Source organism: Perissodus microlepis, chromosome 8 (genome assembly GCF_051167445.1).
Source record: "Perissodus microlepis isolate ML-2025 ecotype Zambia chromosome 8, ASM5116744v1, whole genome shotgun sequence".
In the NCBI taxonomy this organism is placed as follows: domain Eukaryota; kingdom Metazoa; phylum Chordata; class Actinopteri; order Cichliformes; family Cichlidae; genus Perissodus; species Perissodus microlepis.
Window position 1 is genome coordinate 9273120 of NC_140468.1, and position 140097 is coordinate 9413216.

Below are 140097 nucleotides of genomic sequence, written 5' to 3' on the forward strand. Positions count from 1 at the left end.
ATCCTGTCCGGGATTTGCCTCAACTCTCAACCTTTGACAGCTGAAACAGACTTCCGTCCCCAGAAACACTGAAGACGGATGAATGGACTGACCTGCTGCTTACTGGATATTTTCTCTTTATCAGAATATTCTCTGTAAACTCCCAAACTTGTCCCAGCTTGGGAAACTGGTTGTGTGCAAAAAACCTAGTAGATTAGCAGTTTCTGAAATACTCAAATGAGTCTGGCACAACAACTACACGACGTTTAAGGTCACTTAGATTACCTTTTTTCTTGGATAGGCCCAAATGCCTGAATGCATTAAGTTGCTGCCACATGATATTTGTGTGAATGAGCAGGTGTAGCTAACAGAGGGTCAGTGAGTGTAAATGGCAGTGTTAGAATGCCCCAAAGTGGCTGGATTACCGATGAACCAGAGGTTTCTTCACCAAATCTAAAGATACACAAAGCATAACCAAAAAAGAAAAGACCACAGCTGGCACTTGGTTTCAGCAGCTGCCTCTGAAATTAACTAGAAGCTACAAGCTTGTACCTCAGAATGGGCTAACCTTGTCAACTAAACTTGGACTTAAGCAAAAAGACACAATAGACTTTATTGACATAAGATTAATACTATAAAAACGAATAACTTTATTTAAAATAACCTCCTGACATGCAAACTATAATCTAAAATAAAGGTTGATGTACATATTTCAGCCTCCTCTCAATCATATTTGGTGCCACCTGAAACCTTCAGAAGGTCCTCAGGATGCCTGGGGACGTTTGGGGGTCAAAACAAAGGTAAACAATGCACTTCTCACATTCTTACAAATTCCTTCAGATATAAATTAAAATGGTTGCTTTGTTGCCGCACTCATGTATATTTTAATTCTAGTACTGGTGATATCCAAAGATTTTTAAAACTGGTGTTAAGCAGTCAGTCTCTGCCTTCATTTGGCTTCTGCTAATTTCCCACCGAGGTACTCTGTGTGTGAGGGACGTCCTCCAAATGTGAGAGTGGAGTGAGTAGCGAGGCTGGACAGAGAAGGGCGAGTAGATGCGGTGGTCGACTCAGCTAGGAAACTATTTGAGAAATGTGCAGGCAGAGCCCAGATTGGGCGGTTTTGTCATCTCTGTTCATTCTCTTCTTGGTAATTTCAACAGGATTGTATAAATCATCCCGTGGCAGAGAGGATTTCACTTCTTCCTACTCTGAGCTTTCTCTCTAAGGTCAACTTGGTATATATTTAAGGGAATGTTTATGTATATGAATGTTCATGCCATTTCTCTTCAATACATTTGCTGTTCCTCTTTGTGTCGGAACCTGTTGAGTAAGCCTGGAGTGTGTGAGGTTGGCGTGTTATTGCGGCACCCTCTGCTTTGCAATCTTGGTCGGTCAACTCGGTGAAGACAGAAGGAAGAACTAAACCATTAGAAGTGTACACATCGCCACGATCGTTGGGGCGATCGTGGCTCAAGAGTTGGGAGTTCACCTTGTAATCGGAAGGTTGCTGGTTCGAGCCCCGGCTTGGACAGTCTTGGTCGTTGTGTCCTTGGGCAAGACACTTCACCTGTTGCCTACTGGTGGTGGTCAGAGGGCCCGGTAGCGCCAGTGTCCGGCAGCCTCGCCTCTGTCAGTGCGCCCCAGGGTGGCTGTGGCTACAATGTAGCTTGCCATCACTAGTGTGTGTGAATGGGTGGATGACTGGATATGTAAAGCGCTTTGGGGTCCTTAGGGACTAGTAAGGCGCTATATAAATACAGGCCATTTACCATTTACATGAAATATCAAATCAAAGATTAAACCTTTTGTTACATGTTGCTTTCTTCAGAGATAAAATACGTTTTCATCCTCAAATGCAAAATAAAATTATTATTTTACATATTATAATCTTTTTTTTTCCTGATGGATCAAATGAGGAGACAAGGTGACAATGACGTTGCGTCACCGAGTGTTGGCATCCTTTCATGAAGCAAATCCAGAGCTTACAGGAAAACAACAAGAAGTTTGACTGTGTAACATTTTTAGAGCAACAACAGCTCACAAGTAAAGTTTCATAAGTGCAACTTTGTGGTGATTTCAAATCAGTGTTGCAAAAGCAGCGTGTTTGATGAAAAATGGAGATGTGTTATTATGTGATTTTGCTAATATACTCAGTAACAATAAAGATGATGATAGAAGATCCCGCCTTTAACCGCGTAAGGGCTGATCATTGTGATGATCCCAGTTGTAGCCCAGATGCATCTCAGGGTTTAGCATCTTCCTCGAGGATACATGAACATGCAGACTGGAGCCGGGGATCAACTGTCTGGCCTTTCACTTCTTAGGAGGTAGACAACCTGCTCTACCTTCTGAGCCACAACCTCTGCAGTCACATGATGTCACACTCTCATTGCAAACTCTTACAGCTGATGTCTTTTTGCCCAGTGAAATAAAAGTCGTATCAGTTTGGTCCATCATCATTAAATTTTTGATCACATAGGTGCACTGCACGTTCGTGTTTCCACACAGGCTGCTGTAATTGTGTAGTTATAATGCCACCCAGTGGTCATCAGGAGACATAGCATCTGTGTAGGTTCTCATCCATCCAGGTCATGATGGTGTTTAAGTGCTCGAGCTGAAGGCAAGAAGATGAAACAAACCTTAAAATAAATCCAGGTGCCTTCAATTCAAGCACAGCTGCCTCTTCAAAACACATAGGACTGAGAATATCTATGAGGTTTAATAACAGGATTTTATACTAAGATGTACACAGTAGAGTGTAGGTCATTCAGAGGAAGACAACAGAAAATGGAACAAGAGGAAAAACGCCAAGAAAAAAATGTGAACTCCCCCCAAGTTCTTACCTCCTTTCTTTGGCACCAGGTCCCTACATACATACATCAGACTGCCAGCAGTTATCTGTTATCTAAGACCTTTAACTGTTCCCTGTTCTTATTTTAAATCTGAAGGTAACCACACTTTTGAGGTTGTAACACGTTCCCAATTTGATCAGGTTCATTTTTAAAATGTACAAGCCGGCATTTTCTTTCAGCATTTCTCATTTTCGTTTCCCCAAGGCTTATGTGAATAATGCTACGCTATATGTTTTCTTGAGATTTCATCATAAGCAAAAGTCTGGGAAAAAAGTTTTTACAAGTCATCCTCTGGAGACAGCGAGCCAAATATCACAGTAATGTATAGAGTTCAGTGAGATATTCCAGTTAAAAAACAAAAAAACAAAACAAAACAAATAAAAAAAGTGAGAGGACTATCAAAGTGTTACACCAAGCAGGAAAGAGAAAGCTTTATTCAACCCAAAGGAAATTCTCTCGTTGCAACAGAAACTGCGAGTTTTACTCTACGTGTTGACAAATTTGAGAAATCTCTGGAGGTTCTTGGGGAAAAGTGAGGCAGACTAAAGTCATTACAAGATAAATTGTAATCAGAACCATGACTGTCTGTGCTAATTTCACAGTGACTGTCTAACAGCTGTTGACATACTTTAATTGAGCTGTGTGACAGTACAAATGTGAATGATGACAGCAGCTGACAAAGGAGGAGGGGAAAAAAAGGTTTCACATAGTTCATCATTTCCAGATAACTGTTGAGCTCACTGAAACTTGTCTCTGTGCAACTGTCGTTCGGTGTTGCATCAGTGCACTTTTGCTCAGAGCATCGTCTATGCTTCAACAGCAAACCAGCGTTTCCATGATAACAACTCGCAAATGAAATAAATTCATCTCCGTCTCTGCACTACAACAACAATCAACCCGAGAGTGTCTTAAAAGGTCTAGAAGCTAGCCTGATGTGTCACCTTCTTAGTGCTGAGGTGGCGTACAGCCTTTTTAACCTTTCTGAATACAACTGCCTGCTCCATTTAGAAGCAACATGACGACAGTGATAGAAGTTGGGGAAAAACAAAAAACAGAAGTCAGACTTTAATAATAGTTGAAATAGAGGGAACATAGAAATCACTACAACATAAACAAGGCAGAAAGAAACTAGAAAGCAAAAAAATACAACAGGAACCAAAAACTCAATAAATAGATCAACGATAACGAGTCCAGTCTTTCCTACTTTCCGTGAGAAGGATGGTGCTTGAATCACTATGTTACTATGTAAATATGTAAAAATTGTGTATGTTTCTGTTCTGTGTCTTGTGTACTGTTTGTTTGTATATGTGTCTTTCCTGCTGCTGTTACACCCAAATTTCCCCTTGTGGGACAATTAAAGGATTATTCTATTCTATTCTATTCTATTCTATTCTATTCTATTCTATTCTATTCTATTCTTCTATCAAAGCTGGAAATCCAGAGGCTACAACGCCATGGGAGCAGTATAGACCAGTATGGACATACTAAGCCGACCCTTGTAGGAAAGAGCAGTTTAAGCCAACCAGATGATGCCCATTCCCCTGCAGTGATAGATGCATCTACTGAGCTGAGGATGAAGGCTGTGGCCAAACTCGACTCAGACACCCAATCAAGGGCACGTCTCCCCCGGCTCACTGATGAAGTTGTTGTGTTTGAGATTCCCTGAAAAGGTGAAGATGAGAGATGCATTCACAGTAACAAAGCCATCAGAAAGATGCAATGTGAACTTTCCATGTCTCCATTTGAGACATAAAAGAAGCCAGTAAGAGTCTGACCTAATGGCCTGAAGGATATGGTGGATAATTTGCACATAGTATCCATTGTTACTTCTACTTAAATATAACTTTTACTTCTCACTACTTCTTTTGCTTTAATGAACTTGTCATGTCTGTCACGCGAACCATGTTGTTTTAATATTTTTGCATAAACTCGTGTGTGCAAAGCAAAAAAACGGGGGAAAGACGTGCAGTGAGCCCCGATGCATCACCCACCTATCAGACTCTGTTTATTGTTTTTATATTTGAAATAGTTTGAATGATAAACAGAAGAAGTTTTAACAGAATAGGATTTATCATCTGAAATGCTGATTAATATGCAGACTGTGGTTCACTGACCAACAAAGCCTGATGCTGTGTTGTATTTTTTAATTTGATATGCAAATCACCTAAAGGTTCACTGCAGCTGCTTACATTACACCGCCCACTCTTTTTCTGCTTTAAGTGCCACCTCTGGTGCCTGGTTTCTAAGAGTTAGTTGCGTATATATATATATATATATATATATATATATATATATATATATATATATATATATATATATATATATATGTATATATATGTGTGTGTGTGTGTGTATATGTATGTATATGCATATACATGCATTTATAAGTATGGTTAACAAAGTCGAACAGAGAAACTAATTCTGGTTGTTCATCTGCACAGAGAGAGAGGACAGAAGCTCTGGGAGAGAAAAAGAGGCACACATTGTGGAGCGATAAGTGGCACAAAAAGTTCAAGAGTGGATGAGGTCAAGTGCAACACAAAGAGGTCGGCTCTACAGGGAGACCAACGGGAGAGAACAGGATCAAACAAATTTAATGAGTGAAGGGGGTGAAAGAGATAAATAGAGGTATAGGAAATGGTGTGAGAGAAAATCAAAGAAAGAGGAGAGATGCTGTGAATTAAAAGACTCGCCAGCTCAGCCATTGTTTGTCTAAGTGGTGGCACTGGGCCTCTATGGCAGATGCAGTTTATATTTAGCTTTAAGTATTTGGTCTATACAGGAACCTCATGCAAGGAGTGCTACAACAACTGCTGACATTTTTCACACGTCTTTGCACAATGTTGTTTTGTCTGGCTTTTTCATTCTGCTAGGAAGTGGTTTTGATTCAGCCTGGTGCGTCTATTACTGCCGACACTGCTATTCAAACGCTGCTGACGTTAATTCTGTGAACTTCAGTGTCGCTACCTTTCTACTGATACTACACTTATTAAAACTTATCCTTCAGACCTTCATTGACAAAAACAAAACATTCTTTTTTGTCCATTAGTCATTCTTTTCTAAAGGGCTCTATTATGTGATACCAAATAAAACATCTCTGACCCCTAATCCAGAGGATTAATGGTGTAATAAACACTCCACAATATCCCATAACCAAAAGCTTACTCGTTTGACAGTTACCAGCTTCAGACACCACCCTTAGAGCTGAATAATTTGCTGCTAAAAAAACCTTATACACTAAAGCTATGGCTGAATGAATCTGATAGGGGGCCCAAGGGCAAAAATGATTAGTACATAGTAATAAGCATTATTCTGCAGAAATGACTTTGTGATCATTTTTTCCACCATAAGTCAATGAGAACTATGTCACAAGACCTCCAAATGGGTTAGTCAAGGTTATCTAAATGAGACTCAAATACTTTTCGGATGCTCACATACCCCCCACCCCCCACTGCTTAACACATAGGACTTCATACACTATTGCAATCTTTCTTCCAGCTCTATCTTTATATGTGTACGTTCACTCAGCTCTGACTAAACTAAACTGGGCTCTGATGTGTGTGTGGGGGAGTAACGCAGGATGATATGAGGCTGTTTGCATGTGTGTGTACATTTGTCATCAGCTCCAAGAATACTTCAACAACTGTTTATAGGGACACCGCCTGCTTCAGTTTTCATAATCAGTATAGGTATCCTTTTGTACTTCTTCAAAACCCTAAAGTGCGAGATTCCTTTGTGTGTGTGCGGTGGTAGACGTGGATGGGTTTTGATACACGAGTGAGGTCAAGTGTGTGATCAAAAGCGAGGAGAGAGCGTGAGAGAGGGAGAGAGAGAGGGGGAGAGCGAGTGGAGAGTATTTTTCAGAGAGTTCGTCAGAGTCTGGTAGCCGTCAGGAGCGAAAACCGCCTTTTTTTTTTCCAAGGAGTCCAGAGTTGCTTTTAGTAAAACATGATGCAGGCTTAAGGACGAGTAAAAAGAAGATGCTGCAAAGAGGATACTAAAACACTGAAACTCCTGACTGGTGTGATGGGGACTGTAAGTGAGCTGTGTGCGTCCAGTTTCCAGGCATTTCTCTGCCCTACAGTCCGCCCGGGGCCACCTGCTGCAGGTGAGAGCTTTTAAGGAACCCCGTCTTCTTGGTTTGGATAGAAAATGTGTTGTCGGGTATTTGTGAGCAGATTTCAAGGATTACAAGGTGTTCATGAGTTTGAAAAAAAGTGCTTAAAAATGAAACATTATTGTTGTTATCGCAGCTTTTTGTTGGTTTTATGTTGCTCAGAGCGACGTGGAGCGCAAGACTGGCACAAAGTGCTATCAGTGTTCAGTTGCCTTGGTGATTTTCAGTTAGGCTATCAAGACACAGAGCACTCTGTAGTGTGCGTGTGTGTGACATTTCTGTGTACATACATGAGTCAGTGTGTATGTGTTTGTGTGAGATGGTGGGCTTGATTCGAGAACATGACGCACACCCATCACGGTCTGGTCCAGGATCCTCCTCTCCAGTGGGTGCTGCACAGAGTGACATAATCTCCATCGCTGCCCACTGCTCTCCCTCTGTGCAGGTGCTTTCATGTTGTGTCAGGGTGCTCATTCAGAAGCCGTTATAACGCCATGAAAGCAGCACACAGGTTACATCCATTTACCTTGAGCTTTTAAGACTTTCCAGCAGCTTCTTATAGCTTCTCTTTCTGTATTTTGTTCCTAAACCCTTTAGTCGATCAGGTAAACTGTAGCCTGCTTTGACATTACAATTTTAGCGCCCTCCTCTTGAAATGTTTTCATGTTTTCTAGTTTGCTGTTAAATTAAGAGAGCTGTTCTTCGTTTAAAGTTACTTGATGTGCAGAAAAAGAGGAATGAGGCTGATAAAGACAAACATTGTAACAGCACAAATCTATAATATTAAAAGAAATTGATGTGATTTTGCTGACAAACTTCACAAACTTGTTGATATTTATAATTTATGAAGTTCAAATGAGAAGTGGACTTTTTTTAAGGCCTGCTTTGTCAGCCCTGATTGAAGACTTACTGGTTCAGTTACCTCAACTTGTGCAGACAGTTTAGTTCAGTTCATCCAAGCTTTTAAATATGCTAGCCCTCTATCTCAGTGTGAAAATCAGCAGCAGCTTCTCTAAAAGTCCTTTTTTCACTCTTGATAACGGACTGACCTCACTGTGAGCTGTTTGTATCATAACCAGAAAAAGTCCCCCTTAAAGCAAACTGTTTTTAATGTTTTCCGAGCTGACCCTTTAAGCTGTTAAACAGCAGCAGCTCTTCCTTACCCCACCCCAACATATCCTGTTTTGACATGTCCGAACTCTGAATAAAGCACCAATTCAGGCGCACAGCTGCAATCCTTTTCCCTCCTTTCCTCCGTCCTTCACTACACCCTCTCCTCTCCCTTCCTTTTTCACACAGGCAGGCTATCTCTGATATCAAACACAGCTTCCTCTGGCTTCACACCCTCGTTGTTAAATATGTTTCTCTTTTCCAGCGGGTGGGTACTATTATTATAACATTAAATGTAGAGACAATTATGTCACTTTGTCAAAATCCCCAGCCCAAAAGCCATTTAAGGTGATTTTAGCTCACACATTAATCAGTATAGACAGACGGGACCTTAAACCATTGCTCTGATAGGAGGGCAACGGTATAACTTACTTAACAAGTTGTTACAACCAAGGTATAGACAAGACCATCTCTGAACACACAGCACCGGAAACCTTGAAGCAGATGGGCTACATCAGTAGAAGATACCACCATTTGCCACTGCTGTCAGCTAATAACAGGAAACTGAGGCTACAATTCACACAGAATCACCACATTTTGACAACAGAAGATTGCAAAAATGTTGCCTGGTCTGATGAGTAATGATTTCTGCTCGGACATTTGGATGGCAGGGTCAGAATGTCCCTTAAGCAAAATGTAATGATGTGAGAGATATTTCTTTGCACACTTTGGGCCCCTTAGTACCAACTCACCATCAATGAAACACAACAATCTACCCGAGTACCTTTATGACCACAATGACCAATCTTCTGATGGCTGCTTCCAACGGGATAACATAACTCATCAAAAAAGCTTAGTTAGGTTTTTTGAACGTGGCAATGTGGTCACTGTACTCAAATGACCTCCACATTCACCAGATTTCAGTCGAATAGAGCACATTTAGGATGTTATGGAACTGGAGTCACATGATGGACATAGAACCAACAAATCTGATGCTATCATGTCACTATGGACCAAAGTCTCTGGCCAACATTCCCAGTACTAGCAAGGTGTACCTAATGAAGTTCATAAGTGTGTATATACTATGCATATAGTATATGCATATGCATATATACTATGTATATATGCATATATACTATGCAGTACATACACAAACATATATCCTATTCTATACACTGTATACTATAGTTGAGGCCTCTATAGTTGTATACCTAAATGAAATAAAGAAATTGTCTGCTTGTGAATTTATATTTTCACAGTGTAGTATAGTGTGGTGGTTTATACATTTACCTGATAACCAGCAGCTCCACGAAGTGATCCCGGGAGGAGACACAGATCCTTTGAGTTTGCGTAAGAAAAGACATCCGGTGTAAAAACTCCCTTGGCGACCCCTTCTGCGTAAGTGAGCACCAGAAATTAAAGGATATAAAGTATAAAGGATATGAATACAATAACCCATACCTATTTTTATTTTTCATTTCTGAAGACAGACAGACAGCTAGACACATAGATAGGTCTTTGATTGGCTGTTGCCGCTTAAGCCACGCCCCCATCATCCTGCCAGACACCGGCTGTCTCTTCGCAGTCAGTTGTCATCAACTGCCAGTCTAACGGTAACTGACTGAAAAACTAGACGCACTATAGCCACTCATTTGGGCTTTAAAGTTACTTAAAAAGTGTCACCTTTAGCGTGGTTTCCTGGGGACAGCGCTGACCAACAGTAGGAACATGGTTCTGGAAATGGAAGACGAAGTTGGTAAGTTACCTGACGCGGTTTAGTTAAACAGCGTTAACCTAGAGGCTAACACGGATAGCTAGCGCACTAGCATAACTTTGTGCATAGTTACGGATAGGTAAGCGAGGCGAGCTCGCTCCAGTAGCAGGTACTTTTTTAGTATGTGTTTTGGCATTTAATATCCTGTACTCAGAGCGAAAGCAACAAGTCCTCATGTGTCTGAGTTATTAATGCTCTTTGGGAGTCTTTATTAACTGGCACAAGAGATCTATTATTATTAATCTGGGTCGGTGCCAGACCTCCTGGGGGGCTGTACTTATTGTGCAGCACCAGATGAGTCTATAAATACAATCAATGCAACCATTTATTGGTTCGGAAGTGAATGAACTGCACCCAAACACGAAAGAGTTGTCAACAACACAGGAGGCTGTGAACACACACACGTATAGTTATGAATTTGGATTATAAGTCAGCGTCTTAGCAGCACCGCTGCTGTTTCCTGTGAAATTGACATACAGGATACATACAGAATCTCATACAGGATGGTGCCCCACCTTATTCTGAAAAATAGATGGCTTAATGTTCATAAGAGCAAGGGAAAGCTATCAAAATGAACTTTCTGTAATATGAACTGCATTAAAAGCTTTATTTCACCTTACTTTGGAGCATCATTTTAGTAGTGTGTTTCTTCCACTTTCTGTGCACTGCAGCTGACATTTTATAATGCCCGCACTTTATTTCTCTGTAATTTAAGTATTTCTTCTCCGGGGCACATCGTGTTCCCCCTCATGTTCTTTTCTCATTTTATCGGTTTTAGCCTCATTGCTTATTGGACTTAGCCTTAAGGCTGTACAAATGCAACCAGGGAGGATTATATCCTTACTGTTGAGCCAGTTATCCTTGAAATGGACAATTATGGGCTTGTGAACACTGAAACAGACAATTACTGCCTTGTGAGCATTACGAGAAGCTGAGAGCTCAAAGTACAGATATTTTTCTTGTCGTAACCAAACTGCTTTGCCTTAGGTCCTGGGTCATGGTACTTTCTGGTGGCAAACACATGTGATGAGCAGAGAAAGAAGAATAAACTGTTGTTTTTGATATTGGCTGTATTTTCCATCCCCAGGAGAAGTGAGTCAGCCTTCTCATTGCTTTACCATATATTTTGGTATGGCTTTGTTTTGGAGACGCACAAGGGTTATTTCCAGCTCCGAACAGGCCTTCGGTTCATGGCTACACGTGGTATTAACTGCATGGAGCCTGAGTTGCATCACTTAACAAAGATCTATGCATTTCCGTGTTAACCATTAAAACACAGTATATTTATAGATTCTGTCATCCTCTTTGCCTCCCACACTTTTTTAGACATTTTTGACAGAGTGAAACAAGAAGTCTTTCTCTCTGGGGTTTATTTCAGGAGAGGTCTTTGTTTCGAAGGTGCCTTTGTAACATTAGCTAACATCTCCCAACAGATTATACTGTCCAGGTTCCTTTTGCAGTGGTACCTTTTGACATTTTCTCTTATTTTCTTTAAGCAGTGGAGCCGTGGCTAGTTGTGATTAGATTTTGTCTAGTCTTCCTGCTTGTCAAGCTGTCATGAGCCCCACCATCCAGCAACCTTTTCCTTTTTTTAAGGAATAGTTTAGGGATTTTAATTTGCCTCTGTATGGGAATCACTCATTTATCACTTTTGTGCAAGTTAAAGCAAGAATGTTGCAGCTCAGTCAGCCGATTCAGTGGCTGTGGATGAAAGGAAAACTGCTTGCTGGAGGTCAAAGACACTAAATAAACAGCAAATAAACTTAATACAGTCTTTGAAAGAGAGTTTGAATTGCTTGCTTGTTTGTTTTTAACTGGCTAAAACTGCTTCATTGGGCTGGAAGGCAAACAATGTCCTTGCTCATGTGAAGCTGTACCCCCCATCCTTTTTTAAAAATTTCCTCCTGGTCCCCAGTCTCCACGTGGGGGAGTCCGTTCATTGATGGAGTAAATGAGCAAGGGAGGAGTCAAGATGGACAGAAGGAGGAGGAGGGGGAGAGAGGTTTCCCCCCCTCTTAAACACACATTTGTCCTTATCCTCATTTGCTGCCCTCCCTCCTTTGCTGGAATGAGGTTATAAGGACTACAGAGGTTAGACTAGAGGACCACAGGATTTGGGTTAGGGATTGGAAAGTTTGGTCAAAGCTGGTTTATTTGAAAGAAACACGCTTTTTCTTTTACTGTAAGTGATGATAAACCTAAAGCTGTGTGGACTTCAGAGCTATAAACTGGGCTGAGCTGGTTGTATTGGGACCATTCTTGCTGTCGGTGGCGTCTCTCGGCAGACAGAAGCTTTCTTGGGTATGAGTATTAGAATTATGACGCAAATGTGTAGGTGTTCAGTTATCCTGAATGAGTGCATGTCCTCTTGTGAAACTTTTTGAGAACGGAAACCAGAACAGATGCTAACTGTAGCTTGATGCGGTTTTTTTGTGTCTCTGCTTCAGGAGGATGTGATGTGGTGCAGACAGTGGAAGCAGGTTATAGAGCAAACTTTAGGCCTAGGTTTGATGGTTGGATGTGCCAAGCAGCTGGTCCTAGCAGAGACACTAATACATACTCAGTGCCCTTGAGACTATGCAGAGCAGCTGGTTTGCAGAGTGAGATGAGGTGTCTTGGTATTTATGCCAGACTGTGTGTGTGTGTGTGTGTGTGTCAGTTTGAGAAAAGGACGATATTTTCTTTCACAAGCTGTCATAAATCGTTTGTTTTATTTCCTCTCTTAGCATAGAGGGGAAGTCAGTGTGAATGCCAGTTTCACTGACTCGATACTCACATAGTTTGTTGTTTATGCCCTCAGGTTTATAATAAGAGCTGCTGCAGCCTACTTAAACCTTCTTTTGTGGGTCAGGGGTGTGCGTGACTAGCCAGTTCATCACTGTTTATAAGTCTGACAAATACAAATTAAATCCTTCGGTGCCATTTTTGGATTTTGACAGAGTCACAGATGTCTGGAGGTCCCAAGTCTTTTAAATGGTTTGACAAAAACGTACTGTAATTACAAGTTTGCTTAGATTGTCATACTTTTGTTTTCTATGAGAACTTTTGGTGGGAATTTACTTACATTTCATTACATCCATTACATTTCCAGTCTGGTATTAACTGATAATATAGAAATGATCTGTAAGATTTGTCCTCAGCTAGATTACATCTTGTATAAAGTTGTTAAGCTTTACTCATTAAGATGTTAAGCGAAAAAAATATTTTCCCTTAATTTACCAGTGTCTGTTAGTAATATGCATCTACCACCTGAAAGAGGCAGTGCACCTACAAGCTGTTTATCAACCGCTAAAAAATAATACAGTGTGCTACTGACTAGCAGGTTTGAGACCAGTAAACTATGTGTGCCACTGTGAAGTTGAACGATACTGTAAAAGAAGCGAAGAAACCCAAAGTAAACATTACTTCAGTACAGCCATCGCAAAGCCACGTAACCCCCCCCCCCCCCCCCCCCACACACACACACACTCTTTAAGCCATCTCTCTGCAGATTGGCTGCCCCTCACAAATAGAGTCAAAACTGTGTGTCTGATGTTATGTCATGATGTCCTACGCACAGCCTACCGTATATAAAACAGCTACATGTTGTAGCTGTGTGCTGTCACCAGGGGGCAGTGTGAAAAATATGTGGAACAAGTAGTCTCTGGGCTACTTCTGGATTTTGTTGCCTGTTTCGGTCCTGTCGTTTAAAGGACAGAAGTTGTAATAGAGAAGCCCTCAGAGTTAAGGGAGCCCAAGCAATTAAAAACAAGGGAAGCTGTTAAGTGCAGCCACTGTCTGTTTCTTTTTTTTGTTCTTTGATCAGTTTCTTGTACACCTTTGCAGGGAGCTAGCTTCCTTTCCTGTTCAAGCCAACCTTACCACCGATCAGAAAATAAGAAAAAAAGCAAGTTTGGTTTTCAAAGTTAACCTTCACACGCCAGTCTTTAAAGTGGCGGGCATCCCAAAAGCCTCTAAAAGGCTGTGAAAACGTTTAGACTCCAAGAAGTTGTAAAAACTCCCTGATTAACAATTTGTATTTTAGTTATATTGTAAAACATACTAACACGAGCCTAGAGTACCTTATGTGTTAAACATTCGATAAATGTTTCTGCAGAGGTTGACACTCAGTAACATGGTCACAATGGCAAAGTGAAGTGAACAGTTGACTTGAATCTCTCAGCAGGACTTCTCTAATGAGGCCGACAGACAGCAGCAGCACAGCGTGATTTGTCCTCTCTGGCTGCTTGTTATTCAACGTCAATTGTGACCTTTCTTCCACTTTTTCTTAGGTTAGAGCATTTCATACAGTAGTTTTATTGTGAAGCACAGACAAGAGGAAGATTCACTGTTGACAATGTAGAGGTGAGCTGTGTGCAAATATGTATGTGTGAAACAAGAACTATTCCACATCAGCACAATGGTGCTGTGGTCCCTGAGCCTGAGTCCCAGAGGAAAATCATGAAAATTTTCATATATTTTCAACCAGGTTTCTTATCTGGGGATTCGTTTGTTCAATCAAAATGGAAGTTTTTGTTTAAACAATGCTCAAAATTAACAGGAAATTGAGATTTCTGTCAAAAAAAGATAACATTATAATCATAGCGAACCTACAAAATCCTGTCCTGAGTCAACCCGATGTGTTGTTTTTACATTTTTTTTCTTTCCTTTTCTTCCCACTCAAGCTTTCTTAAGAAAAACCACAAGTACGTGTATCAGCAGCTCTCGTCTGTTCCTGTGTTATCGTTGTTCTGCAGATATATTGGGTGTCTGTGGGTACATGAACCTCCCTTCTATCAGCGTATACATTCGTTCATGTACGGTTGGGGTGTTTCTCATAAGGAGGAACACCATTCAACTTTGATAGGTACACTAATATATCAAGTCTAATGTGCCAACTGTTAGTCATCAGATGTTTTCTTTGAGGTTTCTATGTGAGGTCTGACTGTTTTTTTTTCTTCTTTTCTTTATAGACCAAAAACAAACATCCTGTTTCAGTAACAAAACCTTCAGCTCATGTTATAAAGTTCATGATAGTACATGAAATCTGATCTGATAGATCTATTGTTTTACTTTATTTTGTCTTCTATTAGTTTCAGTTTTTATTATTATGATATGGATTGTATGTGTCAGATTATAAAATTTAGGAAGTACACATACATCATACAGACTCATCACAGTGTCATAAAGGCTCCTTGGGAAAGGTGTGATCACAGAATTAGGACCAGAGGAAGAATATGGAGGACCAGGGGAAGAATATGGTTTGGGACAAAGTTACTACTGATGTTATCATGTTGATCTTAATTTCACTTTTTATTCCCTTTTCCTGGTAACAACTATGGTGCTTGGGCTTTTTTGACCTCTGAAAGGTACATGCCAGAAAAAGTTTGTCAACCACTGCAGTAATATAACCTCACCAAGAGAGTGTGTGTGTGCGTGAGTGAGTGCGTGTGTGTATACATGTGAGGACAGAAGATTGGCATGCTACTATACTTATGGGGGAAAATTGCCTGTCCCATGAGTCTGAAGGCATTTTTGAGGCTCAAAATGTGGTTTTAGTGTCAAAGTTAAAGTTAGGTTATGGTTAAGTTTTGGGTTAGAGTTAGGCATTCATTTTTGATGGTTAGGGTCAGCAGCTAGGGAAAGCATTATGTCACTGAGATGTCGTCACTAAGATATGAAAATGATTGTGTGTGTGTGTGTTTGTGTGTTTATATAAGACAGAGAGGTTTGCTTTCTTCCTCTAGTTCAGTACTGAATTTTGGGTGGTGGTGGGGTGGGGTGGTGGGTATATGTTGGATCAAAGATTGTGTTGCCATAGTGACCCTGAGCAGTGGGAATTTCAGATCCCTGTTCTTCATTTGTGTGTATGGTTTTATTGTAGTTTTTGTTTAATTTCAGTTTGATTCCAGAGGGGATTTTCACATTTGTATTTCTTCTCTATCTGAGGGAGAGTATTTGATCTCTTATTTAGTGCTGCATATACTTCTGTCCTCAGTGCCTGATGACCTGAGTCCAGAGGAGCGTCAGGAGCTGGAGAGCATCCGGCGCAGAAAACAAGAGCTGCTGCAGGACATACAGGTGTACACTCACATTCTTTGTCCAAGCCAGTTGATGTCCTTTCCAAGCTGAGCTCATCTGGTGTTTAAAGCATGAAAGTCTGAAATATGTCTTGTTTTATAATTATTTTTGCTTAAAAATCTAATTTATTGTGGAACTGGATGCACATAGGTATGTCCACTTGACCAGATGGATGTAAATAAAGTCACTTGTTTGTGCATCAGAAACTCAACCACTCTTTGTCCCAATACAGTTTCATTTACTAAGCATCCATCCATAATATTTCAATCATTATTATTAAAGTTGGAAGAGTAATCTTCCAGCAGAACCAGATCCTTTGTTGGCACCTGTCTACCTCCACTGGTTGGGCCGATTCTGGTGCCAGAAATACAAGATGTGATCAAAAGGTTTCAGGAATTGGCCCATGGAACCCCCTCCAGCCCTGAAAAACACTTAACCCAGATTTAAATTTGACTGACCTTTAAAGTCATCTCCTTGTGTTCTGATAGCGTGACAGTTATCTTTCAGCTTGCTTTGTATTTAATCAGAGTCGAGAAACTCTTAACTCCCATGATGAGTAGGGCAGGCGGTGCTAGTGTGACTTTACAATTCAGTCAAACCTGATAAAAGTCCCTGCCTGACCTCCTCCGAATCAGCTGCTTTCTTTCTCTAATAACTAAAGTCGTGCAAAATTCTACCTTCACATAATGAAAACCGACTGAATTACTGACCCTTGAAGTACATAGGGTTGGTTTGAAATTAAGTTCTCTTATTTCTTTCAGCATTTTTGATCCCTTAAAGATCTGATCCCTTGAGGTCTGCTAAAAACCAAATCTATTTTGCACCACTTTAAATGTCATGGTCTAAAGTCAAACATTTGTTTTTGTTTGACACACTTTCTCCTGGTAGACCTGGTCTACCAGGAGAGTTTGCTCTTGGTTCTATATGATGTTAGTGATCTTAAGTCTGTTGTTCAAACCATCTGTTTGCAAGGGGCAGCCAATCGGCAAAAAATGGTTTAAATGGAGAAGAGCTAAAACTGCTTGTTTTGGACAGATGAACCAAGGACCTGTACCATTTATTTATAAAATGAATGAGGATTATTTTGAACTGTAAACCCTGTCAAGTTACCGCACTAGAATCCAAAGAATAAAAATACTGAGTTGTAAATAATCCAGGTCCACATTAACACGGGGTCTGTAGCAGCATAAAGTAGGTATCATTTATCCAGCCCTTATATTAGCTTTATCAGAAAGGTAGAGAGGCTCTGTCCCCTGAACCCAAACTGGGAGCTGGTTTACTAGAGTAAAAGCTCCGTCCCACATTTACCTGTTGGGAAATCTAGATTTAATGTAATGATAATTTCCTTAATTATGGATGTATATGTGTTTTTCCCAACACAGTATTTTGGAAAACTGGTTAAGCTTTAATAGTAATGTGAACCAGTTATCAGTGATGTTACACTGCATTAAGAGTATTTCTTTTAGCTCTCTACCATTCATTGCTCTGGCAGCTATCACTGAATTAATTAAGTCTTTTAAAAATCATGATGAAACTTAGTTTGGTAAAGTGTTTGAGTTCCTGCCCCACTAGTCCCTGTACGTCATTTCATAATTATAGGGGTTATCACATTCCCATTCTTCTGTGAAAGTACTAGTGGATGTTTACTCTTTTATCCTGTCTCTGTTTTCTGTCTTAATTACTGCCTGGATAAAATGCTTTCTTAACTGAGCAGCAATGAAACAGGATTTTGTTTTTGTCCTTGCTCTGCACCCTGTGGTTGTCTGGAACATTTTATTTTTTAAAACATTTTTTTTTCCAGAGTAGAGACACACAGGAATTACAAACCCTGCTTTGTGTTGTTTTGTCTTTAATTATTTTCTCTCTGTGTGTCCTTGAGAAGATTTTTCACCTCCAAGTCTAGACCACTGTGTCTGGGGAGGTGTGTGTGTGTTTGGAGGGTAGGGTGTATACGGGTATGACCACCAGAGCGTTACTGTATACACTGAAGACAGATGATCGTCTTTGTCTGAGGGGGATGTACCTCTAATATGCATGTGTCCTCTGGCTCTCTCAGCCTGGAGAGACACATTAACCCCCTGCTTTAGTTCCCTCTACAAGCTTAAATAAATTAGCAGGACTGCCTGTGTCAGCTCTTGATGTGGAGAAATTTGTTATGTGAGATAGAGGATAAAGCTGGCCTTGTGACTTTAATGTAAATTCAACCTACTTGAAGGATAAAAGTCAATCAGAAAATTACACAACACACAACAAGGACTCACCGTCCATTTCCATATGTCAGATTGTTTGTTAAAACAGTGTTTTTATAAAGTTTTATATGCTTGTTTGCATAAAGTTGGACATGCAAGTGTCATTGCAACTCATTTAGAACTGAAACAAATTAATCTCCAATGAATTTGACTCAGGAGTAACTTGTTGGTTTCAGTTTGTGTCTCTTGTAAGGTTTAGATTATCGTGCGTTGTTGGGAAAATGACATAAAGAGCAGCTTTATTGGCAAGTTGTCACTATCGCTGACCACCGACATCAGAATCCATCACCATAACCCTAATGGACTGTATATAAAAGATGGACATAGCCAGTGCAATGTAATGTACTTTATTGGTTTGTGTAGTTCCATTTGGAAGTCTGAGCATTTTGACGATCACCATCTTTTCAAACCAGACATACAGAGTTTTGATTGGACTGAGAAACCATGCCCTGCTTTATTGTCTGTTTACTCATTTATAAAAATTAGCAACATATTTTTTAACGAAGACTTTGAGGGATGAGAGACAAGGACAAAACGCAAACTGTATACACAGTTCTGAAATATATAAACATGTGGGATGTGAAAAGAAGTCAAGAAATTCCCAGTACATCATGGGATGTCCCCCCTACAGCCTGCGCCTCCAGCAGCCTAACCAAAAGATGGTTCAGGGTCAGCTGAACCAACCCTAACCACTTTGCATATCTCATGTCTTTATCAAAAAGCCAAATCTGAAAACAAACCCAAGCAAGTGTGTCTCTGTTCTTAACCCAAACTGGGACCTGGTTGCTGAGGGCTCAGCCCTCCCATTCTACTTTTGAGAGGGAAGTGATCCGCTGGAAGAATTTGATACTTTAAGGTTTTTGATGAGGCCTGCTCAAGCACACAGAAGAATGAGAAATGTATCTGCTGGTAGTTGCTGAATGATATCAGCAGCAAGAGGTGACTCAAACAAAAGTGACATTAGACACATTTTCTTTTAAACTGAGATTTAATAAGGTAAGCCAAAAAATATTTTGAGCCTGATCTATAGCAGAGAGCTGTCAGTGTGGTGGGCATCCACAACACACACAAAGAAACACTCAAACACACAGCCTCCAGGCAACAGCGCTGTGTAAACTGATGGATGGAGTTTATTATCAAGGTCGACTCGTTTAGCGTCTCTCTTTACTAAGCCCCGCCCTGTCTTTCCCTCAGGGCCTGATGGGTAATGAGCCATGAAATATTCCAGTAGTGGAGACAGAGGACACAGTTCTTATTTACCTTAGCTGATGGTGACGTAGCCTTGTTTTCACACCCTCATATGTCTAAGAACCGATTCATCTGCTTCTGTCCATTTTCTGTAATTATCTTAGCCTTTGATTGTTATTATTGTGTCTTTATTTCTTTCTCTTCTCAGGACCCTTGGCAATCAAAAGTCTTTGATCCTGCGTATTCCTGTCTCCCCACCAATGTTGACATTGGGTGTGGGGATATAGTCTGGTAAATTTGGGTCAGCAGCGGGGAGGGGAGTGGTATGAAGGGGGAAAGAGGGGACAGGAGGGGTTGTAGGCTCTGACCCCGGAACAGGTGTTACAGATCCCAGAGAGGTTTCTTTTAAAGGGTGGTTGTTGCATGTAACCCAGCAGAGAAAAAGAATGAGTCTGTCTGCGAGTGTGTGAGTCATATCTGCATTTTTAGGGGTTTTAGTGGGTCATCTCTTTAGTGGGAAGTGCTTGTATGGATGTTGGTCAGTGAGATGTAGGTGGAACAGACCACCATGTGTAATTCATTGTGACAGCAAGATCAAAGCATCTCCAGAGGGCTCCTCTAAAGGGTTAGATATCACACAAATGGCACATGTAGATGTCTGCTGCTGTTTCCCTTCAGCTTCTGTTCTCAAAAAAACAATCAAAATAATGATCCCTTCTCCTTCCTCTTTCTGTCTGCACTCAGAGGCTGAAGGATGAGATAGCAGAGGTGACCAGCGAGATTGAAAACCTGGGCCTGACTGAAGAGAGGTAAAGTATCTCTCAACTACCATTTCTGTGCTTGTGCGTAGGCAGCAGCACTCTTCTCAGCCTTTGTTTTGGAGGATTGATAGTCAGAGAAAAGACCAGAAAAATCTGTCCAACCATTAGAGCACTGCCTTATGGGATTATTGATTAATCCATCAGATAATTAGCAGAATATAAGCCCAATTAAGGTTGCCAGTGGGACATGAAAAGTCTTCAGACTGCTTATTTTGACATTCAAGGCAGATATTCACTAAGGATATGAATCACAAACTGGTTTCAGTTGACTGCTGTCAAAATAGTTTGACATGTTTATTGAGAGCTGCATATTGCATAACAATAACATAAAGAGGATTTGTCTGGACCACTAGAAACTTAGAAGATAAAGAAATCATGGTGGAAGAACATCCCGAAGTTTGGCTTTATTTCACAAAGAAACAAGACAACACTGGCAGTTATGTTTGGAAAATGTCTTTCTTTTCTATATTTATCATATAATTCCCCTCTCATCCTTTATCCTTCAAGCTTGTCAGGTCCTCTACCAGAGGTCTGGGAGCTTGAGGCTCCTGTGCAGTATCTTAGCTGTTCCTAGGACTGCGCTCTTCTGGACAGAGATCTTGGATATTGTTCCTGGGATCTGCTGGAGCCACTCGCCTAGCTTGGGAGCCACTGCACCTAGTGCTCCGAGTACTACTGGGACCACTGTTACCCTCACCCTCTTCTCCAGCTCTTCTTTGAGCCCTGGATACTTCTCCAACTTCTCGTGTTCCTTCTTCATGATGTTGCTGTCATTCAGTATCGCTACATCTATCACTACAGCCGTCTTCTTCTGTTTGTCTACCACCACTATGCCGTCTGTATCTGGAAGTCCCACAGGATCTATGCCAGCTACTTGGTTATGGTGTTCCATGTATGCCCTGCCTGCTAGCATCTTCCACCCTGCTGTTATGTGCTGGATTGTCTCAGGGGCATCTTTACACAGCCTGCACCTGGGGTCTTGCCTGGTGTGATAGGCCCCAGCCTTTATGGATCTTGTGCTCAGAGCTTGTTCCTGCACTGCCATGATTAGTGCCCCCCTGACCTGTCGTCCTGGCTCCCCCTTGCTGTAGCATGTATGTTATACCTCGTCAGTTTCTAGCTATGAGAGCAGTCCCTTCTTCCGAATGTTGGAACTCTGAACTACTAGATGTTTCGCCATCAATATCGAAGATATTCGATATCGAAGATCCCATAGGTCCCTAGCATGGGGAGTCTAGCCTACGACCGTTACTGAGTACAGACGCCCCCAGGTGGGAAGTGAACTTGCATATATGCTGAAATAACTTTCTGCACAACATGGGCAGCATGACTGTTACTGAGGTTGTTTTTAGAACATCAGTGCTACGCAGGCAGGTCTAACAGACATTTCCTTTGACTAAGAGAACAAAAAAAAAAATCCATCCAATATTTTCCATTCTAGGTGATAAAAGCCAGGCTGTTGTAACAGAGAGCTGGGCTGGCACTGAAAATTAAAATTCACTGGTGATGAATAAATATGGTTTACACACTAATGGTTTATGTTTTTTAAAATGTTATTTTAGGAAAAACATGCAAAGGAATAGACAGATGGCCATGGGCCGAAAAAAGTTCAACATGGATCCTGCGAAGGTAAATACATTTATGCAGCAGTGCTTTCTTCTTTCATGTGAGTTCAGCTACTGATTATCAGTCTGTTTTAGTTTAGTTTAGGAAAAGTGTCCTCTTTCAGCTGACAATGATATAAAATACACAAAACCTTGTTGTTTGCATTTGCATCATGTATTAAAATTTAACTCCAGCCTTTTCCTGAAACACCATTAGTGTGGTTGGTCTTTAAATTTGACTCTGTTTTTTTTTGTTTTGTTTGTTTGTTTGTTTTTATTAAAGCCATGTACTCTGTGTACTTTTTTTACTCCTGGTTGTTCGCACCCACAGTTTGACGCTACCCAAAGTTTGGCCATGAACAACCAGGTGATACTGTAACAGGTGTTTTTCTAAAAGGAGATATTTTATGGATTATTGGTCTTGAATGGGTAGAAAGAAGAAAAAAACAACCAAAACTCCCCCATACAAAATTACTAAAATGAACTACAAACTTTTCTGAACTGCTTGTTTTCATTCAGTGTGTGATGTTCATTCTGGGGTGTGTGTTTTGATTTTCTTCCTCAGGGCATTCGCTTCTTGATCGACTGTTCACTGCTGAAAAACACCAGTGAAGACATTGCCCAGTTTCTGTATAAGGGGGAGGGGCTTAACAAAACCGCCATCGGTGACTATCTGGGCGAGAGGTAAGCAGTATTAATGATGTCCTTTCCAGTAGACAGTTTTGACATGTCCTATCAAAAAAAAAGGACAAAGTCTTGAGCCTACATGGACAATAGCAGGAGTTCAGACCATCTCACATTTTATTCTTCACTCCTCTTTAAAAAGTTTATTCCTTATAAGTAATAAAAGGCCAGTTTAAAAAAAACCAGATTATTATTATTATTATTATTATTATTATTACCATGTCTTCTGTGTGTTACAGGAGAAATTGTGCTGTATACTGGATATAGATTTTGGTGCATAAGCAGTTCAACAAGAGCATCCTTTAATTTGATTCTCTTGAGTTGAACAGAGCTGACACAGTTTCTCTTCTGTTTACTCCTGTGTGCGTGCACACGTGGGTGTGTGTTTGTGTGTGGGATTTCGTGCGTCGTGCAGAGATGAATTCAACATCAAGGTCCTGCACGCCTTCCTGGAGCTGCACGAGTTCACAGACTTGAACCTGGTTCAGGCTCTCAGGCAGTTTCTGTGGAGCTTTAGGCTGCCCGGCGAGGCCCAGAAAATCGACCGCATGATGGAGGCGTTTGCTCGGCGATACTGTCACTGCAACCCCGGAGTGTTTCAGAGCATCGGTACGTGAGGAAGAAACGGTTTATGGTCACAGTTTTTACATATTACAGAGTGAAAATAAAGAAGTTGTTCAATAATAAAACCATTTTTCTTCCATCTTTTTTTCATTTTTACAGCATTTATTCCATTCACACACTGCATGTAGGGCTATGCAATTTGCCACTGAGCAGGAAAACACACCAGTAATGATTTATATTTAGTTTAATGCACATTTCCGTTTTTCGTTTAAATCAAGTCACCTTTATTTATTCAGCACAATTTAAACGACCGAGTTGATCCAAATGTATTATCTAATACTCACAGAAACATAACTAAAATACGAAGCAAAGCAAAAGTTACAATAATTTTAATGTCATCGTTTTAGGCCAGGACCTGCATATTAAACTAACTTTAATATAAAGATCTACCTGTTGGTTTGTTTTTTGTTGTGTTGTTAACTTATGTTCGCTTCTCTTTAGCTCAGGAACTTCTAGAGTTCTTGCTTTCTTACTCTTAGTGAGCACTCAGCCACATTCACCTACTCACCACACAGTTTTTACACATCACACACAAAGTCTCATACTGATGCACTGGGGGAAATTTGTAGTTCACCATCTTGTTCAAAGATATTTTGACTTGCAGACATGAGGATCTTCCCTTCTGCTTCCTGACATGGGTAATATGAGGAATGTGCAAATAGGTGAAGGTTGTGCTGCTTACTGGACAGAGCACACAGGTTTTTGGAAAAGTATAGCATGCGGTTTGTACGTAAGGTGTTATTTGATAATTAGCACACTGTGTTCTATGTCTGCACTGGATGGACCTGATAGTGAACAAATACATACAACCAACAATGACTGTAGTTGTCTGGGAATGTAATTTCTTTTAACTAACACTCTACACAAAGGTATAGCAGCACCTCAGTGGTTTTCAGTTAATCGTTTAAACTCACTGTGGTCTTTCTAACAGCCTGACTCTGAAAACGTACAAACACACACTGTGTCTGTTTGCAGATACCTGTTACGTGTTGTCGTTCGCCGTGATCATGTTGAACACCAGTCTACACAACCCCAACGTGAAGGACAAACCCTCTGTTCAGAAATTCACAGCAATGAACAGAGGAATCAATGATGGAGGAGACCTACCGGAGGACCTGCTCAGGGTGAGTGAAGTTCAGGAAGTCCACAGCGTGATATACTCACCATGTGTTCAGGCCCTGTGAATTCAGACAGAACAGCACATCTGATGGTCCGTGTGTGTGGAAATATGAATGCGCTGTGGAGTTTCTGGTGGACATTTAAACAACTTGGAAAGCACCGGCTGTCCGATGACTGTAGCTGTGATTGTTATGATTATAGCCGTGACACATTATATGATAATAGGTACTTGCAGCTGTTGTTTGTGACCTTGTGGTTTTGCAAGCCAAGCGTCATCTTGAAGTTACATTCCTGATCAGTGTAACATTAGCACCTTACGTTCAACCACAAATGGAGCCAAAAGTCTGAGCAGAAACCACAAACGAGGAATGAGCTAGAGATGCTTCATTTTTCTGTTCTGTGGTAGAGACGAGAAGAGGGTTTCTCAAAAATGTCAGTGTATTCAAACTGAACGGTCCAGACAGCACGTAAAAGTCCCTCATTACAACACATTCCAACAAATAATGCAGAAAAGCTAAATTCCAATTATTTTTTAAAACATCTCAGGCTGTTAATCATAAATGGGTGTCTCAATGACTAAAAATTATTTACCAAGAAACTGCTTTTTTAAAGGAGTAAAGTGGGGGTTCAGCTTGTGGTTTCAGCTTTTTGAAATTCCTGGCAAAGGCTCAAGCGAACATGTCTAAAATGTATAAATGATACACTTTGAAAATGTTCCTGTGTTTGAGTTTTTTTAATAAGTTATTATGCAACAGTTTCACCCGTGTAAACACCATTTCTATTTATTTCATAGCTGGCTGAAGTAGCCAACGCAATTTGTTGTTTTTACTTAAGTTTATTTTGATAAATCAAAACCCCAGAGTTGAAATTTGCTGATAAATGTTTGTGTTGTAAATAAGTAGAAGTTAAGATAAAGGTAAGGATAAATAGTAGCTACCCGCATGATCTAAATGATGTCACCATCTATGCAGAACCTGTACGACAGCATCAAGAACGAACCTTTTAAGATCCCAGAGGATGATGGGAATGACCTCACACACACCTTCTTCAACCCCGACAGAGAAGGGTGGCTGCTCAAACTCGGTATGTGAACTCTGATTTGTTCAGTTTCTACAAACAGCTCGTCCCTCTAGTGGACCAGATATGTAACAGCGGCTTTAACGAGACGACGAGAGATCTTTTTATTGAAACATTAATCAAAGTTGAGTGAAATGTTGGACATGTTTTACTCTCCTGTTGACGCTCTTCTTGTCTGTTTGTGTTTCATGGTTTTGACTTCAGGAGGTATGTATCCTCACACTCGCCAGCTTTAATGCACCGCTTTGCTTTCTGAGCTGCCCCTGCCCACCACCCCGTCATTTTTGTCCTGCCACTGCCTGTGTGCATTCACCTACCCATCACAGTTTTACTGTGATAATTAGTTTTTACATCCGGTTCACCTGCTGCTTTTCGCTATCATGTCCTGATGTGAAGGTATTAGCGCTTCACATCTGCCTCTAACTGCTGGACTCCTTGAACTGCCCACTGACTCACGTTTTAACCTCAGCTGTTGCAGTCAGTAGGCTTTACTTAACCTGCTGAATTGTGTCGTCAGTAGGCTTTACTTAACCTGCTGAATTGTGTCGTCAGTGTGCTTCAGAGTGTCGCCGTCAACATCAGCATTCAGTTTACTGATGTCATACTCACCTTTAATCCATCCTCAGGTGGAAGAGTGAAGACCTGGAAGCGGCGCTGGTTTATTCTCACTGATAACTGTCTCTACTACTTTGAATACACCACTGTGAGTACTTCTTGTTTCACTGTGAAAATAAATGATTACTGGATGTAACTGTGGACAGCCTGAACTATTTTTTTTTCTTTCTGCTGTTTAAAAGGACAAAGAACCCAGAGGGATTATTCCACTGGAAAATCTAAGCATCAGAGAAGTCGAGGACTCAAAGAAGCCGGTAAACCGCTGCTCTCTTTGTTTTTGTCCTGTGATTGAAGAGATCAAAGTCTCAGAGTTCAGAAAAAGATGGCAAAAACAGGAGGGGACACAAATCTCTTTGGGTTTGCGTCAGGAACAGCATCCCACATAAATCTGCCAAATCAAACATGCAGAGCTAACCGCTGTGGCGACCCTCTGTTAATAAGGGAGCTGCTGAAAGCAGCTTACAAAGGATTTCAAAAAGCAAAGCAAAAATAAACCGTGTAACCATGTCTCCAAAGTAATGATGACTTTATCCAAAAATAGGGTTTTAAAAAAAGTACATGTACTACACAGGTGCAAGCCTGAAAAAGCATAAAAAAAAACCCCACAACGTACCCAACGATAACTCCAGCAAATGAACAATGACCACGTGACCGTCCACCTAGAATCAGTGCACCCTCAACCTGCTGATGGATCAACAGTTTATATAAGTTTTTATTACAGCGTTGAACACGTTCAGTACAGAGCGAAAACAACCGATCACACATGTAACTTGTTTACTCGCCTTCCTGCCTCAACCATGATCTCTCTCAGAACTGCTTCGAGCTGTTCATCCCCAACCACAAAGATCAGGTGATCAAGGCCTGCAAGACGGAGGCAGACGGCCGCGTCGTCGAGGGAAACCACACTTTCTACAGAATCTCCGCCCCAACTGCAGAGGAGAAGGACGAATGGATCAAAAGCATCAAGTGAGTTTCAGTTTTGTTTTCTCTCCCTGCAGAGGGTCAAACTAATGATGACGATGAAGAAAAAGTGGAACTGCTGTCCTTCTCTCTGCAGGGCTGCCATCAGCAAAGACCCGTTCTATGAGATGTTAGCTGCTCGGAAGAAGAAGGTCTCCTCCCTGAAGGGGCTGTAGAGCTGCTGAGGATAAAACAACCGCAGGCCTGTTTCAGGTGGACCTGACATTCCCGCTGCAGACCTGAACCTGGCGGAGGATTCACCTCTTAAAGCGGCCTGTCTTTTGTCCCCTTTTCAACAGACACACCTTCAGAACCAGCGCTCCCTTCTTTACAGGTCTGACCTCCTGCCGACACTTTATTTCCCATCTGCAGCTAATGTTATTCAGACAGAGACCGCTCTTTTGTTTGCTGAAACGTCACCTTTTTAGAGTCCTGCTGCTGCAGTACTGTAACGATGCTGCGGTGCCCTCCGGTTAGCTCTCCCGCTCATCTTGAAACCTGCTGTAAGGACTGTTGACAAGCATTTGAATGACCTCTGAGCCTTTTCGCACAATCAGTGTTTGGTCTGCTTGAGTACAGCAAGTCCCTACAGCTGCTGAAAACGGAGAGAGCGCGGGAAATGTTGTCAGTTCACGTCTCCAGAGGAGTGAACTACGAAGCGAGGTTAATGAGTTAGCGAGGTAGCGAGCCTGAAGTTGTTTTGTTGTTGTTGTTCAGAGTTTTGGTTTAAAATCAACAGCAAAAATCAGCCCAGTGACAAACTAACAACACATAAGGCAGTACACGAAAACCTGCTCAAAAAAAGCTGTGTGTTTACAGTGACTTCAATCAAATTCAGTTCAATTCAATTTTATTTACATAGCGGCAAATCACAACAACAGTCGCCGTCAAATCAACGATGCCGACAATACGTTTCAGTGCAGTCTCTGCAGATCTTAATTCTCCATCGGATTAAGGTCTGCAGTTTTCCTAGCTGCAAATCCAAAACGTAAATCTGATCTGGAAACCAGCAAGAAGTTATCACTTCTGTCCTGTGGTGTGGTCCACCATCAAGCTGGAAATGGACTGTCACCAAATTGCTCCTAAATCATTGTAAGGAGTTGGGTTTTTTTTTTTTTTTTTTAGTATTAGTATATTTTTTAGTATTTAGTATTGTTAATACAGTACCTATTGACCCTTGGTAAGTATATTAAATTTATGCCAATAAAAATAACAGAAATAGAAAACTTGTGATTGTTCTTCACCATCATAGAAAAATACACATCGCCATTCTAATTACACTCACACCTACAGACACCTGTTAACCTAACATGCACACCTGGAGAAAACCCAAGACATTCATGCTGCAGGACAACAATCCTGACCCTCATAAACTAAGAATTCATATGATGAAGTGGCAAAGGAAATAAACAGTAATACTATTAATAGAAATAAGTAAAGTTAATCACAGCTGTAGCAGACTAGAGTTATGTTGAAATGTGCCTGCTTCATAGTGCACTCCTCTGGACGGAAAAGTTTGAGATAAAATAAACGACTCCTCGTGAAAGCTGCACAGCAGCAGAATCTGAGATTCTGACTTTTCTGAAGCTGACGAAGATTCAGTTCAGGACTCAGTCGAGACTCTGAGCAGCGTTTAGTTTGTTGCCATACATTTCCCCCCCTGCCCCATTTTGTTACTGCTGTTGATCTTCTGTCCATGAAAAGGAAGGTAAAACAGAAATAGTCAAATATTTATTTATCCACATTTCTTGTAATTTATTGTTTTTGTCTCAATAAAAGTTTGCAAAGAATCTTCTGCTCCTGTTTGAGTTCATTATTTTACTGAAGCTGTTTTATTGTTCATTTGTAATGAATAAGTTTGATTTAAAATGAAGTGAGAATGGTTCAGATTAGTTTACTCTAAGCACCTTCTGAGGTTGTTCGACCGCATTTCTTCTGTAGTGTAAACACTAACGTGTCCTGATGCAACCTAGACAGTCATTAATGCAGGACATGGTGGCCTCTGCAGTCACCTGTAACCTCATCCTGCCAAACAGCTGCAATAAACTAAACACAGCCAGCCTTGTATCTTGTATAACCTTTTTTTTTTTTTAAATGAACTTTTGTATGGGTTTAATTCCAGTGTTCCCGTCCCACTTGACCTCAATCTAAAGCATGCCGCCAGCTACAGAACACAGGTTTCAATACTCTGTTCTCATTCATTTAAACACTTATCTAACCTTTATCTAATGTAACTCATGAAGCAGCCAGTCATTCTAGCAGAGCTGTCAGTAAACCACGTTATCTGCACCATGTTATCTTTTTAAGTTTCCCCACATCCTGCTAATGTTTATGTGACCTGATTACTCTGGAAAACCACAGCGCATATCAAGGAGATGAAAGCACGAGCACTGAAGCAGACCTGGGAAATTCCCCTTCCAGCGAAAGGTACGGCTGAAGTAGTACGTGTTAGAGCTGTGACAGAAGGCGAGTCGATTAGCACGAGTCGATCTCGCTGTGTTCTTCTCAACTGGCAAGAGTGGCACACTAGTGTTCACTAGTCACGATTAGTCACCATTTGAATCATACTTGATGGCCGATTTGTGGTCAAACACCCACATAATTCCAAAATTCATGATAGGTTTTTTTTTCAGGGCTCCAAGTGGTTACAAACAAATTTTTATGACAGCTGTCAGAGCTTTACAGTCCACTGTGTGAGCTGTCGTCACAAAGCAAAACAAAGGGACATCATAAAAAGGAAGGAAACTCGAGACTGTAGAAAGTGATTGATCTGAATGCAGCGGAAAACACACCACAGGGTTCAGGTACCTGAAGCTGCAAGAGGCTGAAATGGTTCCAAACTGAAGCCAGATCTTAGTGGAGGCACCAGGAAAGATGGAGGCTTGTTGCTTAAACCTTTTTAACTTTATTGGGATTATTTTATGAAAATAGCTTCATGTTGTGTAATGACTTGAAACTAAGATCAAAAACACATCAGGAAAGTATTCAAGTGAGAATTTGAGGTTTTCCTGTAAACTTTTATACAAGCATATTTGTTTTTGCAACCAGAGAAGTCTGCCCCTGGTGGCCATTAGAAAGAATGCACTTTTAAGGCATTTCTGCATTGGACTCACTGAAGCTGTCTGTCAAGGTCAGTCATTCCCAAAATAATTTGACTGTAAAATCAAATAGATTTCTATTTTCTATTCAGTTTTTCTTTTAGAATCACAAAGGATGCTTTGGTTTTGTTTTTTGTTATTTAGACTAAAATTTTAAAATCTTTACATTTAAAAAGAAACTGAACTAATGAAACGAGGCTGAATTGTTAATTTAATGAAGTGACGAATAGGATTCAACAAATAAAACAAAAGATTAAAAAAAAGAATGAAAACACACAAAGAATAAGAAACACAACAAAAGCAAACAGAGCAAAACATTTTCTTTTATATTTAACATGTAAAAAACCAGCAGGAGTGGTCGTCGAGCAGAAAAACCAAAACAAAGAGCTAAAAGACACCAAACCTCAGGAAACCTTTCACGTCTTATATCTGATCCGTGGTTCGTAACAGCTTTGTTTCATCTCTCGTTTAAAGCTTTTCCACACGAATCGCTGAACTCGAGCTCAATCAGAAAAATCTAACACTTGAGGACACTTTAAAAACTCACCACACATTCACTCTTTAATTTACAACAATAACACAAACTGTACAGTCAACTTTACTGCAGGCAGAGCTGTAAACACAGCGTCAAAGGCTCATTGAGGGGTCGTCACCAAACAACCTTCATCTGATCAGAGACGTTCACACATGAAGTGTCTGCTTTTTTTCTCCATGCATGCAACACATACCTGTGGACGTGTATGTACGTTAACAGAAGTAGTTTTTTTTTAATGCTTGTAGTTAATATCACTACAAAACCAGAGTCCCACAGTGCTATGACGTCATGTGTTAATACATAAAGAGTGTAACGGTGTAAAGGTGGATCCAGAGCTTTAACAAAGAGGATTTACCTCCCGAGTCCGCCACATACATGTGCTGCTGTGTGTGTGCGTGTGTTTCAGTTACTTCCTATGACACACAGAGGACGCCGGCTCCCAGCGTGCTGAAGATCATCCAGAGTGTGCTTCTTCCACAGGAGCTGGCCGACCTCCACCTCCACCTTCAATTCATGTCCAGAATGGACTGTCTGCCACCTGCGGAAAAAAAAAAAAAAAGCTCAATCTGCTGATTCCTGAGTGATTTTTAGTTGTGGTTTGTGGTTATCATAAAGGACATGATGTGAAGGCTGAGAGTCTGGCAGCACTGTCGAGGTCTTCCTCATTATCACCCTTTTTGTTTGTTTTCTAAAAGATTTCTGTCCTTGAAGACAACCTGAAGGTTTTTCTAAAATCCTAAAAGACTCTTATTAAGCTGGAATAAAACATTAGAAAATATGGAGCATTAACACCACCTGCTAGCTGGTATCAATACATGTTAATGAGCCTGTGTTAATTTACTCCTTACGGTTTAAGCCCAAACTCACGCTGACAGTTTTCTTTCCTTTTCTATGCCAGCATTTCTTTATCGTGTAGAAAACCCGAGACACACTGGTTAAATTGCGCTTCTTTATCTTATATTAAGATATCTCAGAGATTAAATGTGTAGTTAAACTTCACAGTGACAGAAACTGGAGTCCAGCCCACATAAGCTCAGAGTGGGCTGTTTGTGGCCTGTGATGTAAAATTAGTTTGACATCCCCGCGATGAACTGTTTTATCACAGGGACGTCAAACTTTTACTCTGAATGCTCCGTTTCTGGTTTGAAACACACTTTTTTCAGTTTCTCTCTTTCATGCAGGTAGTGAGGATTTGTAAACAAGTTGGCATCTTGAAAGCAAACTAGGGGCAACCTGCCAGCATGCAAAGCAACCACAAGCAGGTTTTTGGTGCAGCATCCTCTGCACTTGATTTCACGCAGCAGCTACTCACAAACCAAGTTTCCAGGGGACTTCTGACTGGTCTTTACTGGTTTTATATGTTTAAGCACTTTGACCTACAAAAGCAGCATTACTGTACTAAAATGATAATAATTATTATTAATATATCTGTTTGACTGCATGAGGACTGAGCAACCAAATGGCTCACAGGTACATTACTTATCTATATCATATGGTATTATGTGATCACGCTGCCTGGCAACCAACTATCAAAGGGCTAATATGACCCATTTTTAGCATTTCAGAACCTAGATTACCTTTAAAAAAAATGACATTGTTTTAATTCCATGATAATAAAACCTGATCCGCTGAAAAAGATCTTAAACTCACCTTTGTTTTAATATTTACATCATTTCCAACAAAACAACAAGACCTTTGGCATTTTCAGCATTTTAGTAACAGGAATATGAGGTTTGGTTACATAACCTCACATTTATAAACTGTTATAATAAATTAGATTTATATATTTGATTTGCATTCATCAGCTGCTTAAAAAAAACATGTTTTTTGCTTTTCCTTTAAGGCACAAAGAGACCTGTTGCTTCTACTTTTATGTCTGATAATTAAGGTGAAATTAATTCACGTATGCATCTTCTCAGTGCTTACATGAGTCGGTTAATGTCCATCACAAAGCACAAACTTTGGAGCCCTTGTGCAGCGTTACATTTTATATGTTCAGGGTGGAAGCTTTGCTGTGTCCTTTCCTGGACTCTTCCATAGACTTTTCCATATCATTTTGTCAGTGCAATTTCAAATGTTAAATTTAATAGAATCTGATCACTATACATTTATATGTTGTTGGGTTTTTTTTAATCTTAACAAGCTGGTGTGATTACATGAATTTAAGACGATTACCTGGCAGAAGTTCAGGTTCAAACTGATTTTGATGGTTTACATTTCCTTAGCTTTAAAGTTCATATTTCTGGTTGTTTTTGTGTCATATTTCTCTGACTAAATAAAATTAACTTGGAAAATGTCTTGTAGTGTCTTGGCTGCAAAAAGGTCTGGGACTACTTTATATAAAAAGGTCACGGTGGGGCAAGTTCACTGCATTGGGGAAATCTCAGTTTCACCACTAGAGGGCAGAGGAGACCTTCTCAATCCGCCACGGCTGGGTTAGAGTGGGTGATGCTGTGTGGACATCAGCTGCGTTTTAACCCCATGTGGTTTGGAGAGGCTCCAGCCTGTTGTCACTAGTTTCCAACAATAGACAGCCTGCGCTGCTGATAAGAACTTTTTAACCGGCACAGCCATTGTTGGAGGCTGTGTTTTGTTTTTTCCTCTGTCAGGAAAAAAATGAGGCGATAAGCAGTACAAGTACACAGATCACAATGCCAGATGGATACAAAACAGGAGCGAGCACGAACAAACTGATCTAAACAGGTTATTTATTGTCTGCCTGAAAGTCAAAGAAAAAAGTAAAAAAAAAAAAATAAATTAAAAACCCAGAATTTATTTTTAAAGAAAACATTTTAAAAAAACAGCACTTTTATATTTCAAATAAGTAAATATGATGAATCTGGTTTTCTGGACCTGAAGGTGAATGTGTAGCTGGGGTCACTCAGGCTGCTTTGCTTCGGGAACAGAGCCGTGTGATCCCGTTAAAGAACAAAGGTTCTGACACAGGAGCTTCACGTATGCCAGCAGCCCGTATGCTCAGCACGTGCTTCACCTTTAATAATCATGATATAGAGCACTCGTGCGTAAATATATTTCTCAAATGCAAACATAAAATAAATCATCACAGCCTTCCTGTTGACCGAAGTTGCATATCATGGCCTATAAATGATGAGGTAGAGAAACAGCTTTCAACAATTGCCTGACAGCACACAGTTTTCATCACATGCAAAGTCGCCCTGAGCTTCCTGAGCTCAGGCACCTACACGTCGTAGGTGCACACAAGGACAGGACGCGGTCTTTAACCCGTCGGCGGCCTAATCTGTGAAAACTAAGTGTTTTCAGCTGTGTGAACAGATCTGATCCTTCTTCGTGCAAGTTGTTGAGAAAAGGAAGAGTGTGGAAAACAGCCTGCCTGATTCTCCTGAATCTGGAGGAGTAAATAGTGAACATGTTGGAGACTATTTTCAGCAGCAGTTTAATAAACATTTGTAGCTGTGATGATTTCTAACAAAGAAGTTGTACACTTGTTATCACGAAGAATGCAGTGGGGTTGTGTAGAGTGTCTTCCAAACGCCTGACTTTCTGCTTTTATTTCAGTCACATGTTAATTCTGTAATAATTACAGATACACGATCACAAGGTCAAACATTACCAGACTTCCAGATCCAGCCCAACCCCCCAGCTATGCTTTCAAACTGTGAAACAAAGGTTTGACAAAAGGTGGGCCTGCTGGAATATTTCACATATTTATTCCCTTCACGTAGGGTTAGTTAACCTATTAACCCTGTTACACACTTTTTTCCTCAACATCATCGGTGGGATTTGTTTTTGTTTTGTTTTTTTCCAGAAAAATCTGATGTATGTAAAATAATACACAAACTGATATTTAAGCTTTTTTATTTTGTTTACTTATTATTAATTTAACATCCCAGTTTTTAAAAATGAGCAATTAATTTAAAAATGTACAGGATTAAAAACATGCAAGGCGGTGTATTTTCATGGCATTTATGTTTAACAGATTTTTTTTAATTTATTTCTATTTTAATATTTTTACATAATGGTCACTCTGCAATGCCATCTATTGTTGTTAATACTTAAATGTTTTTAATACTGGTTGTTTGAGGTCTAAATGCAGCATTACTGCACTTAAATAATAATTATTACTAATATCTTAGTAGAAAGCATGAATCTCTGATGACAGCCTTAGCACACAGTTACATCTTAGGCTCCTGAAGGTTCTTATCTATATCAAATATTATTGTGTAATCACGTTGCCAGGCAACACCTGTCGAATGGTTAATACTGTATGAGCCATTTTTAGCATTTATGAACCTATATGACCCTATAAAACTATTAAATTGTTGCAATTTCACAACAATAAAACCTGATTTAGATCCAGAAAAAGAAAACTGTGATATAAATGATGGCGTATGACGCCATCACGTTGCCTGCCAACTACCTTTCGAAACCACTGCAATGGCACTGACCCGTACCAGTTTATATAAATGTATAGATTAAATGATTAATCTCAAATTTAAACACCTAAAAAAAAGCAACTACGTTAAATTTGACTCCATTATTTTACTTTCAGGGTCTGCTGTGTATATTTTAATCAGGAATCCTGTAATTTTGTGGCTCGTTTAAGTGCTTTACTTTTTCTCTTTTTTTTTGCAACTACAGAGGAATGAGATTCACGGGACACAGGCTAAACACAAAACTACTAATATCAGGATCCATTCATTGCTTACTTTTACTGACAAATAAAAGTAAAGAGTACGGCCAGCCTCACTGTTTGAATACTTCTAAAGAAAAAAAGTTATGTCAGATTTTTGGTTACGCTCAATCAGAACTCATTCTTAGATGTTTATTTTGTTTTAAAGGAAGTTTCTTCAAGGCGGCATTCACAGTTTTGGGCCTTCACAGGAAAAGAGGCCTGATTAGCTCGAGGCTGATGTTTGAAACAGCTGACATATAGCAGATGTCAAATCTGTAAAAAGTGTGAGTTTTAATGTGCGTGTGAGAGCTTTTTCTTTCTTGAAGTGGCTCAGACTTATTCACAGAGATTAGGATCAAATCGCACAGCTGTTTGCATTTTTAGCTCACAGACACAAGTGAGTCTTTTCTCTTATCTAAATATGATGTAAGAGTTGAGGCCAACTTTGAGCCTGGAGTCATTGATGAGTCTCGCAGACCTGGGCGTGCGTCACAGAGTCGGTAACTCGAGGACATACAACTTTTTTTTTCTATTTTTTTCCCTCTCCACTGTTTCTCCAACAATAGGCCTGAATACACTCTTACACACATCATTGTTTGAGAATGAAAGATGACCTATTTTAGTCCATTTCCCTCTGGCGGCACATCAATCAGCATTTTTTTTTTCACAACTCTATTCAGGTAGTGATAAGACACCACCCATTTACCGTCAGTATCCAGTCTGCAACACTTCCTGTTCTCAGAAACCACCACCAAAAGAGAAAAGAAAAAAATGCTGACCGTCTTTCCATCAATCTTTAGCTGCAATCTTGACAGGCTTCCCTCCTGGCTGATCTTCAGTTTATGATGCGACCACAACTTTAACCGTCCCCCTGAATGTTTCTGCTAAGCAGAAGCAGCCTGTTCACTCAGGGTTTTTTTGAGCTGCTGAACCTTAAGCAAGTTCACCTCTCGCCAAGTCTTGACAGGATTCACCGTTACCCAGACCTCAGTATCAAATCATCACCATAACACCACGATGACTCACTCAGCGGTGAATCAGCCGACACGCTGTCCCTGCTCTCACTTTGGTGATTTGGGCTGCTGGGAAGGCGAGGACGGGACCTGCGATTTGGGACTCACCGCAATGACTGCAGGCATTTCGAAGAAGCCGCAGCATGTTTTACTCTGTGTGTGTGTGTCTGTAAATAATGTTTGGGGCTATATTTTGTCTACTCTTTATTTGCAGACAAACTAAATAAAAATACTGGAGATGGTGTAGAAAGTAAATCAGCTACGAGGAAATATTCTGTTGTCTTTAATAATCCGATGATACTGATGTTGAATTTTTACATATGTTCCAAAAGTTTGTATATTTTAGTACTTAACCGTCATTTTTCCAGGCAAACAAAGCCATCCTTTCTGCTTCCCCATTCCTCAAATGCTAACACCTCCTTTGTTCTGTTAGAAAAGACGGTGAGCTAAATATCTTTGAGTTTGTCACATAAAACAAACAATTACTGTGGGCAAAAAAAGTAAAAACGTTTTAGGAAACTAGATGCATCGCCCAAAAACATCATCATATTTAATACTTGCATTTGCCAGTGTGCAAATGTATTATAACTGACGCCATATGGATTATGTAAGACTGTTTAGTCTGCGTGCAGAAAAATATATGAGGCTCAAAATGAGCTTTGGTAATCGCTGTTATTGCAGATGACAGCATGAAGTCAAACCCGAGGTGCGCTGCTAGTTAACGAGGCACACAGATCTAATAACCTCTGTTAACTCATCAAAACAACAAAAAAAGCAGTTAGCCAACCAGACAGGTTGTAAGCATGACCGTTTAGATAACACTCAACTCGTTTTGCCTGAGGACTTTTCAAAATGAAAGTTTGCAATATGGAGTTTTTTTTTCCCAGCGAGTCTTCAAGAAGAATGCGTTTGAAGTCGTTCAGGAACAGGAAGCTACATTAGAGCCCATCTCAGCTGCTGCAGCTTTCCTCTGCAGGCTCAGTGAGAGGTCTCAGGCCTGACATTACAGGTCTGTGGTCTGTGGTCAGGGATCAGGAAGCAACCTGTGACAGGGTTAATTTGTCACGCAGGCCAGAAGTGGAGCATCACGCATCAAGTGATCTGCTTGAAGCTCTAACATTTACAGAGGTTTATTTCCAAGTCTTCAACATCATCTTCCTTCCTTCCGTGTATCCATGTCACAGAGGAATCAGTCCAAGCAGAGACATGCAGACCTCCTTCTCCCTGGCTACCTACTCCAGGTATTCCGGGGGGACACAACGGCATTCCCAAGCCAGGAGAGACATACTCTCTCCAGCATGTTGTGGGTCTGCCCCGGGGCCTCCTCATGGTAGGACATGCTGTAAGCACATCATCTAGGAGGTTCCCTAAAGCCATCTTAGTCTTTGCTCTTCAACCTCTAAGGCTCACCAACCCTTCAGAGCAGTTTCACTCTTTCAGTCACTGCCCAGAGCTCGTGGCCACAGGCGAGGGGCAGGAGCGTAGATCGCCCAGTAAATCGACAGCTTTGCTTACCTTTTTCACCACTACAGATTGTGGTTTCGATCAATATACTAGATTGCCCACTTTAATGTTTAAGGTTTGTATAAAATTATCAGCTTCTAAAAGCTTTTATTTGACAATCTGAACTTTCAGATGAGTCATTCGGAGCCAACTTCCTCTATAAATGCTGAATTTAAGGCCAGTATTCCCTCTCTTTTAGCTCCATTTTTGGCCTCCACCAGCAAAAAAAACAGCAAACAAGTTTATAGAGAGTAGTGAGAAACCCCAAAATAATTAGCCGTATGACTCTAATACAGCAGATTTTTGTGACATATTACATAAACCTTTTGAAGAGGCCTAAAAATAGTCAATCCTAAAAAAGTGTTTTGGAGCACAATAGCCCCTTTTCTTACTTTCTTTTGGCCCACAAAGGGCTTCAAGGACAGCAACATGTGTTTTCATTACTACTCTCCTTGATATTGACTAACACCCACAATAAATTTTTATTATTTATATTTTACTCTACCCTGTTCTCTCACAGCCAAATTGGACTCTTTTTTTTGTCTCCCACAAAAATGAAAATAAGCTGCAATAAAGTGAAATCATCCTTTTAATGAACTTAAAACTAAATTTTAATGAGTTTTCATGTGTAGTGAGTTGTGCACGTGTGTGGCTGCACCTCAGAAGAAGTTCTTGATGAGTGGCGTGACCAGTTTCACCCACAGTTTAACGTGGCGGTCGGGCCGCTCGAACGTAGAGGTGGACACTTCAGTGGAGCGCCGGTACAACATCTCCTGCTCCTGGGAGTTTAAAACGCAGGTGTTCGTTCAGTTACGCAGACTTACACATTCATTCATCATCATGTCTGGCTGTGGTTTGTGGAAAATAAAGAGCAGACCTCCTGCAGCTGGCTCTGCAGCTCCTCATTCTCCGTTACTATGGCAATCTGGGCCTCCAGGTCACGGTGAACCGAGCGGTAACCGAAATTAGGGGAGCCAATTAGAGTGAGGCAAGGCCGATCCTGCCCCTGGAGGTAATACCACAGACCTGTGAGAGAGGAGAAAAGGAGTGAGCCAGCGAGGAGGTAATGCTTCAGAGAGCCGTTTCCAGCAGAGATTTCTGCCGGCCTAAACCACAACTAAAAGGAAGCACATGCAGAAATCCCCAGAGCAGATCCAAAACCCCAAAATATGAGAGAGAGTGAGTGTGCATCCTCGTCCCGAGGCTACAACACAGTGACTGTACAAGCCCTCGTCTCTCACGCTACATACCGCTGCGACCACAAGAAGAACAGCAGAGGAGGCAGAACAGCGAGAGTAATGTGTTTTATTATTTTCACTGAGACAAATACAGCTCATCTAGACGTCCAGTCCTGGCTTAACTCGCAAAATCTCATCTGATGTTGATCCGCGGGTATTTTTTTGCATGTGAGGGGGGAAAAGAAAAAAAAAATTGAAATCATACTGAACAGTTGTTTCCATTTGTCAAGGGATAAATACATTTATTTTGGACATATTAGTGGAAAATAAAAGGAGAAAAACAGGCTGAATGTAGTACAAACTCTGGCATGTTCTCATAATGCAATCAAACATTTGAGATGCACTTGATCTGTCCTTTTATAACAATGAAAAAAAAGTGGAAGGATCTCTTCAGGATGTTAAGTTTGCTCCTTTTTCGGGACTAATAAAAGTGAGGCTAACCCTTCAACTGCAGTTCCTGGCCAATTTCAGCACCGGAATGAATCAGGTTTCATGGATTTAACAGATAAATAGGGCCTGCATTGATGTACAGCCCATCTAAAAAAAAAATATAATAATAATAATGATTTGAAATTCTAATATTGCGTCACTCAAGCACTAATTAGCAGATGTGTGTGTGTGTGAATGGCTGGATCATCTAGTTACAGATTCCTGGGAACAAATGGCACAGCTGAGTTTGGGGGAAGCTACATTACTGTCCACAAATCTCGATCCACCCTCATTTCTTGAAATGTTTCTTCCAAGGAGCCAGACTTTCTTGGGATTTTTAAAGTGCTCTTGAGCAACAGTTCTCCAGGCTTCTGAAAGCCTTTTGTTAACCCAGGAATTAAGTTAAGTCACTTAATACTGACTTATGAATCATTCAAACATAAAAAGGCACCCAAGAACAAACAATTTGGCAAAGAACCAATTAGGTTCTTTGGCTTAAGACTTTCGCACATTACTGTATAAAGTATATGTAGTTTAGTGTCACTCACCTTTAGCGTGGAAGGTCCACTCTGGTCGGTGGTACTCATGCAGGTGTACCCTCTCCTGCTGGCCCCCCTGGCACACCTGTTTGTAAAACTGCCTGGCGATGTGAGTGTACGCTGCAGGGATTGCTCCAGCGATGCCCTTGGCCCCAAAGAACCCGTTGACCTCGGGGGAGGCGGTGAGGATACGGTAACTGGCTCCAGCCTTGAGCACCAGCCGCATGTACGCCCGGGTCAGATTGAAGTAACCCGATGTGAGAAACACAGTAGACTCGGGTCCGGCATCAGTCAGCAGACGCTGGAGGGATGACGAGAGAAAGGAAGTGAAGAAAAACCCCAATTTTCCTTTATTTTATTCAGCTGACTACATAGACAGTCTGTTAATGAGACGAAAACCTGGTTATCATTTCATTTCCTTTCTTGTTTACTCTAAAAACAATAATAATACAATAGTCAACTAACAGATTCAATTCTTCAGGGAAGGCTTTCCACAAAGTTTAGGAGTTTAAGAGGTCTGACACTGACGTTGCCTCGCAGTCCCTGAAAAGTGTTCTGCCAGGGTGAGTTCAGGACTCACTGATCCATTTCTTTAATGACCTTTGGTTGGTGCACTGGTGCGCAGTCATGTTGGAACAGGAAGGCGCCATCCCCCAACTGTTCCCACAAAATCACAGCGCCACGTTGGAATTCACTGAGCTCCTGAGAGAGACCAATTCTTCATGAACGTTTGTAGAAGCAGCCTTCATGCCTGGGTGCTTGACTTCATACACCTGTGGCCATGAAAGTGACTGGAACAGCTGAATTCAATGATTTGGATGGATGAGTGAATACTTCTGGCAATATAGATATCACGACATGAGGAGTGGCTCGAGACTTTTGCACAGTAGTGCATATTTTATTTTATAACCTACCATAAAAACTTTGTACTGAAAATATGCAAACCGCTCATCCAAACAACCTCAAATTCAACACTGCACTTTCTCAGCTTTCCAGCAACACACCCATTACGCCTGAAGTGTATCGGGCTGACAGACAATGATTTCTCTAATTATTCGTAGAATGAAATTCGTTCATTTTTATTGCTGGTAATGGATTCATAATGTCAGGAACCTGATAAGAGTTTCCTTATTGTTCAGCTCTGACTTTATTATTACTTAAATTTATTGGTGGCTGAATTACAGTATATTGCGCTAGCAATCATTTTATTATATTTATTCCCAGAATATGTGACTATGAAACAAATAATTATCCTTGATTTATGGTTTAGTAGTCATGTATCATTTTATTAGTCATCTGCACAAAACATGTAATGAGTGAAGGGTTCATCCACGCTCACAATGGCCCTTTGGGTGGTGTCTAAATATAATCACCGTTTAAAGAAACAAGCAATGAGTCAAGTAATTACAATGACAGAAATCTGCATTTATTTCTTTTATTTCAGACCACGCGATAACCAAAAATGGCTTCAATTCCTGAAGAATTGAAACCGTAAAAAGCAAAAAGTTCATTTTAACTACAGATGTACAGATCAGATGAGGTGTTGAGGCTCACCTGTGTGACCTGCTCGTCCACTCTGATGCCAAGAGGTTTCATCTGCACCAGGGGGAACACCCAGGTGTCCTCCTCCACCTCGCTCATCCCCTCATCCTCAGAGTCCTCCGACTGGTTCAGAAGCCGCTGCCTAATATGGGCCGAGTTTACAACCTCCATAATCCGCTTCCTCGCCACTGCCGAGAAGTCTTGCCGGTTGCCTGGTTGCCATAGAGATACAGTAGGAGTGAGTGTGGAGCTAGTGCACAGAGGACTGCAAGTGAGAGACGGGTCAGCCTGATCTCTGGGTCACAGTGTTCTCGGTCGTGTGGTCGTGGTACTCATGTTGTAGGGGAATAGAGTCAGTTATACAGTGACACTGTGATACACCAACAACCTTTCTGAATGGACTTTTTAAACGTTTCGTGAAGATGTTTCACCTCATATCCGAGAAGCTTCTTTGTATTTAAGTGGGAGTTGTCCCTTAAGATTACAGATGGATTAAAGAAAGGAGTAAAAGAAGCCATCTATGTCCACTGTGAACGACCATCTTTGAACAGATGAGGTTGCTTACGACAACAACTCTCTGCCACATACTTTTAAGATCCCTTCCCAGGCGCCTCAACCCCCACTCACGTCAGGTGATCTCAATAGGTCACTTGATAGGGTGAGGCAAGGTCTCACAATGGTTTCAGCTGAAACCTCTGCTCATAACGCCCCACGCCTTTTGTCACACCTTGGCTCATGTCGTGAGGCACATGATTAAAAGAGGGTCAACAACTCCCTTAAGGGACAACTCCCACTAGGGATTAAATACCTGGGATTCTCCCGCATTTGGTTTTAGAACTGCAGAAGCTTCTCAAAGGATAGGTGAAATGTCCAGTCACTTTCTTTCTAAGCTCCTTAAATTTCAGGAGTGCATCTCAGTTTTTCTGCACGATAAAGAAGTGCTGCTGTAATTAATGAAAGAAATCTGTCAGCAAGACTCTTTAGGCTTAAATTGTAAATAATAACTATTTAAAATTACAGAAAAGGTTCTGTCAGTTCATTGCCCAGACTGAATTATAAATTTAGAAACTTTTTGTTAACTCAGAGAAAAGCTGCTATTTTATTTATTTATATCAGGGCTCGCAAAATCGCTAGCCCGACGTCCCGGGGCTAGCGATTTTTCCAGTCGGGCTACCAAAATCTATCTCTGCCCTACCCGTCGGGCTGTCATAGGAAGGAAAAATATATGTCAATGCTTTTGCATTCTTTCGAAAATGTAGCTGAGTAATTATGTCATTGGCATCGGTGAGCCACTGTCAATATGTGACATATTGAAATTTGAATTTGCGCTTGTTTTTTGCTTTCACTTTGCAATCGCGCGAACTGTGTATAGAGAGCGACAGTACTGATTGGTGAGTGATGATAATTTGTGCACCAATTCCTCTGAAATCGTCTTATCAATCGTTAGCATGACAAGTGAAATCTCCCGCAGCAAGCTTAAATGTGTGAGAGGTTGATCGCGCAGAGAATCGCTGAGCGTTATGTGAGTGCATGTGTAAAAGCAGCAGGATATATATTTTAGTTCTGCTGAGCCGAATAAGACAGGTCAGGGTGAAGAAGTGACCACAAAACGGAAAAGTTATGACAAATCAGACTATAAGGCAAAAAGAAAGTGCAGCTTTATGGTTTCATGGACAAAAGAATTTCCGTGGCTGCAATATGACGAGCTGTGCGTGCGCATTCGCTGTCAAAATAAAAAAAACGCGCACAAGATGAGAAACGCGCACAAGATAAGAAGTTGCAACGCGTGTTTGCGTACATAAGATTTTCCTGGAGGAGGACAGACATTTGTTTAGAACTCTTAAAGATGTCGAAGAAGCTCCTTTAAGCAATTACTTTGGTGTTCCTCCACCTCCAAAGAAATGTCAGAAGGAGTCCGAACCACAAAAGAAGCATGTATTCTCGGAAAAGTGGTTGCAGGAGGTGAGCTGGCTTCAAACAAATGATGAACGCACAGATATTTGGTGCAGAATGTGCCGTGAAAATCCCACTCTAGCAGACAAAAACAGTGCCTTTTATATGGACGCAAACGCGCGTTGCAACTTCTTATCTGGTGCGCGTCTTTTATTTTGACAGCGAATGCGCACATGTGGACCACTTATGTGCACCCGTGTAAATAACATAATGTTCTGCCGGGTGTGTTGTTGGTTTTCCCTCGATTTCTGAGTCGACAAGCGCCTTTGTTACTGGGACCAGTCATTTTAAGAAAGGCCCCCATTAGAACCCATGAGAAATGCAAGAAATGCATTATTGCTCAGTCTGCAATATCTTTCCCAGAACAAACATCAATTGCAAATAACATACTAAAAATAAACCTGAAAATCAGTTTAAAACAGCGTACTATGTTGCAAAGAGTGAACTACCACTGGCAAAATTTAGCAGTTTTTGCAAACTTCAAAAAGCAAATGGCCTAGATCTTGGTTCCACTTACCTCTTACCTGTGACTTCAGTGGAAATTTCAAATTCAGGATCTGACACAGACTGATTCATGTCCTACACAGTTCTTACAAGTTCATAGAAATGTCTGTTCAGAACCAAGTATTTGAGTTGATGATTGTAATTTTTATACAATGTTGTAATTTGTGTTTCAACAATTTTTTGATTAATGTTTTGTTTCAGTTACAATATTATATTTTAATGTATAATATTGTAAAGGAAACAAAACAGGAAACAAAACATCAATCAAAAAATTGCTCTTTTTTATTCGGGCTACTTAAATTTATTTTGGGCTACCAAAAACTGAAGAGTCCCTGCCCGAAGGGCTACCAGAGATTTTGAAATTTTGCGAGCCCTGTATATATTTTACTGTGGACACAATCTAAAAAACACATCTGTTGTTTTTGCCAGGCCAATTCTGGCCCCTGGTTTAAATAAACAGTGCGGAAGGAGTTAAAAATGATGGCTATGTTCATGCTAAGTATTCAAAATCGAGTAGGCAGAGCTTCCAGCTACGCCACATTATCAGCAATCCCAGCCTTTTAAAATGGATTCACAGTCATGAACGGCACAAAACATTGGAGACATCACCCATCGGTTTGTGACGATCTCTGTTTGCCAAGATCGGGGCCGAAGGTTGTTTTCCTGTAAAACCTTTCTGCAACCAAAATGATCGCCACCCAGTGATCATTTAAAAAAAATTCAAATTTAAGTCACTTCACTTTTCGCACTCGAAAGTCTATCTTTTATACCATTTAGGTTTCCTGCATTAAATTTACAGCACAGGCATGGAGCTCCAAACAGACTTCCACCTAAAAGAACATTTAAACTCGCCTACATCTTTCCAGCTCTCTGATATGAGACACTGAAATGGATTTCATTAAAACTGAGTTAAATCACAGCACTCATTTCAGTCGTTAGCTTAACGCTGACACTTTTTTAATTTTGAGGGCTGCATTCCATTTTAGGACATCAGGGGAGGACTGAGATCGTGGGCCAGTTCACAGAGCAAAATGACACAACGTGTCTAAACATTGAAGCTTTGCACTTCCTCTCTAAAAGCTTGCACTGCAACCATAACACTGCAAAACCTGAGCTTTTTTTAATGATCCATTTGGACCATGTTCACATTGTTCTTACAGTTTTATACTTTTTTTTTTTTTATTGTACTATTTGTATGATCATTTTTATTATTTTACAGGGAGATTGTTTATATCAGAGAATTTGCAGATTTAATTTAGTTTATAAATTTATTTATTTATTTATGTATATATTTGGGAGGTACTCAGAGTAAAGGAGCCATTTAAGGAGGCTTGAGGATCTGACTGAGATGCCTCTTGGACAAGGTGTCCTAAGCATGTCCCCGGAAGGCCCCAGGGTAGACCTGGGACATATTGGAGAGGTTATGCCTGTCGGCTGGCCTGGGAACTCCTCTGAGTTCCCCTGGATGAGCTGGAGAAGGTCTCGAGGTCTTTGCTTAGGCTGCTACTCCCCTGACTCGGGTAGAAAAAAGATGGATGTATGGCTGCACCTTGCAGAAAAAGTAGCTAACAGTCACAGGCACACAGCTGTCACTGAAGAAGAACCTGCTATTTAAAACCATTTATGGGCAGCCAATCAGAAGAGAGCTTGTTTCAGATAGAGGATGAACTGAGGGGCAGCACTCAGTGTGAGTATTTTGAACTGTGAATCATGCAAAGTTACTCTAGTACAAGGATAAAATTATGGAGCAGGAAATTAATGTAATAGGCCCCCTTTTTGGAGTTCCTTATATCAACAACCACACTCGTGTGAACACATTAGCTGGAAAGCTCCTGCAGTCTGTTTGTGCCATTCCTCTGATAACACCAAATGCATGTTGCTCATCCTTGTGTTAGGACAGACGACCCTACAGGTGAGCAACCTGCATGACGTGAGCCTTTAAACAGTCTTTAAATCATCAGTTATCACCTTCTGCCTGCAGACAAACACACTTTTTCTTTTAACGCCATTCTTACGATCAATAACAAATCTCATCAGTCATCTTCACAAATGTCTTTCACTAGAATTTCTCCAGTGTCTGTGTGTGTGTGCGCGCGCACGTGCATGTTTGTGAATTCATTATGTGTGTGTATCAGTTCCCATTTCATATCTTCTTCCAGCAACACTGTGACATCACAACTCTATTCCTGGTGTTCGTTTCCATGGCGGTCCAGTCCTGCAGACATGATGTCATTCATCCCTCAAACGAACATCCTGGCAGCCTGCACTCCAGTTACGGACACACTGTACAAATATGTGTGCGTGTGCGTGTGCGTGTGGACAAAACCCTGACAGTTTCACATCCGGCTCCATGGCTAGCCAACCGCAAGAGCTCGCTCTACATCTTCCTCACTGTACTCTCACAGAGCTCTCCTCCCTGGCCTGCATCTGGCTTGTCTAAGCTTTCAAGCTCCATTAGCAAACTCCTGGAGTTGAAAACAGGCTGCAAGTGAGCATGGAGTGTCACATGCTGTCAAAACATGCTGAGGGTAAACATCTGTCTTTGTGCACAGGCCAGGGATACAGGAGTGTTCGGTTTCTACCTTTGTACGGGTGCACCATGCCCTCGAGCATGGTGACCGAGTCGTCGGGCTGGAGCTGCAGGGAGACGTCTCCCACGGCCTCCACCAGGTCGGAGAAGAAGTCGGCGACCTCCCTGCAGTTCTCCAGCAGCACGTACCGGTCCTGTCTGTTGGTGAAGTACGAGTCGCTCAGGTTGGCCCTGAAACACAAGATCCGGGAAAAGTAAGAGTAGAGAAGGAGGAATGAGGAAGCTAGTGCAGGGGTGGGGGATCTTATCTTATTGAAATTTGGTCATATGAATATTTTTCTGAAACTGTGTTTATTCAAGAGGAAGGGTGGTGCCATTCAAGTGAAATTTAACACATCAATTATCATGTACTCACTAAAGGAAACTGAGACAAAAGCCTCTAAAGCTGCGTATTCTTCTTAGCTTTAACTTTTTTAAAAAGAGGTGGCAGACACAGCCTTAACGGGGGATCCAATTCATTTCATATGATACCCAATTCAAAATAATCCTCGATTATTCTGTACCAGGCTTTGGAGCAGCCAATCACAAAGCCATTTTAGCCCTTTCCACCCATGCTTTTAGCCAACGGTTTGTAAGTTGAGCTGAGTCACACATAGGGCTGCACGATTAATCGTTAGAAAATCGCGATCTCGATTCATACTTATGTGCGATCTCATTTCCAAATGACAACGATTAAAAAAAAAAAAAAAAAAAACAAGACGACGACGATTGTACCGCATTTTGATCCGGGACGTAATCTGCATGAAAACAAGCGCTCACTCTTCCTGCTCAACAAATGACAAGGGCGGAGCCTTATACCACGTGATACAGAAGCTGTGCCGTGTGACGCTAACATTAGCAGGGAAAAACAACGGAGAACACGTCAGGGATGACGAGAAAGTGACTGGAGAAAATCCGTCCCGGTCAAACACCCAAACATCAATAACGGGAACCTTATACAGCGCTTCCCTATACCCGTCGAACTCCCGCAGGCACAAAGAAATTACGGAGGCTATTACTTATCACCTGACCAAAGATATGGCTCCCATCAACACTGTGCAAAACGAGGGATTTAGGAAAATGATCAACACCCTAGACAAACGCTACACAGTGCCGTCCCGCAACTATTTTTCTATTGTTGCACTACCTGCTCTATACACGCAGTGTCGAGCAACGGTGGAGACGGAATTTCAAGCAGTACATTTTGCGGCAACCACAAAACGTGAGACATTTGTTGTTTTTATGTTTATTTATTGTTTTTATGGTCAGTTTCAACTGTTACGAAGTTGATGTGCAGTTAATAAGTGCAATAAATATTTATATTGGAAAAGAAAATCGTGAGAGAATCATGATCTCAATTCTAAGCCAAAAAATCGTGATTCTCATTTTATGCAAAATCGTGCAGCCCTAGTCACACAGCTGCTTATTCACAACATCTCCCGGTTCTGATTAAAGGATGCAACATTACCGGTGCGGCTTTATGAGTTATTAACACAGGATTAATTGTGACAGCCCAACATGTCGTTAATCGTCAGTAAAAGTTAACCTGCAGGAGCGTCTTGTGGAACGTGCTTTGCTGCCAAGGAGGAAATGAACAGACCGCTCTTTAGGATGAACACAAAGCATGTCACGACTTCTTTAATGCACCAACACTGGCGCAGTGCCAACGTCCTCCATACTTTTATTGGACATTTTCTGCATAGTTATTGTGAAATGTGAAACAGATCTTCCTATTGCCAGTAAAACTTTAGGTACTCTGAACAAGACAACACACGACAGACAGGAGATAGGAGAAGGGCGGGTTCAAATATATGAAACTGCCAAAACGTCTTATATCACATCAATATGAGGTGCCTAGAAAGAGACAGGCCCTCGGGGTCAAGACTCGTCAACAGAGACTAATACTTGGAAACATTCCTCAGGATTTAAGTGGAAATATCTTCAAAGGTCATCATCATGAAATATCTTCAAAGGGGCAAGGATTCTTGTTTTAAAGAAGTGAGAAACTTCTATCAAATAAATGCCAAACACCTCGAAATGTGTCTGAAATCAACAGGTTATAACGACTTAGATTATTTAAAAAAAAAAAAAAAAAAAGACCTGCATTAATTAACATGAAACACAAGATCCACCTGCGTGGTAACAAAACGCAACAGTTGCAGCTGTAAATATGTTTTAGTCGGTTTACATGGTGGAAGTAAAGAACGGCGCTTCGCGTATCCTTTGTTTGTTTTAATGTTATGTTTCCAAAGTCCCAGCGATGTTGATTCTCCATTTCACAGCCGTAAGTTGCATCTGCATGTACTGAAATATGACTACATTACAAACTTATCCTGACAGCGTGCATCCCAGACAAAAGATGAGCCTTGATAACAAAACGTAGCTATAAAGGAGCCCTGTCATATGCGGCTACTTGTCTTGTTTAGCCAACGTTAAACTGGTGCAGCAGATTATAAAGCTAAGACATCTGTGTTAACCCACACACACGATTCATTTTTGTACTTAACAACAACAAAAAATTAGTGCACTGTACATACAGCACTGTGCAAAGGCTTTAGGCCACCACCCATTTCTTTATATTTTAATAGGAAAACAGCAGAGTGATTTAGTAAAACATACATGGAGGTATAATATATAAGGCAACAATTCAGTTTGTACCATTGTAACAAGCTTAAAAGTCAGTACCTGTCACCCTCTGTTTATCTTTGGCTTTTTCCTTGATTCAGCTAAAAAAATAAATAAAAGAAAATATTGGAGCAATTATGGGTTTTTTGAGTTTTGTTGCAAACAGGCTGCTAGTAACCAAGTGCTTAAATATACAATTTAAAATTTGTTCTTTGCTGTGGTTATGTTTAGACAAAACTGGTTCCTCTCTGTTGAGCAAGGGCCCTGTTTATCCTTGAAAGACTAACAGGATCGATGTGAGATGTCTTAACAAACAAAAACAAAGTTCAGTTATTGTTATTCTATCTGTCTAAAGTATATAACTGACTTAATTTTCCTGGAATGACCTAAGTGAAGGTAGCAAGGCACTGACAGGCAGTGCGCCAAACCAACACGTCTTGCTTTCCAGTCATAATTGGCACACAGTCACGGTTGCTGTTGGTAACTAAAAGTAAACGAAAAATTAAACCGGGGTTAAAAAATGACTCAGTTGAAACAAAAACATGTTTTTTTATTAAATTGTCTGCTTTTAACATATGCCCGTAGTTACACATTTAGTGTGAGGAGGCTTTGGCGCAGACACTGGGAGGTCATGACTGTGAGTCAACTCCCAGCAAGTATGTTCTCTAGCACTGATTCTGATATTATTATTGACCTCACCAAATGCATATTAAAACCCCTACTTTTGTTTTTAAATCTAGTTTTTACTTACTAAGAAAAACTAAACTAAAGGAAAGAAAAATAATAGTAAAAAAAAATCCAAAGTATTGCAACCCTGCATATTAATACATTAGTTAACATTATACGGCTGTGTTTACAATGATCCACAAAGGAGGACAACATTGGATTTTTTAGAACAAAGGGCATCAGGACCCCTTGCTCTCCCTGTTCCTCCTGCACACTAATGCATTACCGTTTTGAGGGTACCATCAAAGTACTGAATAACTGTAATATTTTCACCAATTTGGCAGAATAAGGTCAGCGTGCCATTTTATGTTCTGAAGAGAAATGGACTGGAAACCACAGCAGCACTGTGCCCACTGGCCGTGGAGCAGCTCCCACTGAGCTCCGTTTTCCCCGAATACTGCACGTCAAAACAAGCACTGAAAACATTTTTAAGCTAATCAAGTAAGCACCTGCAGCTTGTGAAAACAGGCAGTTGCCTGGAGGTGGGACAACTTTATTTTAAACTTCACTCTGAATTCAAACAAACACACAGGGAGTGTGGAAAAAGGTCATACTGGCACCAACATACCCACTGATGATGATGCTGTCATCAAACAGGTAGACTTTGATGTGCTGGACTCCAATGGTCTCGTTGAAGCGCTGGGGGACTAGCAAGCGCAGCAGCCCCCTCAAATCTGGAGTGTGGTACAGAGATACCCTCATCTGAGATGTGAAGCGCTGCAGCAGAGGTAGCAGCATGGTCCTTGAGTTAATCTTTCCTGCACGTGAAACACAAGTCACACAAATACAATCAGGATGATGAGCGGGGAGTTCTGTGCTAACCAAGTGCAGGAAACCGCTAACAACCTCGTGATCCGCGTGTGTAGTCAAGCAATACGGAGACTTTCAGGTCTGGAGACTGGCTGTTGTCCTGGGAACGTTGGAGGGCTTCCTCCATACAGTCCACCTTTAAAAAAAACAAAAACACACACACACACACACACACACACACACACACACCCCAGTTAAAAGAATTCTGCATCATCTTAGCATGTAATTCCTTTAAGAAAGAGTTTAACATGTGATCGAGGGCTGCGCAAAAAAAACCAGACTTCCCTAGGGACTGCCATCTGTCAGTTGCATGCGGTAGTTGATTCTGATTACTGTTATTTTTAGTGGTGGTTTACAGTTTCTAATCTTTAGTGAGTGTTCATTTCTCAACACTTGCTACATTTGTCTGTGTCAGGAAAGTTTTGACTACAACAGAAGCGTTGTGCTGTGACCCACACTTTTAGAACAGATGCTGTAAGGCACAGAAAATTGTTCTCCAGGGTGACTTGGTTATTGTGGCAGACACTTCAGTCAGAGACTTGAGTAATGTGTGTTTCAGTAATTCGCTGACGAAGCCTCGAGCTACTACCCTTAAAGTGTGGGATTAAGAGCGATAAGCCCATTTCCATCTAATTCAACACCTACAGAATTTTGCAAGCTTCCCATCTGCCGCTGTATTCACACAAAATACGGGAATTGTGGGAAAGTCCTCCCTGAGAAGATGTGATGATAATAAACAGGTTCACCACAGTGTGTCTTTTGTCCCCCAACCATCACAGCAGATGGTTGTCCCTCCCTGAGCCTGGTCCTGCTGCAGACTTCTTCCTGTTAAAAGGAAATTTTTCCTTCCCACTGTTGCCAAGTGCTTGCTCATAGGGGGCTGTCCGATTCTTGGGGTTTACTCTGTATTATTGTAGTGTCTTTACCGTACAATATAAATAAAACTGAATCACATTTTGATTGTAAATGGATTATCTTTGGATTTGCAGCTGTTTGACAGATGAAATAAGGTGTTTAAGGTGTGCCTTCTTACCCAGATCTCCCATGAAAAAGATTTTAATTTAACCTCCTAGGACCTGGCATCCACATATGTGGACATCACATTTTGGGTTGTCTTGACCACAATACAAAATTTTGCTCTACAAGGGCCTGATATCCTCTTCTCAGAAAACTACATAAGGTAAAAAGATAATCCTTTGTTTTTACATTCATCAGGTCCCAATCAGCCCAAATAGCAAAGAGAAATTAAAAATGCATGCCATGAAGCGTTTGGGTCTCAGGAGGTTAAGGAAATTTTCTGGTTAAATATATAAAAACAGCCATTTTATGCAGTTCTCGAAACATCAGAAAATTTTTAACCTACTGTGAAGTCACAGAAGAAAAAAAAAAGGCATTCGTTATGTGCCATTTACAACATTATTTTTTCCCTGGTTCAAGTTAACACTACAGGACAGGCACTAATCGAAAGTTTGACTTTTATCTAAACAACGTTAAGAAATGAGGGAAGCTTTAATGTGGCTCAAAACAGCGTAACCTCTCATCATCTCTCTCATGCTGTACAGTATTTGATATGGGAAAAACCAGCTACCACAAAGAAGGGGAAATACAGCCACAATAACGACAGATTACTTACAGAGTGAGGACATTGGAAGGTGATTCTAAACACCTTTGCTGTGCAAAAAAGAAAAAAAAAAACAACAACAAAAAAAACAAACACTATGAGCAAGCACTTAGTGAGAGTGGGAAGGAAAAACTCCCTGTTAACAGGAAGTAACCTCCGGCACAACCAGGCTCAGAGAGGGGTGGGCATCTGGCACGATAGGTTAGAGTGAGTGTAAGAAAACTGCACAGAAAAGAGTTTAATCATTAGTAAAGATTAAAGTGTATTTCTCTATATTTTTTTCTAGGATAATGGGAAAAGTGCAAAAGGAAAATGAAACATCCAAACATACATGGAAGCATGTAAGCCAAAAATAAATAAATAAAGGTTTGTACAATATTTGGTATGACCACCTTTATTCTTCCAAACAATCTGAACTCTATTAATTAAGCTTTCCTTTAATTTCTTTAAGTGTTCTTCTGGAATAGTTTTCTAGTCTTCTTGAAGGGCATTTAAAGCTCTTATTTTTTCTCCTCCCCGTGTTCTCATCCTTTTTTTAATGTCATTTCCAGTGAAAGTTCCAAGATGGAGACACAATACAAGGAAACGGGTTAATGACAATTGATTAATTCTCAGTATTTATCAAACATCAGCTCCGTTTTATTGTCCGCTTACTGAGCGTGGGAAAAAATGACTCACCCCTGCACACAAAGAGGAAACGGCTGCTCGACAGAGGACGCCACTGGTGGCGAGCAAAGTCTTTTTTGTGGCCTGCTTGGTATTTGGATCCCTACTGATATGAAACAAGCACTGTTTTACTTCTGCTAAATTGTGCATCTGGTGCCCAAATACATTCACAATGCGTCACCCAGCAGTGTCTGTTTACATGCCAGTAAAACATTTCGCCTTTCCAGTAGAGAGCTCTTTAGGGACCACCAACACTTCCAGCTATGGAAGTTCCTTGAGGCGTAAATCTGACAATGAGTGGGAGCTCTGAGGAAAAAACTGTTTATTTCTGTGAAGCTGAGAACCAGCATTTTGTTATCATTCTCTGCAAGACTGCCTCAAACACCTAATACTATTAAATGTAGATTTAAAAAAACAAAACAAAGAGTCCTCTATTGCGGTCAATCTTAAGCATGCACACTTAGCCCAGGCCTGCAGACACACACCATGGAGGAGATGTTGCTCCTTTTATGTTTTTTAAGTTAACCTTAAGTTTTGTGCATGTTTCGCACAGGAAACAACTCAACCTGACAGATAAAGGAGGAGCAGCAGAAAGATGAGGGGGGGGGGGGGGGGGGGGGGGGGGGGGGGGGTCTCATGAGGAAATTAAAAACCTAGAAGCTTTACTGCATTTGATGACACCTGGAAAAATTTTATCTTTATGATTTGAAAACTTTTAAGAGCTAAAGGCCCTCAAGGTTCCTTAAGCTTAATCCAAAATGTGCATTTTTAACATCGACTTCTGTCACAGAGGAAACCATGGCCAGGAAATAAAATAAAAAAGGAGAGTTTTTATATGTTAACAGTTGTGTTGACCAACCAGCTATCCCTCAGTGTTATTCAGCGACCCAAAATGCACTTTTTCAAGTTTACTCTTGTGAAAACAGATAAAATATTCAGGGTACTAAAGCTTGCTTCTGTTACTCTACTTCACAGACATTAAATTGCTCTATTTCTGCTGTTTAAACTTTGATATATGCCATGAAACTGATGCTCAAAGTTGGCTGCAAAAAAACGTAAAAACCTGTGTTGAACAGAAACTTCTGGCTTTAGGTTGCGACACCTGGATTTGCTGTCCTTTGAGGGGCCTATAACTCGCATTGCTTCATTAAACATAATAAAATTACTGCATACTACATAAATCTGCAGATTCTGATGGGTGTCAGGTGGGGCACGCATTGATTTTTGATGGAGTAATCTATCTGTAGGCTACCGTAGCTCTATATTCGGACAAATAACCAAGATTCGTCTTTATCGATTTGTTTGCTGTCGGTTTCCAAACCACTAGATGTGATTTTCTGCATTAAAACTGTACTAATTCATATTCTATGGGATCTGGGGGATACTGGGCTAATTTTACTAGTAGGTTAAAGCTACTTGAGCACAACAAAACCACTGGGAAACAAGCTCTCTGTAGTGATGAATCATGCTTCTCCACGTGGGAGTTCTGGCAGCTTGGCCAACGGTACTTGTCTGACTGTTTTGTGCACAATGTAACGTTTGGTGGAGCGGGGATCATACTAAAGACCAGTGCTGTTCTGGCTGTTAGCATTGTCGCCTCACTGTAAGAGGGTTCTGGATTCAAACCTTCCTGTGTGGCACTATGTTCTTTGCTTGTGTGTGTGTGTGTGGTTGTCGTCTGCCTAAGTCGTGCCCCGTTTTTTCCCCTATGACAGCTGGGATCGGCTCCAGCGCCCAGCATGCAACGATAGATAAGCCGTCAGGAAGATGAACACTTGACAGCCATGTACTCAAAACTACAAACCATATCTAATTAGTTTTTATTGTAACCTTGTACAGGTACAGATTCTCTCTCTCTCCACCTCCACCTGAATGACTGTGTTCTACCTCATTTTTATTATTCTTTATTTTTGACACCGCAGGCACTGCACTTAATTTCCTTGTACTTGTTCCATTGACAATAAAGATTCTGATTCTGATTCCAAGCAAGTGATTTTAAAAATGTTGCCAAAAAAATAACTCTACACAAAAGCCAAAATTATAGAATTATTTGCCCGGTAGCATTGTTGCACGTTCTTTAGCTCTCTTGTAGATATCTAAATAATATCATTATCGCTTTTTTTAACCCTTAAGCAAATATGTGACATTGTGACCACATTTATTATATTTTTTATTTCATTTTTAATGTTTTTCCTTTTCAGTTCCTTTAGTTTCCAGGGTTTATTTTTTATTTCTGGAAAAGATTTTGTTTATTTTTCATTTTTTGAACTGGGACCCTGTATTATTTATATCTATGTTTACTAGTTTGCCATCCTCTTGTCCAATGCTTGACTCTTTAATGCCTCCTATAGACAAAAGGAATAACGGGAAAGCTTATCTGCAAGTGCAAATGCATGAAACAAAATACTCTAGCCTAAAATCTACAACTATAAGCACGCTGCATAACTTTTGCATATAGCACGTTCAAGATGAACATGCCTTGCCCTCAAATATCAGATTGTTCCCATTGGCTGCACCACAACTTAAGTAAATATGCTCTCCAGGCGTGACCGAATACCATCTAGTCTGTGCCGAGCCTGGGATCAGGGTTGCGTTGGTGTATCCAGGCTTTACGTTGAAACTGCACCTGATATTTGCATTCCTTTGTCTAAACCAAAGAACAGACTCACATTTTTGCACTGCATGCACTTCAGTTCATCGAGTCCAATTTCAAGAAAACCCAGGCTTGAAAATAAAAACGTATTGACTCACATTTCTAGTAATCCATCATCCTGTGAGGTTACAGAGTTTGGCAGCACTCACAGCTGATCCCAATGCTTTTAACTGTAATTAAGCATGCTGGCTTGTCTGTGCCTTTTTGCTGTATTTCACCCTCTCCACTGCTGCATGTACCAGTTTGAAAAAACATGAAAAAACGCAGAATACGAGCATCATTCCAGACTGTGGTTTGCTTTGGGTTAATGTTGTTATGCTAGGCTTTTCAAGCATGAAGCACAGCAGGCTGTCACATGCCAATGCTGGTCTCCTTATACCCATAAACCCTTGCATTTTGGGGTCATTCCTTGTAGTTGGTCTGGAGTACATTTTCATTCTGAACAAACCACGCAGTGGGCGTCCTGGAAGAGAAGTCTGACTCATACTTTCTGGCATCTCTGGCCAGTAATGGTATTGTTCTTACCTGCCCAGAACTAAATTCTCTAGTGTTGTGAAAACATAGAGACACACACGCACATGCTTGCGTAAATGCCACTTTTCTCACCAGCTCCTGCTCCAGCTGACCGGTTCCCAGATAGAGGGAGGCCATCACCACCCGCCTCTGTGCAGTCTTGATGCGAGCCTACGGTAAAAGGAGAGAAAAAAATACAAATAAGGAATCCCAACAGTGAATGTGAGTGTAAGTCTATGTGGGTGGGAGCTGATACTAGGAAATGATAACTTATTCACAGGAGTTACATTTCCCGTAGCCACATGCAGGCACCTGGCCTGGGGCAAAAGGAAAGAAAGCAGTTGTAGTGCAATCATGGGACTGACAAATAAGGAAATGAAACAGTGTTTATGGTGAAAAAAAATAATCTCCCAACTGTCAGTAATTTTAAAAAAAGAAAAGAAAAAAAACAAATTATAAGGAATTTCATGTTTTACATTTTAGTGACATTATGAAATCATTTATAGTGCTGATGGACTGGTATTTATAAAGCACCTTTCTACTCTAACTGAGAGCAATCAAAGTGTGTATTTACACATATGTGTGTGTGTGTGTGTACACACACACACACACACACATATATACACACACACACATATATACACACACACACACACACATACACACACACACATATATATATATATATATATATATATATATGCGCTGTATTGGGCTGAGATCAGGTGACTGACGGGGCCATGGAAGAATATCTAATTTCTTTGCTTTTTTGAGCACAGAATTTAGTCCAATACACCTCATTCATCCTGGTACCTCTATCTGCTGCCACATCATCAATAAATACTAGTGGCCTGGTTCTACTGGAAGTCACTGGAAACATGACTATGGCAAAGTATGAATACCTTTTCCTTTCGTACTTTACTCTTCTGATCTTTCTAATATAAGTTTATCTGGGCCTCATCTGTCCAAAGGATGTCTTTCCCAGAACAGGGCAGGCTCCTTCTGATGATTTCTGGTAAAGCCTAATCTGGGCTTCCTGTTCTTGAATGCAATCAGTGGTGCGCATCTTTTTTGTAAGCCCTTTGTATTTACATTCACAAAACATCTCTTGACTCTGGCCACCTCCACAACTCGACTGACTTGAGAAGATGTGAGAAAAAAAACGACTTTAATTTCTAAACAATAAAAAACAACCCTTGAAGTAAAGCTGAAAGCCTGCGCTTGAATCTCATCTTGACTGTCTCTTTTAAAATCAGCTGTGGTGGTGTACGGAGGCAAAAACTACAAAAACTGTATCATTGTTCAAAAACCAAAGGATCCATCTGTGTATAAACTACCTGTTCATCACTAAATGGCAGACTCACACACTTAGTTACTACCTGCTGAACGCAGTGAGCCACTAGACAGCTACAGGATAAACTTTTTCCCCCTCAGAGGCCGTTAAGAGACCAAAACCAGTAAGAATATCGGGAATCTAAACATCAGCTGTCCAGAAAAACAACCCAAAATGGAAATGGAGTAGCATTTATACGGCAGTCTTCTAGTCTTACTGACCACTCAGATCACTTTAACTTAACCATACATTCATACAGTGCTATACCTCTTATCCTTTACCACCATTTTTCTAGCTCCAAGCACCAAATAACCTAATATTCATCTCTCTGCACTGAAGGAGGAAGCCAGAAAACCTTTGAGAACCCAAGAAGGCAGAACATACAAACTCCACACAGACTCCTACCTGCCATGAGGCGACAGGGCTAACTGGGCTGCACCAACACGCTGCCTGAAATGAGTAATTATGCTGCTCTATAACTCCTGGTTAAGTAAACAAATAGGGCTGCCACGATTAGTCGACGACTGATTTAATAGTCGAGGCGTCGTTTGAAGCTTTGTAAGATCACAAAAGACGCAGGAATAAGTAGTAGGATTTAAGAGTGTAATAACGGACTGAAACAGAAGATGGCAGCACTGCATGTACAAGGATGCCAGCTGCCGTTAAACCCGAAGAAGAAGAAGAAGAAGCTGTGTCCCAGAATTCATAGCGCAGCTCTTGGGGGGCTCAGTTTCCAACAATGGCGGCAGCTAGTTAGTTTTAATATTACTCTTATTATTCTTTCTGGGTCACAAAATAAACGTTTAACATATTTTCAGGCGAGAATGTAGCTGTGTAAACCTCAAATATTTGCTCAGTTTATCAAGACACCACATATTTTCAAAAGCGCTTTTCGGAGACGTCTGTTACCCACTAGCTCGATAGCTAGCCAGGGGCAAGGCTCACTAGAGCCCGTGAGAACACCGGACTCCCGGCAAATCGTTTTCAAACCCACTGCCGTCTTTCACTACTCAGGTTAAATATATATAAGTCACTTAGATAACTTCAAAATGTTATTGTTTGGCTTTTTTTTAGTATTTTATTTGTTCCTGAGTAAATCGGTTTGGCTGAGATTAAAGTTATAGTTTTTACACAGCTGAATAAACGTCAAGAAGACAACCGATTATCAGTGTGAGATGCTCGAGAATATACTCTGGTGTCCCGTTATATTTTAGATAGCAAGGAGTTTATTAAACTTCACCGAAACAATCTGCAAATTTCATTAAAATTTAATAAACTATCATCTTGTCTTTATTTTTAGTTAGCACATACTGTAAACACTTAAAGCTGTAAGCTAATGATAGTTATATAAGAGCAGATGCATGCTGGTGCAATAAGCTGTACGTTTTACGTCCAATGGATGCATGATCTGATTAGTCGACTAATCGCAAAAATAATCGGTGACTAGTCGACTATCAAAATAATCATTTGTGGCAGCCCTATAAACAAATAATATCACATAAGATAAGGAGTCACAAATCATTTATCCTTTCCCTGAGTGAGAATAACGTTTTTAGGGCATTCAAAGAACTTAATTTTTTTTTTTTTTTTTTTTAAATCCTCCTTCAAGTTATCATCTAGTTAGATTCCCATATAAAATGGTTATGAGAAGATTTTTTAAACAACAATGATAAATGCTTAGTGTGATTTTCTCAAACCTAAAATTCAAAAATTCAAATGAATCATTAAAATTTTTGTAAGACACAAAAATTGTAAAACTAACATTTATTTGGTTTTGCTTAAAAAAAATATTTTTTTAAATGTCATATTTTAAAACAGGTATGATTTCTTTAAAAGGTAGACTAAACCGTAATCAAAAACAAAATTCCTTTTACCGTCTGTGGAGATTATTAATAACACTCAGGGCAGAAGAAATACAATGATGTTTTACAATTTGTGGGAAGTGTTCCTTTAAGCACGCACATCTTAGTGAATAACAAAAAAAATCCTTAAATATTTCTGCACCTTAATGCAGCAAGATCTTCTTGCTTGTTTAAATACCAGTTAGACAACCACAAAAGTTCCTCTTTCTTTTGGCTTCTCATGCCACAAATGTTGCAACTTGATCATTCAACTACAAGTGATGAAAACAGTCTTCTGACCGTAAGTGACGAAACCGGAAAGAGTAGATTTTGTGCCAGAGGTGATCTAAAAATACTTTCAGGTGAAACCTTCCCAGCAATGAGGAAAAGTCAACATAATCACACCCATTCAACACATTCCGGTAACATCCTTTTAACATCAATAGTTTTTCTTATGCAAATATGACACGTTTGACCATTAAAATGCTTTATATTTCATGTACCATTTTCAAACCTTCTAATATACATTTATATTTATAGAAGCACTATGATTGCATCTGAGCTCCAAGTGATAATAAAATGAAACAGAAATTCTTCCTAAGTAGAATTAAGAGCCAATTTCTTGCATATAACAAATCTCTTATTGTTCAAGTCTAACTGTGGATTTGCATGAAGGAAGATCCTGCCTGAAAGTCACATGGGTGACGTGTAACTTGGAAGAAAATCATGTGTCTTTGTTCTTTGAAGCTTTAAATGCCCCCTTGTTCTAAGACATATGAAAGGACTTCAATGTGGTGGCGTAGTTATTACATTAAAAAAAAAAAACACATCTTTTTTAGTAGTTGAGCTTTATTTTGATGTGTTTACTCACTGTGACTCTGGACACAGTGTTTCAGTTTTGGTTTATCTACTTACTACACTGTAAAAGTCAGACTTTCTTTCAGGATTATCTTATCAGAAATACAGAAATTTCAGCATTTTAAAAAGTGTTTCAGTTATTTTATTTCATTATTTAAGAGACTGAGGCATTTAAATTTATCATTCCTCATCCACCATCGGGTAAATAATAGTCTGCAACTATCATCGAAATCTCTGCACATTTTCTTCAAAGCAGTTCCCCCCCTAAACTGCCTCAACTAAGAGCAAAGTAAACTATACTTACTGGGATGTTACCAAATACTATATAGTACAGACTGTAGCCACTGTGATGTCACCCATCGATTTGTAAAATCCTGTTTTGAAACTACAACTTCGCCATTATGGTTGTCGCCGAGTTTGATTTTACAAGATGGAACTGAGCATCTGGAACACGAGTACCCAGTTAACGTGCAAGAACCGCCACCAATGCTGTTTGCTTAAGCAAACGGGATCCATAAACTGAATAGTTACACATAACAAATACATAAACCTGATAATCAGTGCTAAGTAACAAGCACAAAAACAGAATCTGACTCACTAAAACTGAAGTACAGACTTTGAAAGTGCTGTTAGTAAACTTCTCTGCACAGTAATCTATATTTCTTAGGGGTGCAACGATACTCGTATCAATATTGAACCGTTCGATACAGTGCTTTCGGTTTGGTACGCATATGTATCGAACAATACAAATTTTTTTATTTATTTTATCAACTTTTCTTCTGACGATGCTGTCTGTGTTGAGAGCTCAGTGGATCTGCGTTCAACTACTCCGCCTAGGCTGCACTGTTGAGCGCAGATCCACTGAGCGCAGGGCAAGCTAGCAAGACAGAAGCTAAGCACGTTGCAACATGGCAAATTGAATCTCCCCCACCCTCATTCAGATGTGGCCTTTGGAACTATTTTGGTCTTCATGTGAAGTATGACCCTGAAGGTAAGCGCGTCATGGACAAAAGTAAAACAGTATGTCGGATGTGCCACGCAATGCTCAATTACATGGGTGGGAACTAGTGCGTTAGCGCAGTTTGCTCGTTAACGTGTTGACGCCCCACGCACGGGGCGATCCGCGGTAGCTCGTTAACGGAGATTTGCCGTGTTGTGGCGTTAACGTCATTTCAGATTAACGCTGACAGCACTAGTGGGAACACAATGAATATGACTGCACATTTACCCCGACATAATCCTAGTGCAAAGACAAGTGGAAGCAGACAAAAACAACAAGCACGCATGCTACAAACTTCACCGGAGTCATTTAGACAGCCGTTAGCATATGATTCTCCTTATGGGGACCTGATATGTTTAATATGCTGCTGAGAATATACCCCAGAAGAAGCATATAGTATAGCTTTTATTTTGGAAAGAGCCATTTCTCTGTAATAAACTCTCTTTTCCAAAGATGAGTGATTTCTCGATCAGATAGATTTATTTTGTATTACTTTGTTGTTTCAGCAACATTAAATTTAAAAACTGTATGTTTGAGTTAAAATATATATTTATAATTTTAATAAATGACAAATTAAAAAAGCATGAACATTTTTTTGTATTGAAAAAATATCGAACCGTGACACCAAAGTATCGAACCAAACCGAACTGTGAATTTTGTGTATCGTTGCACCCCTAATATTTCTATCTTCAATTATGTTAAAATGCTTCAAAAAGGCACCAACACCACAAACACAGTGGAGAGTTCCTAATTAAGCTGACAATTCACTCGCAATACAAACTTTAATTTTAACAAAATGTAAAGTTACAACAAGTTATTTAAAATAAAGTAATCAAGTGTTTATGGACGGGTAAATTTGTTATAAAAGATAGAACATTTTTGTACCAGATTGTAAACCGTTTGTTTTAGTTACAGCTGTAGTCGGGATATTCTAAGATGAGAATCGGTGGGGATCGGTTTGCTTTTGGAAACCAATTCCAGAAACCGCTTTTTGGCAATTCTATGTTAGCTTCATTTTTCAGCCCCAAAGCCTGCAACTGTGGATTTTATGTGTGAAATATACTTCCTGGACGAGTCTCAACTTCCCAGAAGGAAATAAAGTTTGGGCACAGAGCCTACTTACAGCCGTAAATAAAAAAAACTCAACTCACATATCTCGTCTTTCTCACACTATAACTGAATGGCACCATTTTCTCCAGCATGTAATCCTTCATTTAACACTGAAAAAACAACCTGGTTCAGTATACAGTGGTCCTTGGTTTTTCGCAGGAGTTACATTCTAAAAATAACCCGCGACAGGTGAAACCTGCGAAGTAGCAAACTAGGGCTGTTCGATATAACGATATATATCGGATGACGATATAAAAACGTCTATCGTTTCATTTTACGCTATCGTTTGTTTCGTGGTGTCGCAAAATAAACTGTTTACGGTAATATTTTTTCATCGTTTTGATGGTCACTGTAGTGGCAATATTAATTTCTTAAAGTTCTCTCTTTCTCTTATATTTTATATAACCACACTACTGACGGACAAGCGCCTGTTTTTATGCGTTGTGGTTAGCAACAACGACGGTAACACCATCGCGTGTCCGCTTGTTTATATTCCACATAAACCTTTCACAATAAAGCTCAAGATCCTGTTGAGACTTTTCAAAAATAAACTGAATCACGTGAAAGAGCAGATTATTTACGGATGAGAAGTAAAAAAGAGCTGTCAGGTGCTAAAAAATAAACCTTAGACTCAAACGTTAGAACAGGCTTTTCCCCGCAGCACGCCGTGTAATAAATAGTTACTTATAAAAAGTTACACACGGCAGCAGAAGGAAAGATGTCAACATCCACATTTAAAACTACAGAAACTAAAAGAACCCATTTGTAGAGGGTTAAAACCAGAATAAAAAATTAACAATGTGAGCAATGTTCCCTCTAAGCTGCGCGCATGCGCAATTGCGCACTGCTGGCACGGTCTCTGCGCACAGAAAATCTGCGTTGCGCACAAAAAAAAAATCTAACCTGAATTGAAATTAAAATTAATACTTTAACAATTCTGTTTTGCAGTGTTAGCCAGTAAGTGACTGGCTGCTCCCGTATGGGATTAGAACGATGCCACCTTATCCCATAGTCCAGCCAATAATGTGATTCACATTCGTATATACACAGCTAATCAACGTCGTTGACAGGCTATGACAGCGTCCTTATGTGCCGACACCGGTGTTTTGGCTAGCAAAGCGGTGTGGCTGATGTGGAGTGAAGCCACGTTAATGACAACGTGTACAACCATTGGAGATGTGAGCAGGACAGACGGAAAAATTGACGGGAAAAGTGTGGACTTTATACCAGTTTTTAAATTGTGTTGATAAGCCACGTAAAATCTGAGTTATGATAAAAATATATGCAATGTTTGGTTTTCTTCCTGAATACTATCGTTGTTTATATTTACTGCGTGAAGAAACGGTAAAAATGGCATTTCATAAGGAAAACGCTGGAAAGCACTCTCTGCCTGTGAGCAAAAACAAAACCAAAAAAAACCCCAGCCTTTCCTATTGGTGGAAAAATGTACCATGTCGACAAATCAAAAAATGATATGGCAATATGGCCATGACCAGTTGTTTAGGGAGGAGGGAAGTTTTAGGAGTGACGGCGGTGTTTTGAGATATGAGAGATTTGCGATGTTTTGCGCAAATCTTGTGTAGTTAGTGTGTAGTGTAGTCAGTAGTTTTGTTGTGTGTGTCAAAACAATGAGGCGACTGCTGAATGTTACAGGTGTTACAGGAGTGATACATCTCCTGTTGTCAGGCCTGCAGGTATCAGGCTGTTGTTCTCCTTTATCTCATAGTGGACAGAAATTATCTTTTGGAGTGGCACAAATAATTTGTGTGGCATCAAATTTGATGCAGAACAGCTGATTGTTCTGTAAATAGTTTGAAGTGTTTATTTTTAAAAACGCCTTGGCTGCATTTTTAGGTAAACAGGTGCAAAAAACTTTGTTGTTTGCATAACTCAGTTACTTTTTTTGAAGAAGTAACTATATAATTAATTGCCCAACATTGGTCGTTATTTGCTGTATTTTGCAGACAGAGAGTTACAAGACTCTCTCCCAGACCACAGACGCTTTATATAAAATAAAAAAAAAGTTTTGTTTTCAAAATTGGGGTTCAAGTTATTTTTACTTCCAATAGTGTTAACATACTACACAGGTCATGAACAAGATTTTTTTTAATTTTCATTGTAAGTGGGCTAAAGCACTTAATTAAAAGTAGTCTAACATAAATGCTGTAATTTGATTATTTTAATAAACCATGTAACTTGGATGGATTCGGTGCTGGCGTGACCACAGTGCACACGTCTGCTGTTGCTCACAGTGGTCCAAGGGACCGCTCAGGGAGTTTGTGTGTTCGCTCAGACACGTGAAAAATTAGAGGGAACATTGAATGTGAGGTATTTAGAACTTAAACTTAAACCACATTATGGGAACACGTGAATCTGATATCATCTTCTTAAGATGGGAATTAACATGTGACCTCAAGTTTTTATTTTAGTGTTTAAAAAGTACCTTGTTTTTCCAGATTGTTTTTACCAGAAAAATTATGTCTGGATGCCAGTTTCCTCCTCAAGTTCTCGTCAGCATCAACTAAAACATGTTTGAACAATTAATCATTGTCACCTGCAATGTGGACACTGCAGCAGAGTACACAGAGAAGAGTCTACTGTGATAATAACGCTTCCTTGGTTACCTTGTGGAATTTCATAGTGATACATGTATTAAAAGTCAACACACGTGTCTGTCTATCAAGTTTCATATTGAACAGACTAGAGCTTTGTTCCCATTTTTAAAATAAATCCTGTGTAGTCAAACCAGCTAACATGCTCTGAGACAGACCTTCATTGCCTGGTAGAATTGGTCAGGTGACGTCAGAATGTGGACGTGGGAGCCTGGCACCCGGAAGGCTGGTACATGCTCTGCCATCCATCGGAAGTGGCTGCAAAGACCTTCTGTTCGCTGGGCTCCGGCTGAGCCGGTGGGCCTGGAGACGCGATGAGGGGCTGGGTCGGTTTCAGCCAGAAGAGGGGCAAGAAGGAGCACGGAGGACCTGCAGGAAACACGGAAAGTAGAGCAGGAAACTCATTTTATGTTGATAATGATCTAATTAAAGCAACTAGAAAATAGTCTGATCAATTTTCTTTCGACCCCAGAGGGGCGGGTTAAAACTGAAAAATAAAAAAGGCATAAAAATCAAGTTATCAAAGAACAGACGCTCCATAACAGCTTAGAGCTCTTGTATGATTTCAATTGGTGCCTCGATCAGCTGGCAGTTCAAGGCAATCCATATGACTCGAATAATAACTTATCAATAATTAATAACTAATCTCCCATTTACACTCCACCATATTCCATTACATTTATGTATTACAGGTGATCATCAATAGCAGAATCCCTCGAGCAAAGATTTGTAATTAGGCGGCTGCATTTCCGGTAATGTTTTTTACCATAACTAAATAGATGACGTCATAATGAGAGCTGTAGTGACGTAGGGAACCTAAATCACACACAAAGTTTGTAAAGAAGTTTTAAAAAAGAACAGTTTTCCACATCCAAGGATTTATCATTTCCTTTTGATGATAACCTGTAACAAACCTACTGAATATTATTTGGCTGGCGACTCATGACACCATTTTGTTTTCCATAAAAGTATATTAAACATAACATTTAATCTACACAATTTCCCATCGCTTTCAAAGGATTATGTTAATGACCTGACAGCCATTTTACAGATAGACAGCAATTATTTGATTATTAAATAACATACAGATTTATAATTAATATAATCCATCCAAGAAGAGACGCCAAGTCTTTCCTCTCCAGCTCTTCTGCAGGGACACCAAAGTTCCCGACCCAGCCAAGAGATGTAATCCCTCAACATATCTGCTCCAAGGCCTCCTCCTGGTAGGACATAACTGAAACACCTCACCACCTAGTTCTATTCAATTCAATTCAATTTTATTTGTACAGCACCAAATCACAACAACAGTCGCCTCAAGGAGTTTTATATTGTAAGGTAGACCCTACAATAATACATACAGAGAAAAAACACAACAATCATATGACCCCCTATGACCAAGCACTTTGGCGACAGAGAGAAGGGGAAAAATCCCTTTTAACAGGAAGAAACCTCCGGGGGGCCATCAGTTGGGGTGAGAGACACCTAGGCATCCTAGACAGATGCTGAGGCTAATCAGCTGCTCATGCTTGGAGATGGGGTAGGTGAGCTCCTCACCTCTTAAGTTCACTACCCAGAGCTTGTGACCTTAACTGAGGTTGGGAAAGGATCAACCAGTAAAGCGAAATTAATATTTACTCTTAATATATCTGTGTTTTAATAAGTACTTAAATTGAATACTATTCACTTGGGTTGTACAAAATTTTAGAAACACCTTCACCACTGTGAATATAAATTCTGCTTGCCAAAATTACAGAGGAAGTTATATTTCAAAATGAGTTAAAGATTAATTGTTCTTCTGTTAAGTGGCTGACGCAACAATCTCATCCAGCAGCTGAAACGTTCAATCATTTATCAAACTCTTCCTCTGAAGGTGGACCTTATGGTGACTTTGTTATGTAAGCTGCTGCTTCCAGGAATGACGGTGAACTTTGAAATCATCATGATAGTTACACAGCATGTATTTTCCATCAAGCTACAGAACGGTGTCAACATCGAGGTTATAAAATGATTTAACCCAATCTGTATTAAAAGCTTTAAAATTGCTAATCTCAGTGTAATGTTTTGTAGTCTAAAGCAAGTGACTAGTCAGCAACACTAGAAAAGTTTTGCCAATCCATTTGCATTCTTCCCTTTAAAAGTGTGTATGAAAATCGAGCTTTACGTGTGGATTTCAAGGAAAATCTACTTGTTGTGGCCCAGATTACTTGTGGAGACGATCACAGGAAGAGAATCATTTTGGAGGTATTGTCTTTTTGTGCCGTCTTTCAGCATCTCAAGTGTCAATGACGTCAGAGCTTTTTACCAGCACACAAACACACTACAGTAAAACTTCCTATGAATTAGGAATAACCAGGATGTTACACCGGAGACAAGAGAGGACATGGCACTCGATAAATGATTAATTGAAATCTAGCAGAGAATTCTGCAGCAGCACAGATGGTGGTACAAGTATAAGATCCAAGGGAGCAAAAGTTTAACAAAGAATCTTATTTTAAGCCAAAATCAGCAAATTTCTTTTTTTTTCAAATCAGGTTTAACTCATGATATTATACATGGAGTTATTATGTCCCAGTGGCCTTTGACATAAAGATAATTTACATAATGCTTCAAAATAATTGCTCATTAAGTGCATAAAGTTGTTATGAAGGTGGCTGCTGAGTGGTAAGACTCACTTCTACAAGTACTCAGAGTACGCCCAAGTCCCCATTTATTAGGTACACCAGGTCAAGTCTAATTAAAGAGCACAAGAAGTTAAATTTTTAATTTTCAGAGAAGTGCTGAAATCACTTTTCACTGATTTCATCACTTTTGTGAAAGGGTCTTTGGGTTCTGTCACGTTATACAGACAGTTATTTCTGTTAGCCTTTTTCACGGCCATAAAATAGGGAGAGGAGATCATAGAAACACCTGTCAGTAAGAAGGACTGCTACTTTATTATTTAAACTGGGTCACCAATCAGCATTTTATTTTCCAGTGGACACCTCCCACAATTATAAGACCAAAACTTTTTTTTTTTTTTTTTTAAACAATTTAATGTTTTTAAAACATTCTCAGGGCCAAGAAAAGAATTTTTTTGTAGTGATTGCATCAAAATGTGGAATATATGAACAGAGTATATACTTAAGTATAACTTGCAGCTTGCCAAAATAAACGTTTTGGCTCAAATTCACTTCAGTTGCAGAATCATTTGAAACTGGCACAAAAGGAAACGTATCGGTGTCGGTATTTTTGGAAACTAGAGCTCATTTTGAAGTTGATGCCAGCAGCTTGTTTCAAGAAGGTTGGAACAACACACAGGAAAATTTGTGTAATGTCAAAACACACCTGGTGGATCCAGATTGTGCCATACATACTGGTTTGCATTTCATCTCAGCAAAATCCCTTTTCTATACTTTTGCTACTTCATTAGGAGTCCAGATTTGCTTCCAGCCAGGCTGGGGAATGACGAGTTCATTTCACATTTGTTTATTCTATTTAATCAGCTGAGTGCAAATTCTAGTTCAAGGAAATCTGCTTCACCCTCTGAAGTCTTAGGCTACGTTCACACTGCAGGTCTTAATGCTCAATTCCGATTTTTTGATCAAATCCGATTTTTTTGTCTGCTTGTTCATACTACAAATAAAATGCGACAGCAAACGTGCTCTAGTGTGAACGCTCAAAGCGCCCGCATGCGCAAAAGAAGACGTCACACACAACGCGCTCTGTTTAGACCCAGAGCAAACAATATTGTTTGACTGATGGCCCTTAATATAAAGACTTCGGACTTTACGTTTCCCAATTTTTGCTTTAAGTTATTTTGTTATTTACATAATAATGTAAATAACCTAATAATGATCCTTATTGCTGTTTTAGAGAGGAGCGGTGCTTCAAAGGATAGTTGCAGATTTCTGTCAGAATCTGCAGATTATACAGTACAAATAAAATGTTCACGTTGTCTTCCCAACAGTTTCACTGACATCTACACTGGATGGCCAGGAAGCGTTCGCGATGTCTTCTTGGGTGCTTCTCCGGCGCTGATAATTGGCGTCTGTCTTGTGTCAGTGACGTAAAAGACGGATTTAATGCGACATGACCGTTCAAACAGCAGTTGCTTTCTAAAACATCGGATATGTATCGGATTCAGTACCACATACGAAAGTGACCCAGATCGGATTTGAAAATATTGGATTTGTGCCGTTCACACTGTCATACCATGATTGGATATGGGTCGCATAGGGTCAAAAAAAATCGGATTTGATGCGCTTTCGCCTGCAGTGTGAACGTAGCCTTAAACAGGTGCTATAGTTTTCATTTGGGTCCACTTGGGTCTCAGTGCTGTAAAATTCATCATCGGATTTTGTGGACTTCAAATAAGTGCAGCAGGAATGACTACTCATGTGTGGCATCTTCTGCGTCTGCAATAGTTTATAATTTATCATCGGTTATGAGTCAAACCCTCAGCTATCATGATCTGCTTTTTTTATTGTTTTCAAAGATTTTTCAATAAAACAAATGCTTTCTTGAGCAGAGGGACCTTGCAGGCACTGCAGTTACCAACTGCTTTACCAACTCTTTTCTAGGTGACTACAGTCTCAGCTGCCTTTAGATCACTCACAAGTTCCTCCCGAGTTGTTCTCCTTCTGGTTTCACACTGTTCTCATTATCATTGAAACTCCATGAGGTGAGATCTTGCGTGGAGCTCCAGACCTAGGGAGCTTGGCAGTTATTCTATGGTTCTTCCATTTGCCAATAATCACACCAACTGTTGTCACTATCTCACCCAGCTGCTTGGCGATGGTCTTCTAGCCCATTCCAGCCTTGTGCACAATCTTGTCCCGGACATCCTTGGAAAGCTCTTTGGTCTTGGCCATGGTACAGTTTTAAATCTGGAGAAATTTGTTTCTTCTATGCACTGTTGTCTTTTACACAGGTAACAAGCTGAGAAGGCGCCCAGCTCGTTACCTGTATAAAATACACCTGGGAGCCAGAAATCTTCCTCATTGATAGGGGAGCAAATGCTTATTTCCTTCATGGAAATACAAATTCATTTATAACTTTTTTGAAATGCATTTTTATGGATTTTTTTGTTTTTGTTCTGTGTCTCACTGTTCAATAAACCTACCATTGAAATTATAGACTGAACTTTCTTTTGTTAGTGGGAAAACTTACAAAATCAGCAGTTTTTTTTGACTGCACACTTTGCACTTTTTTTACATTTGGTAATATATTTTATGGATGAATAAAAGTAAGTTAAAAAAAATTGTTATGATGTTTGGCATAACTGAAAGTACATGCAATGACAACCAACTAATTTGGTAAATTAGTAACACAACTGTGTATAAAAAAAAAAAAAACATTTTAAAGGAGGCAGAGTCTTTGAGAGGTACTCAAAGGCCACTCTGAACGACTGTGTCTAAGAATAGCTCAATTTAAGAACAAATCAGTCAAACATGACTGATCACAGCTAAATTTCAGGATTGACTGTAAAGCCCTTCACAACCCTTAGTAGTCTGATTTTTTGTAAATGAAAAACAAGATTGTTTTTTTCCTAATGAATCACTGACTGTTGATAAAAATCTGAGAAAACCCGTAAAACATGTGCAACGTGTCGGATGCTTATCTGATGAAAATATTGAGTATGACGGAAAATAATTCATGGCTGCTCAAATAAGAGTTGTATTCAGGAGAACAGATCTGTGGGAAGATGTAACCCTTCATGTGCTTTCTTTTTGTCTGCATCCTACATTCATCCCAAAGATGCGGCTCTTTTGTGCTTCTCACACAAGCATGCAGTCTGACAATGCAACCACATTAAAATATTACAGGGTGGAGTGTTAACCCTTAGGCATGCTTGCAACTCTTACCGGCTAATTGTCAGAAGTCCTGGCATTCCTTTACATTGTTTACAACCTTAAATTAACCAGAATACAAATGCACGGTCTTGCTTTTGGTATTTGACTTAGATATGTAATTAAATAATAATCAATAAAAGCTACAGAGTCACATTAAAGTAGCTCAGGTCTTCCTTCTGCTCAGCTGAACTTATTGGGCAAACACAGAGGAGGGATTTCCCCATTACTTGTGATTGGAGTCTAATCATAAACACACAAGAGTGATAAAAAACATCAAGAAAGATAACTTCCTCATTTCTACTCATCTTACTCCAAATTATCTCCCTCCTTTTACAGCGGTGCAAATTACGAACGTTATCAAACAGAGCACATCAAGCGCAGTGATTCAGCTCTGTTGTGTGACACAGCTGACAGAAAGCCTCGACAGTTTTCTGTAAGTTGTAAAAAGACAGAATAGTGTGACAGAGGAAATAAAGATCACACTTTACAATTAATGTTCCAACAGAGCCATATAAAAATATCAGCTTTCAACTCATGTTAGGGGGGACATAAAAGTCTACAAAAATAAAATAAAACAAAGTCAAAGTCGATTTATTTTAAAGGGCAGACATAGGAGGGGCATATAATCACCGCATGTCTTCTAAATAAAAGAATTACATAAGCCATCTGATGACTATAGCAACGATGGAGTTAACTCCCTTTGATTTAACAGAATTAGAGGCTATGCTAGCAATGCAAGGCTTTAGCTGTTGACTTCAATGAACAGAGGAGCTGTTCAGTTCGCCATGTGTATGCACTGCATCTGATTTGATTTAAAGCATGTGACTTAAAAGTCCTTGTAATTTTAAAGGACTTACATCCTCATTCTTGTCAACTGATCCACAGCCTATTCATTCAGCAAACAGGAAATGCTACTTGTTATATTTTAGACCTCGTAAGATGTAAATCCAGAACTTGCAGAAGCCAAAACACTAAACATACTGAAAGGTGAAGAGGTGAGTAACACGAAGAGCTCCGAGCACTGATGCCACAGATACTAATCCAACTTAGCGTAAATGGGACGTGGTGGAATGACCAACCACAGTAGACAGTATAAGATGGACATAGCCACTATGATGTCACTCATGGGTTTTGGGCTCCATATCTTAAAGCCATAGCCACTGCTATGTTGGTCAAGAGCAGGGGTGTCAAACTCATTTCACATCATGGGCCACATACAGCCCACTTCTTAAGTGAGTCGGACGAGTGAAAATCCCCTTTCTGTCAGTGTAAAGACATTTAACTACACACATTCGATATAAGAAAAAGAAGTGCGATGTCAATAGCACAGCTCTTTTTTTCTACATGATAAAGAAATGCTGCTGTGGTTAATGAAGATTTGTAAAATTAGAGCAAAGGTCCTGGTAGATCATTTTCCAGATTCTCCTATAATTACAAAACTGATTTATTCACAGATATATTTTATGTGGACCCTTTAAAAAAAAACAAACAAACAAACAAACAAAACCCCCAGACATTTCTATAGTCAATAGTCAAAAAAGGAACTTTTCGGTCATTTAAATGTTTATCTATTACTTAATTACTTTGTTGTACTATTAACGGCCGTGGGTGACATGTTTATCAGTAGGAAAAGCTGTAAAACCTGTGAAAATGCAGTAAAAACTTCAAAATCTATGCTCTACTTGACATTTTCTAAAGCCGTCCAGTGGGGCAGATTGAAGTCTTTAGGTCTTATGTTTGACACCACTGGTCAAGAGGTTGTAAGATACCAGCAAGATGAATTCAACAACTTTGAGAGTATAGAAGACAGACACAGATTCCACATCACAACAGTGAAGCCAACACTGAAGTGCTTTGATAAATGCTTAGCCAATGAGCACGCGGTTTCACAGCCAGATCCACCCATCGCTCGTCACATCCAAGTGAAACTGAAGCACAAATTTATTTACAAAATGCACCAACACCATAAATCGAACAGTATAATGTACACAAGAGTGACAAATACGCCACGCAATCGTCTTCCCCATGAGAATCCTGCAGATCCAGAGATTTATTCTAAAAACTGTACACAGGCAAGCTGCTCATCATAGCAGGATGGAAAGAAGAATGTCCCCAACTTTTTCAGTCAATGTCTTACGTCACGAAGATGACAGCCAAGTAATCAGGCTGAATTCTTCACATGGTACAATTTTCTTTTTTATCTTCTTTTGAAACCATCCCTCAAAGACTATTTATAATAGAGCCACTAAGTCAACATGAATGACTGCTGGGACACCCTAAAACCTGTTTACCTCTCCTACAGGGAATACAGTTGTTTTTAATTTCTCAGCTTTTCCTGTTCTGTCAAGTGAAAAATGACTGAAGTGAAAAGGTCTATTTTCTGAAGTCTAAAGACGACTCAGGCGTGTCACTCCACGTGTTGATTTGAATAGACCCTAACAGCTGCTTGAGTTTAGTTGCAGCTGTGTGCTAGCTGTCACACAACAAGACTGGAGTGAAGGTGGGTGTCAGAAAGGTGTAGTAGTTTAGTATTAGTCACACGCAACGTTACAAAACAACCACAGCACAGCCAAGGCTTGTCTTAGTTGACCTAACACCACAGGTGAAAACAGTGCTTCACCCTCTGTACTAGCGTGTGACGCAGAAGGGCGTGTGAGCCGTGGGTTGCCGACCTCTGATCTAGATAGTAACGGCTGCATGGTTACTATCTAGACGGATTTCTCAAGTCCATTTAACATGATCCATCCACTGCGGCTGAGAGAGAAGCTACAGGAAATGTAAGTAATCATGTCCACCATCTCATGGATTGCATACTACCTGACACACAGTCTGCAGTATCTGAGACTTTATGATTTGTTGAGGTGCCATACTGGAGCTCCACAGGGAATTGTGCTGTTTCACATTGCCTTGTACACCTCAGGCTTTTCAGTAAAACTCAATGTACTATGTTATTAATAATGGGAGAGAGGAGGAGCACAGAACACTAGGAGATTATTTTGTGGAGTATTCTGGGAGGAATCATCTGCTTCTGAATGTGAATAAAATCACATAGACTACTGAAGGATGAGTACGGCTATACATAGGGATGGGTACCGGTATCCGGTGCCATAACGGTAGTAACCAGACCGAAAAGCAGCGCACATTTCAGTGCTTTATTTCGGTGCTTTTTTTTTTTCCTGAGCTGTGATACACTTTAGATTCTAGCCAATCATTTTACGTTTCCGAGGATAGTAGGCGGGTCCAGGTACGTACGTTCTTTTAGAGCAGAGCTACAGATTAAAAATGCCCAAGGCGAAGCGGTCAAAAGTCTGGCTGTACTTCACAGCAAAATATGCAAACTCAGCAGCCTGCAACAAGTGCTTTAAGGTGATACTGTGATACTGTCAAAGGAGGTAACACCTCAAATCCGATGAAACACCTGGCGACGCATAGCGTTTTTTTTAAAAGCCGAGAAATGCGCCGTATTTGATAGCTTGCTGCGAGACCTCACACCGTGCACATCTACTGCGGGTGGGTTGCCTGTTATCGGACCCGGAGCAACATCCCCCAAAAACCCGAAGAGGAGAGTCCTGGCCCCTAGCCCTGCCAGTGTAGCAGAAATGATGACGGATGATGATGGCAGCAGCAGCCGTTCTTCTCTGGGTCAGTAGCTTAATGTTGTTCGTGTATAATTTACGTTGAGTAGGCTAACCACGTTATTACATTAATGCAGTAAGGTGAACTAGCAAACATCATCATAGCTACATGCGGCTGTCTTCTTGTTTGATGGCAGATACTCCCTTCACCCTGGCCAAAAAGGCTAAAATGACCAAAGAAAAAGTGGAAAACAGTTAAACATGAGAGGTTTTTGGACAAAGTTTGTGTTTTTTCCATTGTTTAAGCACTGCTTCCAGCCAAGAGTGATACCATATATGCCCCATAGTTGCAGAAAAGGCTAACATTGTTATCTTTTTACAAAAAAAACAGCTGAACATGAGAGGTTTTTGGACCAATTTTGTGTTCTCCATTCTTTAAGCACCGGTTTGAGCACCGGCACCGTTTCAAAAGTACCGGTTTGGCACCGGTATCGGATAAAACCTAAACGATACCCATCCCTAGCTATACAACTCCTGTCTATCCTGTTGATGTGGTGGAGGAGTACCTGTGCGCCCGGGTTTCCACATCAATAACAAGCTGAACTGGAAGCCCAACACAGAGGCTCTAAACAAGACGGAGAAGAGCAGCAGTGGTGGGTGCCAAAAAAAAAAAGAAAAAGACAACATAATATTGCAATATTCCGTGTGGAAATATTGTGTCAGTACAGGCACACTAGATATACTTATTTTATTAGAGGGCTAACCATTCTGCAATAACGTTAGCCAAGGAAACTTAAATGAACTGAACCGAAAAACTATCCAGCAATCGACTGATTGCAACTTGTGGTAACTAATGGTTGCTCAGAGCTTGAGGACGTTGTGCACTCATGATCACTTGCACAGGCCGCCCGATCGGACGCAACTGTCTGCAAACAGTTGCAGTGTGACTTAGACTAACTGCAGTTTTTCTGACAGATTATTGAAGGTTTATAAACAACTGCCATCTATTTTTCTATTATCAAAAACAGATTGCATGTAATTACCAAGTAGACCCCATTCAATCGCACACTGATAGCAGACTCTCTCATCCCAACATTTATGACAGGTTTTAGTGACAGTGTTCGTATGCTTTACAAGCTTATTTTACAGCAAAAATAACTGAAGCGAGATAAATTTATCTTACTGGATTTTGAGGACATAATTTGCTGTTGAAAATTACAATATATGTTAGTTACAATATACTCAGCATATCGCAAAAAGTTAAAATCAGAATAATATTGTATCATTAGTGAATTATCGTGTTAGTAGTGTATCATGGGGTGTCTTGTTACTCCCAAATCTAACTAGCTAGTTCTACTTCATCACAAAGCTGAGAGCCTTTAAAGCTGGGGTCCCCAATCCCAGTCCACGAGGGCCGGTGTCCCTGCAGGTTTTAAAACTCACCCTGGGTCAACACACCTGAATCACATGATTAGTTCATTACCAGGCCTCTGGAGAACTTCAAGACATGTTGAGAAGGTAATTTATCCATTTAAATCAGCTGGATGGATCAAGGACAAATCTAAAACCTGCAGGGACACCGGCCCTCGTGGACTGGGATTGGGGACCCCTGCTTTAAAGTGTACTGCTAAATGACGGGCATGCCACATGTCAGAAGCAAATCTTATAATACGTGCTATAAACCTTCTATAATATACTATATCCGTCTGAGAGAGAATCACCTGTCAGATATTAATAACAGTGTATTATTGTTATTATTATTATGCTCACACAAAATATTGTGATCTGGAGGGAGAGCAGGGAACAGCTGGAGGACAAAGTGTCTCGAGAGTTGGAGACAGATGGAAAGGTGAAGATGCAAGGAGCAGAGGTGGTAAAGGTGGATGAGTTGGTCAACCATCCAAAGCAACAGTCAGTGCATGAGACAGGTGCAGCAGGTGGAGACGATTGCCTGGGGTGATTTTTGAGGAGGATAGCAGTACGAGTGAAAGGGAAGGATTAGAAGGTGGTAGTGAGACTTGCTGTGATGTGTGGTTTGGAGACGGTGGCACTGACCAAAAAAAAGAAGAAGAAGACAAGAGGCTGAGCCGGCACTGACCATGATGGACAAGATTAGAAATGAGTATATCCGACGGACAACTCGAATTGAGCAGTGTGAAGACAGGGAGACAAAGCTGGGCTGGAGGTCGATGCTAAAGATAGGGTGAGATGAAGGGAAATGATCCGCTGTGGCAACCCCTAAGGCCGAAAGACTATCATTATTACATCATAAGTTCAACTGCTGTTTCCAAAATAAAAAAACAAATAAAACATAGCTGGTTTCTTATTCATTCTCATGGTGCACTGCGTGTCAGTTATGAAAACTTCCCCATATGGTTAGCTGCTGTTTGCTGAGTCTCGTGAAGTTCATTACTGGATATTAATGCGCTAAATGTGACTCTAACTATGGTTATCATTTGCTGTAAACGCGTTATTTTCACTCGAAATAAGTCGGGGTTGGTGGCCAGACATGTTCACGTATAAAGGATTTTAAGACTTCGTGAAAACAGAGGGTCAAAATATTCGTGTCCGATGATGGGTGCATTAGCAAGAGCTACACTAGCAAGGCATGCTAGAGGTGAGAAAGGTGCTAAGAGAAGTGACACTACAGCGGCAGAAAAAGCGCACTTTTGTTCTCGTGTGTCTTACCCTCCTCGCCGGTCCCGTGCACGGAACACCCGGTCAGATATCCGGGTAAAAACCCCAGCTATGGCCGGTGAGTACACGGAGTACACCAGCCTCCTCCAGGACATGGGAGCCGCCATTGCTGCAGCACTGCGAGTTTGAAAAAACTTTATAGACACGCCTCTCAGTTCACAGACACAGACGCTTTCTACACTGTGCAGTACACAAGATTGTACTGACAGCTTAAACCGTGCCAAGCAACTTCAATTCAGTTCAATTCAGTTTTATTTGTATTGCTTCAAAGCACAACAACATTTGCCTGAAGGCGCTTTAAACTGAAAGGTAAAGACCTTACAATAATAAGACCCTACTGTAATAGGTAAGGTGCTTTTCTTTTAATTAAATAAATTAAATATCGCTGGTTTGGGATCTGTTTTTCTGTGATTTTGGGGGTGATTTTAAGTGTCTTTTAATGACCTGCAAATTATTTATGCTCCATTGTTAAATTAACCATCAAGGCACTCTTTAAAAAAGACATATGTGACCACAGAAAAGCTTAAAGATATATTTTTGGTAACACATCTTCCTGTTCAGTTACCTGTTAAAGGTGTGCCTTGAAGATTTTCAGTCATGCAATGCATGACGTGCATTGCATACAAGTGTTTGTTTCAGCCGACTGATAAATGTGTGTGTATGTGTTTATATTTGGAAGGCTCATAGCACGTGAGAATCTTTATTACTGCTGTCTTATAACAACAATACTCGCAGCAGTATGTTTCAGTAGAATGATATGGAGAACAGTCAGGACTACTATCTAACTTTACTGCTTTATTGATTTCAAAACACTTTAAATATGAGTTGATGTCTTTCATAGCCTTACAGCCTATGTTTGTTCTTGGATTGTTAATGAAAATATTAGCAAGAAAGACCAGTAATCATAGCATTTGTAATTGATTCTCACTATTTTTCAGAGTAAATTTAAACCTTTTTCTCCTCTAAAGTTACAGATTTGGCTCTTAACTTAAAACGAGTCACTCTTTCAACCTTTCATTACATATAGGGCATTTGCATGGCTCAAGCAACACTGTAGGCTGTTGCTCAAGAGCATTTGCAGTAAGTCAGATGTTTCCTGACACGGACACGACACAGCGGACTGAGGGACCCCTATCTTTAAACATAAGCCAGTTTGTTGTAGGTCAGACGCTATTTATCCTTCATGCTGTTAAGAAAGAGAAGGGGGAATGCAATGACAGCCCATGTTGATGCTGAATAGCTTGAAAATATCTGACCTTAAGGTAAGGCTTTGTTTATGGAAACTCAGCAGAGAGATTTGTAACAGCAAAAGGAAATAGACATAAACCTTGAAAGTAGGCTACTTGATTATTTCAGTGAAACACCTAAAAAAAACTTCTACCAGTGCTTTTTCTTAATTTGTGCACATATGCTTTTGTATTCCAAGTAGTTTGTCCAAACAAACTACAGCAAATTTAATAAATAGTAGAGTAACATTCACTGCAGTACAGTTTTAAAATACTTGAGTCTTTACTCAACCTCAGCAGACTAAATATTGAATAGATACTCACGAGTACTTTAATTCACAGCATTATGACAACTTTTCACCGAGATACAAATTTAGGGGTGCTTTTTTAAAAATAAAAGAAAAAATTCTCCTACCTATCTGGGATTACTGAGACCTGATATGTATTAAAACTAAGAATAATATTTGCATACATTAAGATATTTTTTGTTTAAGACTTTAACAGAAGTCTGTGCATTTTCCTGGTAACCCTGGCAATCTTCTGCATCAGTTAAAGTAACCCTGCTAAAAAGAAAAAAGTAAATAAGATTTTTATTACAATCCTGCTGATTTTCCTTTAGGGAGAAAGAACAAAATGTCTTCTACGGGTGTGAACATGTTTATATAACCCATATATGTGGGGGAAATGCTGATTTCTACATAGATATCAACACTTGGATGCATTATTTTACATAGAGCTGAGTATTTTTAATGCTTTAACGGCAGATCTGAGTGTTAGATGAATGCAGAAGAAAAGAAGGGTCCTGCAGTGCATGTACAAGCATATTATGGTTAGTTATTATAGCGAGAATATGTGGAGTATGTCTCTAAAACATGAGCCATAGCTGCGGTTTTATATTGTGCCATATGTGGTGCTTTTAACTTTTTCACCTTGTCGAGAAGGGAATCCAGCAGCAGTACCAGGAAACAGCCCGGTAAAGGTCACGCTGATTATTTATTGGCGATCCGCCAAGAGCGGGCGCGAGCCCGCGCGTGTGTTCTTTTGCGTGCGTGAGCGTGCGTTCGTGTGTTTACTGGAAGAACCTCTGAACGGAGGGGGGCGGAGCTTTACGAACATCGGCTTTACTCACTGGAAACAACCTCCAGTAAACCTCCTCCCCTCCCCTCCTCCCCCAACACACACACGGGGAGTTCTCCGGCAGATACCGCTGCCGACACATTCCTCTGCTCGGTAAGGAAACCCACACGCTCTTTTGGATACTTTTTTATGGATTTTAATGCCTGAGTTAATATTTTTTCAAGCACTACTTTCGGGTAGTTTGCGTATCTTTTCTTTTGGCGACGAGCAGCTGCGGCGCTGGGCTGAGTGTATCCACAAGGTAAGTTAAAACATTTAAAAGCGGTTCGCTGGTCATCGTCTTAAAGTAGGCAAAATGACAGAAAACTGGGGTATGGGGCACTTTAAAGCGCTGTGGTTTTATTTAGCAGCTCGGGCTCTCGCTGAAGACGGTCCTAAAAGTGTTAATGCTCGGGGGGGTTCGCAGTATCATCAGTAGTGGACCGAGTTTAACGCCAGTGGCTCCGTAGCAGTTCTGAGTCGCTATGGCGCCTGCACTGTCCGGTGAAGCCGACTTCCAATTCCCGTAGAGCCTGCAGGGTATCTCGGGAAACCAGAACCAGACGGGACACCTTTTCAGTCATCGTGAAACCGGAGAACGGGGCCCCCGAGCATGAATACAGCTATTTAGCAAAGAGAAAGGGAGGGGGTTAATAAAATAAAAAAAATGCGCTGGCTGGACTCTTTCACAGTGACCCCGATTCAGAAATCCCTTGTTGCGGTGCGCCCGATCGAAGACAATTGAAAGCAATCAGGATCCAGTTGCTGTCTGGCTGCACGGTGCAGCAGCACGAGTAAGCAGTGCATTCATTTAAACTAAATATAACCTGCCTGCTCGCTGCCCGCTCATGCCTTATGCATTTGTTACAGTCGCCATAACTGCATTTTTATGGGGGTAAACTGTGAGCTCCAGTGTGGCACAGTGGCCATTTATTTCTCACTGCCTATGCAGGAGTGAAATTCAAATGAGGCTCTATGGCTCTATATTTGCAAGCCACGATGAGGTTATATATAGCTGGAAGTGCTTAATCTTTGCTCACTGTCTCCCTCCAGCTGTGTATAGGTGCTCTCTACCAGCCCCTCTCTGGATGCATCAGACTCCTCTTCCCCGGGGCCCTGGACCCGGTGTGTGACCCCGCCATCCTCACCCCGCTCCCCCCCTCGTCTCCCCTCTCGCTCTGCTGCCGACTCTCTTCCACCTGTCCAATCCCGCGCTCCTTTTCTGGGCCCCCTGCCTCTCGATCAGCAGGGAGAGGCAGGGGGCCATGGCATGGCCATGGTAACCTTTGCAGGACACAACCCCCTTGCCATGAGCAGCATCACCTCTCCAGAGGGCAGGGTTCAGGGGTCGAACTTTACCCCGCATCATTTCAAGCCCTTCAGCTCGCATGAACACTACCAGCAGGTCAGTCACATCTGAGGAGTTAGCTAAACTATTACGTTTTGTGTGTGTGGTTTCTTTGGCATTCTTGGAAATTCACCATGGCTTTTTTTTTTTTTACCCGTTTCAGGTGATGCGTGCACTGCATAAGCTTCAGCAGAGTGGCTTTTACTGGGGAGCTGTCGGAGGCCGGGAAGCCAGCTCCCTGCTACGCTCTCAACCCCCTGGCACTTTCCTGGTCCGTGACTCCTCAGACCACCACCACTTCTTCACACTCTCTGTCCAGACAACTAAGGGAACCAAGAATCTGCGAATCCACAGTGAGGGAGGAGGCTTCTTCCTACAGCCAGACCCCCAAAATACCCAGGAGCTCCCGCAATTTGACTGTGTGCTGAAACTCATAGCGCACTACATGGGGAAGGGGCAAGATACTGAAGGGACCAAGGAACGGGCAAGTGGGGACAATCCAGGAGAGACAAAAACAAAGGCACACAATGTTTATCTGATCCATACCGGTGGGGAGAAAATCCCCCTGGAATTGCGTCGACCCCTCTCGACTTGTCTCTCCAGCCTGCAGCACATGTGCAGGAGGACGCTGAACAATCAGGGCCTGGGGGCGTCTGAGCAGACTGAGCAGCTCCCGGACACACTTAGAGACTACCTGGAGGAGTATGATGCTCCTATATGACTGACAGGAACTGCGACAGGTTCTACTGCATGGACCAAGTGCCAGGATTACAGCACGGACCAGCTCTCGGTGAATGCGAGATTGTCTGTGTGGACATAAACTGACCAGACTGAGCCTTAAGTGCTAACATGAGGTCAGTTTTCCAGAATCAGCTGATCACTGATCTACTCTGGGTCACCCGCTGACCTTCTGGGGATGAGGAGTGTGATTTGGGTAACCGACGATTACCTCGTCCGTCCTGCCTTGCAAAAACACAAAAAAACAAAAACACTGACCACTCAAGTGAGTGGCAGATGAAGCCTGAGGTCAAAGGTCAACGTTTCCTATGACTGACTGAGACGCAGAGCAGTGCCTCGTAGAAGATTAACCTGACTGGTCGATATTAACGATGGCAGCAAAGGCATGATCAATGCACCACCAGTGATATTTTGGTGGGTTTAATGTGCTTCAAAAGAAAGCTGCTGCTGTCTGCGTGACATTTACAACTGGACAGACAAACGGCAGTGGGTAGAGAGAGTGGATGGAGTGGGGGGTGGGGGTTTCAGAGAAAAGGCAAAGTCCAAACGAGGGGGGCCCTGTACAGAGAACGCACAGGATTTGTTTGTCTGAGTGTGAGCGTGAGTGTGTGTGTGAGTGTGTTTGTGTTGTGGTGGTGCACACATTTCCATTGCTGCTTCCCGCAAGTGTTGCCTCATAGAGGGGGAGTGGGACGGTCATGCACTCTAGCTCCACATATGCAAACACACACCCACACCCTCAAACACACGCACAGGTATAGACCACATGAAGGTTTTGTTAGCATGGGAGTTTTGGGGGATGGGGGGAGGTTAAAAAAATAATTACTAAGCATTTTCTTCTCCTATGTGTTCCTTGTTCCTGATCCATAACCATTTGACTGCCCAGCCCCCCTCCCCCTTCCTTTTTGTTTCAGAGATGCATGTATGCTTTGACAGTGACAGAAAACAGGCCGCTCTTGCCGAGACAAAAGCTTTTTTACCGGGACAAAAGCCCTGGCATGGGACCAAACAAAACAGCAGACCTTATTTTTATCCCGACTGGCTGGAAAAATGTCAGCAACACTGTAAAGCTCCTTGGGGGAATGATGATAACGGTGATGATCCCAAAGATGCGGAGAGGGCGAGGATTTTAAAGCAGAGGGAGGAGTGGGATTGGGAGAAGGAAACTGAAAAGGAGGGGTAGACTTGGGGGAGAAAGGTGGGAGGAGACATACTGGTATACAGCTAAACAAAAACTCCGATAAGAGGAAATGATAGAGCACAACAGGACGCCGCTCCTGTAAATATAACTGCCCCGTGTGAGGGAAAAAAAGATTTTAGCTGAGTCTTATTTCTGTCTTAGATTATCATCTCCGGCTCATTTCTATTTGTTAAAATGCCCCAGTGTGTTTGAATATCTGTCTGCCTTCTCCTGTAACTTCAGAAAGGATTTGTATTTTTTACTTTTTTGTCTACTTTTCCATCATAACCTCTGGAGGAGAAGTGAACAGTTGGACTTGTCTGAATGTTAAGGATACACTACACTTTTCCCTCAAGTGATTCTTAAAAAAGAAAAGAAAACAGCCTTTTGTAAACCAGAATTCAAAACTTAGATTTGATCAAAAAAAGAAAAGCTTTTGCTGTTTGACCCGTACCTGTGATCCATATTGGAGTGGCAGCCTTTTATGTTTTTGTCTGTTTGAGCTCACATGGCCACTCGAGGCGAGGGCGGCACACTTTTTTTGGTCAAATCTGGGTCACATCAACACCAACTCTTTTTGTTTTTTTTGTTTTTTTTACATGTGTCGCACCGGTGGACCACGTGTATGTGAATCATATTGTCTTTTATAAAGACTCTCTCGCAACAGGCTGGCCACTAGTCTGGCAATACAAGCTGTAATACCTGAAATGACAAAGCATTACAGAAATAAATGAAAAGGAGCGTTGCACATATTTATATTTCTAAAATATTTCAATAATTTATATTAAAAAGCACTATTTTTACAAAAGTCAATGCATTTGCCTTGTGTCTTAATTTACTGTTTTGTTTTTCTTCTTTTGAACTTCCACCAATTCAATATTGACTGCACACACTTTTAACTTACTCTAATAAATTGTAAAATGGTTTGTAGCAAGACTATTTACTTACAATTGGGATTTCCTAGTTAAACAAAGCAGTGTTTATTCAGTCGGCACACTTTGAAAAAAGAGTGGGCAGCAGCAGCACACGAGGAGGACACACATTCATCACCGGGTTAAAATTGCTCCGATCCACGCTTCTCCGTTTCTTTGCCAGAGGATTGTGGATAAATTCCACAGGGATTGGAGAACGTATAGAGAAGGAAAGGATGGAGGGAGGGCACAGCTGATGTGCACATGGCACAGTAACAAAGGGTTTCCCAGAAGGAGAGGGTTTAGGTCAACGTCATGCATGCACACTTTGACACAGCAGTCACTGTGTGGAGAGCTCACTTTGGGCTGGACCTAACTGGAAAGGAATGCAGTGGGGTTTCATACATCCTGCCTGAGGGGCTGAAAGAGGATGGTGTCCTCCAGGGAGTGTGTATGGATATGTGTGTGTGTGTGTGTTTGAGGTCAAATAGGTGAAAGGGTCCACGTGGAGGAGATTTATGACGGTCTGTGGTTTTAGTTTTTTGTTTTTTTTTAGTGCGCAGCCAAAGCAGAGTGTGTGTGTAAGTGGTTGGTCAAGCTAGATTGCGCCTGTTGGTAAAATTAAGCAGGAGGTGAGTTTCTTCATTTCTACCCGCCCCCCCTCTCTCATTTCCCCGAACACACACACACAGATATGGTTCCCATTCCCTGCATACCTTGTGCTCTGTCTGAGGCTGGCTTCCAGGAAAGAGGCACTTTAATTGAGTTGAGTTTTTACGGCTCTTGCCTGGTGTTAATGTGTGTTTCAGGAGGAGGGAGTGTGTGAGGTAGGGGAGTCCTGAAGAGGAAATAATTGCTTAAAACAAGAAATAAAAGATGCTGAGAGAATATTAAAATCAGATAAGGAGGACCTGGGAGATTTTCCTGATTTTTTTTTTTATGTCATACATGTGCTGTAAAAATGGTGGATCCTCATTTTAATATGGCCAAAGTTTCTACATTTAAACCTTGTGAGCTAAAATTGAAGGCTTCAGGCTCTTTTCTGCTCTCCTGTTCAAACCATTTGTTTGAAAGATGGCTTAAAGGAACTGCACCACAGCCCAGTGTAAGATAAACGAGGATTATTTTGAACCATGAGTCATGCAAAGCGACTCTGGTCAAGTCCAAAAGGTTAAAACCAACATTATTTTTTCTCTACTTATCTCCTCTCTCCTATGTTCAAGATGAGATTAAGCAGTTATATTTTGATCTCCCTACTATCCCTTAAAAAAGCCTCGTCTACCTCACTGGGCCAGCCGCCAGTGCTACACACATCTCTCTGGACTCGAGCCAACCTAAGACCTCTGTGGGAATCACAGGCTAATGTTTAATAACTGTTTTTACAGCTCACCTCAGTACAGGTAATTACAATGATTCAAAAACTCAGTTCCTCATTTTTTGCCTTGACACTTCCAGGAAAAAACGCATCCAGGGTTGCTGTTTGGACGCTGGTGTGCGTCTGTGCGCGAGTGCAGATGACACTATTTGTTTATGAGAGGAAAACTGAGTGGGCACTTGGAGAGAAGGATGACGTAGGTTAGGAGACAAACAGAAAATGAGTGAGCCTTCTTCCCAAAATCCAACCAGAACAATCCAGTTTTACGCACAACACATTGTTTAAATAAGCCAGCTCAGCTCGCTGTGACTCATCTTATGTTCCCCATAGTTGCCTAGTGAGTGGCGCTGGAATATTTTGCCTGTGCATCGTGAATCTCACACACTCACAGAAAGTCTTTCCACCGTGATTCATTTTTTTCGGGTTATGACTTGCTGTGTCCAGCTCAACAGTTGTCAACAGTGTCCCCGCCAAACACAACACCCGAGTCTCAAACAACTGAGCTCCATTTGGAGAACCCCCCCCCCCCAATCCAACAATCAAAACACTCGCACTCGGGCACCACATCTCATAACGTTAATGCTGTGCTTTAATGCAGCATAAGGAAGTGAGAAGCAAGTTGAGCAATAAGAGGAATATTTTTCAAAATGTAAGCCAGTTTTACTCCTGGAGCCTGATCAAAATTGAAGTGTGCTATCTGCAGCTTCTTTTGTGTTTTATCTCATTTTTGCGCTCTTGCCAAAGTCAGCCACAACACGCATAAAAGGAGGAAAAAATATTAAAAGGTTAGGACTGTACTCTACAACTAGCAAGTCACAACCATCTTCCAGGAAAGGCCCCTTGGACTGCTGATTATTTCTTCCAGTAAGGCTTTTTCTTGCCTGATCGGTGCTTATAGGAAAGGCGTTGGGGTTGGCCCATCAGTTCGAGTATTGTCACAGCCGCTTCTGATAAAGCCAGACCAGCTTCCAGGAAACCAGAGATTTACCCTCCAGCATTCCATCATTCCTTCACCATCAGTGCACACAGACAGAGACGGAGAGAAGCAGAGGGAGCAGAAGGGGTATAACAGCGATGGGGATCAATAAAAACCATATGGGGAAGAATACATGCAGTTAAATGCACGAGTGCATGTATGTGTTTTGTTTGTGTGTGCACAAAGCGCCTTCACTTGTACTCACTGACAGTGACGCATCACAAACACATCCAAACAAACACAATATTCCTCCAAGCCTACTACCAATCATCCGTGCTGTACAGTTACGCTCTCTGCAACACTCAAAACCCCTAGTGATGATCTTTACTTTCGCATAAATCATCACTTATCACCCTGGAAAGCCTGGGTGTGTCTCTGACTGACTGGAAATACTCATATGGCTAACTGAGATTACCCCAAAGTAACTAAACTGTTTGTAAAAGGCACGTTGTATTAGGCACATTGTTTAACTTGTACTTTCTCCCCCCTCTCTCTTCATTCACAGCTGCACAAGCGTACCGGCAGAGAAGCTCAGATGCCAAATGGCTTACTGTAACAGCGTGGACTCGGACCAAACCCTCTAACACTCTCAGGTGTCACCGTGTCCCTTCAGCCAGCAAACAGGACTGCACAGTATTTGAACTTCAGACTGTAGCAGACACGCACATGAGTTCAAACATTACCATATGCACATACATATGTGGTGAGTAAGGGGTTTTTTAGGCCACGAATGAATGGCAACGCCTGTAAACTACCTACAAACTCGCTGCAGTGCTGCAATAAAATAAAAGTCCAGCATTTGCAGTTTAACTGGAAGTAAAATGTTAAAGGGAAGAGCAGAATTCTTTTTTTGTGTGTGTCATTTAAAAGCCTCGTGTTTTCATTAAGATCTGCCGACACAAGAAAGCCAAAGACACAAACGTCAAAAGGAAATGCAAACAAAGAAAAGCAAGCATGCAAGAAGGAAGGAAGATTTTAAGAAATGATTAAGGAGAAGGAAACATTCCTGACAAAAAAAGCTCCAACTATGAGGCTTTTCTAAACAATCTATCAAAGCCTTCTTCTGCAGTGGAACATGTGACAGACTTGTTAGCCAGCAGTTCCTTATTTACACATCGGTTATCGAGCAACGTTATCAGTAATTTGTTGTAGTTAAGGCCACTTTTAGCTTGTGTTTTTGGTCTTTACAAAATCCAGAAAGACGTGATGCAGCTCTTTCTTTTTCCTCCTAACAATCATTTTTATTTAAAGAAATACTTTTTTAAAAAAACTTCAAGTTTAAGGACAATGATGCATTTGTTTTCCTATTAGTGTAGTAGAGCCTCTGTACATGGTCACAATGGATTTTAAATCAAATAGTCAAGGTGTAATTGAATATTTTAGCTTTTTATAAATAGCCCCCCATTTTCAGAGGCTCAAATTTAACTGAATATCTGCCTGACAACCAGTTTCATGGTCAGGTAAGTCCTGTTTGCTTTATTTCCATAAAATAAGTGTTGAACAACATCTCTCAATATAAGGTCCAAATACGTGTCAAAAAAAGCTGAAAAAACTAAATGAACATATCAGAAAGGTATTAAAAAAACTTTAGGAGTGGTTAAATCTGTAATTTAACCATTTACTTTGGTAGATCCTTAAGATGAGTGAATGCAGTGACCAGCTCAGTGACACCAAAAGGCCTGAAAAGACCAAAGAAACTACAGTGGATGATCACAGAATTATTTCCATGGTTAACAAAAATACCTTCACAACACAGAGTCAAGAACACTCTGGAGGTTCTTGGTTCTTCTTGAGGAACTAGGAGTTGAAATCTACAATCAGAAGAAGCTTTCCTGAATGTAAATCCAAAAGGGTTTACAACAAGGTGCAAACCACTGGGTACATTTAAAAACCAGAAGGTCAGATTAGACTTTTCCAGAAAACATCTAAAAGAGCCCGAACTGCTCTGAAAACAATTCTCTGAAAGCAAGATGAACTTGTTATATATTGATGGGAAGAGAAAATTATGAAAAGGAAACAGATTATGATCTGAAGCATACCACATCGTCAGTCAAACATGGTGGAGGCAATGTTATAGTACAGGTGTGTATGGCTGGAATTAATGGAATCAGGAATCAAGTCATACAGAGGGTAAAGTTTCATCTACATGTTTATCTCCTGTCTAGGTTAGTTTTCCTTTCTTTGTGATTGTACACCTCCCCCTCACCCGTGTTGTTCCTTAAACTTGTTTACAATTACCCAATAACCTTCGCCTGTACCGATACGTCCTGCCATGTACTCCTCAGTTACCAGTTTGTTTTGTATTTTTTGCATTTCAAGCATTAAAGGTGAGCATTGCAGTTTGTGGGATTCCTCGTGTTCTCTCACGGTGTTATTATTGATCTCCTTGTATGTGTGACTTTTTTTGGGTTGTACTTGGATTTTTGCCTTACGCCTGCCCCATACTGGATTTGTTTGCTCCACTGACTGATCACTCTGTCAATGACCTTGTGTTGTTTTCTGATTAGATTTGGATTCACTTTGCCTCTCTGTGTCACGTTGTGAAATTCCCCCCCTCAAAAAATAAGTGACATTCATTAAAATTTCATTTTTTAAGTGTTTCCTTCTGGACGCAAACAAAAAATAAATGTCTTTGGCTCTATTTTGATCTCTTCCCAAGTTTCACCTTTGCACCAGCTGTCAGTCTGAGCCACGTGTTCACATACTGATTCTCAATCATCTGCCTAGAGTTAGATCTTCAAATCTTCTTCCTATGCTTTTAGCTTATGGCACAAAAACCTTTTAATGAGCAGGACTGAACAGGTTTTACAAATTCTGTTATGTCCTTTGTCCTGGTTATTTCAAAAAGTGTCTATGGTGATGTGTTTTGATAAAACTTCTCTGCTGCAGACAAAATGTGATGCGGCTCTTGAGCAGCTAAATGCTTCACTTCCTTCGACTGACTCTCTTTTGTGTGGAACAGGATTTTTTTTCCCAGTGAAAACAGCCCACTGCTGTGGCCAACAACACCAATATAAGAGCAAACTAAAAGAGTACACTTGGCGGCTAAACAATGAGTTGTTTTCACATTCCCATTTAATTCACTGTTGCTGTAAAATATTGATTATAGTTGCTTTTATGGTGCTAAAGTAGAGATGCAGCTGAAGGCTGTAAAAAAAAGCTAGCTGGGCTTGAGTTCAGGGTTTTTTTGGGGGGGGAAACAAATGACTCATATTTTCTTATGTTTATGTCAAGTTTAATATTTAATCTCAGTGTCTGCTAGTAACAGTCAGTTAAATAAGACTGTTTTGCTTATTGGATGCAACCTTTGGGTCCAATAACTCCTGAGACCTTTGCACCATTGCTTTCAATCTCAACTTCCTGTTGACAATGCTATTGTGCCTCTTAAAATGTCTAATGTTTAGTTTGTAAAGGTTGAGGCGTTCCCCACGCAGTGGCACAGTATTTATAATACTGTATATTTGTATCTGTATAGTGTATAGAGGTCGTTCTTTGTCTAGGGCATTTGGTCCATCTCCTTTATGAACTTCAGTCTTACCTAAGGCATACAAACCAATCTATTATACTCCCAGATGCTCTCCAAGAAGAGAGTTTTTGTTGTTAGTTCTGGCAAACATCCATCCATCCATTTTCTTCTGCTCATCTAACTTGGGGGGCCCAGGGGGCTGGAGCCTATCCCAGTTGTCATAGGGTGAGAGGCAGGGTACATCCTGGACAGGTCGCCAGTCAGTCGCAGGATTATTACATAAAGACAGAACACCATTTACTCTCCCATTTACGCCTACAGGGAATTTAGGAAGCACACACCAAAAGATACATATAAAGGTAGGAAAAGCTGACAGGAATCCTTGAGTATTTACCTGCGGCCTCTGCCTCCCAGAATACTTGTGACTACTAGTAATACTTTACCAGCCATTAATGGAGTGAGTGATAAAGACAACTGTAGGAAATGTTTAAGTTGGCACTGACACACATTCAAAATGCCAACAGTGAACAGCATGCATGACTGGCTTAGGCTTTAGATGTGATAAAGAAACTATCAGCGGTATTTGAAGTAAAGCAGTAGCAGCAGACAGCCATCATGAAATGCAGAAGGACCGATGCCTTGCAGTCATGGTAAAAAAAAAAAAAGAAGAAGAAGAAAAAACTACACCCTTTTTAAATTTTAAGGTTTTACATATCAAGACAGAATAATTATAATCTGTAATTTTTACAAACAAGGTTTTATAAACAAGTAAAATCCGCCTCAGATGAACAGCAATGTTTGACACTGTGCCATCATTTATTTAACAAAAATAACCCAAAATGAAGGAATGTGTGGAGAAACTAAGTACACCCAGTCTTCCAGTCTTCCTAGAAGTGGACATCCTAGCAATTCACCCTAAGATCACTGTAGTGCTCAAAGAACTGCAAAAAAAACCCCAAGAGCTGCATCTCAGACTCTACAGGCCTCAGTTAAGTCTCTTAGATGGATGACACCAAAGTATACATGTCTGGCCATCATACACAGACACAGTCACATTTGGTGAAAAGCAAGCAGAGCATATCAGCACAAACAGCTCAACCAGCTGTGAAGCACAATAATGGGGTGGGGATAATTTGGGTTTGTTTTGCAGCTGCAGGATCTGGGCACCCTGCAGTCACTGACACGAATTCTAGAGTCAGAGTGAGGCCATCTATCCAACAGCTAATGCTTGAGCTAAAATGGGTCATGCAACAGGAGAATGACCCCAAGAACACCAGAAATAATACAACAGCATGGCTGAAAAAAAGAAAAGAATAAAGGTGTTGCAACGTCCTGGTGGGACGTTAAGATAGCTGTGCATAAACAAATGCCTGCAAACCTCAATGAACTGAAGCAGCGCTGTAAAGAAGAGTGGGCCAACTTATCTCCACAATGATGTGAGAGACTGATAAAGCTGTAAAGAAAAACATTTTCAAGTTATTGCTGATAAAAACTGTTTTGCATGCTAATGAATCATGGGGTGAATCATTTTTTTCCACACACTGCTTCTACATTGTGGCTTTGTTTTTGCTTAATACAGAATGACATAGAGTAGTAATGCCATGCATCGTTGTGACTTGGTTAGGACTAGATCTTCTTCTTTTTTTTAATTTCTTGACATGTAAAACCTTAAAAGGGACAAAAACTGTATCAAAAGTCTCCGAGCAAACCTGTGCAACGGAACAGAAGGTGTTGCACTCATCTCGCCCCAAACTCGGGACCCTGTTGCTGTCGAGCAACACTGCTAACCACTGAGCCACATTCCTGCGTTGACATGCACAATGACTTTATGAACCACAGATAAATATACATAGATACTACAGTAGTTACTGCTGTTTGCACAGATATGCATCAGTGCAGTTGGTATGGGAAAACCATGGGTGTTGTGCAAATGGTTATTTACCTAGGTGGTGCGCTAGCGTGTGAATATTTGAATGATAATACGGCAAACAAATCATTACTATACCTGAAAATTTCATCCCTAGCCATTCTAGTGTTTCGTAGCCTCTGCAGTCTCTCAAACTTGGCATCACAATTTGCATATAGTGAATTATGCTTCTTTTTAGACATGACACATAACCAATATAAACAAGGCATGAAGAGACAGGTGTGGTTTCCCAGTTATGCATCGCTTTCTAGATTCGAATTTGCCAAAACCGGAGCACAAAGTTTTTGCAAGCAGTATTGATTATCAGCTAATATTATTAAAATGCAACAGGAGCACAGTCAGTCATTCACTACAGCTGCTTGCGACAGGACACTTGTCGATCAAATTTTAAACTTCAGTAGTTTTCTTTATGGGGAGTCTGAGGGGATTCCTTTTGGGGTAGCCTCAAGTGGCCATACCAGGAACTGCAGTTTTTGAGTGGGCTTTGTTTTACAGACAACCTCCTGGACTTGGCCTGTCCTCATCTTTCATGGAAGTGTGCTCTCTATATTAAATGGGGATAAAGTTAAAAACAGACCACTTGTCCCTGGCGAAAAACTTGGGAGATTAAAAAGACCAAAATTAAGGTGGAACAAAGATGTAATTCTGATATCAAACAAAAATATTGAATTCTTTATGGGACTTTTCAAAGAAAATAATGAAAATGTAATGCACATTATGGTTTTCATTCTTCTGTCACTCAAAGCGGCAAGCAGTAGATGAAATATGGGAAAATAGCAAGGGACTTTTAAATGCAGCACCAGAGCCAAAAATATGTCATTGCTAAAGCTCTCTCAGAAAAGCGGGATCACCAAAGTGATTAGGATCGATCCTCTAAGGCATATGAACATCTGTACAAAAATGCATGCCAACTCATTTTGTAAATGCAGATATTGCGCTTCACGGGATAAATGACTCATTCAGTGGTACAGAGGGAAAAGCAGGGGGATCACCACAGCAGTTGTTATTGATCCTCCAGTGATTGTGAATTTCTCGATGAAGATTTCAAAGGAATCCATCCAATAGCTGTTGAGATTTAAGTCTGAACCAAAAGAAGTGGACCAACCAGCACTTACCTGCCAGCACACACACGCACTGCAGAGAATGAACTGACAGCAGAAGGAAATGTGTGCAAAAAGGTGTCAGCCTCTGGCTGTCAGTCAGTTACATAATAAGGCGTTAAACCATCAACGACATTTCCTTTGTTTCTTTATCAGCTCTCTTTAGTGTTGTTTCAACACTGAATCAAATCATTAACCATTCACAGCACTTCCTGAAACTACACCAGCCGTGCCAGATGGAATATCAGAGCGGGATAAAAACATGGGATCTTGAAAAGCCCAAAACAACTCTCTGTGGCTCGTTTCAAAGTATACATTAGATTTTACAGGCTCTCACTGCAAATTAAACTCGACGGGAGCCTTCAATCCAAACCGGGGAGTTTGAATATGAACAGTGGCACTTTTCTGCCAATAGCTGACAGGCTCTTCTGTTTTGCCTCAACAAGGATCCAATTGGATTAAAAAAGCCCCAATGCCGAGCCCTCTGAATCGACTTCATTCAGCCACTGGCCTGCTGCAGCACGCACACCCCCAACATAAAACAAATGGCACTGCTCGGGCTTATGTGTGTGCATACTTAATTTCACCTTGTGAGAAGTTCCCACTCATTAAACACCAAAAATCAAAAGGGAACATTGCACACACACAAACACAGATGCACGGCAGCACCCCCACTCCTTAATGTGAAGGATCACATTTGTTCCTGAAAGAGGTACACAGGGGGTCTGCAGTGTGTATGTGTGTGTGAACAGCGTGTGAATGCAAGAGCCAATCACAGAGCGGTATAGACACTGAGCCCCCCAAGTACTGCTGGTTTATAGGGCTCAGCTTCAGAGAAGTCACATGACTTCCCAGCGAGCGAGGTGGAGAGTGAGGAGTGGGTAATGTGGGAAAGGAGATTGAGGAGAAGGAGGAGTGAAAAGAGGGTCAGGAGGGTGACAGGATCGCTGCGAGGGGTGAGCTGAAGGTCTGGTAAATGAATAAAGCAGAAGGAAAAAAAAGAGAGCGACGCGACGGTTCTCGGAAGCGAGACTGTGCAGGCTGGTCGGGGTCTGTAATTACAGCTGAATGAACAAAGTGAGAAATGACTGACTGAAACGAGAAGCCGGCGAGCAGCTGAATGAAGGATCAGATGAATGAGAACACACAGGCGATAGTGGTTGCAGCTGATTACTACAGTGGGTAATCTTGATGGTCTGGTTAACCCCGTCTCACACTGTCAAACTATCCTCACCACAATGCATGAAGTGACTGTTCACCCAAAACAAAACGCAGAAAATCTAAGATATCTTCTTCTTTACATCATCATTTCTGGGTAAGATATGTCAATTTTAAGCTACGGTGGAAACAATCCAATCAATGGGCTTCACTTTTAAGGGTTTTCTTTGGTACTCATTGGGTCACGAAAACATTCCCAATGAAAACTGTTCACAGCGAGTTCTCTGGAAATAAACTGTGATGCACTTTGAGTTTTTAAGATGTCATTTTTCAGCCGCAAACTAAATTCCATTTCTCTCAGTAGAACCAGGGTGGAGACAGGACATCTCAAAACTTTGCAAATACAACCAAAAGTAAACAGTATGGGACTAAAGCATGCAGACACCCCTGTACAGTGTTTGGGTTAGGCCCCTCAGGCCCAGTGACTTGCTCTTATTGCTTCAGACTGCCGTAATATTTTATATTGTTCTCCCAGCTTTGTGGGAAGGTTTCAACACATCACTGCCCACATAGGATGCAGGCCCCCTAAAAGAAAGAGTTTCCCAAGTTTAGCGGGGCAGGCCTGCACAGAGAGCACTGACCTCAAGTCCATTTGACACCTACAAGTCGAACCTTACCACATAACAATCAGTGCCTGAACCCGCAAATCCAACCCTTCTAAGTAAACCAGATATAGTAGCAGATTAATGCCCACAGTTCAGGAATGAGATGTTCAGCTGTCACATATGGCTGTAATATTCAGCTGTCTGTGTATTTTTGGGCACGGAGTGGAACTGTGTGGTGATAAATCACCAGGGAGAGGGGAGGTAGAAGAGAAGAAATGGGAGAAGCTACGCTTTAAGAAAAGAAACAAGAACAGAGGACTCCCCAATGAAATGCTTAGAAAAAAAACAAAAAGGAAAGAAAGAATTTACACCATCACGCTTCCCCTGCTTCCTAAGAGCAACATGTTCTTTTTTAAATTGCTTTGTGGGGACAAGAGGTTGTTTACACAGTCCCCCTGTGGGGACAGAAAGAAAGTCCCACGATGGAAAGCATTAGATTTAAGGGTTAAGCCTTGGTTAGTGTTTCGGTAATAAGGGTTAGGAAAGTGCTGGTTACGGTAAGTCTCCAGGAAATGAATGCAAGTCAATGTAATGTCCTCTAAAGTCAAGGAAACAGGAGGGTGTGTGTGTGTGTGTGTGTGTGTGTGTGTGTGTGTGTGTGTGTGTGTGTGTGTGTGTGTGTGTGTGTGTGTGTGTGAAGTAAAGCATGTCCACATGCCCGTGACATATGAAGTGGGGGGGAGTAGTGTGAAATGTGAAACAGATGTTACTCTTGTTTCACAGGCACTGATGTCGACACCTTTACAGAAAGAGGTATGTGTTGAGTGAGAGTGTGTCTGTGTGTGTTTGAAAGACATCATTCAAGTGACGGCTTCCCATAAACACCTGTTTTGTTCCAGTTAATATCTCTCGTCATGGTGAATAAATGAAAGAGGAGAGATATAGATAGATAGTTAGAGAGGGAAGGAGGTTGTTGTGGTGGTGGTGGTGGTGGCGGTTGTTGTGGTGTCGGGGAGGGGGGTGGGGGTCACCTCCATTCCTCTGCCGTCCGTGAAAGAGAAGAGCTCATGTGGGATGAACACATTTGTTTATTCATTCGGCCCATCTATTTTCAGCCCAGTGGGTTTATGGTTATTGGAAAGGCGTTGCCGTCTCGCTCCTTCCCAGAAGGAGTCAATATTTCTCCCTCTCTGCCTCTTTTTCTCTAATTCAATATTTTATCCAAAACACCACTCTCTCCCCTCCATGCACAGGCAAGGAATGCTGGAAGGCACTCGCAGGGAAACAAAACACGAGAGAAAGGCACGCAGCTCTGCGCACACGCAGAGAAGAATGCGAGAGCACGGTGCCAACAAGGATCCCGTAAAAACTCGGGACATTTCCCACTTCCTTTGTCTTATCACACTTATCCATCACTGCTTGCTTGTCTTGCTTACTGATGCATCTTTATCTCTCTCTCTTCATGGCTCTTGTGGGGCTCTCGAGACCGACTGCGGCCTTTTTACAAGGCTGATGTTTGCTAATGACTTTTAATGATGACTGGTTATGGCTCATAAAACCTGGCTGTGTTACTGGCATTGTCAAGTTTGACTACAGCACAGTGCCGTGCTGATGGCACACACTGGGGTCCTTATCAGGTGATTAAAATCAGAAAAGACAGTAAGCCCATCCGTGTGAGTGGGAAATGTGTGTGAGGGTGGGGGTAGGGAGGGCGCTGGTGCCTGTAATGCAAATGTGGCCCTAACAATTGCAGCACACAGAGCAAAACTCAGTGTCAGAGGGAGGAGAGAGGTGCTTTGTAATAGACGCGCCTCCCTCCCAGCCAGTTTTGATCAGCGGTGGAGAAATTCCCACAAACCTTCACCTCCAAATATTGACTTAGTCTCAGGGACGTGACGGAACTGGGGCTTTGTTACAGATAAAAACAGAGGATGGTGCCAGTTTAGTTTGGGCCCGAGCCTCATCATAGCACCAGTGTGGAAATGTACCGGAGCTTCAACACTCAAGCCACCGAGTTAGTTTAGAAAGTGAAGCGAAGACGGGATCGTTTTCAATACTTTTTTATCCAATAAGGAACATTTTTTAAAAGGTTATATGAGTAAAATTATATTTATTTAGCCAATCCTTGTATGTTGCTTCTTACAAACCTATTTTCGTTGTGTTAATTTTAAACTTCAGGCAGGTGTATTTAGAATATCTGCTGACTCTGTAACCACAGATTACGATGAAGTAATCCAAGAGTGCAAACCTCCACTCTGTGGGGAGTATTTACTTTAATAGGAATAGTATTTTATTTTGTAAACATTCATTTTGGGTTTTTTTTTTCTTTTTAAACCTACTTGTAGAAGTTTGTAGTGCAGTAAAAATCCATTAATGGTAGCATGACAGAGGTTTACTTTGATTACACAAACAGTATGTAGATAATGGATAATAGCTATTGATTTGTAAATAGGTGGTCATGAATAACTTGAGCTCATTATTTAATATTATACTACGGGCAGCTCATTCTCTTTCTTTTGATGATACTTTATTTTTAAAGATAAAACACATTTTGGGGTCAACTTGAAAGAAAAGCAGATGTAAAATGTAAAAGTGAGGTCAGAGGTCACATGACATGATATTTCTCTTGTGGATGCAAGCCCAGTCTACACCCCCCCCCTTTAAAGTTTTGTCAGAATTAGCTCAAAACCTTTCGAGCTATCGCATTTACAGACAGAATGACACGCAAACGCCACCAATCTTACTTGTAAATGTGGGATATCTAAAATATTTTATTCAGAAACACTCCAAATCTTTTAGATTGCTGAAATATCTGAAAATATCACTCAAAATAAGATGCCTGATGGTGGAATAATTACTACTAAATTACAAATTACTTGTAAATTAAAGCCTATAATGTTAAAAACATACATTTCTTTCAGGGTCCTCACAATCCACCACACCAGTGGACTGTAAATGTAACGCCAGTCAGACTCAGCCTTTCAGCTCAGCGTGGGGATAAAGGTCAGGTCCAAAGTGGGTGTGTGACCCTTGAAGAATCTTGAGGTGTCATAGTTATTTCAGAGTATTCGTGGCTACAACACGGCATAAACAAATCGTGCAAAGTGGCACAAGAGCAGACAGATAAACGCGCACAGGTGCACGGACATGTTTATGAAACACATGCCGGACAAACTGCGGTCCGAGTTACAAGGCAAATGTGAGCAAATTCAACATGTGTGCTACACAGGACACGACTGATCTATTTTTAGATTATTATTAGAAACTCACTCACAGACCAGGTGAAATAACTTTAATTTTCACCCATTCATTTAGATTTTGGTGTTTAAATTATACTAGTGTACAGTGTTTTCTGTTTTTTCAGTATTAGATAACAGACATTTTAGATGTCTATCATAGATAAAGCAGCATTATGTGTGTAGAGCTGTTAAAAAGTTATTTCTGTGTAAATTATAGTAAATAGAAGATATAAACAAGCCTTAAAAGTTCTGAATAAGAAATCCCAGCAGTACCAGTGCAGTGAGATTTGTATTAAACACAAAATATTCCATTTTGAGAACATAATTTTGCACTCAAATGCACATTCTTGGCTTTATAAGTCATTCGCTATGCCTCCAACTTTACTTAGAGACGATGACGACAGCTGAAAGGGGCCGACTGTTCCTGAAAGAAGCGTTGCCTTTGCACAATCCCCAAATCCAGAACGAGTTGAAAATGTGTAGATTTTCATATCTTTCCATGTCATGCAAAATATAAACTGATGGGATAGGTTGCTTGTTAAATGAGGTGTGTTATAGATGAAAGAATTAACATCTGTGTGTGGGACTGTGTGTGTTACCTTCCAAGGAACTGCGGATTGAAATGATCTAGTAGCCAAATGTGGTTCAAAGACTTTTTTTTAATGTTATCAAATCAGTGTTTTTGTGTGTGGGGCCTGAAAAATAAAGAACTAAACTAAACTAAACATACAAGGGACAGACCTGTAATCTTGTAAAATAACCTCCCAATTAATGTCATTTTTTGAAGCCTGTAAAGCTCAGTTTATTGTGTAGTTTAGGACAATATATGCACCACAAGCTACAGCCTCATAAGTCTTTTACAAACAATATAAACACTGTTTTAAAAAAGGTTTTTTTAGGCTGCTGATTCACCCTGTGAACGCTTTTGAACATACATGCAGATTTCTTAGGAGAAGAAGGTGTGGGCGTAGGTTTTTTGGGTAATGGGAAGACTCATAAGCAGGGATCAGGTCTTTCCCTGGGCATTTTTGTAATTTCCTTGACTTCTGGGGAATTGTGTAGATTTATGGCATAAATTTATGATAAAAATGTATCAACTGCCCTGATGGTTTCCTAAATACATTCTCTGTTTGGTTCATGTTTTTATTGGGAGTAAAAATGCATTTGTTGCAGGCGATACGTTTCCTGTGTTCCATGAAATCTAGATCTATGAGCATAAAGGAAACACACCACCCCGACTATTTGAACACGTGCATTTTTCCCCCTCAATGAGAACATGAAAGAAGCAGTAATGTTACTTATGAAAACAAGCAGGCAAGTGTGGTTGAATTGCCACCTGGTGTTGGATTTTTTTGTTTTCTTTTACTTAAAAACGACATTTGCATCTTAAACCACTGTGGAAAAAAGTAATGCATCAGAAATTAAGGAAATTAAGTCAAGTCAGACCCATGAATGTAGGTTTTCCAGATCATGATAGTCCTGTGAGCTTGGAAAGAAAATGACTGGACTTCTTTAAGCGTCATGAAGATGTTTCGCCTCTCATCCTCTTCAGACAACGTCATACATGTTTTAAGCAAGGAAGGCAATCATCAAGGGTCAAGTGCAGTTTAACATGGCACCTGTCAGTATCTTTTCTCTGCACACATTATCAAAAATAATTCAAAAACTTAAAAAAGACAAAAAATGCAGTTACTTAAAGTAGATGTGCATATGTGACCCTTGTTTTTCTTATTGTTTTTCACATGAAGTGAGACAGCGCAATGTGCAGACGCATCCCTGCAGAAATAATGTTGATAACCTGACAGAACAGTGGCTAAAATGACAGCTCACGGTTTGAAAAGTGCTTTGAAAAGAAAAGGGTTTGAAAAGACCATCAAACAAACTTCAGTTTTCTTTTGTGCTTAACAAGCACAAAGTGTCAGCAGAGCTGCTTCAGATAAAATGCAGTTTATATGTCTTTCACCCACCCCTCATCCTCACCAGGACTAACCTAACGAGTGTACACGTGTGTAATAACAATAATAACAACAACAACAACAACAACAATAATAATAATAATAATAATAATAATAATAATAATAATAATAATAATAATCTTTGCTGGAATTTTAGCGCCATCTTGAGGTCCAGGCCGCTTTGCGCACTTGGATGCGCCTATAGGTCATCCATTAACTTCCCTTGCAGTCAATGATTATCGATTACAACTCCACCGATACAAAGTTCAGTAATAACAGTGAAAATGATTGAAAAGGGACCATCATGGCGTTAAAAACATCTTCCTGCAGGCTTTTATTTAAATTAATCCATCAAGGTGTTGTGGCACCGCTCGCTGCCCAAAACGCCCTCCGCTCCGTGCTGGGATGCAGCTCCACGAGGGGATACTACAACTCTGGAAAGCCCAGCTACGCTGGACCCGGAGGGGCGGCCCACGTCCGGGTGGTGGACCTCCGTAGCGACACGGTGACCAAGCCGGGTCCGGCCATGCGCCAGGCAATGGCGGAGGCCGAGGTGGGAGACGACGTGATGGGAGAAGACCCGACTGTTAACGGTTAGAGTCGAAGAAAGAGTTAAATTCTGCTTTAAAATGTTTTTCTGTTCTCTTTAAATTATAACTGACCCCTTGTCTGGTCTGTGTGTATTTTTATATTTGCACCAGGCTAGTTTAGTACCTCTCAGTTACTTATATATACTAATATATAGCAGACCATATGCCAGAGTTTCCACATTCAAGCACTGGTCACTTGGATTATCCAATACAGGATTACCCAGTAATCCAAATTAACCACACAGTTGGAGGATCAACCAAGACACCAACAGACAAAGAAAAAAAGTTATTTTCTTCTCTTCTATAAGGTGGTCACATCCCAAACGTGTGCTATTCCCGAGAAAAGTACTGTATGGCTTACTTTTACATTAATTATTTTTTTAAATGATCAGATTATTGACAGAAAATTCCTTTTAAAAAATGGAAAGTTTATTGAACCATCTAAAAATTGTAAAAAATAATAATAATAAAATAAAATAAATTAAAAAATATTTCCATATATGACTTTTAATTTGTATTTGCTATTTTGCAACATTTTTTAACAGCTTAAAAATTGATTGTGGTGTGAAAAAAAACTCTAGTTAAAATAATTTTTTTAATTTTGTTTTTTTTTTTTAACGTAAGCCTTCCATACAGTAATACTTAAAAAGAAGAAAAGTATCACTGAAACTGATAAGAACTAAACTAAAACGAAACATTTCCAAACAATAAAACCTCTGACACCAACAAGGCATTTTCAGTCAGAGAACCGCTGCTCACTGGACATTTTCTCTTTTTCAGACAACTCTCTGTAAACTCTAGAGATCATTGTGTGAGAAAATCCCACCAGGTCAGCAGTTTCAGCCTGTCTGCCACCAACAGCTGTGCCACGTTCAAAGTCACTTAAATCAACTATCATGCAGACAAAACTCTCTCCAAGTAAAACAAAGGTCTTTATGCTGACTTTGCAGTCTATATGATGAAAAATCCTCTCTGTCCTTTGAACCATGACTAGAGAAATGGTTTACTGCACTGCAGTCTTCTAAAGTCTTTGCATTTTTGTATGTGAAATGCTGCTCAAACCTAAAGCGTGATGTCTGCAGAGTTACAGAAAATTGCAGCGGATATGTTCGGGATGGAGGCCGCCCTGTTCGTCCCCTCTGGAACGATGAGTAATCTCATTGCAGGTCAGTTTTGCTTTCACCTGGCAGTGTGTGAATTAGTCTTAACTAGTCCTGGATGGTCGCAAACATGCCTGCATTTCATCCAACAGTGATGGTGCACTGCAGGGAGCGGGGCGACGAGGTAATCGTGGGGGACTTGTCCCATTTACACATCTACGAGCAAGGAGGTAGCGCTCAGGTGAGTGTGCCGCAGCAGCTTCATCTATGATGGGTTTTTTTGTAACAAGACAAGAGTGTGTGTGTGTGTATTTGTTGTGTTGATACAGCTGGCTGGCGTGCATTCCACCACGGTGACCACGCTCCCCGATGGGACGTTTGACCTGGAGCAGCTGGAGTCAAAGATACGCCACGGTTACCCAGACCCCCATTACCCACGATCACGGCTCGTATGTGTGGAAAACACGCACAACATTCAAGGGGGACGTGTGCTACCTCTGGCTTTTCTGCAGGAGGTGCGTGTGCATGACTTTCACTTTGATTAGTCTGACCCCAGATCCACTTTGCATCAGTCCAATTTAAGCCAGCTTTGTCTCAGAGAAGATGTCAGTGTTTCTGGATTATGTGTCCATATGGCTTCTTCTTTGATAGAGTTTTGACCTGCATTTGTGGACGGCACAACGGTCATAGGCAGTGATTTCTAGAAATGTTCCTGAGCTCATGCAGTGCTTTCGGTGACTCATGCCTGATTTTAACACAGTGCTGCCTGAGATCACAAGCAAAGTAGCTCCTTAACTGATGGTTCAGGGTCACCTGATCCAGACCCAACTATAAGCCTTTTCAAAAAGGAAAATTTTAAGTTTAATCTTAAAAATAGAAAGGGTGTCTGTCACCTGAACCCAAAGCAGGAGCTGGTTCCTCAGGAGAGGCTTTTACAGCCTCCAAGAACTTCAAGAAACCCTGTAGGTCGAAACTAAAGTGCTCCACTGGGATGATAAGATACTATGAGGTCTTAAGGCTATGATGGGGTCTTATCATTTAGAACTTTGTGTTTAAAGGTAAAGATTTTGAATGAAATTCTGTATTTAACAGAACAGAAAAGCTAATATTGGAGAAATATGTTCTCTCCTTGTGCTCCCTGTTCAGTACAGCGTGTTAGCCAAAGTAGTACGGACGTACGGTGGCGTGAATCATTTCACTGCTCGCAGCAGAAACCACAGTTTGGGTCATATACATTTGGTTATCATTTGAAATACATTGTTAATTAAATTTCTTCAATTATTATTAAAGATAGCTTTTCTTGGTTGCCATGGGGATGTATCCCCGGAGACTTTGTTGTAGACTCGTAATCTCCAGCAGGAAAACTTCCCATTGAAATGTATTATTTACAGAGTCATGCTGATTGCCACATTTTGATGCAAAAGCAATAGTGATTCGTGGCTTATTAAAATTTAATGATGTGATGCGATCATGTTTGGATGGTTTGTTTCCATGTTTAAGGTGCGTGCTTTAGCAGATCGATATGGTCTGTCCGTTCACATGGACGGAGCCCGGGTAATGAACGCCGCTGTAGCTCAGGGAGTGCCTCCATCTGCCATACTGCAGCACACAGACACTGTTAGTGTGTGCCTCTCCAAGGTGGGTTTGAGGGATATAAACACACACACACAAAGTCAAGATTCATCTTAACCAAGGTGAAACTGGATTAATGTAACAATCAAAATCCTGGGTGTGTATCAGGGTTTGGGCGCCCCAGTTGGTACTGTGCTGGCTGGACCCAAGGACTTCATATCCAGCGCGGTACGGTGTCGCAAAGCACTCGGTGGGGGAATGCGGCAGGCTGGCATACTGGCAGCAGCTGGAAAACTCTCCTTACAGAATATGATTGGAAGACTGGAGGAGGATCACGGCAATGCAAAAATGTTTGCTCAAGGTGAGTAACTACCTGGTTATTCCATGAAAATTCAATCCACGTGACTTCCTCAGGATCTGCTGTTTTTTTATGCAATAACTTTAGTATGTTTAATGAAGCCATGCAAAATCTTACCTTTATATAGTGAATGTTTTCTGAGTTCTAGAGGCTCGAATTACTGGAATTTGACTGATTTTATATGAATACCCTTCAATGAAAATTAAATACTTTACTGGCTCCCGCTTTACTCCTTTGTGTAATTAGCTTGTTTCTTCTCCACGCTCAGCTCTTCTCGACTGCAATCCTAACTTGTTCGCTGTTGACTTGGCTGCCGTGGAGACAAATATCCTGCGTTTCCGCCTGCAGGATCTCAGTTTGAGTCCCAGCGAGTTCTGTGACCGCATGGCTCAGGTTAGCGAGAGTGAGGAGGCTGCACTCGGGCAGGGGATACAGGTTCTCATGTACCCTCATTTTGGGAACTCTGTCAGGGCCGTGTGGCATCTTGGGATTTCTCCTGAAGACACTCAGCTGGCCATCCAGAAAATGCAGTTTGTGGTTTCTCAGCATGTGATGGAAAATATCAGGGCCCAGTGAAACCCAAGTCAGGATGAAACCTAATCTTAGAATGATTACAGAGTAATGTAGACTGTGAAAAATGGGACAAACACTACTACAAGCATGTGAATCTGTTAAATGTAATTAAGCACAGTGTGTTGAATTTTATTTTGCGCCCTTATGATTTATCTTTTATTAAAGAGATGTGTGCAAATACAACAAAGGGCACAGATGATGAAGACCTTCATCCATTTTAACTGTGCATGTGTGCAGCTCTCGACTGTAAGAATTTATATTAATCATTAATATACATTCTTTATATTATATTAATGAATATAATATTGGAAATGACCCATATTTCTGTACTCGCTTAAACTTTAGCAAACTTTAGAAATCTGTCAACAATTTTGGCAACTTTTATTACCGCTGACTTTCTTTATTTTTTCAAATGTAAATAAAAGCAATAATAAAAACATAAAAGAAGCTTCTAAGAAGCATTTGTCACCTCATTTGTATGTTCTTATTTACTCACAGGTGTTTCCATCATCATAAAGTGGTGCAGAAAAGGCCCCAAATCATCAGAAATTAAAGAAATAATAATAAAAAAAAACATTCAAACGTCCTGGTGGTGGGTGACTGTCTGTTTTAAGGTGTCCTCCAAAATTCTCAAAGCTTGTTTTTGGCCACAAGATGGCACTACAATATCAGACCTCGAGTTTTTATGACTATAAGCAACAACAAAAAAGTGGAAATCAATTCTGGTATCTGGTTTTTATAACCAAAAAAGAAAAAGCATATTCGATATGTCAATAGTTGTCGTGGGGAAGAAGGCAAGAAAAAGTTCTGGCAGCGGTGGGATTCGAACCCACGCCATCGAAATGACTGGAGCCTAAATCCAGCGCCTTAGACCACTCGGCCACGCTACCATGATACCACACGTCAGACACATATCTATTTATATGACGGGAAACACTATGTTCTTATTCACGTTATACCATTGATGATGTAGTTTCACTACTACTAATACTAATAACTTTCTTCGAGCACATAATTCTATTTGTAGTTATCACTGAAGCCCTGGACGGATAAGGCACTGCTAATATTTTAATAAGAGCTAAAGAATGGTAAATGGTCTGTACTTGTATAGCGCTTTACTTGGTCCTAAGGACCCCAAAGCGCTTTACACTATACACAATCATCCACCCATTCACACACACATTCACACACTGGTGATGGCAAGCTACGTAAAGAACGTACTCCCAACCCAGTGTTAAGGTAGCTAAAGCCATTTTGGAGCCCTGTTATCCAAGTAAATATTTGCAAGGATGTTTGGCTTGTCACCTGCACTATAGCTATTAAATGGCACGTAAGTGCGGTCGTAAAGTTTCCGAGGAAGCTTCGTGTTGCCCCACGTTGCCTGTTTAGCTAGGCAACCATTGCTTGGAGTGGCACTTTGGAGGATGGTACAAACTGTTCTGCTCGTGGTACTGTCAAATGCTCCTGTGAAAGTACACAGTTTTGCTTTTTTAGCGGCCTGGCTGTACGATAATAATTTTAACTACTGCTACTTACGCTGTTTTTATTTGTTTGCCAGATCTAACTGAGACCTGTCAGAAGTCTTTTTCTTCCTTACCGCTAAACACTCATTTCCAATTTATTATTCTATTTCCGACCGTCCTGAACGCAGCAGGACGCAGGGGCGTGGCCAACAGAGAACACTGTGATACGTGCGGAGGGAAACCTTCGCCGTGGTGGACGGAACAAGAACAAAAGCCCTGCGCCAGGCACGTCCCGGACCTTGAGGATACCGCGGAGAACTAGGAGGCATCCACTCTTGTTTTGGTCTCAGAGGAGGGGTGAACTCCTGCTCCTGGAGCCCTGACTATTTAAGTGCAAACCAATACCGAGAGACGGAAGAAGACCGAGGTGACTGGATTTGCTGTCACAGTCTGTCAAGATTGAGGGATTAGAGGTGTGTCTTTACATCCGATTATACATTGGCTGGTCATTTAATACTTTTACTATAACATATCTAATAGCAGGTTGCGATAGATTAAATTAGAAGAGGATTCTTTGTAGTAAACTCCACTGCTGCATGCTATAGTTGTACAACAGGAATGGCTGCTGCTAGATGTTTTACAACGTGGGGGGGCACATTGAACCTGCAGAAGCATGTTCTTGGGTGTGCATTCCTGTGCTCCTACTTTAAAAATCTCAAAGCACAGTAACCTTTGATTACAGAAGGACCGACTGACTTGCTAGATAACACAGATAAAATGAATGGAAATGCTTTTGATTGCTGGTGGCCTTACTGATAACTTAGAGCTCCCATGATGTGTGTTGTTGAATGAAATCTATGGTTGTAACTCAAATGTGAAGGTCTGAACCCCCTTTGAAGTCCTCACATTTGGTGTAAGAGTTATGCAGCCATGATCCATGCTTGTTTTGGACATACACTAACATGGCTGCCACCTGGTTCCCTGACTGTGCACTCTGCATGTGACTGTTTTTCCCTACTTCCAGTCCATTCTCACACTCTGTTGTCAAAACAGCAACAGAAATCATGGAGGACGAACTCATGTTCAGCATGGAGGAGGATGGCAGCGCCAAGAGACCCTCTGCCCAGCGGAGTGCCCTCAAACACAGAGCATCCTCCCTCAGCGAGTCCAACGCCAGCGAGGATGACGACGAAGACCACTTCATCTGCCCCATCCTGGACGATTCGGCCAAAGAAGTGTGCAGCCACCTTAAAAACCTGGTTTACGCACGGCAGCTGTCAAACTCGCTCCCTAAATCCAACTTCATGTACAGGGTGAGATATAAGACGTGGGGATATGACAGTTTGTTGTGCTGATGCATGATCCCCACCTCTCAGTTCTGCAATGTTTCTGTTTGCCTTTTAAGGTGTGACGATACGCGCATGCCTGCACACACGTTCTGTGTGGCTCGTCTGGTATTTCAACGTGTGTGTTTATATGTTTGCTCGAGTGAAGCGCTGGTCAACCCACCTTTTATTTAAATGTACTTTCTGACAGGAAGCAGCAGAGAGCGGTTTCACCTCGTGATTATGATGTGTGTAAACACGGCTCTCTCTCCACATCAGCAGGGAGCTGCAACAAAAGCTCGATTCAGTGCGCGCGGCTCTTTAAAGGGCTGTTAATGTTATCTAAAGTGATGTTGCATACATTTCCTGTTGATGATAAAGGATCCGTTTTCTTGTTTGTTTGTTTTTTGCATAGAACGAAAAAGAAACAGATACAGTGGCAGGACATCGATCGTACAAGGTTTTGTCTGAGAGTGCACGGGTATGTTTGGATCTAAATCTCGGTTTTTCCTTCTCTCCCTTTTATACCACTGACCATCCACACCTCCAGCTCCTCACTCTGCCCTTCAATTTGCCTCTCCCTGCTTTTACTTTTAACCACTTCATCCCTCCCGGATCTTTTTTTAATTTTTTATTTTATTGATAAACATGTGTCGCCTGCTCCTCTTCAACATAAGTGCTGCTCCTTCCTCACTCTAAATAGAAAGACATCTGCTGGACTGTGAGCAGTGGCGCACGAGGAGGACGTGCTGCTGAGCAGCATAGGTTGGGCCAAGGCTTGGGTTACTTGCTAACAGATTTAGCTTACTCGTGACATCTGATTCAAGTTAGTTTTTTGAAAACTGCACATGTTCACTTTAAGGTAGCTGTAAGTCATTTTATTTACGGCAACCTTACAGCCCAGAAATCCACTCATTACCATGGCTTCATTCTCCTGTGGTATTTGTTTTCAGTGTCTGCTTCATGTTTGTGTGCTTTGTTGTGAGCCACGTGGTTGTTTTGACTCCCTAAATCGAGAGGGAGAGCCCTCTAATGCAGAAATCGTGACATTATAGATTTCAATTTGAGAGCTGATTATAATTGCAGAAAAAACAATGCATGCATTGCTGAGTAAAGAGAACAGACTGGCTTAGAACTGCTTTTATTGTGCAGATTAAACAGCTTTGCATGGAAGGGCTTCCCCTCTTTCTTCTGTGTTCGAGCAATCCTGATGTGGGAAACTGACTTTTATTCTGCTCCCGAGCTCATAAGATCTTTATATTTCTCTCTCTTGTTTTTCTACCAGGCAACATGGCTGCACGCTATCGAAAAGGCGAAAGCGATGCCCGACCCCTGGGCGCAGTTTCACCTGGAGGAGATAGCGACTGAACCCTGCATTCGTTACAGGTATGACTTTGACTTTGTGGCAAAGATGAAACTCTTTCACAGCAGATTTGACCTCTTCTGTTTGACCCTTTGAGTGTTTACACTGTGCTTCAACAAGTGTTCAGTTAAGTAGAGCTTGTTCCAGCATGTACAGTACCAGAACAAGATCATCAATTTCAGCAGTGTTTTCCCTGTTGTGTGAGAATATTGCTGTGTGCAGCTTATTTTTCTGAATGGGGTTATTTTGGGCCCTCCACCCAAGAGGTTTTGGCCTGAATACAAGAAAATTAAACAGAACTGATACAAAATCATGTTTTTAACGTAATCTCTGTTGATTTAGATTCCATTTACAGAGATAAACAGACATTTTTGTTCAGCAAATGGTCAGAAATCATACGTGAATAAATCTGCTTTTACAGATTGTGCATGCAAGTGTAATATAGTGAAGTTCTGTGCCAGGAAAAACAGCCAAATCTTAACCTAATAAATTTAAAATGCAGCCAGTCTCTAATCATAACATTGTTTGTCAATCAGGAAATTCAAATTAAATCTGCATTAACTGATGTTTTAACCACTCAGGAGCCAGTGCAACAAGCTTTAAATGAAGTTGAAATGACTGAAATGTTCGCATACTGTTGCTTATCGACATATACAGCAAAAATGTGACAGTCATGTGAGTAATATTTGCCCTCCTTTGGCTCAGTTTGTGGTCTGCAGTAACTGCTGAGGAAGATATCCAACCCTTTAGCGCTTTATGTTCTTTTCCTAGTCGTTAAGTTTGGTGGTGAGCTGGAGGTGTGCAGTGTTTTCTTCTTTTTAGTTTTTCCACCGAAAATAACCGCCTATTATGCAAATGAAAAGCATTAGAGCATCAGTTTTTATAGATATGAGGAAAAAGTGATCTTGGCCTTTGTGTATATCTGTAAAAGTATAAAAAAGTAGTTTTAAATCATTTTGATGAGTTGTTTGGACTCGTCTTGAACCGACAGCAGACCTCATTTAATCTCTGTTGCTCATATCTCGGTCAGTGATGCTCTGCTATTATTAACTGTACACAAACATCTCTGGCGTCTGTTGGCCCCATGCACTTCTATTTTTATTATCTCATGCACTTGGGTGTGATGCTGAATGTGCATCCAGATATTATGACCACAGAATCCTTTGGCTGCTGCATGAACAGCTCTCACAGTCCAAACTGCAGAAGCACACATGAGTTCACTGGGTGCGGACAAAAAGCAGGAGGAAAAATCCCGTTACGTAAGCAGACGGAGAGCTTGTATTTGACTGCGGGGGCGGAGGGATCGTCAGGGGTGGGATTTGCCCTCATGCTCCCATTACATGTGCTAATTTTACTCTCGTGTAACCTCACTCCTCTTTGCCCCCCTGCAGGAGGAACTCAGTGGGATGAAAGTCATAGTACGTTGCGTTCCTAAAGCAGAGATTAGATGTTGGAAAGGGAACAGGGCTCGTTTTTCCGTGGGCGGAAAAATAGAGTTTAGAGTTTTAGGACGTGCAGCTGCACTTTTAGTACATCCAGCATACATTAACTCGGGACACACGCCCAGACGGGCCGAACAGACAGTCTGATCCTGTCTGATAGTGTTCACACCCACATTTATATCACTATAGTCAACTCCCTTCCCTCCAAAATAACGTCAGTCCTTAACAAAATGAATAAGAGAGGTCAAAATGACCTTTAATGAAAAGTCATTCCCTCCCTGCTACATTCTTCTCTCCTTGTTGTTTTTGTGTGCAAAGGAAACTTGATGCTTGCATGTGCTTCCTTGATAAGGATAATTAATGTGCTGCTGATGGAGAGACTGCACTGGGCAAACATGAACAGAAGTAAGAAGCTCAAATAACTTCTGTGATGAATAGTTTTATCTCCGTTATCTTGGTGTGCTGGGTTATTGATCGAGGGAGGGGAATGGCTTCAAAAAGGCAGGTCAGTGAGGCGATGGGCCTGTGAATGATTAACAAAGTAATAGGTGGAAAACAATCTGAGAAAATAAACACGGACATCTTCTCCCCGGCACAGCCGGGTTAGAGGTGCTGCTCTGTGACTTAAAAAAAAAAACATGAGCCACAGATGTGTCACAGCAAGAAGACACGATTGCAGAGCTGAAGTACACTCAGGCGGGGATCATACACGGGCAGCTGCAGATACATGAGCAAGTATTCATTGCTTTTGAAGTCCTTTAAAGCTACTCAATGAAATTTACACCAGTGGGAGACGAGCAGACGCTGATAGATTTGACTACACCTAAAATGTATTCTACTTTCACGTTTTTTCTCAGTTCATTGTTCATTTAATTATTAAAAAGAAATGTCCACCTCCATTTTTTTTTCCTGTCCAGTCTGCCAGTGTGATGAATAGTTATATTTACAGGGAGGTGCACATCGGGTTACAGCAGAGGTTACAGAAGCAAAATGTCAGTGTTCCTGTTTTACATTATCACCAAACCCACTTCTTCACAGAAGTGCTGTGCACGTTGTTAAGTCAGCTGAACAACGTGTTAGTAGCTGCTAATGCTTTAAATGTTAAAAATCATTAAGCCTAAATGTTGTTAACTCATATTATTAGCATGTAAAACAACAAAAAACACAAGTTTATAGTTGATTTTTGTTTTGCAAAACAAAGATGCAAGATGCAATCCTCACATCTTCTTTTTTTTGGGGGGGATAATTACTGTATTTGCTATACATATATATTGCTATACATACGTTTCTACTATGGCCTGTTCTCTTAAAACCTTACAAAATGATCTACAACTGTCAAAATAATGTAAAGAAACAAATGGTATGCCTTTATATCCCAAAGATGTGCTGTGTGGAAGAGATGTCAACAGAAGTTGAACTAGGCCTGGGTTGTACTTTCATGTTATACCAGTTCAGACCAGCAGATGGCGTAGTGAGTTAATGTAACCTTTATTTAACCACTAAAATCTTAAAGAACACATTTGTCTGGAAGCTCGACTCTGCAACTTATTTTTATTTTGTTTTTATTTGTTTTTCTGTGGTGGAGACAAACTTCTGTAAATTTCAAAATGCCGAGTGGTAAAATCGTGATGCTGAAAGTTTAAGAAAAATTTGCAGAATGAAGTATCTTTAATGTTGTTGTTTTTTTTTTTGTTGTTTTTTTTTAAATGGGTCATATCTCCCTCAAATATCCCTGAAAAATGTGGATACTGTTTTTTATTCTGTCCTATTCTCAAAACTACTCAAAAACCTCTCAGAATTACACCCATTCTATATACACTATTTTGGAGTCGCCCACTCATGAAATCCTGTTGCCTCTTTGAAAAGCAGACATTCTGATTGGGTTAGATTAAAGTATTTGAGTTTAAAAAAATACATAGACGTCACCTCCTCTTTTAAATTTTTAATAGTATGTAATTAAATAGATAATTAATATAGCTGTTCATCTTCACAGGTACAATGCCGTTACAGGGGAATGGGTTCAAGACCAGATCCACATGAAGATGGGTACACAGGTACTACACCTCACTTTACTTTAGGAACTCACAGTGTCTTTCTCGCTCATCTAATTTATGTCCCTTTGTCTTGTTTCTCACAGCCTTTTGGGAAAGGGGCCATGAGGGAGTGCTTCAGAGCGTGAGTCTATATTCATCGCTTCTTATCTAACGACTGTTGCCCTCATGACGTTCTGGTCTCTTTATAAACAAAACAGAGGAATATGTCTCTCTTAGATTAGAAAGCAGCGCAGGTCCACATTCCTCACATTTCTCAATCAGGATAGCAGCAGCTGACATGTTCATTATTTTCTGAGAAACACGCTAAACGGGCTCTGTGAAGTCTCTTGTGGCGGGACATGGAGCTCATTTTTAACTCTTTCTCATAGTATTGGTTCCCTGGATGTTAATTGGTTAAAATCGCAGTGGGCGGCGCCATCACGGCTGCACTGGCTTTTGCATGGCACTGCAGAATCCCAGAGAAAAGGCCTAACACTCTAATTGTTAAAGGTCAATCATCTGTTATGTTGGGAATGTAAGAGAGCCATCCATCAACCCCCCCCCCCCCCCCCCCACTTTAGTTATTTTCCGTTTAAAAAAAAAAAAAAAAAAAAAAAATCTCCCAGCATCCACCAGCACAAACATTAAAGGTCCTAAAAAAGAAGTATGTTTTTCCTCTTGGATTTATACACATGTGGATTTAAATCAGTTTTTCTTCTGTGACCCGAGATCACTTGGGGCACATCTGATATCTATTATTTATGAAGAAGGCTTTATTTATGTATTTTTATTAAGATTTAAACCAGCGAGGGAGTTTCTTTATCTTTAAAGTTATGTAGATTTACTGTGATCCCTTTACCCTGCAGGAAGAAGTTGTCGAATTTCTCACACAGCAGCAACTGGAAGTCGGCGTCCAACTATGTGGCCAAGCGTTACATGGAGACGGTGGATAGAAATGTTTACTTTGAGGACGTCAGGCTGCAGATGGAGGCCAAACTTTGGGGCGAGGAGTACAATCGCCACCGACCTCCCAAACAGGTACGGGAGAAATGAGGTGGTATCGATAAAATCAGGGGAAGTCAACAGAAAGAGTTCGGGAAGACGTCCTGGCCTCTGATTGGTGCTTCTTTTTTTTTTTTCTTTTTTTTCAAATATTTATATACTATTCGGATAAGCGGTTGAGAAAAGACTCAAATGTGATTTCCAATTAAATGAAAATTATTTTCCTTTTATTATCTTATACTGACCCTTTAGCTGCTCCCACTTTGCGTTAACTTTCTTATGATTGGCTGCCCCTCACAAACAGAAGACTTGAACAGCAGGTGGGTGGGGCTTCAGAGATGACCATATTAGGGATATCGGCTCTCAGTGACACCATACAAGAGCCAAGACCAGAAAAAACTGTCTGTAACGGAGCATTTAGTGAACTCTGGAGCCTTCAGTTTTCACTTGCAGGTATATATTTGTACATTTACCAATATGTTTAAAAGATCCGGGTCTTATCTTAAGTTGCCTCCTGTCATCTCTTATCACCCTCACCCCCCAGTATCAGAATCAGATGATGCCTCGTAATCCTCGTTCCGTTTTAAATCCTCAGGTGGACATCATGCAGATGTGTGTGGTGGAGATGACAAACCGACCCAGTAAACCTCTCTTCCACCTGGAGCATTACATCGAGGGCAAGTACATCAAATACAACTCCAATTCCGGCTTTGTGAGGGACGACAACATCCGCCTCACTCCACAGGTGAGTGGTCACCTGTGGAGTGGTATGAATACATGCTAAAGACGCAAGCTGAAGACACAGTCAAATATAATTTCCCTCTTTTCTCCGTCAGGCCTTCAGTCACTTCAGCTTTGAGCGGTCGGGCCACCAGCTGATCGTGGTGGACATCCAGGGAGTCGGCGATCTCTACACCGACCCTCAGATCCACACAGCGAAGGGGACCGACTTTGGAGACGGAAATCTAGGTATGCTTACCTTTCAGCAAACTGCTGCTACAAACTTAGATCAGTAAGTGTTTAAAAAGCTTCAACCTGATCACACCTGTGTTTCAGGTGTGCGAGGCATGGCCCTGTTCTTCCACTCGCATCTGTGTAACAAGATCTGCAAAAGCATGGGCCTGACGCCTTTCGACCTTTCCCCTGCGGAGATGTCCCAGCTGGACGGAACCAACAAACTGCTCGTAATTATGTTTTAATCATGCTTTAAATATTAGGGACTGAAATCAGCAGCCTTTAAAGTAGAAGTAGCAGCAGTAGGAATAGTTTGGGGGGGGGGGGGGTTATATTTATTACCTATACTTATTGGTTGGTTTATTACCTGGAAACAAACAACCATCAGTAGCAAAGTGGTGTGAGAGTGAATCACTTCCTGTGTGGACCAGTTTGGGTTTTTTGCTTTTCTTTCTTTTGGAAAGCCAAACTCACAAAAGCTTCCTCTTGCACTTGTCCTGCTGAGCTGTTTGGCTTCCTCATTGCTGCTTGCAGCTGTATCTCACTTTGCTCACAGTTTCCATATTTAGGCATGAATGTCTGCTGAAAGTTTATATCCTGGTAGAAGATGTTGGTCTGTGGCTTAAAAGAGCAGAGAACAAAAAGAAAGAGAAATTCTGAGTTCTTCCTCTTTTAATTTTCATCTTTCTTCCTTTTTTTTCTCATTGTAGAAGTCAGCCCAGACTGTGCTGAGAGGCTCAGAGGAGCACTGCGGTTCTCCTCGTGTTTGCACCATGTCGGCCAGCCGGGCGCCTCCGCTCCTATCCCGCCTGTCTGAGACCTCGTCTGCAGATGAGAGCATGAGCGACATGGAATCGATCCCCTGCTCCCCTCTTATCTTTCCCTGCTCCCCCCCAACTGCAGCTGGCTCTATAGGCAAGTTAGCAATCAGTAAATGCAAGCAAGACCCATTTACTGCAATACTGCACAAAGAAAATGTTACTGTATATATAAAAATGGACATAGTAGTTAGCAAAGGCCAGTCATGAAGCTCTTGGAATTTTAAAAAGGGATGTAACGAGCGAGGTGTGAATCAATTGCCTCATCGCTCTATTTGATTCTAACTAGAACCACATGTTTTATTTGATTTATTAAATGAAGCTTAAAAGTAGTGATAGAGTCCTTAAACCCATCAGGAATGTGTTTACTGAGATCGCAAATCATGTGAGCAGAGAATTCGATATAACTGGAAAGTTTTTTACAACCAGAGGAATCCCCCTTGCTGGCTAGTATGAAGAATGGCAGGTTAAGGCAGTAACATGTCCATCTTTCATATACAGTCTATGTTGTGATTCATTCTCAGATCTGGTATTTTCCCATTTTCTCGCTAATTTGAATGAATAAAAGCATTCACACAGACGACTACGTGTAAATAAAGTGCACTAACAGTACTTGGACAAAGTATTGACAGTGACATGGTCACATGTGCAAAACAAGAGGAACCAATAATCCATTTTTAGCCAGGAGGAGGATTTCAGCGTTGACAGTACTCATGTCGAGTTAGTAGACAGATTAGTGTAGACATTTATGTCATTGTATGTTACTGGAAATTTGCTAGCAGAGATATCTTGAAATACACAAGTATTCAGACATAGCTTACATGCTGAGGAGCTAAAGTGGTGAGTGGTTTTGCATTTTATTTCCATTTTACAGGCTCGTCTTTTACCGGAATGTATGAACACGACAGAATGAGCAACACAAGCGAACACAGGGTAAGTAAAAACTGACGGTGAGAGTGGCTCTAAACAGCACAAGCAATTAAAGAGAACACATTTTTAAAAAAAACAGAGCGCTGCATCATCACACCCCCAACCCCAAGCTTCACATTGATTAACAGCATTACTTACATTATTTAAAACATTATTTAAAACTATATCTGTGTAGCTGACTTGTTAACACAAATTTACCACCAGGAATCAGAATTTCTTGTCTTAATTTTTGTCTTTAGGAATCAGAAAACGGCGGGGACAGCGGCTACCCGAGCGAGAGGAGGAGTGAAGGAGATCCAAATGACCACATAGACGGGGTAAAGATTTTTGTCACTGCTCAACAGAAATGGACAGAGGAAGCTTTTAGTTAATCATTAAATGTATTTTTCCTGTGATCCAAATCCCGTTTTTGGATCCAGTTTGTGAACGTCCTCTTGCATATTACCTGAAATGAGCTTCATCATGCCCCGTCGATGCACTTATTCAACACTTGTTAGATTTCGTGACAGCTGGTTTTACAGTCCGTGTCATATTGTCACATAGATCCATCATCGCTACAACAGACAATATTCAGAGTCGGATGAGGAAAGTGTCAGACGGGTAAAGAAACATAAATATCCCTAAATCCCTTCCTCACCTCGTTCTTAATCATCATCATCACCACTTTAATCAAATAACCCTACTTTAATTTCCCTTTTAACATCATCTTTACTTTTGTTTTCCCATCACTTGTTTAACCATGAAAGCCCCTCCTTACCTCTCCTCTAATTCCACTCCTCCTACTCTTTGTTTCCCCTCACTAGAGGAAGATGGTAGCTCCTCCAAGAGTCTCTGCAAGCTTAAACTCAAACACTCCTGACAACGAATGGGTGATTATTTGCATGGAAGCTCCTGAGCCAGGTGTTTCCCTGTGCAGCGCTTTGCAGTCTTTTTTTTGCCTCCAGCATGATGGCTCTGCTTTTCAAACGGTTCCGATTTGTGTGGATTGAACTCGCTGTCGCTATTTTCCTGTTGACGCCTGCTTTATTTATTTAGTGAACGAAAACGATCGGAAAATACAAATGGAGATAAAAAGTGATACTTGGAACTGAAACACCATCTACCTCCTTTACCTTCGCCTGCTCTGCCATCCCGCTTATTCTCACTTCTATAACTGTGTGTGTGTCTGTATGTGCGCTCCTTTTGCATTAACAGGGATGTACTCCTCCATCTCTGAGCTCAAAGCAGACTTTCCTGGATGGGTACACCTCTGAGACTGCAGTGTGACTTTTCAACCATAATATATTTCATGCAGTGAATATCAGATGGTAACTTTTTCTTTTCTTCTTTCTTGGATCTTTGGTGCCTGCTTCTTTTCAGTTGACTGAGGAGAAGTGGACCTTCTATCACTCATCCCGCGCTCACGTCCACCGACCTTCCTGTGTGGCCACCGAGGTGGAACGACTCAACAATCTGCTGCAGAAGAAGATCGGCCAGTCGATTCTTGGAAAAGTAAGAGGAGGAAACATTAGTTAATTTAATGTTTCCGTGCCACTATTTAACTCTGGTCCCATCAACACTAAAAACACTTACATTGTTACAATTTTTGAAATCTTTCTTCGATTCTAAGCATTCAGTTCAGTCCAAATTCCTCCTATCGCAAATCAAACACAATGAGGCAGCTCTGCATGCTTCAAGCGCTTATATTCTTTGTCTCCCACCCAGGTCCACCTGGCTATGGTGCGGTACCACGAAGCGGGTCGTTTCTGCGAGAAGGACGAACAATGGGACCAGGAGTCGGCCATGTACCACCTGGAGAGAGCTGCCATGTGTGGAGAACTGGAGGCCATCGTAGCTTTGGGACAGTGCTGTCTGCAGCTACCTCATCATATACTGCCAGACATGGAGCTTGAGGTACTGTGCGCCATCTATTTTCCTTTCTTTTGTTGAGCTTAACTTCACAGGGCAGCTTTATATTCTGATGTGTGTGTGTTGTTGGCAGGATAATGCAGGAAACAGGATGAGAGGTTTCAAGTATCTGCTGCAGGCTGCTGAGGCTGGCGACAGATCTTCTATGATTATAGTGGCCAGAGCCTTTGATACTGGAGTCGGTCTGTCTGCTGACAGGTGAGTGAAGGTTCATTCAAAGCAGATGTTTCAGGTGAAACGTAGGAATCCTGCCTTTCCTTGATAGTACTTCCCTCTTGTGGCCGGTTGGATTTTTACAGTTTCTTTTTTTAAGTGGTGGTGATTTGTGAATCAAAGCATTTTATCCTTTTGCCTTCACAGAAAGCAGGACTGGGCCGAGGCGGTTCACTGGTACAACAGTGCACTGAACATGATGGACTACGACGAAGGAGGAGAGTTCGATGGGACCCAGGACGAGCCTCGCCACCTTCTGCTGGCCAGAGAGGCAGAGATGTACCAGGAGGGAGGCCACAACCTCGCCGCAGACCCACAGAGAGCAGGTTCAACCCGATGCCGAGTGCAGAATTTTAACTTCAAGAAATCGTACACCAGTTTCTGTCTGACCGTTTTCCCAGTGAAGCAGTAGGGCTTGTGATTTTGATCTGTGGCACGGAGAAACTTTAGTCTCACATGATGGTCGTGGGGTTGGGGTTCATTTCTGTTTGGTGGAGCGACTGCCTGTAACATCTCATTCTGTCTCTCTCCTGCAGGTGACCTTTTTACTGAAGCTGCAGAAGCCGCCATGGCGGCCATGAAGGGTCGACTGGCTAACCAGTACTACATGAAAGCTGAAGAAGCCTGGGCACAAATGGAGGAGTAACTCCACAACATAAAAAAGATTTATTTTAACCTCCAAAAAGGCCACGAGACTTGATGTGTGGCTGTTTTTCTTTCTTTTTTTGTTTTTTTTACACATTCTGGGTAAAACCTGAATGACTTCAGTTTACATTACTGTTTTTATGACAGATTTTTTTTGGTGTTGGTGGTTTGTTTGTGTGCGCGTTTGGTGTGTGTTGAGCCATTCAGCATCAGACTTTTATCTTCAGAATTCTTTCTGTATGGTTGTAAACCTAGATTTTACTCCTCATTTCCTTCATTTCATGTCTATATTAACCTTTAGAGTTAAGTTAATGTGATTCTATGAATGAAAAGGTCTGACCTATCAAAAAAAGAAGATTGTTTACTTATTTTGACCCAGATGTTAACATGTTTATGTTTAAGAGAATATGTGTGATAAAGAAAAGTGCTTGGAATATGAAACTGTAAAATAAAAGTTTGCCTTTCTTTTTACCAATCACGATCCTGTTGTGATTTTTCTAAATAGTGGAAGGACTCTTGTAACCTAAAATGAGGGTGTATTGTGAGTGTCATAACAGAAACAATTTACCTTAGTTTTTTGCACCATTAACTAAAATAAGTTAATTTGCAGTCAGATTGGTTATGGGACAAAAGAAAACAGGTAAATGCTTCAGCTCACTAGTCTTGTTTTTCTTTGCAGTTTTCTCTGATCCCGGAGCTCAGAGATATGTCACCACTTTGCCAAGTTCTGGAAGAAGACCCATACTATTATCCTCAGATAAGAGGAAGATTGGTCAGTATAGTCTGGAATCGCTAAGTTTCAAGCCTGTGATGAACTGTAAACTGCTGTAGTGCAGGTTTTACATCATGAAGTGAGAGGGTCCAACAAAGAAAGAAGCCCCCAAAATCCGCTTACAAGAAATATGCAGTGGCCCACATGGGCAAAGCAAATCCCTTGAAAAAAATTTTGATGGTCAACTAAGAAAAAGATTAAGCTGTAGTATATCTTAATTGACCACAATGGCAAGAGTAATTTTTTCAGAATAAACATGAGGTTTTCAAACAGATGACGTACGTACGACGTACACTTTTTTGTTGTAGCTATCTGTCTTAACAGCAGATCCACTCACACTAGGAAGCTGACGATGCTGATTCGGAAGGCTGACTCTGTGCTGCAGACGTGATTTGAAGTTAAAGTCTGTAACGACTCCTCTCTGTCTATTGAGGACACGTTTATCCTGTATTTGCTGCTGCAGTCTCAATAAACGAACTTAATAGAAGTGTAATAATAAAAAACACTCTATTTTTATTTGCCCAGGAGACTTCAGGGTATATTTTGCATGTCTTTGGATTTCATATTACATCATTTTTGTCTGAAGTCCATTTAAAACGGGTACAACCCAAACTTTATAGTCAGGAGGCTTTATATTTGCTATTAGCCTCTGTTTCAATGTCTAGTATCACAACGGTAGCGTGGCCGAGCGGTCTAAGGCGCTGGATTAAGGCTCCAGTCTCTTCGGGGGCGTGGGTTCGAATCCCACCGCTGCCAGAATATGTTTTTCCCGTTCTATTCACGAAACAATTTTATCTGAAAACTTAATTTGTCCACAAGTAATACCTAGGGGTAGTTGGTTATGAATGAAGAGCGTACTAAAATAATGACACAAGCGGACTCGCTGTGCATTATGGGCGCGGGCTCCTCCCCACGTGTCTGTGTGGAGCAGAGTCAACATGGTATCACAGCAGCAGTAGACTACAGCTGTCTTGAGTTAAACTCCACTTCAGCAGCAGCTCTCCGCACCACGTTCCTGGGCTAGCTACACCCGGATGAGATAGCTAAAGCTGAACGGTGAAGTGTGCAGGTGAGGGATGAATCTGCTATTCTTACATAAAGAAGAGTTAAAATCAGGCCCGCTGATTGAATCTGTGTTATTTTAACTAAGCACGCCATGCTAAGCTAGCTCACGCTAGGCTACATTTGCTAGCTACCGCCTTGGTAGCTAATATTGTTGCTTGTACGTTTGTTTACAGGAAACAGACATCTTCAGCTTAGTGCCGTATATCCTATCTTCTTTATATTGGTGTTGTTTTTACATAGGAATAAAAAAATCACCCGCTGTGTTGTGTAGGGCCTGTGATAAATGCTCGCAGGGTTTGCTGCTAATGGAGCTAACTTAACCATAAACACTCTATATAGGCAGCCAGTAAATTGGCGTCATACTTTTTGTTTTTATTAGCTTGACACAGTGTTTGATAGGGTTATGTTTCCACGAGGAGGAGTCTTTTACTGCTGTGTTGCATCATGTGGATTTTACCTGTGTGTCCGTGAAAGCATCACATGACAGGCGGCACAATCACCATAGGAAGTTGACTACTTTAGCATCTTATGGTTTACTTGTTGAGTTAATTGAAGAGTATCGGCTATTACCAATACTGACACCTCCTGGCTGAACTGTGATGTAACTGTGATGTGCAGGATCACTAAGTTCCTGTCATCTGGTGCCTTTGTTGCCTGCCTGGGTGTAGCCACTCCATAACAGTAACAGGAGTGTGCAGCCAGACATTTAGCTCCTGTGACCCAGTTTGTTTTTCGTTTTTCCAGGTTGCACCCCCTTCCCCTCTCCCCCAAGATTTGCCCATCTCACCTTCTTGCTCTGATTACATCAACATGGCCAGCGGTGATGATGACGACCCCATTATAGAGGAGGTATGTTTACAGCTTTAAGTGAAAGGATATTACACGTCTCACTGACCTGGGGCATTTTTTCTGCCCTGTGCACCTTTTATTGCTGTTCTGCATTTATCAGTGTGAACAGCCTCACGGAAAGTAAACAGTTCCCAGGTGTTTCCCATGCATAGTCTCTGTTAGGTGTATTAACAGGTAATGAAATCACCTGGCAGCAAATATCAGCGTTTATACTCATAGTTGTAGTTGTGTGAATTTTACATATAGTCGTCATTGGCATGACTGTCGTGGCAATTTTTGGCTTTTAATTATTTCTTTGAAGTGATCATTTTCCAGGGTGGAATGATTGTACAGCATACATATTTAATGACTTTAAATATGTACTTTAGTAATTGGTGCTGAAGGTTCTACAGTGCCTTTTAACTTGACAGGGACACAGTTCATTAACTGATTAGTGATCATGGCTTGACTACTTCTGGCAGCTGATTTTTTCAGCAGGAAAAAGATTTGTTTGAACTAAGTGGAGACACGGCTGATTTTAATAATCTATTATTTACTTGGTGGCACGGTGGTTAGTTGTGAGGCACTCCTGCCTCTCAGCAAGAAGGTCATGGGTTCGAATTTAGTATCTTTCTGTGGGTTTTGCATGTTCTCTCAGAGTGCTCGACCCACAGCCCAAAGACACGCTGTCTCTGTCTACATAAACGCACCACAAAGAGGCTACAGGCGTTACATTAAATTATGCGAATTAACTGCTAACTAAGTCTGAAGACAGCTTTAATACTTTGTATTTCAGTGATACCTGCAGCACACAGAGGTGAATCTAAAGAGGGCATGGGGTGTACTAAGCCATATTTATTTAAAGGCTATCCTAACAAAATTTTTAGAACCAAAGAAAAACAGGGCTCGCAAAATCGCTAGCCCGACATCCCAGGGCTAGCGATTTTTCCAGTCGGGCTACCAAAATCTCAGCCCTGCCCGTCGGGCTATCATAGGACGGAAAAATATATGTCAATGCTTTTGCATTCTTTCGAAAATGTAGCTGAGTAATTATGTCATTGACATCGATGAGCCACTGTCAATATGTGACATACTAAAATCGCGTTTGAATTTGTGCTTGTTTTTTGCTTTCACTTTACTTTGCGATCGCGCGAACGGTGTGTAGAGAGCGGCAGCACTGATTGGTGAGTGACGATTAATTGCGCACCAATTCCTCTGACATCGTCTTATCACTCATTAGCTTACTATTCAAACGTGACAAGTGAAATCTCCCACAGCAAGCTTAAACATGTGAGAGGTTGATCGCGCAGAGAATTGCTGACCGTTATGTAAGTACGTGTGTAAAAGCAGCAGGATTTACGCCGGTATTTTAGTTCTGCTCAGCCAAATAAGACAGGTCAGGGTGAAGAAGGGGCAGCCAAAGAAAAGCCTACCACAAAACGGAAAAGTTATGACAAATCAGACTATGAAGCAAAAAGAAAGCGCAGCTTTTTTGGTTTCATGGACAAAAGAATTTCTGTGAAAGAATTTCCCATCAGAACCCATGAGAAATGCAAGAAATGCATTATTGCCCAGTCTGCAATATCTTTCCCAGAACAAACACCAATTGCAAAAAACACACTAAAAATAAACCAAGCACAAGAAGAAGTCCTGAAAAATCTGTTTAGAACAGCGTACTATGTTGCAAAGAGTGAACTACCATTTGCAAAATTTAGCAGTCTTTGCAAACTTCAAAAAGCAAATGGCCTAGATCTTGGTTCCACTTACCTCTGACCCTTGACTTCAGTGGAAATTTCAGATTCAGGATCTGACACAGACGATGATTGTGTGATTGTAATTTTTATACAGTTGTTGTGATTTGTATTTTAATAATTTTTTGATTAATTTTTGTTTCCGTTACAATATTATACATTAAAGTATAATATTGTAAAGGAAACAAAACGGGAAACAAAACATAAAAAATTGCTCTTTTTTAATTCGGGCTACTTAAATTTATTTTGGGCTACCAAAAACTGAAGAGTGCCTGCCCTAAGGGCTACCAGAGATTTTGAAATTTTGCGAGCCTTGAAAAAGATTGCATTAATTAAATTTTATGAGTATTTAAGATATAAAAATAAAAGCTTTTTTTATAACATACAATGGTCAGGAAAACTTTGGTTGGACACTGAATTATAGTTAACATAAATTATTAACATCTACATCATTATAAAGTCAGCACAAACACTTTGGATCAATGCAAACTGAATTACTTAAATATTCAAATGCTGCAGCCCTACTTGTCTGTCTCTCTGTGTTAGCCCTGCGACAGACTGGCGACCTGTCCAGGGTGTACCCAACCTCTCACCCTGCTATGACCCTGAGTTCGGGAACTTTGGAGGAAAGTCTGGTTTGGCTGTTGGCTCCTGACGTCAGCCTGTTTGACTTTGATCTATGTTTGTGTTTTTTCTAGATCGACGTGTACCTCGCCAAAAGCCTCGCAGATAAGCTGTATCTTTTCCAGGTGAGCTTTTCCCTTTGTAGTACCCGTGCACTGATGAGCACAACCTCACGAGCCCACACGTGAGCAGTTTCTCTAACTTATCTGGACCGTCTGGGGTGTGATTAATGTTTAATGTTCAAAGAGTCACTAATTGAGTTCACCGCTTTCCCCTGATGCAGTACCCTGTGCGACCAGCCACCATGACCTATGATGATGTCACCCACTTGGCGGCTAAGATCAAACCCAAGCAGCAAAGGGTAACCAGAAACCTGATGTTGATGTATTTTGTGTTTTGTTGAAAATGTGTTTCAGTTTCAGGGGAGATGTGTGAATAGGAGGAAATGTTAAAGTATTGGATATCACCAATTTCTCAAGTTAATTGGTTACATCAGGTTAAATTATAAGATAAGATTTTTTGTATTACAAGTTTTCAGAAATGTTGAAAGTCGTTAAATCGGGTGTTTGTAGTTGTTTATCATTTATGTACGGCTCCTTATACAGGTGGAGCTGGAAATATCCATGGACACAGTGAGTCCAAACTACTGTCGCAGTAAAGGAGAGCAAATCGCCCTAAATGTGGACGGCACGGGTTATGACGAAACCAACACCTACTCTGCGTATGTTCTTTGATTTATACATTCTTCTTTGATTCAGGTCCTGCTTCTGGTCTGACTGTTCAGTTTTTTCCCCTTTCTAGTAAAATGATGGACAAGCAGACCTTCTCATCCATCCAGGCCACCACCAACACCTCCAGATACGCAGCTGCTGTGTTTCGCAAAGGTCTGACCTGATTAACGGGTTCAGCAGCCCGTGTAGTACATTGCGGCACCATGTTTGTGTTTTGGCTTTGTGACCTCGCACCAAAAGATAAAAACAATCAGCCATTGAACCACACATATTATGATGAGTCCACTCCAATCAGAGTAGGATTTATGATCTGGTTGTTTTATTGATGGCGTTAACAGGTGAGCTTCACGTCACACCTCTGACTGGAATTCTTCAGATGAGGCCCAGCTTCTCTTACCTGGATAAGGCCGACAACAAAACCAGAGAGAGGGAGGCGGCCAATGAAGGTGTGCCTGCTTTTCTTGTTTTCCAGATTAAATTCTGAGAAGGATTATTTTGTATACACAGTTTATCTTTTGTTTGAAAACCTTAATTGTTTACTCCTAGAAAACCTTGATCTTTCCTGAACTGAGTGATTTTTGTCGTATTCCATGCCTGCTTACAGAACAAAATGACTGTGTGTGTGCATCAGATGTTAGTGAGGATAGTTTCTGCCTATGCAGCTAACCTTGGGGAAAACCCCAGAAACTCTTCACTGAGGTTTTAAACTTTTCTATTAGGGTACAAGGGAGGTTGCCAAATGTCATCCTTACTGAAGTTAAGATTGTTCTAAAATGAGTTTGTAGCTCTTCTTTACATTTTTCCAAGGGGCAGTTATAAGAAACTGGGACTGTTGTGGAGGGTTTATTGGTGTGGACCTCCACAACAGTCCCAGTTTTTTAATATTTGCCCCTTGGAGAAATTAATTCCCCATCCCTGCTTTAAAGTATGTTATATGTTTATTTTTAGATGTTTCTTCAAACATCATGGTAGGAGCAGGTGTGATTACAGTTATTTGACCAGTGTCTTGTGTGTACAGGTGGAGACTCCTCCCAGGATGAAGCTGAGGAGGAAGCCAAGGCTATTACGGTAAATGCTTAAACACAAACACTTACGGTCAAGCTCAGGCGACCGTGGCTCAGGGGGTTGGGAAGCGTATCTGGAACCGGAAGGTTGCCAGGCTGTCTGTCCTGGTCGGTCGGTAAAGACCAGGGTAAAGACACTTTACCCTACCGCCTACTGGTGTAGGCAGCCTTGCTTCTGTCAGTCTGCCCAGTCTGGCTACAACTGTAGCTTGCCTCCACCAGTGTGTGAATGTGAGAGTGAATGAATAGTGAAAAGCGCTATATAAATGCAATCCATTATCATAATTACACTGATTTAAGTTCTCCTGCTCGTGCTCCAGGTGAGGTTTGCTCGTCCCGAGTCGGAGCAGGCCCGACAGAGGAGGATCCAGTCATACGAGTTCCTTCAGAAGAAGCAGGCGGAGGAGCCCTGGGTTCATCTGACCTATCATGGAGTCAAGGTAGAGGGAGTACTCACCATTAAGGATGAATTTGTCTCCTTTCATGAGCACTGACGTTATGAGATTTGTGCTGGTTATGCATCATCATGAAGCAGTTTGTGTTTGCAACATCGAATTCAGGACGGGCGCTCGGAGCATGAAAGGCAGTACCTGTTCTGTCAGTCAGTGGATGCCTCGGAGAACTCTGAACTGGTCAAAACTCCAAAGTGAGTACAAATAAATAACTTCTTGATACTTGTGCTTTTTTATTATCTGAATTAAATTGCATGTGTAGTTTATTTCTTAGGCACTGATGAGCTGTATGTTGATGCAGTTTTAGTTCTGCTGCTGTTCTCCTCTCTCACTCCTCTCTCATTTTCTCAGGGAGTATCTGGCGATGCTGATGCCGCCTCTTGCAGAGGAGAAAGTGTAAGTGTGCCCCTCTCTTCTGGCACGTACATCTGCATGTCAACTCAGTGACAGTCTGTGAATCGTATCATTAACTTGCTTTCCTCTCTGTGTGTCAGGGTGAAGCCTGTGGGTCCCAGTAATGTGCTCTCTATGGCCCAGCTCCGCACTCTGCCACTCGGAGAGCAAGTCAAGACTCTGATGAAGAATGGTAGGATAACATGATAAAGAACAGCTTTTGGTTTTATATTATTTATTTTTTTACAATGTATTGTTATTATTATTTTTTAACACACATGCAAACATCCATGGCAGTCAACATTTCCTGTGCAGTTTTTCTTTGTACCACGTGGGGGCACTAAAGCATAAACAGCAACATCATCATCATACCATTCATTTCGCTGTCTCTCCTCTCCAGTGAAGGTAATGCCATTTGCTAATTTGATGGGCCTGCTCGCGTCTGGCACAGACTCGACCTCAGTGCTGCGCTGCATCCAACAGGTGGCGCTGCTGGTTCAGGGGAACTGGGTTGTCAAGAGGTAAGACCAGGAATCTTTTATCTAACTGAAACGTTAAAATGAACCACAGGTCAAGCAGGTCTTGTCTAATTCCATGTTTTTATATTGAGTGGGAAATGACTGATGTGGGTTTTAATTTTTCCTCCACAGTGATGTTCTGTATCCCAAAAACACCTTCAGTGCTCACAGTGGTGTTCCTGCTGAGGTGCTCTGTCGTGGCAGAGACTTTGTGGTGAGCTTCTCTCAGTTGTTCCTCCTTTAATGAAGCTGCAGCATAATGCTTGACAGGCACAGTTTAAGTCATCTTTTCATTTCGTAGATGTGGAGGTTCACTCTGGAGCGCTCTGTGATGAGAAAGGAGATTGCATCAATCATCAAAGTAAGGACGAGACCAAAATGAGATGCTTGATTGAATGTTTCTGTTTGTTAGTAACCGAAATGGCTCAGGAGAAGTAGCTGTGCAAAGTTAATTGCTTAGGCTGCGTTTTTTATTTATTTATTTTTAATTAGAGGTTCATTGCACTTTGAATTAGTCCTTTAAGTTGTGTTGCATCCTCGACAATCAGGATGTGGAAGGATGCTGTTGTTGGGTCTTTAATGTCCCTCAGTGTATTGCTCTCTTTTGCATTTGTGACCTGGAAGCTGAAGTTGTTCGGTACATTCAGGTAAAGAGAGCTAACACCTTCCTTCTTCCTTCAGCTTCCCCCAGAAGACGTGAAAGAGTTCCTGGAACATGTGGCGGCTCCTCGGGCAAACCGGGGCTGGGAGTTCCTGTTGCCTACTGATGTAGACTTTATTAAGAAACACCCAGATGTTGCCCACAGGCAGAACATGCTGTGGCTTGGCATCCAGAGCAAGTAAGTGACACGTTGAAAGGGCAACACATCAGCAGTTTAGCACTATTAAATGTTTTTGCTGCAGTGGAATAATCTGGCTTGTTTATTTTCCTGAAGGCTGGAAAAGGTGTTTAATTTCTCTAAAGAAGACTTTGTGCCAAAGAAGTCCGCTCAGCCTGGTTTGTACTGAGTTACATTTTGTCAAACACCCCTCAAATGATATCGGTATACTCTGTTGAGCTTATTCAAGTGATCTATGCGGTGTTTTCTAGATCCTGTCCACATCAGCGGGGAACAGCGTCTGAAGATGGCTCAGGAGCGAGCGCAAGAAAACCAGTCGACTCTGCAGAAGGACCTGGAGGACAGACGCGCAGGAAGCAGCATCCACATCAAACAGGAGCCCGTCAGCAACAGTGAAGACGAGCCAATGGACACATCCTGCTCCTCCTCAATCCCCAACGGTTCTCTCAATGGTTACCCCAGTGCCACCTCCCCCGACTTTGATCACACCAACGGAGGGAGTCCCGCCAACACGGCGTCCCCGGAGCTGCAGGACTTTGTGATAAAGACTTTCCGGAAGCATTTTGTGATCACGTTGAATGAGCTGAAGAGGCTGTTTAACCTCCACGTGGCGTCCATACCGGTCGGCCGGAGCGTCTTCCACTCCATCTCAGATCACATGCTACAGGACGCCATACTGCTCAGCCAACAGTGCAAACAGATAATGGTGCCTGTGAGTCTTTTTTTGTATGTCGTTTATTGGAATGAAATGCACAAAATTATCACAGAAATGTTTTGAAATGTTTTGGCTGTTGCTGTGCAAGAGTAGAAATGACTAATCCGAACATCTGGAGTCTGGTTTAGTGGACATCTTATCTAAACATCTACGAAATAACTTCTAACCATCCATCATCTTCCTCTTAAACACAGTTTGGTTGTGCTGGAGGAAGACTAAGCAGGATATCCCACACATCCTTCTCCCCATCAGTGCTTCGCAGCTCCTCCTAGAGGATCCCAAGGCATTCTCAGGCCACATGATATATAAGAGAGGCAGTTATCTTGCAAAGTGCAATTGCAGAATAGTGCCACTAGATGGCACCTCCCTCTTTTTTGTTTTTGAGCTACTATAAAGAGGTTTTTTTCTTTATTATTATTTTTAGGTGTTTGGGTCTTTAGTAGTTAGTGCAGTGAAGAGGAGACAGGACAGCGGAGCGAGCGAGTAGGAGAACGTGCTGCAAAGGGCCTCGGGCCTGACTTGAGCCCGACCACTGAATTTAGTCTTTCAGCATATGATCAATCTGTGAGGAACATCAGCACCGCAGAGAGAAGAGTTTATATAAACTCAGCAAACAACATGTGACTGAACCATGCTGCTAAAATGTTTTTTAATGGGACATTTGGCTATTAACTTGAGGCTTTGTTTAAAGCTGCAACAATCTGTAAACCAGTGTCTAGCTACAGTTGAACTCGTCTCACCTATTATTGACCCACAGAGAATCTAGACTTAGACTCTGAGGGTGATGACAACATTTTCAGGGGTTTATGAGCAGCAAGAGTAGTTTATGAGTAATCTGGGCCAAGACTTTGTTTAAAAATGCAGATAAGAATAAGAGAAAAAGAGTAGTTAGAGCAGTTAGTAGCAGATGGTTTTATGATGCTATTCGGCAATTGCAGCTCTTCCTTTGCCCTCCACACAAAGTGCTCACTTGCATACAACCAAAGCCTGATCCAACATGATTCGTTAGTACTCTGCAAAGAAACCAGGAAACTTCTCATAACAGAAGTGTTGCCCCTTTGGCTACATATTCAAATTAGTTTGTTTAAATATGTCAAAGAGTGATGTGAGAATTTTCAAAGTTCAAACCAAAATGATGAGAAAAACAACACTGTTTCATAACATGATACTCAGATCTAGATGCATGGCTAAAACATAGACTGTACACAAAGATGGACACAGCCACCCGCTGGTCTCTGCAGTTTGCACTTTGAAGCTTCTGTATTTGTGTTTTGCTAGTTTGTGAAGCCAGACTCAGATGATCATTAGAGGAACTGTTGTTTCATTTTTCAGCTACAGAGTGTAGCACTCCACACAGTCCAGATAATCTCAGAAGACTCAGTCTGAGCAGGCAGTTGAGCTAAGAGCAGGTTTAAGGATCAAATCCTCCTGCCTAACATTTCTGTTTCCCTCTAACTTCAGTTTCCTGCTCAGACCAAAGCAGCCCCAGATGAACAAAAGGTGTTTGGCTTGTGGGAGACCGGAGAGGACTTCGACAAGGTAAACACTCACAGCAATCACTGAACGTCACAAGAATTTAAAAAATAATTTATTATTATTATTTTTTTAATGAATCAGTGATGTTTCAGTGTGGGCCACGATTGCGTCTGACTGCAACACTAAAGTAAGATGCAGTTCTGTGAAGTGTTTTCTTCGATTTCTGACATAGACTTGCTTTGGTCAATCAGTGTGTGGCATTGCTAATTTATTTAAAACGCTAGTGCAGAATTAAAAAGGGACCAATAAATATAATACAGCCACTACTTAGTTAGCTCAGCACAGCATTTGGAAACAAGGGGAAATAAAACAAGCCACCGAATTTAGCCCATTACATCAAACAAGTTGTGCTTTTATGTGTTGTTACATGTGAAAGCATTTCTTTTGCCAGGAGTTACAAAAACAAGCTGCTACTGACCCAGTCTTGCAATTTATCCATATTTCCTAATGTGCTGATTTAGTGATATTAAGATTTAACTACAAACTGTATATAAAAGATGGGTGAAGCCACTGTGTCACCCATTGGTTTGTAAAATCCTGTTTTGGGGGATCAGTTTTAGCATTTTGGCCACCGTATCTTGTTTGTTTATTTTCTGCCATCCCCATCTTGGCTCACGTCTTGTCAGTCACAAGTGATTAGCTAATCCCAAGGATAAGCCTCCTCTCTGAGACATAGTATGACCAAAATTTCCCAAAGTGAACCATATTTTTCTTTTATGCAAGATGACCTCAGATGAGTGACTGAGCCCATTAAACTAAAAATGGGGCAGAGGGGCGTTTTCCTTGAAACTTGTATAGGACTGGAAGTCAGTGCCCATTAGAAGGAATGAAGGTTTAAGGCACTTCCGTGCAGTTTCATACTTTAGACCCAGAAGCTCTGTACGTCTTTTATACCACCAGTGGGCCCAAGCAACCCTCTGATGTATTTACCACCTTGTTATATGTTGGTAGTCTGCTCACTTCAGGTGTTTCAGCTGCAGTCTGCAGAGTTGAATTCATACTTCTGTGTGGTTTTGTTCTCCCTGCAGCACCGCCGGCTGCTCTATGATGTGTTCACCAAGAACTACCGGGTCAGGAGGAACATAATCCAGGCCAGACTGGCTCAGGAGCTTGGAGACGTGTCTAAAGCCGACATCGACCGGCTGCTTAATGTGAGCCCAGTTCTGAGTCTCAACGTCTGCCTTTCAACCAGATGTTGTCCACTGATCTAACCTGTTGTCTGGTTTTCAGGAGTGCTGCAGCAGCCACGCAGGGATGTGGTACCTAAAGGGAACAATACAGTCCTGACCCCGGGAGCCTCCCCCCATGCAGTCACCCCCAGCCAATCATATCCACTCTCAGGTGTCCCGCAGGAGGGCAGTGGAAAGATGAGAGCCAATCACAGCAGCTCGCCCCGCTCTGAGAGTGGGCGACTGGAGGACAAAGCTGTGCTCAGAACAAGAAGCTTTTCTCATTTCAGCTGAAGCATTTCTGATCTTCGTGTGAGCGCCCCGACTCAGTGGGAGGCCTGAAGCTCCCCACGTACTCTGACAGCTCGAAAGCCTGAGAGGGAGGGAAAAAATGAAGAACTAGAAAGATGAATATTTGCGGTTTATTGGTAGTTTTTTTGTTTGTTTTATTGCATTTGTGACCTGAAATCTGATTATTCTTTAGCTAAACCTTTTCCACATCAGTTTGCTGTTTACAGTTGAAAGCAGCTGTGCCTCAGAGTGCTTTCACTGCACCCCTCCTTGTAAATTTCCTCGGAGAAAAAACACATTTTACTTTATTGCTTCACCAACAAGGCAAATGTTGTTTAAGGCCTTTTAGGCACCAAAATTCTCCCAATCTGACGTTAAGGAGTATCAGCTGAGTATGATATTTTTATTTATTGCATAAAAGAGGAAGGTGGGTTTAAAGGGTTCAATGCTTAGATAAAATATGGCCGAATACTGTAAGAAAAAAAACAAACCAAGCTAAAGTATTAATGAACTGAAATCTCTGATGACTTTGGCAATCGTGGACCTGAAAGCTGCTTCATCAAATATGGTTTCCTACATTTATGTTATTCAGTCACACGTACTGATTTCTAAACTTTTTAATGAATGTCGAGGTTTTTGTTGGCTAAATGTAGAGTTTCAGATTTTCCTTTCTTTGAGAGGAACTTTGAGTGACCGATTTCTTGATGAGAACCAATAAAGATGTGATTTGGAATAAAATGTAGATCTGTCTCTGTGCAAACACCAGTCCAGCACACAAACACTGGACCTTCCTAAGTGGCGATGCGGCTGATACGCCCATGTTATCGCCACGTGCTGCTATCTTGAGCCTCCGTCTAAAGTGCCTCTGCCTCACAAGGCATTCAGGACAAACTGCAACCCTTCATATGAGGTAACGCTTTGATTTCCAACACATTGCATTTGTGGACATATGAGCTGAAATTCAGGCCAAATCTGATTTCCTCCATCAAATATTCCAAGTAATATTTTTTTTTTATTGGTTTGTTATTTTGCTCAATAAACACTTTAAATGTTTGATGCCTTTTGTCATTATTACTGTAGTTTTTTGTGAAATGTGGAACAGGCATTGCTGTATATGGATTTCTTCCAGGTACCAAATCCAAATCTTTAATATGTATGGTTCATTTATTTGAAAATACAGAAAATTTACATTTATTGCTGAAGGTGCTCTTTTAACACAAGTTAGAGACCTGGTGGGAACACGTTAATGCAGTTGATGGCTTTGCATTTGATTTTTCACTTTTTTTTTTTTTTTTTTACAACAGTAAGTCTTTAAAGGAGGCAGTTTTTGGTCATTTCTAGCTCCATTTATCATCCCTCAAAACTCTTCCAAAATATGCAGAAGCTCATGTTTTTTTTTTCTTTATTATGACCAGCAGGATACTAAAATAGTGTTTTTATAGTTTACAAAAACAATCACTGAGGTACATACTGTCTCCCACACCTGTCACTTTGACCTTGCTGAGGTCCAGTGTGGGTGCCACGCCCACGTTGAAAGGGCTCTTGGGAATGATCTCCACATAACACACAGGAAATTCACAGGAAAGGGAAGCGATCCTATTTAATATGACGCATATGTAACCAACTATAAAGATCTAAAAGTGAATTACGGCACAATAACTACTTGGGCTAGTAATAAGACCCTGGCCAGAATCAGAAGAAACCAAATTTGTGAGGAGCCAAAGTGTTGAGCAGCAATAATGACTCTTCCGATGTTTTACATAGGTTTACCGGCACCATAACGTTTTTCCAAGGGATGGAAGCCATGTTCACGGTTAATCACGTGACCTTTTGAATGCGCCTCGAGTGTGTCTCACTGTTCCCCGTGTACAAGCCTTGAAGCAGGCAGTGTTGGCAACTTAGCGACTTTGTCGCTATGTTTAGCGAGTTTTCAGACCCCCCTGGGCGGAGGATAGTCCTCCCCCAGCTGCTATCAGGGCAGGATGTGCACACCTATGCGTCCAAGCTGCAAATGAATCGCGCATGAGCGAAGCCGCTGCTCCCGCACTGACTGTAACGCAGTCAGTTCTTCTTTTACTGTTATGTTGTTTTGTGGATCACAACTACTACTTATAAACACACACACACAAAGTAACTCCACCAGAGTGCCTATTTCGGGTCACTTTTGCCGGCCCAAGCCCGGATAGAGGAGCAGGGTTGGGATTGTGACATTAAAAAAGCCAATAATTGGTAAAATAAATGTAATTTGTAGCTGTAAATAAATTGGAAATGCATTTAGGATGTTTTTTCACTGACTTTCTGTCTCTTCCACGATGTTATTTTTGTCTCCTACACTTTCCAAAAACTTTTCTGCTAAAAGTATTTAGTAATTATTTAGTAAAACATAGAGGACCAGGAGTTTTTTTTTGTTTTTTTTTTAAATACTCTTTCTTTTTATCTGGGTTTTATCTATATATTCAGTTCTCTGCTTTAGCTGGAAGCCAAAGTTTTGACAGTATGTTAGGTTATATTTAGTGGATTTTTCCCACTTGTATTACAGGTTAAGTCATACATGAATGTATGATGGATAAATAATGTCCATATACAGTGACACTCTTCAGCTAGTGTAGGTTGGTCATGACTCAGTGAAAAACATATTGTCCAGAAGTTATGCAAGCTGTGCTCTAAATTAATGGCTACAGCTTTTGGGTAATCAAAAATTAAAAGATACACATGCGCATTTAAGGAAAAAAACAAACAAAAAAAAATATATATACATCATATTACCAATGCAGTATTTACGATCTTTTAAAAAATGAATTATAAATACTGAATCAATTAAAGTCAAATGCATCTTCCAGGGAATACATGCAAAGGTTGGATTAACACTGGGGTATAAAAATAAAACGTGATTACACAAGAAAAAAATACCTTACTGCAATTTAAATTGTCCAACTGTGGCCAACGCGCTCCCCCTAGCGGACATATGTGAACATTACACAAGATATCACAAGACAAGTGTTTTAAAGAAAGTAATTTCTCCAGATGTTACAGACTTTGCAGGCAGAAAAAAGCAAACGCACGACGAAAAAGACATGCCCTTTTTATGCTTCAGTTAAATTGGATTTTGGTACAAATTAAAACACTTGTTTATCACAAAAACACTTCTTTGGGTTCCTGCAAGTAAGACATTTTGTAAATTCAAATGCAAATAAGATATTCAATGATCAAAGGTTACCTTGAATCATGAACTGCACTCGGTCTATCAGACTCTTCTAGGAGGCTACGCTGAATTGCTTCTTCAAGAGCTTCATCTTCCTCCAGAAAAAGAGGGCTAAGTAGACAAGATGGAGATGTGAGGAATCAGAAAACATGTCAGCCTTGAACAATTTCTCACACTGCATCATTGTCAAAAAATATAATGATTAAATGTAAATCTTAAAGTTGCAGTGATTCAACAAAAACAAACATACAAATTGCAAATCTGCATCAAAACAATATCCTAACCAACATCTGGAATGAAGGATTTCTTTAAATTCTGCCACATTATATGGAAACATCTGCTGTCCCTCTGTTTCCTGATGCTTGGCCTCACTTTCACCTGGTGATGTAGGCGACGCACAATGCACTGAATAAAGGAAAGAAGGTCAGCACAACTTGTTTCATAATCTTAACAGAGCCTTAATATCTCCTTATATTAATTGTAGTGAAAGTTGGACACACATTCCTGCTTGGCTGTAATCACCTGTGATTATCTGTAAACATTAAAATCAGACACATTAACGATGCCCTCGTCAAACAAACGAACAAACAAACCCCCCAGGAATTATGTTCATACTCAGCAGTCACAAAGTCTAACTGGTCATTGAGCTTACAACCTCAAAATAAGTTTTCATTCAGCGTACTCTCTATTTTTATTATTCAGACATACCTGATCTTCGCCGGCAGACTGGACTTTCAAAGTCACCATCAGAAAGCTCCTCTGGTTCCTCCCGAGGGGAAAAAAAACATGTTCTACATCAAATCTAATCCAGTTGCACCAAATCCCTGGTAACACAGAGCCACGTGGCTTCACCCAAAACTGTTTACACCTGATAAAAGTGCAATTTTAAGTCAGAAAAATAGGTTAAAGGAACAGACTCACTTTTTAGACAATAAATGCTGCCCAAAAATATCTCTGCATAATCAAATGTTTACCTTTGCAGGTTTGTGTATCCCTGCCATTATTTAAAGGCAGGTGGTGGAACAAATCGAGGCCTGTCTAATATCTAAAGGCAGATCGTTCAGCAGTTTTGGAGCTGCTACAGCACAAGCACCATGTCCTCCAAGTATGGAGAAGGCATGGAACGGCTCATGATACAAAGCATACCACATCATCTGTACAACATGTTGTGTGATGTCACACAACATGTGACATGTGTGACATGAGCAATGACCCAAAAACATACAGCCAAAGCACCCCATTAGTTTATTAAAACAAAGAAGTGGAATATTTTTCAATGGCCAAGTCAGTCACCGGATCTTAACCCAACTGAGCATGCTTTTCACTGGTTGAGGCCGTGGAAGAGAGAGAAGGAAGGAGGAAGGAAGACCATAGCAATGTATCCCAAAATAAAGGGAGGGTAGCAGCCCATGGAAGTGAGCTGCCCACCCTCCTTTTTTCGAGACCTATTAAAATCCGCCACAATACACTACAAATAATATCCTTAAATATCCTAAATATCCTTATGTCAGTTACCAACAGCCAATCAGCCTATGCCCTTTTAGTATCTGTGATTTCCTGCTGGAAAAAAACCCCATATGCTTCGGCATTTTTTGGGGGAGTTTTGAGGGATACTAAATGGAGCTAGAAATGACCACAAAGTGTTGTAAAAAGAGTGAAAAATCAAATGCAAAGCCATCAACTGCATTCTTTTTCTCTTCCAACGTGGCTGTGGTTTGTGGCTGAGCTGCAGGAGAGGGTAGTGGTGTCAGGGGAGGCTGACTCACACACCTGACCCCATCATCTAATCATGTCTTCCCTGCTAAAGACGTTGCCGGGACCGGAGGAGAGGGTGGTGTGTGTGCTACAGGAGCAGTTGGAAAGCTGTTAAACTGCAAAGCTGCTGTTGTTGATTGAATTACTAAATTTATTGCATTTTTATTGTTTCAGTTTAGCCATCTGATCAGAATGTTTATAGTAATGTAGTCTTCAGATCCAGAAGTGATGGAGGAGTTACTTTACTGTAGTGTTTGGGCTGCCATCTTAGAGGCTTTGCATAAAGTTAGTCACAAGTTTGGGCCCTAATTTGATCTGAATTCTGCAATAATCTACACTATTGGACAGATAACCCAAAAGATCAACTCATCTCCTATGGATAAGGCTATGGTGATAGTGGGGCGGAAGAAGCAAGCACCAGGACAAGCGCTATTTGTGGCTAACCTTGCAGTGTAAGGTGTGGGGGTGAAGGGGGATCCAGGGATTGGCACCCCATCTTAAGTCAGTTCAGCCTGGTATGGTCCTGCTTCCCGGGGGATGAATTTCACCTGACTAGTCTCTTAACATGATTTTACCAGAGCCATGATGAAGGCTGGGGTACAAGTTAGCAGTTAATGTGAATTACTTTGTACATAGATGTCAACAGACGCAAAGAAGATTCCCTTTTAAAAATTAAAACCTAATAAACATTTACGCAATTAATGCCAAAACGTTCAGACTATTTGACCATAATAAAACTTCCATAGTTTCTCTGCTTATGCAAAACAAACAAACAAACAAACAAACAAACACAGGATGTCCTTCCTGATCCCGCCACTAATGCACACCTGCACCTTCAACCTAAGCACAGACTTCTTGGATGGTCTGTTATTAAAATTAAGCATTTAGAAAAATCCCACTGTGTCTCTGGTGCTGTGCTGCTGGTTAAAGATGTTTGCATAACCCATAAACTGTTTGTTTTTATATAACTTCTGATTCTTTCTTGCTACAGCACCATTATTTTCCCACAAGGCTCAGGGCAGTTATCTAATTTGAATTTGTAATGACTCTTGTTTTATTTTTAGACTGGGCTGGGCCTTAGCACTGTGTCTGTGTGGCTGACTTCAAAGCTTTTATCTGATTGTAATGACACCCGGTTACGCCAATCGGAGGTCACTAAAATCAATATTGAATCAATGTGCAACTTTGCTAAAACAATGTGGGACTCTGTAGTTTTCTCTGGTCCCCTCCCCAATCAGACCAGGAGTGACATGTTTAGCCGCATGTTCTCCTTAAATTGCTGGCTGTCTGAGTGGTGTCCCAGAAACGATGTGGGCTTCATAGATAATTGGCAAACCTTCTGGAGGAAACCTGGTCTTGTTAGGAGAGACGGCATCCATCCCACTTTGGATGGAGCAGCTCTCATTTCTAGAAATATGGACAAATTTATTAAACCCCCCAAAATATGACTATCCAGAGTTGGGACCAGGAAGCAGAGTTGCAGTCTTACACGCCTCTCTGCAGCTTCTCTCCTCCTGCTACCCCCCCAAAAACCCATCTCCATAGAGACTGTGTCAGCTTCCAAAAAGACAAAAAACAAACTAAAAACCAGCAACAAACAACTTAAACATAAACAATCAAAAAGAAAGAACAATACAGTATCCACATCTGAACCAAAGAGTAAAACAGTGAAATGTGGATTATTAAATATTAGGTCTCTCTCCTCCAAGTCTCTGTTAGTACATGACTTAATAATTGATCAACAAATTGATTTACTCTGCCTTACAGAAACCTGGTTGCAGCAGGATGATTATGTTAGTTTAAATGAATCAACACCCCCGAGTCATTCTAACTACCAGAAACCTCGAAGCACAGGCCGAGGGGGCGGTGTGGCAGCAATTTTTCACACCAGCCTATTAATTAATGAAAGACCAAGACAGACTTTTAATTCATTTGAAAGCCTGATGCTTAACATTGTCCACCCCAGCTGTGAAACTCAGAAACCAGTCTTACTTGTTATCATCTATCGTCCACCTGGGCCTTACACAGAGTTTCTGTCTGATTTCTCAGACTTTATATCTAATTTAGTTCTGAGCTCAAATAAAATAATTATTGTGGGTGATTTTAACATCCATGTAGATGCTAAAAATGACAGCCTCAACATGGCATTTAGGCTGTTATTAGACTCAATTGGCTTCTCTCAAAATGTAAAAGAACCCACCCACCACTTTAATCACACTCTAGATCTTGTTTTAACATATGGCATAGAAACTGAACATTTAACAGTGTTTCCTGAAAACCCTCTCCTGTCTGATCATTTCCTGATAACATTTACATTTACAATAATTGATTACACAGCGGTGGAGAGTAGATTTTATCAAAGTAGATGTCTTTCTGAAAGCGCTGTAACTAAGTTTAAGAATATAATCCAGCCACTGTTATCATCTTCAATGCCCTGTACCAACACAGAGCAGAGCAGCTATCTGAATGCTACTCTAACAGAGGTTGATTATCTTGTTAATAATTTCACCTCCTCACTACGTACGACTCTGGATACTGTAGCTCCAGTGAAAACTAAGGTCTCTAATCAGAAGTACCTGACTCCGTGGTATAATTCTCAAACACGTACCCTAAAGCAGATGACTCGTAATCTGGAGAGGAAATGGCGTGTCACAAATTTAGAGGATCATCATTTAGCCTGGAGAAATAGTTTGCTGCTTTATAAGAAAGCCCTCCGCAAAGCCAGAACATCTTACTATTCATCACTGATTGAAGAAAATAAGAACAACCCCAGGTTTCTCTTCAGCACTGTAGCCAGGCTGACAAAGAGTCAGAGCTCTGTTGAGCCAACCATCCCTTTAACGTTAACTAGTAATGACTTCATGAACTTCTTCACAAATAAAATTTTTATCATTAGAGAAAAAATTACCAGTAATCATCCCACAGATGTAATATTATCTACAGCTACTCTTAGTACCATTGATGTTAAGTTAGACTCTTTTTCTCCAATTGATCTTTCTGAGTTAACTTCAATAATTACTTCCTCCAAACCATCAACGTGTCTTTTAGACCCCATTCCTACAAAACTGCTCAAAGAAGTCCTGCCATTGATTAATTCTTCGATCTTAAATATGATCAACCTATCTCTAATGGTCGGCTATGTACCACAGGCCTTCAAGCTGGCTGTGGTTAAACCTTTACTCAAAAAGCCATCTCTAGACCCAGCAGTCTTAGCTAATTATAGGCCAATCTCCAACCTTCCTTTCATATCAAAAATCCTTGAAAGAGTAGTTGTCAAACAGCTAACAGATCATCTGCAGAGGAATGGTTTATTTGAAGAGCTTCAGTCAGGTTTCAGAGCTCATCACAGCACAGAAACAGCTTTAGTGAAGGTTACAAATGATCTTCTTATGGCCTCTGACAGTGGACTCATCTCTGTGCTTGTCCTGCTAGACCTCAGTGCAGCGTTCGATACTGTCGACCATAATATCCTATTAGAGCGATTAGAACATGCTGTAGGTATTACAGGTACTGCACTGCAGTGGTTTGTATCATATCTATCTAATAGACTCCAATTTGTGCATGTAAATGGAGAGTCCTCTTCACACACTGAGGTTAATTATGGAGTTCCACAGGGTTCAGTGCTAGGACCAATTCTGTTTACATTATACATGCTTCCCTTAGGCAGTATCATTAGAAGACATAGCATACATTTTCACTGCTATGCAGATGACACCCAGCTCTATCTGTCCATGAAGCCAGATAACACACACCAATTAGTTAAACTGCAAGAATGTCTTAAAGACATAAAGACCTGGATGGCCGCTAACTTTCTGCTTCTTAATTCAGATAAAACTGAGGTTATTGTACTCGGCCCTGAAAATCTATGGTATCTAACCAGATTCATACTCTGGATGGCATTACCTTGGCCTCCAGTAACGCTGTGAGGAACCTTGGAGTCATTTTTGACCAGGACATGTCCTTCAACGCACATATTAAACAAATATGTAAGACTGCTTTCTTCCATTTGCGCAACATCTCTAAAATTAGAAATATCCTGTCTCAGAGTGACGCTGAAAAACTAGTTCATGCATTTATTACTTCCAGGCTGGACTACTGTAATTCATTATTATTAGGATGTCCAAAAAACTCACTGAAAAGCCTTCAGCTAATCCAAAATGCTGCAGCAAGAGTACTGACAGGGACTAGAAGGAGAGAGCATATTTCTCCTGTTTTGGCTTCCCTTCATTGGCTTCCTGTTAAATCCAGAATTGAATTCAAAATCCTGCTCCTCACATACAAGGTCTTAAATAATCAGGCCCCATCTTATCTTAATGACCTTGTAGTACCATATCACCCTATTAGAGCACTTCGCTCTTGCTCTGCAGGCCTACTTGTTGTTCCTAGAGTATTTAAAAGTAGAATGGGAGGCAGAGCCTTCAGTTTTCAGGCCCCTCTTCTGTGGAACCAGCTTCCAGTTTGGATTCGGGAGACAGAAACTATCTGTACTTTTAAGATTAGGCTTAAAACTTTCCTTTTTGCTAAAGCATATAGTTAGGGCTGGACCAGGTGACCCTGAATCCTCCCTTAGTTATGCTGCAATAGACGTAGGCTGCCGGGGGATTCCCAAGATGCATTGAGTTTTTCCTTTCCAGTCACCTTTCTCACTCACTATGTATTAATAGACCTCTCTGCATTGAATCATATCTGTTATTAACCTCTGTCTCTCTTCCACAGCATGTCTTTTATCCTGTCTTCCTTCTCTCACCCCAACCGGTCGCAGCAGATGGCCCCGCCCCTCCCTGAGCCTGGTTCTGCCGGAGGTTTCTTCCTGTTAAAAGGGAGTTTTTCCTTCCCACTGTCGCCAAAGTGCTTGCTCATAGGGGGTCATATGATTGTTGGGTTTTTCTCTGTATCTAT

At 41.0% G+C, this 140097-nt stretch overlaps 6 protein-coding genes and 2 non-coding genes across 18 annotated transcripts; 6 read left to right on the top strand and 2 right to left on the bottom strand.

Annotated features, from left to right (window-relative positions):
• The first annotated feature begins 6456 nt into the window (after positions 1–6456).
• Positions 6457–28626, top strand: LOC146381361 (cytohesin-1-like). 3 transcript variants are annotated; one of them, XM_084937356.1, is made up of 12 exons: positions 6457–6942; positions 15813–15895; positions 20077–20141; positions 21716–21782; positions 22323–22441; positions 22857–23050; positions 24041–24189; positions 25156–25267; positions 25888–25964; positions 26059–26130; positions 26688–26842; positions 26934–28626. In XM_084937356.1, exons 1-12 carry the CDS (start codon positions 6861–6863, stop codon positions 27010–27012), a joined length of 1254 nt encoding a protein of 417 aa, XP_084793482.1. In that variant the 5' UTR covers positions 6457–6860; the 3' UTR covers positions 27013–28626. The 3 variants fall into 3 exon arrangements, with proteins under 3 accessions (XP_084793482.1, XP_084793483.1, XP_084793484.1); XM_084937357.1 differs by lacking the exon at positions 6457–6942 and adding an exon at positions 9644–9817; XM_084937358.1 differs by lacking the exon at positions 6457–6942 and adding an exon at positions 10087–12136 and having other exon boundaries at positions 25156–25268; positions 25886–25964.
• Positions 28627–30125: 1499 nt separating this feature from the next.
• pgs1 (phosphatidylglycerophosphate synthase 1) lies at positions 30126–77011 on the bottom strand. The gene is made up of 11 exons (XM_084937355.1): positions 76876–77011; positions 64940–65150; positions 56121–56198; positions 50611–50710; positions 50333–50522; positions 46427–46605; positions 41400–41599; positions 39855–40146; positions 38517–38665; positions 38298–38418; positions 30126–31007 (listed from the first exon to the last, which is right to left on the bottom strand). Exons 1-10 carry the CDS (start codon positions 76989–76991, stop codon positions 38299–38301), a joined length of 1635 nt encoding a protein of 544 aa, XP_084793481.1. The 5' UTR covers positions 76992–77011; the 3' UTR covers positions 30126–31007; position 38298.
• Positions 77012–78060: 1049 nt separating this feature from the next.
• socs3b (suppressor of cytokine signaling 3b) lies at positions 78061–83305 on the top strand. Of its 4 annotated transcripts, none has more exons than XM_084937361.1 (3): positions 78061–78146; positions 80280–80631; positions 80738–83305. In XM_084937361.1, the coding sequence occupies exons 2-3, from the start codon at positions 80497–80499 to the stop codon at positions 81293–81295; spliced, it is 693 nt and encodes a 230-aa protein (XP_084793487.1). In that variant the 5' UTR covers positions 78061–78146; positions 80280–80496; the 3' UTR covers positions 81296–83305. The 4 variants fall into 4 exon arrangements, with proteins under 4 accessions (XP_084793487.1, XP_084793485.1, XP_084793486.1 ...); XM_084937359.1 differs by lacking the exon at positions 78061–78146 and adding an exon at positions 79132–79488; XM_084937360.1 differs by lacking the exon at positions 78061–78146 and adding an exon at positions 79132–79340.
• A 16135-nt stretch (positions 83306–99440) lies between these two features.
• Positions 99441–103951, top strand: tha1 (threonine aldolase 1). The gene is made up of 7 exons (XM_084937363.1): positions 99441–99797; positions 100877–100960; positions 101047–101135; positions 101224–101409; positions 102395–102532; positions 102635–102827; positions 103093–103951. Exons 1-7 carry the CDS (start codon positions 99509–99511, stop codon positions 103398–103400), a joined length of 1287 nt encoding a protein of 428 aa, XP_084793489.1. The 5' UTR covers positions 99441–99508; the 3' UTR covers positions 103401–103951.
• Positions 103952–104205: 254 nt separating this feature from the next.
• On the bottom strand, positions 104206–104287 carry trnal-uag (transfer RNA leucine (anticodon UAG)). Its single transcript has one exon. It is a non-coding gene; the product is annotated as a tRNA-Leu (tRNA).
• A 615-nt stretch (positions 104288–104902) lies between these two features.
• eef2k (eukaryotic elongation factor 2 kinase) lies at positions 104903–117968 on the top strand. Of its 6 annotated transcripts, none has more exons than XM_084937365.1 (20): positions 104903–105333; positions 105885–106173; positions 106601–106666; positions 107471–107571; positions 110984–111044; positions 111128–111165; positions 111890–112061; positions 112621–112770; positions 112862–112994; positions 113082–113209; positions 113690–113894; positions 114672–114730; positions 114967–115044; positions 115271–115327; positions 115531–115596; positions 116087–116218; positions 116432–116620; positions 116709–116833; positions 116996–117174; positions 117385–117968. In XM_084937365.1, exons 2-20 carry the CDS (start codon positions 105925–105927, stop codon positions 117492–117494), a joined length of 2298 nt encoding a protein of 765 aa, XP_084793491.1. In that variant the 5' UTR covers positions 104903–105333; positions 105885–105924; the 3' UTR covers positions 117495–117968. The 6 variants fall into 6 exon arrangements, with proteins under 6 accessions (XP_084793491.1, XP_084793490.1, XP_084793493.1 ...); XM_084937364.1 differs by having other exon boundaries at positions 104905–105333; positions 105914–106173; XM_084937367.1 differs by lacking the exon at positions 106601–106666 and having other exon boundaries at positions 104906–105333; positions 105914–106173.
• A 971-nt stretch (positions 117969–118939) lies between these two features.
• On the top strand, positions 118940–119021 carry trnal-aag (transfer RNA leucine (anticodon AAG)). The gene has a single exon. It is a non-coding gene; the product is annotated as a tRNA-Leu (tRNA).
• A 139-nt stretch (positions 119022–119160) lies between these two features.
• On the top strand, positions 119161–131294 carry polr3e (polymerase (RNA) III (DNA directed) polypeptide E). Its single transcript, XM_084937370.1, has 21 exons — positions 119161–119334; positions 120075–120179; positions 122608–122658; positions 122817–122894; positions 123139–123254; positions 123335–123417; positions 123603–123710; positions 124283–124332; positions 124649–124768; positions 124889–124974; positions 125132–125176; positions 125275–125366; positions 125574–125694; positions 125824–125905; positions 125993–126052; positions 126373–126530; positions 126627–126688; positions 126782–127242; positions 128707–128784; positions 129810–129932; positions 130012–131294. Exons 2-21 carry the CDS (start codon positions 120141–120143, stop codon positions 130066–130068), a joined length of 2070 nt encoding a protein of 689 aa, XP_084793496.1. The 5' UTR covers positions 119161–119334; positions 120075–120140; the 3' UTR covers positions 130069–131294.
• Positions 131295–140097: the final 8803 nt, after the last annotated feature.

Bases quoted from the DNA above. Each gene is read 5' to 3' on its own strand.
- eef2k (XM_084937365.1), top strand. From the start codon at position 105,925: ATGGAGGACGAACTCATGTTCAGCATGGAGGAGGATGGCAGCGCCAAG. The intron at 113,895-114,671 runs GCAAGTTAGCAA...TCCATTTTACAG, and splicing joins AACTGCAGCTGGCTCTATAG to GCTCGTCTTTTACCGGAATG. The intron at 116,219-116,431 runs GTAAGAGGAGGA...TCTCCCACCCAG, and splicing joins GCCAGTCGATTCTTGGAAAA to GTCCACCTGGCTATGGTGCG.
- pgs1 (XM_084937355.1), bottom strand. From the start codon at position 76,991: ATGGCGGCTCCCATGTCCTGGAGGAGGCTGGTGTACTCCGTGTACTCA. The intron at 65,151-76,875 runs GTAAGACACACG...TGTTTCCTGCAG, and splicing joins GCACGGGACCGGCGAGGAGG to GTCCTCCGTGCTCCTTCTTG. The intron at 50,523-50,610 runs GTTGTTAGCGGT...TTTCACGTGCAG, and splicing joins CTACACACGCGGATCACGAG to GAAAGATTAACTCAAGGACC.
- polr3e (XM_084937370.1), top strand. From the start codon at position 120,141: ATGGCCAGCGGTGATGATGACGACCCCATTATAGAGGAG. The intron at 124,769-124,888 runs GTAGAGGGAGTA...CATCGAATTCAG, and splicing joins TGACCTATCATGGAGTCAAG to GACGGGCGCTCGGAGCATGA. The intron at 129,933-130,011 runs GTGAGCCCAGTT...TCTGGTTTTCAG, and splicing joins ACATCGACCGGCTGCTTAAT to GAGTGCTGCAGCAGCCACGC.
- tha1 (XM_084937363.1), top strand. From the start codon at position 99,509: ATGGCGTTAAAAACATCTTCCTGCAGGCTTTTATTTAAATTAATCCAT. The intron at 100,961-101,046 runs GTCAGTTTTGCT...TTCATCCAACAG, and splicing joins GATGAGTAATCTCATTGCAG to TGATGGTGCACTGCAGGGAG. The intron at 102,533-102,634 runs GTGGGTTTGAGG...GGTGTGTATCAG, and splicing joins TTAGTGTGTGCCTCTCCAAG to GGTTTGGGCGCCCCAGTTGG.
- LOC146381361 (XM_084937356.1), top strand. From the start codon at position 6,861: ATGGGGACTGTAAGTGAGCTGTGTGCGTCCAGTTTCCAGGCATTTCTC. The intron at 15,896-20,076 runs GTGTACACTCAC...GTCTGCACTCAG, and splicing joins AGCTGCTGCAGGACATACAG to AGGCTGAAGGATGAGATAGC. The intron at 22,442-22,856 runs GTAAGCAGTATT...TGCGTCGTGCAG, and splicing joins GGTGACTATCTGGGCGAGAG to AGATGAATTCAACATCAAGG.
- socs3b (XM_084937361.1), top strand. From the start codon at position 80,497: ATGGCCATGGTAACCTTTGCAGGACACAACCCCCTTGCCATGAGCAGC. The intron at 80,632-80,737 runs GTCAGTCACATC...TACCCGTTTCAG, and splicing joins CGCATGAACACTACCAGCAG to GTGATGCGTGCACTGCATAA.